Source organism: Sorex fumeus, unplaced genomic scaffold, assembly GCF_029834395.1.
Source record: "Sorex fumeus unplaced genomic scaffold, SorFum_2.1 ptg000007l, whole genome shotgun sequence".
Lineage (NCBI taxonomy): Eukaryota > Metazoa > Chordata > Mammalia > Eulipotyphla > Soricidae > Sorex > Sorex fumeus.
In genome coordinates, this window is record NW_026606064.1 from 58,788,089 (window position 1) to 58,932,267 (window position 144,179).

At 43.6% G+C, this 144,179-nt stretch overlaps 1 protein-coding gene across 2 annotated transcripts; it reads right to left on the reverse strand.

The window, feature by feature from the left end:
• Positions 1 to 760: 760 nt before the first annotated feature.
• Positions 761 to 98,680, reverse strand: JCAD (junctional cadherin 5 associated). 2 transcript variants are annotated; one of them, XM_056131816.1, is made up of 4 exons: positions 98,527 to 98,680; positions 30,990 to 31,328; positions 12,861 to 16,624; positions 761 to 3,345 (listed from the first exon to the last, which is right to left on the reverse strand). In XM_056131816.1, exons 2-4 carry the CDS (start codon positions 31,268 to 31,270, stop codon positions 3,311 to 3,313), a joined length of 4,080 nt encoding a protein of 1,359 aa, XP_055987791.1. In that variant the 5' UTR covers positions 31,271 to 31,328; positions 98,527 to 98,680; the 3' UTR covers positions 761 to 3,310. The 2 variants fall into 2 exon arrangements, with proteins under 2 accessions (XP_055987791.1, XP_055987800.1); XM_056131825.1 differs by lacking the exon at positions 98,527 to 98,680 and adding an exon at positions 47,927 to 48,054.
• Positions 98,681 to 144,179: the final 45,499 nt, after the last annotated feature.

The following is a 144,179-nucleotide window of genomic DNA, read 5'->3' on the forward strand; positions in this document are numbered from 1 at the left end:
CATGAGCTGCTCTGGTCACTTCCCGGGGGAGGCTAACCTGATGCTGCAGAGGATGTTACTGCATCATTTTAAGCAACCACAGAAAAGCCAGAGCACACATAATCTGTGAAGGGAGATCACAGATAAACTGGGGGGTCGGTGGGGTGTATCTTATCTTCTTCTCAGAGCTGGGAAGCCAGAGAATGAAGGGAGCAAGAGTGGCTTCTACTTCTTCACTTGTCTCTGCAGTCTGAAACCAGGCTGTACACAAGTCAGGTTCGACTTTCAGCTCATTGGCTAAAACACTTACACTTCCCCTGAACAACATCCCTTGACCAACAGTCAAAAGGCTGAGAAACTGGAATTGCAATCTCAAGTCATACCTCAGTAGGGAACCAGGAAGTGGGACAGTAGAGACGTTTTAAGGAACTTGGGAAAAGGGAAATCCAAGTAGTCAGGATCCAGGCAAATAGTTCTGGAGCTGCAATTGGGGGCTACCACCTTTTGGGAGGAGTTCTCTGGGGCTTGCAGAAATGTCAGGCTGAAAATGATAACCTGAATATTTGGTTTTTAGTCATTCAGAAACCAACTTTAATGAAAGGGAATCAGAGCTGTTTTTATCATTGTTCTGGCTTCTTTCTCAAATCAAGAAATACAAATGTATTTCACAGGGAATTCCTCATATCAATTTTAGCACAAATGGTCAAAATGAGAACTTTTAATTTCATAAATCCCAAATTGTTAAGACACCAACAGTCATGCCAAGAAAAGCAATGATGAATGCAGAATTTGAAAACTTTATCCAGCCACAAATAATAACAAAGTTATGTAGGTATGAGAAATAGTTAATAAAACAATAATTAGCATTGAGGCCAAAACCTCTGGGAAGGCTATATTTGATGATAGACTATATTATTTACCTCAGAAGGTGCTACCTTCCTCCCACTCCTCCCAAGACTTATTTATATACAGGCTGGATTCCAGAAATGAAGGTTAAAGGAATAAATATCAATAATTTCAGCAATATTCAGAATGGTTTCAGAAACATGAGACACAACAATTTAGAATAAAACAAAAGAGAATACCAACATAGTTTGGCTTGTTTGAGATATACATATAGTACAGCAAATTATTCTCTTTAGGATCCTTCTTTTTCTCTTGAGAAATAAGCTAAAATCAATTCTTCTGATTAGAAGATGTCTTTAGATATTAAATCAACAAAATTTAAAGTCAGAAAAGACTAATATATATGTATATGTGTCTGAACTTAGAATGCAGTGTGTATATATATGTATATACATTGGTACAAATATATATATACATACATACACATATGTTCATTTGCATTCAAAGAGGGGCACACCCCCCCAAAGCCCTCCAGGTCACCCCCTCATTTCATTTTGCTAGATGGCTTGAGTCATTCCCCAACTGTAACAGAGTAATTGACCTCTGCTGGACAAAATTTTTCCTGGGAAAAGTTTCCACCATCCCTACCAAAACTTGGCTCATCTCTTTATGTTGTGAGAACAAAAGTCTCTTTTTCACAAGAGTCAAACTTGGGAAAGAGGTGGCCAAGTTTATAGGTAAGAACCAGAATTGCACATAAGGGTACTAGAAAAGATTCCCAACGCCCCCCTCCCCCGCCGAATTACTTAGGTTTTGTTTGTTTATTAGAGTCCAGAATACATGAAGTTCTTATGAAATAAAATCATATGGTACAGATAAAAACAGGCCGTGAGAGCCCAGTCCGTCAGTGTAGGGCCAAATTGTAGACCACCCAACAGTTCACATTTTAGGAATTTGAAATGTCTAAAAATAGATAATCTGGTTTCTCAAAGGGAGGGGAGGGGGGAAGAAAAGAAGTAAAGTAGGAGAGGGGAGTGGAGGCGAGGAGAGGAGAGGAGAGGAGAGGAGAGGAGAGGAGAGGAGAGGAGAGGAGAGGAGAGGAGAGGAGAGGAGAGGGGAATCTAAGAAACCATTCTGGAAATATTAGCTAGCAAATGCATTTCAAAAATGCATAAACATTGTGCAGGTTAATGCAATAGTAAACAGGAGAATACATAGGCCTCATAATACTTTTGTAATGGCATATATATATAAATCTACCTATATATATATAATGTCTCCAGCACTTAAAAATATGCAGAGACTAAGGATCATTCAAGACAAAAATACTTATTTCTTTAAAAGGGGAAGGAGGAGGAAAATATAGTCTTAAGGTTGATCCCCACAAACATACAAAGATGAAACAATTTTTTTTTAATAATCTTGGTGGTATGGCAGCAAAAAATTGTCATGGGGATATTGGCTGGCTCTCAGAGAGTTAGTTTCAAATATAACCTTAGAGTTACTGCTGTAAAACAAAAGTCTTGCGAAAGTTTATCCTATTAACCCTGTGATAAGTTTACACAGACATTACTTTCTAAGATGAAGTAGCAAATGGGTAAAGGGTTATACGCTCTAAAGCAAATGTGAACCCTCTTTGGGTTCTGCTCACAAAAAGGGGATACAGACTCTTAAATAAAATAATACTTCCTTAAAAATCTGCCACCTAACAACTGTTTACATCATAGAAAAATAGCCTTTTTTGTAAAAAGAAATATACTTTGTTAAAATGGTCTATTTTAAACCAGCAATTATTTTTCATATAAAGAATTTCTAAACATCCATACAGAAAATAAAAATAGATAATACTGAGTGCAAAGCAGACAGAGGCAAGTTTGCAAATGATCCAAGTATTTCATTGCCAGATAAATAATACTTCTGGTACATTATAGTACAAGATTCCATCTTTCAGGAACTTAAAAGACCTTTGCTTCTATTCTCTTGATGGCAAGTCACTTGTAAGTAAGTGACTTCCAGCAGCTGAAGGCCAAATTAATTAGAAATGGATCATACATACTCATTCACATTTCCCCTAAACTCAAAGTGCTGGCATACGAGAAGGTGGCTTCTGTCCCAAACTCCCTGTGAGCAGAAGGAAGACTCAACTGACAACATTCACCATCCTTTTAAAATCATTCACTGCATGGTCCACACTGAAGCTTTCACAGAGAACCAGATGAACACGAAGTTGTTCACCGCCTGGGTTAAATCCATCATTCCATGTGACTCTCCCACATATAGGCGCTAACTCTTCATGCCACAAAATTGAACGTGTGGACGAGCTACTGCTTGACTTTCACGCAGCAACTCTGGGGGGTGATGGGTTTCCTGGTGGAACAGTTCCCCAGAATCTAATGGCTTTCAATGTCTGCGTGGGCAAGAGGGCTCATACAACTCAGAACACTCCATCAGCAAAGAGCCAGGGTTCCACTCTACGAGCTGCTCTTTACACCCGTTCCACTCTGCTCGGGTCATAGGAATCTGAAAGACAGAGGGAAAAGAGAGAGGTATAATTAATAAGCCTGTTCTGTTACTGTGATTCTCAGTCCATAAATAAGAATGTTTAGGCAAGGGAGCAAGATCTAAACGTAAGTGAAAGTGGGGGCCAGAGTGAAAGTACAGCAGGTAGGGCATTTGCCTTGCACACCGCCAACCTGGGTTCAACTTCCAGCACCCTAGGTGGTTCCCCAAACACTGACAGGAGTGATCCCTGAGCACTGCTGAATGTGACCCAAAAACAGAAACAAAAGTATAGGAAAGTTAGTTTCTAGACCTTTTAATGATCTCATTTTCGTGGAGTGAAAAACTAATAATGAAAAGGCTATTTCATGGAATACTATGTAGCTGTTAGAAAAGATGAAATCTTGCAGTTTGCTGCAGCTTGGATGAAACTGAAGGACATCATGTTATGTATCACTGCATCACTGTCATCCTGTCGTTCATTGATTTACTTGAGCAGGCGCCAGTAACGTCTCCATTCGTCCCAGTCCTGAGATTTTAGCAACCTCTCCTTACTGGTCTTTCCCAACAAGGAAACAAGGACTTCATGTTAAGTGAAATAATTCAGAGGGAGAAGGACACATACCAGATGATCTCACTCATCTACAGTATATGGAGAAACAAAGCAAGAAATAAAGTGTATCGACCTATGAAAAACTCTTGGCCTTGGACTTAAAACCCTTGGCCTGAGATTAGCTGGCAGTGGGAGACAGAGGGCAGGAAGGAAGAAGTACACTAGAAATAACCTAAGGACCATGGTGGAGGGACATCTTTGTGGTGGCAAAGGTGCAGTAACTTTGTAATCCTGTACTTCACAACCATAACACGTCATCTAAACTATAGGTATAATAATGCATCTATATGATCTGTATTGAGAGACCATTTTAAAGGGCCACAAATGACCATAATTGAACTGCAGATGGAAAAAGCAAGAGTGGCTGCATGTCCTGTTGGTCTCTTCCTATTGTGTCTAGTGGAGCATAATTAACTTGAAAGGCAACCCTCATAAAACCAGCAGTGACGTGCTTGGCTGACGCTCAGGAGGAATTCTTTGTTGTTTTTTGGTAAATTCTAACTCTAATAAAATTTGGCTGTTGGAAGGCGTGTCTTAGTGGTCAGATGCTATCTCTGAAGGTTGAAGGACCCCAAAATCCTGCCTGCAAGGCTAGCTGACTGCCACCAGCCACCAGGTAGCTCCGGTCTGGAGACATGCCTATGAGCACAGAATTTCCAGACCTTTCCAAACACAGGTCCTTTCTAGAGCTCTCACCCCAAACTGTAGCTAGAAGTACTGGATCTCCAAATGGGACATTTTTATACCAGAATATCGGTGCCACGCTGGGTCCAATCACTGGATTGTCATTGGCCTGGGGGTGCCTAAATCTGACCCCTTCATGATCGACAGGTCCCTAAGGGCCTCTTCCTGCCCGAATCTCCTGCCCCAGAAGTTCAGAGGCTTCCTACCTTACAGATAAACTGCCAAATGGATGCGACCTGGAAGGATGGTACAATTGGGTAGATACAGAATGGATTATAAAAAAAATAAAAAGGGGGCCAGAGTGATAGTACAGTGGGTAGGGCATTTGCCTTGCACACAGCCAACCTGGGTTTGATCCCTGGCATCCCATATGGTCCCCTGAATAATGCCAGAAATAATTCCTGAGTGCAAAGCCAGGAGTAACCCCTGAACATCACTGGGTGTGACCCCCAAAACAAACAATAAAAAAAACCACAACCCCCCCCAAAAAATAACATATTAAAAAGGGTCTATTTTTTAAATTTATTTTTTCTTTTTGGGGTCACACCCAGTGATGCACAGGGGTTACTCCTGGCTCGTGTACTCAGGAATTACCCCTGGCAGTGTTTGGGGAACCATATGGAATGCTGGAAATCAAACCCGGGTTGGCCGCATGCAAGGCAAACGCCCTATCCGTTGTGCTATCACTCCAGGCCCCAAAACTATGTCTATTTCAATCCATCTGCCCAGTGTGCAGGAGGAAGGCCACAGAAATTCCCATTTATATAGCCACAGAATGCTGTCCCCAGAATCCCTGCCACACACAAACCTCATCAATGTGAGCTCCGTGCAACTGCCAGTGCCAAGGTGGGTGTTTAATAGCCCCTGGAATCTGCCATTAGACACTGGATAGGACAGTCTGTGCCTGGGATGGTCTATGTCTTCAAACATGCCTGGCTGTGCCACCCATGTGCCCAGCTGGCTCAAGGCAAGCAGAGTTCACGTGGGTCCTGCCTCCTGAGGCTTCCCCCTCAAGACACCCTTGTGACAACCTAGGAGGTTAATGGCTGAGCATAGCATTTTTGTGTTCAGTCAAGCCTCACCTTGTGCTGACTCTGAGTGAACTTCTATGTGCAAAGATGTTAATTTTCCTCCACCGAGCATAAGGTGAGCTTTCACCTCTTGACCACAAAGTGGAAAGGGAACATTTTCAGCTGGGGAGGTCCAGAGAGGTTGATACTCCATTATGAAAGCCTCAGGTTACAGAGTTACCAGGACACTGACTGGCCAGCTCTCCCCCTGGCCAGGCACATGGAAACACCTCCACAGAATGTGACTGCAAGAGTTGAAATCCTCCAGAACCCATGCTCATGGCCTATTTTCACAGGCTTAGGACAAGCCTCATCCATGAATGAATCTGTTGGAAAATTCAGGTATGCGGGTTTTGTGACCAAAATTTCCAGGTTCTCATGGAGTCAGGGATGGGTGACCTCCCCCATCTCCCTGTTCTCCCGGGAACCTGGCAGTCACACCCACGATCTGCCTCTTGTACCATATAAGCTCATTAACTGGCCATAACCCAGAGACTTACAAATAAATCTTGTAAGAGAGCAAAAATTCTGTAGAGATGCCTCCGGACTCCAAAGTCAAAATCCAGTTAAAAATGTAATTCCAGCTGTATCACCCTATTTAAAATTTAGAATGCCTGTAGTGCATGGTCGCAAATTCTTTACATACTGTACACCACTGATATACCAGGAGGAGCACACTACATTGGATGGGATGTAAAGTAGAAGGCAACCAATCTTTATTTAAAAAATGTATCAGCACACAAGGCTCAACATGTAACACCATTTTGGTAATCTCTTAGTCAAGGGCTTAATGGCTCTAGGGTGACATACAAAAATCTTCACACACTTTCATCTAAGAAAACCTTCTTTGATCATTTTCAGTGAATTATCCATAACAAGCAATACAAAATAAATTATTTACAGCCTGCTATTGGGGCAGGCTTGGGCGGGTGCTTGGGAAAATTGGAAATAAGGGTGGTGGGAAGGTGTAATGGTGGTGGGATTGGTGTTGGAATATAGGTAAAGGTAAAGGCCCTCCCGTTGATCGTCGATTTGCTCGAGCGGGCCCAGTAACATCTCCACTGGAGACTTTGTTGTTACTGTGTCTGGCATATCGAATACTCTCGGTAGCTTGCCGGGCTCTCTGAGAGGGGCGGAGGAATCGAACTTGGGTCGGCCATGTTGGCCGCTTGTAAGGCGAACGCCCTACCCGCTGTGCTATCGGAATATTGAATGTAATAAATTATTGTGAACTTTATAAAAATAAAATTAAATTAAAAAATAAGAATAAAAAACAATAAAAGAATGTGCCTGAGCCCCAGAGCCCAACTCTTGAAGCCAACAACCCAAAGCTAGGGAGGTGTAGAAAACATTCTGTCGACTGATAGGCTCTTCCTATCACTGAGGGTCTAATCCCAATAAGGACACAACAGGAGGGCTGAGCAACAGTATAGAGGGCAGGGTGTTTGGCTTGCATGTGCCTCATTCCTGGCACCCCATATGACCCCCTCACCCCCACCAAGCTCTACCAGGCATGATCCCTGAAGGCAGAACCAGGAGCAAGCCCTGAGCACTGCTGGATGTGGCCCCCAAAATAAAAACAAATTGAAAAAATAAAATAACCACAATGGGTTCCACCTAACATGTTCTTACATTTTCTAAGAGTCATGTTAAAGCATGATGAAACAAATTTTCATAATATATTTCATTTTTCCAACTAAAAAGTCATTTCAACAAGCAAATCAATACAAAAATGACAAAGTTATTTTATCTTTTCTCTGGTGCCAAATCTTTGTGTCCCAAGATGTATTATTAAATTCCTGGCTTATTTTGATTAGGATGGGTCACAGTTTTTCCAAAGGGTCAAGAGCCACATACAATGAGGGGGTCACTGTGTATAAGACAGAGTATTCAGACCCCAAGTATTTAAAACCCTGGCTCCCCATGGGCAATATTTCAGGTTACGATAACTCACAAGTTTATGTAGTAACATTCTGGAAATATTCTGCCCAGTGAAGATGTGCTAATGTCTGCCATTCCAATGTCCTCATGGAACACCATCAAATTTTACCAGATTTTCCTCAGAAGTGAATTATTCCACTTCGTTCTCCTCTTGTAAACCGCTAAGAGAACAGGAAAGGGGCTGGTACAGCAACTCCCAAGGGGGCTCAAGGTCCTAAGTTTGATTCCCCTGCACCCATGATCCCCCAGTACTGCTGGGCTGAGCACTAAACCAAAAGGGCCACAATGACAATTTGGTAGTGGTCCCAGTAACAAAAGGAGAGAACAGGCAACTGAGGTTGCTAGAACAAGTTGGTGCTGAACACGCTTAGTGCCTGGGATTAGACTTGTGAATGGGAACCTAATCCATCACCCAGCAGAAATGGGATCCTGTTGCCTCAATAGCTTTGAGCTGCTTATTTTTTTGTTTTTAGCTAGAGTCAAAAATTTAAAAAGACCACTACAGAGGGTGTTTCCTCAAATCATCATCTTTAATATGAAATAAAAGCATTTTAAGATTTGAAGGTACTATAGCACAGATAATAAAGTTCTCTAAGGATATGTGTGTGTGGTGAAGGGAGGGGTGCTAATTTTAGACCCAAATCAGAATTTAAGAGGGCTGAGTTACAGAGCAGTGAGGAGGTTCCAGACTATTGGGGTGACAGGGACAGGACTGGTTGGATTTGGGGCTTAGGAGATTTTTGTTTAAAATAATAAAATACATCAGAAGATCACAAAGTCCAAAAGTTCAATGGCAACCAAGCAATAAAGAATCATTCTAACTTGTGGAGAAACTGAGTGAAAAAGTTAACATGTTGTATGCTTGAACTATACACCTGTTTTTCTCAAAGCCAGAGGTGACCATCACATAAAATCTGCCATAAACTCCCCCAATGCGCCATGTGATAGAAATTATTCCTAGGGTGCCCTGCTAGCCTGAAGTTTCTACCAACATGAGCAGTGAACCTGCTTTGAGTATGGGAGACATTATTAGATATTAAAAAATGAATCAGACAGAATGGAAAAAAATAATTAGAATTTCAACCAAGGACTTCACTATGGTTCAAAAATTAATCAGATCATGTGAGAAGGATTTTTAATGGCCATTTAGAATTAAAATGAGCATCACTCAGATATTTTCTGATTTCTGTCCAACCCCATTCACATGACAAATGGTGGGGCTGAGAATTGAAGGAGTGCTTTACTGAGCTAGAAAGTGGATGTTAGAAAATAGCCTGAATAATGGGGCCACAGACCAAGACTTGGAAACATTTACATCCAGGTCCCTGATGGTAGGATAAATCTTACTTCAAAATCCTCACAATCTCAGGAAGATATAGGCCTCATACAATCATACTGATGTTAAAGATAAGGAAAATCAGTTTTTAAAACTAGCACTTACAAATGAGGGGAGTGGTGGAGAGGGTATGCTGGTGGAGGGTGTGGTGTTAGAGCATTAAAAAACCTTATCACTTAATAAAATTATAAATCAATTTCCCTAAAATTAAAAAAAAAGAGTGGGCTTATTTTGGGGTGAAGTGGGAAGGAGAAATCACAAAGTCTAGCAAAACCCACTATGTCAAAAAAGGGGGGAGAGGAGGGGCTGTATAATCCCTTTCTACCATACTAGAAAATTTCCAGATTCTTCCTATACTTTCCCTCAGCAAGGACCAAATTTGTAAAATCAGAAGATTCCAGAGGGCCCCTGGCAGGCAGATGGATTATTCAATAATGTACTCTGCATACAGAGCAGGAAGACACTGGCCAAGAATCCTATTGCATTTATGGGAAAACAGAAAGAAGTGCAGGGAGATTCTGGAGTTGGGCAAAAGTTTCTGGGTCCTTCTAGCTGAAGCAAGTGGTCTTTTCCAGATACTTTGAAATTCTCAGATTGCAAAACAGAAAAACAGAAAGGGAGCACCCTTTTGGGGTGCCATGATTGAATGGTAGGATCTGAATCCCCACGTGGCTTTGGAGGTCCAGTCTGCGGGCAGTGTAGTGACACTCCCTCCCTGGGGGCCCAGGCTGTGCCCTGCTGAAGGTAGAAGAAATGATTCACAATTCCTTCCAGACAGAGGCTTATGCTGTGGAACCTGAACTATCTACTTTAACTCTCTATCCATCTAGGGTATAAAGCCCATGTAGAGAATATATAAAAGAGAGATGCAGGAGTGATCTGTCTGCATCTGAGCGGAAATGGTTGAGAAATGTCCAGGGAAAGTTACTATGAGTAGGGTGGATATGTGCCTTCTTATGTCTGAAGACTGACAGAGAAGTTCAGGTTAGGATGAGAGAAACAGAGAGGCCCAAAGGTCTGCAAGTTACTATAGAAAAAAGCTCCTCACCTGACTCTCTGAGATAGAGCAATCCACTCTCAGGGGACTTAAGAAACAGAATTCATGGATGAACCCATCAGAGGACCTTTTACAAGTTTCATAAGCAGTGCCAAAATAAAAGCATAGAAAGCATGACCGGGGAACAAAGGACTTCTGGCTGTCTTGTCTTAGTTGAGCAACTGAGAGTAGGAAAGTGGTCTGACAGGCTGCTTGGGATGACAGGAGAAAGAATTGAGCTCACTGGATCTACAAGATTTACCAAGAGACCTGCACTGAACCTGGAATACTTTATTGATTTACTGCTTCTCAGTAGGGTCTCCAAAGTGGTTTATATGCTAATTTCATACAGTTGCTTATATAAATGATTTCTATAATATAATCATAGTGAAAAATATATAAATATATGCCTCTTGGAGAGCCCAGCAAGCTACCAAGAGTATCCCACCCACACGGGCAAAGCCTGGCAAGCTCCCCATGGTGTATTTGATATGCCAAAATACAGTAACAACAACAGGTCTCATTCCCTTGACTCTAAAAGAGTCTCCAGTCATTAGGAAAAGACAAGTAAGAAGAGCTGCTAAAATCTCAGGGCTGGGAGGAATAGAGATGTTACTGGCACCCACTCAAGTAATTCAACGATAAACGGGCTGACAGTGATACAGTGACAGGGATAATATAATCATTTAAAATACACAACAGGATCTTGATTTTTAGGAATAGCTTCTTTGTGTGTGGGGGGGGGGGGGGTAGAGGGGGGAGATAGGAGATAATGGACCCAAATCTGTTCGTGCTCAGTGGTTAGTCCTGGCTCTTTGCTCAGAGATCACTCCTGGAGGGCTCAGGGGACCAAGTGGGATGCTGGGGATTGAATCCAGGTCCACTGGGTAGTACAAGACTCTACCCTCTGTATTATCTATTGCTCTAGGAATGGCTTCTTGAGAATTTTTTGTACAAAACTTTTGGGAGAGAACCATACATTAATTCAACTCTACTTTTTTTAAAAAAAAAAAATAAGGGAAATAAGAAAGAAATACAGGGTAATAAATGAGACATCAGGCTCTTCAAACTACATGAGCACACATCCAGGCATTTAATCCAGAGAAATACTTGACAGCAAGGTATCATGACTCCGAGCTCTGTGGACATAAACAAGGACACTGCTAAGTGCAGGGATTCCTTTCATTGAACCAAAGAAGCGGCTTGCCTTTCTGAGCTCATGTTCAGAGTCTAGTCCAATATTTTCTGAAGTAGGTGATACTGGCCATGGGATGGTCCCAGGGAGTGGTAGGAGTTTTGGGCACACATGGACGTGCTGTTTGTGTACTTAAACAACGCAGATTTCCGGGAGGCACTGAGTGCTCTTTCCTCCTAAAAAGGAGTTGGTAGGCCAAATAAATTTGGGAACCTCCGATCTCATCCAAGGTCTTATTGTCAGTGCTCAAGATTATTATATGGCAGAGAGTGGTAGATAGTACAGAGGGCAGATGCTTGCCTTGTACACAGCTGACCTATGTTTGATCCCCAGTATCCCAAAGGGTCCCCCAAGTACCACCAGGAGTGATCCCTGAGTACAGCGCCAGGAATAACCCCTGACCATGGCTGGATGTGGCCCCAAAACCAACAAACAAAAAAGATTGTTATAGAGGATCAAGTAAATGAGAAATGGTACCTGCAATGAAAGCCAGTTAAAAAAAAAAAACTGAAATGGAGGCTGGAGCTACAGTACAAAGGGTAGGGTGTTTGCATAGCAAGAAGTTGACCCTGGTTCAATCCCTGGTTTTCCATGTGCACCCCCCCCTCCGAGTACCACCAGGAGTAATTCCTGAGTGCAGAGTCAGGGGTAACCCCTGAGCATCGCTGGGTGTGACCCAAAAAGCCAACGGAACAAAACAAAAAACAAAATAAAATCTGGAATGTGGGGCTGGAGAGATAGTTCAGTGAACTGAGTGCTTGCTAGGCATGAAAGCATGCGGAAGGTCCAAGTTCAATCCCTAGCGCTACATGGTCCCCTGAGCACTGCCAGGAGTGACCCCAGACCACTGAGCTGGGAATAACCTCTGAGCAGGGTGTAGCCCCAAACCCAAAGGCCTCCTCCAGAAAATAAATAAATAAACAGAACTGGAATGTTTGGAGATTCAAAACTACTTAGAAATATCAATTCTTTGTCTGTTACATGTCTTAAAAGTTTTGTCCAGCTTGGTGTGCACCATTTCTTTTTCTAACTTTTCAACTTGTGATGGAAAAAAATCTGAACTATAAATAAAACCAGAAAGATTTATTTGCTATCAGAATGAAAGATTTAAAACGAGGTGTGAAAAAAAAAAACAGGCAAACTGGGTCAAGAACATTAAGAGCTCTTAGCACTTCACTTGAATGTCTAAACTCCTGTTTGTTACCATTTTATGTTTCCTGGAGGTCCCACTGAGGTATGAGCTCAGATTGGCAGATTCTAAGTCCAGGATTCATGGGGGGGGGGGGGGGGGAGGACAGCAGGAGAGTATAGACAGCGGGTAGGGCACTTGCTTTGCAGACTGCCACCCAGAGCTGGTCCTGGCATCCCATTTGGTCCCTGAACACCACCGGATCCCTGAGGGCAGAGCCAGGAGTAAACCCTGAGCATCGCCAGGTGTGGCCTTAAAATCCAAAGTCCAGGGTTCCCAAATTCTTCTGGAACTTCAAACCCTCTTTGGGTATTTTCATGGAAAACCCTTGGAACCCTTTCTGCCGCACCACAAGTGTGGTGAGCACATGCTAGGTTCACGAGCATTCCCTATCCCACCTGGCTCAGCCACGCTCCCCGCCCCCCCCCACACACACACCGGGACGCCCCAACTCCACCACCTGCCTGCTCACCTGGGCACCAGAAGTCGTGCGCTGCGTTCTGCTCCTGGGGCACTGCAGGGTGCCCGTTCTCTTCCAGCGAGAGGGAGGGCGCGGGTGCCCCCGCAGGCACCAGGGCTCGGGGCTCGGGCTCCGGCAGCTCATCGGGATCCTCGGTGGAGTCGGTGGAGTCGGTGCCTAGGGAGGTGAGCAGCCGCATGCGGGACACCGAGCTCACCTCCTTCATGCGCATGAGGCGCTCAGGGGCGGCCCTGCGCGCGGGGGAGGCCAGCTTCTCCTGCAAACTCTCGATCACTTTGGACGTACTGCGGAGTTTCCTTTCGCCTCCACTACTGCCCACACTCGGCGACCTTTCGACGATGTGCAGCAAGGTGGACCGGAAGGGGGGATTCGAAGGCGTGTCCTTGAGATTTGGGGGCTGCTGGGCGCTGGGGGCGGGCCCTGGGTCCACCCCAGGGTGCTGCTGGGTCGCCTCCGGCGAGCGCCGTGCGCTCTCCCTCTCCCCGACAAACAGGGGGCTCTGGGTCCAACCACACTTTCGGCGGCCATAAAAGGCGTCAGCAGACACTGTGGACTCTCCTGACGGCGTGTCACGTGTCACGGTCACCTCTGGGAGGGAGTCGGGTCTGCAGGTACGTTCACTGTGCTCAGGGTGCTGGTTTGGTGCGGACCTGCGGGCTCCAGGCAGCAGGGACTCCACGGCCACCTCGATGCCTAGGATCCTCGCAGCCCTCTCTTGGAGGGACTCGTTCGGGGGTATTTCTGTCACACCCACTGTGCCCAGGGACCCGTCCAAGCCATTGGCACTGGGTGCCACTGGCCGAGGCAGCCCCACGGACCGCAGGTCTGGTGCTGAGACGCCCCGGGCTTTGCTGGTCAGAGACAGTGGGAGCGCTGGGTCCTCCTGGGTCCCACTGTCCGCCACGGGAGGGATGGCCTTGCTCAGCCCCTGGGTGCTGACAACACTGGGCGAGCTCTGCCTTTCTTGGGGCTCTCTCGGATGGGCAGGAAAGGAGTCGGAGGCCGGCTTGCTGTCACTGAACTGGGAAGGTGACGGGATTCTTTTTACGGGCCCCGGGCTGAACGATAGTGGGTCAACTCTTGTCTCGGCCTCCTCCTTTTCCTTCTCCACCACCAAGCTCTGGAGGGCCGAGAGGCAGGAATCCCCGCCAAAGGCCTCAGAGAATGGGTGCTGGTCACTTGGGGGTGCCGGCCTTGGCTCCTCGCTCCAGCTCTCAGACTTACTCTTCACTCTACCCCCAGCTCTGAACCCGGGGTCCTTTGGCCCCAACATCCAGGGCGAGCCCTCTTTCACTCCCGACTCCTGCTGGCGGTCACCCCGGAAACCAGAGCGCTTGGGTGTGGAGTGGGCCTGGCCTTCCCCTGGCCATTCCGTGTCACTGTCCTCACTGCTGCTGCTACTGCTGCTGCTGCTGTCACCACTGCTGCTGCTGCCGCTGCTGCTGTGACTGCTTCCTTCTTCTTCCTGAAGCTCCTTGTTAAAGCTTTCCAGCTGGCTGATCAGGTCCCAGGGACGGCGGCTCACGGGCTTCAAAAGAAACTGACCAAAGAGCTCCTTGTTGTGGCCAGGGCCTGCGGGTGGCCCCTTCGGTCCTTCACCCGGGAGCTTGGGGCTGGCTGGGTACCCACGGCCCTCCATGCTCAGCTGTCTTAAACTCTCCTTGGGCACCGGGGCCTGACTGGTGGATGATAGCGTCCTGGAGAAGGCGCTGTTGCTGGACAGGTTCAAGGACATCTGTCCCTTCAGGTGACAGGCATTTGGCCTCCGTCTGCGGTCACCGGGGCTCAGCGCCGGGTGCACCTGAGTTTCAGGGACGGTGGCGGGGTCTATGAACTTGGCTGTCAGCACGGTGTTGGGCCCGCCAGCCACCTCAGCAGTGGGGTGGGGTGCCAGGGTCCTGGGTTCTTCTGTGAAGCTGGTTTGTGTCTGCTGGTCTCTGTACTGGTGTCCTGGCCAGGAGCCAGAAGATTTGAGTTCTCCGTGTCTCACCGGCGGGAGGGGACTGAGGTCATTTGCTTGTTTGTCCACGTCTGAACGGGCTGGCTCCTGCTTGGGGAGCCCAGCTCGGCTGACCATGCTTCCGGTGAGGGCCTGCAACTCCAGGTCGGTGGAGGACATGCTCAGCGGGCTTTGTTCCCGCAGAGCCAGGCTCTTATCAAGGCCGTTCTTTTGAGCAGCACCCCGTTTCAAGTCTTTGTGGTTCATATCGGCCGAGGGCAGAGGGGCTTCCGATTTGATTGGGACAGAGACCAAACAAAATATGGTCTCATTCGTTTTCTTCTTTGCGCTTCTCTTGGTGGGGATACCAGTTTCAAATTTTCTCAGCCGGGTTTGCGTCTCGCAGGGACTCTCGCCCAGGGGGGCAGGGGAGGTGGGGGCATGAGCCTCCAGGGAGTCCAGCCGGCCACCTCGGGCATCAGGCCGCTGACCTTGTGCCACGCCAAACGGGTCCCTGGGATCTGGAAAGCCGCTGCTTTCTCCATCCCTGAGAAGCTGATCCCACAGCCAGGGGGGCATGGGATGATCAAAGATGGGACCCCCCTCATGGCCTGGCACGGGTGCCCCACTCTGTGGATTCACCAGGGCATTGTAAAGGAGCGTGGTGCCAGGGGCCGGCTGCGACACAGGGAAGGGGCTGTAGCGGGGCACCTTCTCATCAGGCTTTGCTTCCTCGCAGAAACCTTGGTGCTGGGCGAGTCTGATGTGCCGGATCCTGGGGTCGTCGAAGGGAATGTACAGGACCGAGCCATCTGGGGCGGTAGTGGCGGTGGCAGCAGTGGGCCGGGGCTGTGGAGGGAGCCCCCGAGGAGAGCGTGGAGAGCGTGGGCTTGCCCCATACTCATGCCCAGCTGCCAAAGAGCTGGCAGGAAAAGGGCCCCCGGCGCCCGCCTTCTCCCCTGGGTGTGGCTGTGGGCTGCGAGCACTGGGCCCTGGCCTGGGCGCGGCCTCCTCCAAGTAGGGGTTGGCGATGGGCTGCGGCGGGGAGCGGTAGGAGGGCGGAGGCACGTACACGGGCGGCTCCAGGGCCGGGTCAGACAGGCACAGCTCGGACCTGGGCACGCCACTCTTGGCCGCGTAGTGGCCGTAGGGGTCGGCGTGCTGGCCGTCAGGGGCGCCACCGCTCTCCACGGGCCCTCGGGACTGCTGGTAGGAGTTGTAAGGTGGAGGTCGGAGGGGTCGCCCAAACCTGGGCCGAGGAAAAGCGCCCTTCTCGGGGTGCCGGGGGACTTCCAGAGGTGGCACGCAGTTGGGAGGGTACATGTGGGGTGCCCCCGGCACGTGCCCATCATTCAGGGCAATGGGAATTTCCGTACAGCTCAGGCCCTCGGGGGAGAGGACGCGCGGCAGGGAGCGGGACTTCCCTCTGCTCTGGGGGTTCAGCACCTGCTCCCCGGGCAGGTAGGGGTACAGGTCGCGGAAGAGCCGCTCCCCGTCGCCATCGGACATGTGCCGCCCGAGCCTCCGGGGCTGGCCCCAGCCGTCCGGGTTGCCCTCACGCCACTGCGCCGCTCTCAGCTCTTCCTCCCACGCTGCCTTCTTCATCACATGCTCAGTCCTTCCTCCAACTTCCCACGGGCTCTCGCGCACGTGCGCCGGCAGGCTGTGCGCCTGCGCCATCCTCCTGGCCTCCAGCTCCTCCAGGGGCCCCGGGGCCAGCAATCCACAGGCTTCCTGGCCTCTTCTTCTCCAGTAGGTCTGCTGCTGGCCCGGCTGGGGCTGTGAGGTCCACACTAGCACGGGCGGGTTGCAGAACCTGCGGAACACGAAGGTACAGGCATTAGGCGCAGGAGGGCGGGGATTAAAACCCCCGGCCTGGCGCAGGCGAGGTAGGTCTAATCCCACTCTGGGTCACAGCCTCAACCCCTGGAATGGCTCCTTTTTCCTTAAAAAGCGAGGGCAGGGGGGCCAGAGCGATAACACACTGGGCAGAGTGTTTGCCTTGCATAGGGCCAACCCGGGGTTGGGTTTGGATACCAGTTATGGTCTCCCAAGCCCTGCCAGAGTGATCCTGAGTGAAGACCTAGAAGTGGGACCTGGGCACATGGGTGTGGCCCCAACACCCCCATACACACACCAAAAAAATTAAGGAGAGGGTACCTACTCACAGTCTATCTTCCCCCACCCCCAACACACATATTCCCATGATCCCTAACTTATAAAGCAGCCACTTAGGAGCAAAGCTGAGTGAGGCATTGAACAATTAGAGAACACTTAAAGTGAGTAGGAGGTAAAGTATTTGCCACTGAGCAACCTAAATGCTTTCATGTTTACTGCTCAGACACAGGGCGAGCAGTTTTACCAGGCGCACGCGTGGAGGTGGAGCTCTCTGCTACTTTTGCTGTCTTCAAAATGATAGTCTCAGTACATGGGGTCTGGATGCACACTTGGGTCAGAGTCAATGGGGCTTAGTCACAGTAGGCACCGTCATCGCTGGACCCTTCCTTAACTCCCCACAATCCAGCCCTGCTCCAGGTGAGGCAGAAAAACATCAGAAGCTGCATTCCTGCCCCCAAGGAAGTCCTCTGTGGTGCAGGAACCATTTCAAACTTCTCAGTACCACCACCATGCTGAGATCACTCTCTGCACACATGAAGGTACTGGCAGAGGGACAAAGTCACGCGGGTTCAAGGCCGAGATCTCCAAGCCTACTCGGATTTGGGCCGAGCATCCTCCACCCAGATCCTCCAAATTCCAGTAGGCGGGGGTCACACCCACCAACTGGCCCCCTGGCGCCGTGTAATCCCACCAATAGCCAAGACTCAGAGACTATAAAAACCAGCTCCCGGAACCGCGTGGTCGCGAATGACATCTTATTATGACATCTTATTATCTCATTCCTACTTTGGACAAACTGGCAGGCTACCGAATGTAGCCTGCCCACACGGCAGAGTCTGGCAAACTCCCCGTGGCATGCCTAATATGACAAATACCAGTAACAATGATGGGTCTCATTCTCCTAAAGAGCCTTGAATATAATCTCAGGGCTAGGATGAAGGGGACGTTACTGGGGCCTGCTCGAGGCAATCGACGAATAACAGTACCTACTGGTTACATGGTCTTTAACTTTGCAAAGTTTGAGGGCAAGTCTTAAACATAGATAACTTAGTGGGAGTATTACCTGTGGCTGAACAGTCTGATCCACTACATGGTTTCCTGAGCACTACCTGGTTGGGCCCTGCTAGCCCCCAAGCACCGCCAGGGTGGCCCAGGTCATCCCTAGCATCACAAGAGCCAAGCAGCACATTCTTGCTTACATTAACCTTCTGGCTCAGTTGGCCCAGAATTGCTGGTAGAAGTCCCCAGGGCCTCTTGAGTATTGCCTGCAAGGCCCTCCTCCAACACACACACACACACACAAACAAACACACACACACACAGGCTGCAGATTTAATGAGGATTTCCATTTGCCATGGACTCAACTGAGAGAGAGTGCAACAAATCATTAGGAAGTCTGTGATCAATGTCCTACATCAGTGAGAATCGACTTTCTGCCTTGGCTGGTCAGTGGACAGTGAGTGGGTTTTATTCCACAGACTTGAATAACACCATCTGACTCCTTTTAGTTCTATAACTGTTTTCCTGCGGGTGCCCCACTATGGAAGAAACTACATCACGTGACTTTTGCTCAATTTCTCAATGGGTAGGTCTGGTTTCATGTTCACTGCCCAGAGGTGGCTAAAATCCCAAGGTGTTATTTGTCTCTGTGTACACCAGAACTGGAGACAAAGAATGGCATAAGAGGACAAGGACACAGACACCTGACTGCCCCCTGAAATAATGGGATCAGGGCTGGAGAGAATAGCAGGCAAGGCATTTGTCCTGCATGCCACTGACTTGGGTTTGATCCCTGGCACCACATGTAATCTCCTGAGCATCACCAGAGTAATCCCTGAGCATATAGCAAGGAGTAATCCCTGAGCATCACTGGGTGTAGCCAAAAAGCCAATACTACTACTACTACTACTACTACTACTACTACTATTAATACTAATTGTGGTAATAATAATATAACAGGGTTAATTTTCTTACCCATCCAAAACCTTGAGGTTATCATTTTAATTTTGCTACAACTGACATACATATAACTAATTAAAATGGCTAAGCATTCCAGTTTAAGCTTTTTCTATTTATACAATATAACAAGAGCTTCAATTTAAAGGATGCATAGGTCATCTGGGAAATTTTAGAGAAAATAGTTAGAATTCAGGCGAGAAAAAATTGAAAAACATACGTGTAGCACACACAGTTTTCTACCAAATGTGAGGCTGGCGATGACAAGCCCCAGTGGACCCCTCGGGCTGCCAGTCCTAGCATCCCTCTGGGCCCATGGTCCTGGTATTTTTCTCCTTCAGACAAGCTTTCAAGTGTGGATATTCTCCTGGCTTCAGTGTCAACAGCTTTTATCAACTGAAATGCATGCCACCTCTGTGGTTTCCCAAGCCAAAATATTTCTAATCCCTTTGAGGAAATAAGAGGTGACCTAACTTTTCTTTTCACAAAATAAGGCTAGTCATTTACATTTGAGAAAAGAAACAAAAGGCGAACAATGGGACAAAAAAAAAAAATGCTTGGGCCATCAATAAAGGGTGGGAAAAAGATAAGGACAGCCAAGAGGAAGGTGAAAGCCTGAGTAAATTGTGCTGACAGGTACAATGAAAGCAGCAGGACCAGGGTGCAGAATTCCCCAGAGAAGAGGACTGAGCGAAGCTGGGCGTCCCCTGCTTCACCACACCAGGAGACATGATACCAATAAAACAACTGATTAAAAACAACTGGAAAATATGTGAAATATGAACATGTGAAAAACCCACAAGGCTACAGGAGAATCAGCAAGACTCTGTTGAACATATGATAGCCAACAGTCCAGATAATCAGCAGGTAGTCCCGGCTTTTATGGCACTCGCCACCATGAGAGAGAAATGCTCCCTGTCTTTGGTCCTTCCCAGAGGAAAGCCTGGAGGAACACGGTCTTGGAAGTGACTTTCAACCCTGCTTTCACTGTCTCTACAATCTCCTCTAGGTTCTTAGGGACTGCACCAACTTGTCACCTGATAAGGCACAGTCTAGCTATGTGCCCCTGAGACCCGGTGGACATGAAAGAGACATAAATTAAACAACAAATGAACATTGAGGCCTGTCTATTTTGTTGCCTGGATAAACTGTGGGTTCTGCAGGAATGCAGACACTATACTAATCCCTCCCTCATCCATGATCAAACCCTCGCCTCTGGGGCCCCCTGGGCAGGTGCCCAAGTTCAGGCCATTGTTGTGCTGCTTACTGAGGAGGATGGGACCCTCAGGTGAGTGATTTCCAGTGAGCAGGTCCGCCAACCTACCAGATGGTAGGGTTGCTGATCACAACCCTACCTGGGGGTGCCCCATCCTCCTGGGGGATGGCTGTTCCACTGGCCCGCACAGAAGCAAATCCTTAGAAGTCATGGCCTCTTCCCCATAGCTGGACATCCTTACCTGTGAGCACAAAGGTTCTCCAGCTACCCTGTGAACAATGCAGGGACCCTGGCATGTGGATTCTTCCCCATCCATAGGCATGTGGATTCTTCCCCATCCATCCAAGTCCCACATTCGCAGATGCAACCGCCCGCAGAGGTCAGCAGGTTGAATCTGTGGAGGCAGAACCTACAGGCTCAAGTGGACGTCACCATAAGTGGGGTCTCCACTGTACCCCAAGCGCCTGTCCTGTGCAAGAGCCAAGTGGGCATGCCCCACTCCTCAGAGGAGGATGTCTCTTCTACCTTGGCAGAGAGGATCTCTTTTGAAAATGGCTCCTCACCCACCCAGCTATTAGAGGTAGGACCTTAACTGAGCTGGGGTCAGCCTGCAGAACGCTCTTGGGCCAGGAAGCCTGCAGTTTTGCTTTTCAGCATGTACTGCCCGCATAAAGGGCCTTCTGCTACAGGGCTGCCAACAGGCTAATTTGGGAAAGGGGGAGTAGGAGGTCAGGAGGAGATAAAGACGAAGGTGGAGAGGTCAGTATAAATGAAAGCTCCATCAGAGAAGATAAAGCTGATCTGGAAGCAAGGGATAAACATCCCTCTGGCACCATTCAATTGAAGCAGGGACCGTAAGCTATGCTATAGCTCAAAACTATGCCTGGTCAGGGTGCTAAAGGTCTACGATGCCTGATTTTTTACGAGGTCACAATAAATGAAGATAAAGGGCACATGACGCAGATGGGGCCCAGCTACCCTCACTTAATAAGGGTCTAGAAGAGGAAGCAGAATCAGGCACAGGGCTTGCAGATGACACCCAGTTGAGATCAAAGGAACAGGAAGCAAGTGAGTGTACTTGGGTATCGGTGGGTGCAGTGGAACAATATGAGCTCACTGACATCCCTGAATGAAAGCCCCCTGAGTCACCTGAGCATGGACTGGGGTACTCCAAGGACTAGCCAAGTAGAAGAGATTCGGTATGGGGTTATTCCTGCATCGTACCTACTGGCTCAGCCACAGACCCTGATAATCTAAGATTCCAAATGACTTGATGGACACAAGTTGGTCCTTTATAGTGGCTGTATGCTTTCTGGCTCATCTTTGCAGCAGGATTTCAAAGGACTTTGCATTCTGCAAGGTGAGTGGGAGCAATGTCCAAGCATCCTAGGAGTGGGGGTTGGAGTGGGGGTTGGGGTGCTGCGTGTTTTTACCAAAAAAGAAAAATGAGTTCCCTAAGAAATGGGGGTCAGGATCTTGGGGACACCAGCAGGGAGAAGGGAAGTCTGCCGATGGACCCCTGAGCACAGAGAAGGCTGCAAGAGAGTTAAACTGATGGACACGAGGTCCACTAGAAGGAGAAGACAAACAGGGAGGAGAGGGTGGTGGGAACTGAGAAGAGCAGCCACAGCTGGGGCAGGGGGGCCTCCTCAGTGGGCAGAGCAGAGCTGGCTGGGGAAGGGGAGTGGGGGGATGACCTGGGCAGAGCAGCCCTCCTCCAGCCTCCCTTGGAGAGAAGAACACCTGATCACAGCACTGTACCCACTCTGGGGCATGGATGCACCAATGGTTTTGATCTTGAAAGGCCAGAAGACACTTGCTGATTCCCAGAGCAGTTTTTCTTGCACAATAGCCGCCAACATTCCTGCCCACCAATGGCCCAAGTGACAGAACACGCCCACCCTTCATAGACAAAACCATCTCCCAAAGCATTGTGGCAGAGCTGCAGTTCCTGGGGACAACCCTGGAGGGGAAGTGAACTGGAAGGAAACTGGATATGATGCCATCCCACCTGTCAGCCTGGTGCTGTACCTGCATTTACAGCAGGCAACTGATTTCCTGATGCATCTCCTTGGGAGGAAGAAGTCTAAATGAGAAGATGCTTCTTGGGAAACCTGCAGAGACCCCTAAGGACGAACTGACCCTGGCCAATGGGACAGCCATGGCTTGGGGCAGCTGCCTAGGGCCAGGGCACCACTTGTTGCTTCAGGCTTCTCAGTCCATCAACAGAGAGCGGTGGAGCAGGGTGGCCAGCAGTGCCGAGTGCCTGCCATGGGCTCCCGTTCTGCAGGTCCAGAGAAGAGAATCTGGACACCACCAGTAATATATTCACTTCCCAGACCCTGAAAAATAGTACACTGGATAGTGCCCTTGCCTTGCATGCAGCTGACCAGGGTTCAATCCCTGAGCACAGAGCCATGAGTAAGCCCTGAGCACTGCCAGCATGATGCCCAAACAAACAAAAACCAACAGACTTAAACTCTTTTGCCTTGGACTCTTCCTCTGAATAGAGGGGTTGGTAACATCTTAGTACCCCCGTTATCCACGAAGACGCATTCTACGACCCCCAGTGGATGCCTGAAACAAACATACTCAACCCTGTAGACACTGTTTATCCCTATACACACAGACCTATTAAAATTAAATTCATAAACTGGCACTGGAAGATGTTTACAGCAACAATAATAAAATCAAACAACAATAAAATGTACTGTAATAAGTTATTTGAAAATAGTCTCTCTCTTTCTCTCAACACCTCATTAGAGGAAATATTTTCAGATTGCAGTTGACACTGGGAAGATGAATCCATGAAAAGTGAAACCACGCTGAGGGAGAAGGCAGCTCAGATAGAGAAGGGAGTACCAAGTAAAGGGTGTTGGGAGGACCTTCCCAGGATGAGAGATACATGCTGAAAATAGACTATAGACCGAGCATGATAGCCACTCAATGCCTCTTTTGCAAACCACAGCACCCAAAAGGAGAGCGAGAACAAAAGGAAATGCCCTGCCACAGAGGTGGGGGTTGGATGGGGGGATGGCGGAGTGGGAGTGATACTGGGATCATTGGTGGTAGAGAAAGGGCACTGGTGGAGGGATGGGTACTCAATCATTGTATAACTGAAACCCAAGCACAAAAGTTTGTAAGTCTACAACTGTACTTCATGGTGTTTCACTAATAAAAATTTTTTTAAAAAAAGTAAAATCACAGATAAGTGGGGTACACTAGCTCCTCCCTTTTTGGGTTTGTTGGGAGACTATTTCAACAGAAGTGTCAGTGCACTAGAAAGCCCTCTTGCTTTCAGTTATTCTTTTAATCTGATTAAAAGAAATAGTAGAGGAGATATTTAGCGATGCTTTCTCCTTGGTTTGCCCAAGGAAGGGCATACGTGCACAAAGGGAAGAGAAGGAGTGTTTGTGTCTCACACGATGATTGTTTTAGATCTGTATTGTCCCTTTCTGGGCTGTAATCAATAGACCTTCACAATAACAGGAAACAGTGACAGACAGAGCTGACTGTCCTGAAAGGCTGGGTCCCACCACTGAGAGCTGGTCACTAAGGAAGAAGGTACACCCGTTTCCATAATGATGACAAAGAGTAAACCAATATTTGGTTTATTAAAACAAAGCAGGAAGAGTCAGTTCTGATTCATTTTGTCTCATAGAATAGATTATTTTAGCATTTTTATATTTTCTCTGGAACAAAAACATGTTAGAATGTTACCAAGTTAAAATAGTGATAATGATGCAGTCCATGCAGTGTCACATATGACACCAATGTGAAAGACCACAGACATGGTGTTTATCGTGTTCCCAATTTCAGACTCCGAGCCCCAGTCCTCACTGAGGTTCATCCAGAATCACTCATCCAGTCAACGTGGGAAGCACTTTGATCTTTGGAAACTGAGAGTAATGGGGAACAGTGAAGTCAGCCAGAACACATCCAAGTAAACCACAGTTCCAATGACAAGGGCACCATGCCTTGAGGATGCTACTGAGGCAGGCCCTCTGGGTGAGTAGCATCCTCAGCTGAGGTGCCAAAACATCGTCTCAGCACCAGTCTAAGCCCTGTGCTCCTCATCAGGAAATGAGGAGATGCTATCATCTGGGATACAGGAGGATGAACTAAAACATGAGATCCACTCCAGTCTTTCTGGACCTGGGCTGCACGTTCTTACCACCTAATGCCTCTCCCTCGGCTGAGAGACATTATTTCCGTCCTAGCTGGTTAACTCGCCTACTCCTCAGCTAAAGAATTTCAACACAAGCACCTCTCCTGGCAATGACACGGTCACAAAGACAAGTGAAGTTTGGGGAAATCTTCCCCTTCTTTTGAGAAGTGCTTCTCATCACTGCTCTCCCAGAAGTCAATGGAAGAGTCCCGGTCTGCTTCTTACTGGGAAAAGGGGAGATGGCAAAGCTGCAGGAGAGCATTTGCAAAAGACAGGACCAACAGCTGGCACTGCTGATAAGCAAGAACACAGCCACCCAGGCAGGTTGACTGGAATGCAATGGAAAACAGACAGAAGGTCTGAATCTCCGCATGTGTCCATGAGCTCACCAGCCCAAAAGATTCACGCTCTCCTCTGTGAAAAGGTCCCAGGAAAAGCACCTCACCCCTGGGCAAGAAGGCGAGTGGCTTCTACTGTTTCTACAAGTATAATTTTATCAAGAGAAGGAGATGCAGAGAAACAGATGTTAAACTTGAAGTAGTACTTTTTTTTATTTTTGAAAACCATTATAAGCAGAATATGATTTAAAAGGAGCTAAAAAAGCCCTGGAAATGGGACTGTTTACCCTAACCAGTAGCGCTATCTGGAATGGCTGTTTACTGATAGAAGACAAACCTCCCAACATGCAGGCCCAAGATTGCCACATCAGAGGCTTGCCCAGATTTCCAAGTCTCTAATTAGATACAACTGCCGTTGATGACAAGAGATAATTACACGTTATTCTCATGGCTAACTAACGAAAAAAGAAAAAAGTTCTTACCAGAATTCCTGGGGCGAAACAGAGCCTATTATGGGTGACTTCCAGATTCAAATCTCTGCTATGTTAAATTATTTTACAGCTTCCTCTGATTATAATATTCCAGGGGAAATACATTAAGGAAACCGTGAATGTCTGATAACAGCCTCGTTTTTTTTTTTCGATAGTAGCAAAGTATTTATGCAGCAATGGCGACTCACAGTTTAAACATATGGTTTAGTCCACCTAGAGATAACTGCTGACTTTCCCCTTCTCCTGTTTCCTCTCTTTCTTCATTATATCAGTGTGTGTATAGTGTGTGTGTGTGTGTGTGTGTGTGTGCGCGCGCGCACGCGCGCACACACACGTTGACAAGTAGGTCTTGGGACAAAACAGCCTATGCTTTAATAGCTAAACAGTGCAAACTGATGGACTACAAGAACACTTCTCAGATGTAAACCTACATTTTCAGAAAGATTCTTTTTATACTGTCAGCGTGGGGACAATGAGGCCACATAGAAGATGAACTTAGTACCTGTTGCTTTGGACATGGCCAAGGTGAGGCTCTAACAGTTCAGGATTACAGTTTTTGAGATACAGGCAACAGCCTGTGTGCGACTCACAGACACACTAACTTACCAAAAGACCCTGAAGGCTGCAGAGACCGCAACAAGGCCACAGGGTTGAAGTCTGAAGTTTGAGTCACTTTCTTGTGAAGCCTGATTCACGCCCAACCATTTCTTTATTAACTAAGACCCTTTAGGCGTGGTTTAACATCTAACTGAGCTCACTGTGGAGTCAATAACTTCTAGGGGGGGTGGGAGGATGACAAGTCTTCAGAGATAATCAAAGGAAGTAATGAGAAAAGAAACTATGTTTGCGGGTTCCTAGTCAATCTATGCCTGCTGCCTGCCAGAACCTGAACACTGCTTTAGCCACAGCCCAAAGCCCAGCCTGGTCACTCCCTACTCACTGCCCAGCCCTCTTCCCCACAGCCAGCCCCTCTGCCTGTCCCCACATTTTGGAAACACACTCGGCACTGTCAAAGCTTCTACAAGCTGCCTCAAACTCACCATTCTTTCAAACTATCAAATTAAGTGATGCAGAGTGTCAGTGAGGGTGCTCTGGAGCAAATCCACGCAATGGAAGAGCATGCAAGCATCAAAGAGGTAGTGCAGCAGTGGGGAGAGCTCTTGTCTTGCACACAGCCGACCTTGGTTCATTTCCCGGCACCCCATGTGGTCCCTAATTATTCCTAAGCAGAGAGCCAGGAGTTATCCCTGAGCATCAACAGGTATAGCCCAAGATAACAGAAGAAGAGGCAACGGAGGAAAAGAAGGAAGAGAACAGGAAAGAAGAGAAGAGAAGGAGGAGGTAGACATGGAGGTAGAGGAGAATGAGGAGACGCAAGACCAGAAAAAGTTACCAGAATCCCAAGAAAATGGCGGCCATAGGAAGAGGTTGTAGCCATGGGGACATGAAGGAGTGTGGACAGTGGGTGGGGGAGTGTGAGGACGCAGTGCAGGGCAGGAAAGAAGCGTAGAGATCAAGAAGGGCCTCTCAAGATTCCCCACCCCGAGAGAGACATCCTGGGAGGGGTCGGTCTTTGTCCCCAGCTTTCTCCACCCACCACCGAATGAGCACCAGGGCAGTCAGTCTCATTTGCCACCGTCAGAGTCCTTGAGGTGCCAGACTCCATCCTCGCAGGTACCCCCCACTCCTTCATGCCAGAGCTGCCCATCTCTGCACCCACAGAACCGACAAAGGAGGGTACCTCTCCCACACACTGTACCACCCCCAGGAGTCTGGCTGGGCTTCTGACCTTTCTTTCCTCCTCCAGGACTTAGCAAGGCTGGTCTACACCATGCTTCCCCACCTCTCCAGTCCCCTGACCCCCACCCCCCAGCTCAGACTGAGAAGCCCAGCACCCCCTTCCTTAAGTACCCTCTGAAACTACCGCCCAGAGGTCTTTCCACTGGCCAATGGCCCCGCCCCAGGCCTCATTTGAGCCCAGAGATTCAAAATATTTGGCACTCGGCACCTAAGTGTGAGCTTAATCTAACCTATTTTTGAAAAAAGAATGCTAATTCAAAATTCTCGAGAGGGTGGGAGATAGGCCTGTGTTTCGAGCGCAGGCCTGGCACGCTCCTGACCCAGGTCTGACCCAGGCAGGTCTGATTCTCAGGAACAATGCTGCCCCAACATGGTGAGGGGTGTGGTTCCCAGGGCTTAGCACTGCCTGAAGCTCAGGTATCTGCAATGCTGCAGGGCTTGTGCAATTCTCCAGCCCTTTTGATGAAGCAACAACCCCAGCTGGCCGATAACACCCCAAGATTGATCTCCCTTTAACCACTGCCTGGGAGCCCCCACAACATACAAATTCTTCAGCAGTAGGAAGTAGCGGCATCAAGAGATGAGTGAGAAATTGTGTTGGCCCTTGGGAAGCTGACAGTCTTGGGGACTAGGGGACAGTGCTGGAAGAACATATGGGGAAGAGGTGATTCAACTGGAGAAGCTGAGCCCTTACGGTGAGGTTCCAGCAATGAATGGATAGGGAAATAGGGCTTGGTGTTTGGGGCCTGGGCTTCATGTGTGCGGAGCACAGGGCAGCTTGATGCATGGATACAGCAGAACCTTTGGCAAACAGCGACTCTCATCAGGAATCTCCATAAACCAGATCAACACGCCTCCCCCCTGCCCTATTGCTCTTCTGCCTGTCTACTGGGCCCTGGGACCCTCTGTACCCGTCTCTCCCCATCCTGGGGCTCCACCTTACGGGATCTGACAGCAGTGAGCACTCTATATCTGCCCAAGGCTCCATATTGGCAGAGTCCTGTTTTTATGGTTTTCTGAAGTTCTCTTGGATCCCACCTGCCCTCACTGAAAAGACTCAGATCTAGGGCCAGAGTGGTCGTACAGCAGGTAGGATACTTGTCTTGCACGTGGCCGGACCTGGGTTCTCTCTCCGGCACCACGTAACTGGGTCATACCTGCCAGGAGTGATCCTGGAGCACAGAGCCAAGAGTAAGCACTGAGCAGGACGGGGTGTGGCCCCAACACAAAACCAAACAAACAAAACTCAAAGAAACACCTTCTAAGCTGAGGCCAATGATGCTGGGGTAGAACCCTGAGCTCCTGCAGTCCCAGCACAGTTGGCGGGGTGCAGGGAGGTGGCATTACGGGCACTGTCTCTGATTTAGATAGGACAGGTGTGCCCTCTGAAGCCCCCACCCCCACCCCCACCCCGCACAGGCAAGGGGGCACAGACGTACTCAAGCTGTTGTGTGTGCAGCCATGCCCAAGGGACCCGAGGGAGGTGGAGGAAGTGAGAGAAAGGAGGGTCTGGCATGGCACCCTCACAAAAGGAGCCCCTGAGAACCCAGAGGTCCTTTCAGTGAGGCTCGGCTAGCCCCGCATAGCCCGGAAGTGGCCACCTCCAACCTGTGTGACCACCCAGGGCACGGGACGCCAGCCAGAGTTCCTCCATTGCTGCCATAGGTCCCCCGACATTCTCCGGGCATCATAGTCTTTGGCTGTAAAATTGCCAACAGGCCTGTCTCTCTGCCACCACGGGCAAACGTTTCATACCAACCCTTCTTCCCGTCTCAGTGGCTTCCAAACTAGCTGTCACGGGAGTACTAAGGACTGGCCCAAGGTCTGTGTGTAGGGAGCAGGTGCAGGAAGGTCTCAAACACCTCCTGGCACCCACAGGAGGGGAGAGTCCTTGGGACCTGTTCCAGATCACACTGGTGCTTGGACACTGGTGAGGGACCCCTAGGCCCACCTCAGACCCCAGCCCAGTCAGACAGGATCCCTGTGAGGGGTGGGCCAGGCAGCAGAACCGCAGGGGATACTGGTACCTCACCCAGAACCATCTGCTCATCCAGACTGAAAATTCAGAGTCCAGAGAGCCGGAATATTGTTTGTGTTTTGCTTCTGAACTTCAATATTTAAGCTTTAGCACTTAGCACCTATTTCCTCTCAAAAATCTTTGATTCCTGATGGGGGGAAAAGAAAAACTTGGTCTGACTTTCATATTGTGGGCAGCTCTGGGTTGGCTACTAAAATAAGGGAAAAAATTAAGAAAAAAAAAAAACCTTTTCATTTCAACCCAAAATAGCCCAATGGCTGGTCTCTGAAGTTTGGAAGAGCAACAGGGGTTTTCACAAATACACACATAGGGGCACTCTCTTTGACTTCGCAAAGAAGTTTAAGTCCAAGAGTTCCTAGTCCTCTGCCCGGTGAGCCAGCCAGCTTTAGCCTCAGCAGCAGGGGTCCAGGACGGCTCTGGGCCACCCCACTCGCTTGCGAAGTTCCTTCAGGCCTGGAAGGTCATTGCAGATCCATTCCTCCAGAACCAGGGCTGCTGGGCCCTCAGGGGTCTCCGGAAGCTGCTCATCACCCAGGGTCCGGAGAGGGAACAGACATGCATGCCCAGTGCCACGTTGTCTACAGCGAGTTCTACTCCATTACCTCCCACTCGAAACCCAATTCTGATTTCTGACCCAGCCCTTCAAGACTGCCAGGGAAACCCCACATCCCCCCCACCCCCAACAGGACTCCCCCAGCCCTCTGCTTTCCCGCCGCAGTGGGCGGTGGGGGGAAGTGGGGACCAAGTCCATCGCAAACCCAGTGTGCCCAGTATGCCCAGTATTAAGCTCATTAGAAAACAGAAAAGGGGGAGTCCAAATCCCACCTCGGTGCCCCAAAAGCCAGAACAGAAGGTCGCAACACAACTCAGGGCAAAGGGAGAAGGAAAGGGAAGGTGGGGGGAGGAAGACGGTTCAGGGGGTGCCGGCAAGGCCGGGAGCACCATCTCCTCCAATCCACAGTGAGAACATGCAGAAAAGAGAGTTAAGCATCAAGACAGTGGGAGTCTGAAGAAGGAGGCCACAGAGATGGGCTTCCAGTTGTGCTCCTGAACCTGGCCCTGGCCCTGCTGGCCTCCCCAGAGAGGTGGGGCTCAGCTGGGAAGCAGCTCTGACTCCCCAGGGCCTAAGGAGAGGCCTCCGTCTTGGTTTTTTGCTTAACACCCAGGACGCTAACCATCCTGAACGGTGATCCAAAAGGCCCTCCCGCTGCTGCCCGGAAGCTCTCGACCACCCCAGGGGTCCATTCTGGGTTTCCAACCAGGGAATGCTCGTCCACTCCCCTCAGCCCTGAATCCCAGACCCTTAAGTGTCTGCCCGCGCCAGGTGTTTCCCCTCAGCGTCACCTGCACCGTCATCCTCCCCGTCTTGCTGGTTACTCTGCGTGCCTGGCGCAAACAGAAGAGCCGAGTCCCCAAAAATGGTTTGATGAAGGGACACCCTAGGTTGCCTCTGGGTCGGAGCTGCCCAGATGGGGGCCGTGGGGCAAGCAGTCACAGTTCCCTCTTCCTTCACCCCCCCGCCAACCGCGGGCCTCTGGCCCAACTGTCCTCTTTCCCATGATAGGGAAAGGGGAGGCCCAGCTTCAATGTCCAACTGAGGGCCAGTGCGTGCGCCCCCAGGGAGGGGTGGCAGCTGGCGAACTCCATTATGACGAGGAGAAAGGTTTGCTTCCTCAAAACAGAGGGTAGCGGGGAGCTGCCACGTTCTCCCTCATCCCCGCTCCCCACCCCCAAATCCCTTGAAACGTATGCCAAAGAACACCTGACACCTTACATTGCAGCTTCCCGATAGATACCATGTTGATGTGCTCTAGTGCCCACTGGGCAAGGAACACTCTGCAGTGCATGAATTAGTCCACACATCCCTCCTGACAGAAGGCGTAGTCTAGCCATGCTGCTGGAACATTCCAGACCCGAGACAGACGAGAGCGTTCTGGGTTCTTCTCTTCCCTCCTCCCCATGACAAGTGGGAAAGGATTTCGCTTCCAGGCCTGCCACTGCCCGGCCCCCCTCCAAGCCCATAGAAATGGGTGGGTTCTCACCCATGGACACTCACCCCACATCCGAGGATCTGGACGCCGAACCACTCTGCGGCTCCCCGCGGGCTCTCTGGAGGCGGCGGCTGCTTTCAGCATCACTTGGGCGTCCTCTGCCCCCGGTGGCCTTGCTCTGTGCGGGTGCAGCGCGGCCATCCTCGCAGCCATTCAGCAGGCCTTGGCCAGTCCTCCCTCTGGCCCGCGAGCGCTGTCGCCCCTCGGGGCTCTCTTCGCGGGGGGCCGCGGTGTTCTTCGACAGCTTGTATCCATGAGAGACCAGGAGGTCTTGGACACTGTACATACTGCACAGGCCTCATCCGGGCGCGGCTGCCAGGACCGTCGGGGTGGCAGGCTCCACGCTGAGGGGACAACAGAGCATGTTTGTGATAGGGCCCGGGCTCTCCCCACAAACTGTCTGACACATCCTCCTCCCTTCTTTCTTACCCAGCCAGACCCCGGTTAGGAACACAGTTCTGTGCATGTGTTAAAAAAAAGTGCAGAAGTGGGGACTGCTTCCCCCTCAAAGTATCCTCACCCAAATAGGGAGGGTGGGCACAGGGGTCAACTCTGGAGGATGCAGCAGTAATTATGAGGGCTCCACCCTCTGTGGCCACCTCTAGGATGAGAAAGTCCCGAACAGCATTCAAGTTATGAAAAGATGAACAATGTCCCCCACCCCACCTCCCACACCCCCAACTTCTGAAAACAACAGGCATAAGAAGTGAGGATGAAGTAAATACAGACTGAGAGATGGCAATTACTACTTCATGCTTCTAAAAAGAGAAATCACCAGCGACCAGTTTCCTCTTACTCCACTTTCCTGCTTTCATCTTGCCCACAATACAGTGCGGGCAGAGTGAGACCTTTCATCCACGCGGCCATAGCAGACTGCAGCAGCAGCACGGGCAACTAGACTGGGGGTGGGGGGGTGGGGGGATGCCTAGTGGCTGAAAATAGACCTTTAAGCTTCGGGCTCATAATGAGAGGAACCTGATCTTGCACACACATCCAACCCCAAATCTCTCCTTTGCACACAAAACCCCAAGAACCAAATGCTTTCCCCAGTGAATCTTTTGAGGGGAAAGGTTTTGCATCTCTGAGACTTGAGTCATCCGCCAAGGTGGGCGCATTTAACAGCAGCAGCTCCCCCAGGTAAAGAACCAGGAGGCAAAAAAACAAGCAAGAAGGTTTATGTGGGGGCTGGAGTCATAGCAAAGTGGGTAGGGTGTTTGCCTTGCACATAGCTGACCTGGGTTCGATTCCCAGCATCCCATATGGTCCCCCGAGCACCACCAGGAGTAATTTCTGAGTGCATGAGCCAGGAGTAACCCCTGAGCATCGCTGGGTGTGACCCAAAAAGAAAAAAAAAAGTTTATGTGGGGACAGGAAGTGACCTGGAGCACACAGGTGGGGTGGGGGCTGCCATGTTTGTTTTTATACTTGAGGATCTCCTTTTTCCTCAAGACAGTTAAGTCAGTGCCCTTGGGGCCAGAGGCTGACACTTCCCGGGGCCATTGGCACACAAAAGTCAGGCCTGGAAGAGCTCAGCCCGCTCCAGCCCACTTCACTGGGGGACGGAAATAGCACTGTGGCAGCCCCACTGAACAATGGCCAGGAAATGCCTGTCAGCCCCTGTGCAGGTGAAAGGCAGTGACATGTGCTTCCTGTCAGGGTGGGGGGTTCTAAGCCAGCTCCCTCACCCCTTTCTGCTGAGTGCACATGTCCTCACTCTTCATCACCAGCCCCCCAAGTCTCTGCAAAGTCTCTGCATCATGGGGCGCGGGGGAGGGGCGGTATCTAACTTGGGAAGTCTATCATTTTCCCTCAGGTGTCTACGTTTTATGGAATGCTCACAAGCACTGAACCAGGCCTGAAAAAATGGCTCTAGCTTTTTTTTCTAGGGAGTTGTACAACTCAGACACTCATTCAGAAATGGGTCAGACCAGCAGGCCCTGCAATCTTTGATCCCACAAGGGCTGAGGGCTACCGGGAAGGGAAGGAGATTCCATTGTGAATGGACTAAGGAGCAGGAGAGACAGCTCACTAGGTTTGAGCACTTGCTTTGCATGTAAACAGCCCAGATTTGATCCCCAGCATGGTGCCCTCCCTGAGCACTTCCAGGAGGAACTCTCCCTCCCCACCCACCACAGCATAATAGAGTTGGGTGTGGTGCCAGAGCCCTCCACCCCAAACAAACAAACAGGGCCTATGTAAATAAAGGGCAGGGTCTTCTAGCTCAGCATATGTGCTGAATAAACCATGTGCTCAATAAACCATGGCTGCTGGAATGCACAGAAGAAAAAGGCACATTTGCTCTTGGTTTTAAATAATTAAGAGTTCATTAGATAAACTCCATGTGCTTGTATCTGAGGGATGACTGTGATTTAAAAGAGACTTTGGTGGGGGAGGCAGGAAAAGGCTGGCTAGGCACAGGCATTGGATGTGGAAGCCCCAAGTTCAATCCCCAGTGCTTCAAGGTCTTCCAAATACCACCCGGTGTGCCCTGCTCCCTGCTGAAATAGACTTAAGGTATAATTATTCCAAGAGAAAAGAAAAGCTTAAGGACCAGTGATAGTATAGTGCCTTACACATGGCCAACCCGGGTTCAATCACCAGCATCCTATATGGTCCCCTGAGCAATGCCAGGAGTAATTCCTGAGTGTAGAACCAGAAATAATCCCTAAGCATCTCCAGATGTGATCCAAACCTCTAACCCCAAATAGGAGCAGCTTAGCAACAGAATCCTGATAGTGTATACCACGGTCCCCAGAACCATAAGCCCCATGGTATATAGGCAGGCAGTTTAAGTCAGGATTCGTGCAGATCTTACAAACTTTAGTTTCCCTTCCTCTTCCTTCGCCATGTTCTGCTAGCACAAAGCTGAGAGTTCTGCACTCCAAATGACCAAATGGTCCCCCAGCACTCCAAAGTTCAGCTCATGCCCACCAAGAAGCAGGCTATGCAGCCACCCATGTGCCAAGGGTGGTGGGAAGAAACTGGCCCTCACAAACCACGTGCATGTGTCATTTTCACACTGGGGTGAGGGAAGTTGACCCCTCAAGGCCACGCTAAGATGGTCATGGTCATTTTGTGGCACATCCATTGGGTCAGGCCAGCTTTCCAAAAAGATTCACACTAGTGAGAGACATTACGGGACCTCATAGGTTTGGAAACCAAATTATATGAATGTTTGGAAACTCCTCAGTCATTTGGTCTTGTAGAGATGGGGAGATTGGGAGGAGTGAAGGGAGGACGAAGTACTACGTACACTAACTTCAACACTGCAGAATGTGGAGATTACAGGCCCCAAGAAGGGCCACAGGTACTGCAGTAAATAAGCATTCCTATACCACCCCACCCATGATCCAGGAAGGACTCCTCTGTCTGACTTATAGTACTCTATGCCTAGAGTCTGGCCTTCCACTCATTTTCACACACATGCTGTCCAGATGGGAAAGGCTGTGGGTGGTTTCTAATCCCCTTCACACTCAGCTTGCTTCTTTAGCATCCCCTCTTGCTCACATCAAGAGCAGATGCTGCCTTCCGGGACGGCCAGTGAGAGCCCCTGCACGAACAAGTCAAGAACAGTGGCCACCAGGACTGGTCACTGCGGTGCTACAGGGGACATTTGGCATCCAGAGAGAGGCTGGACTAGAAAGCTGCCCTTTGGAGCTCCTTCCAAACTGAAATACCAGCATTTAACACAACAGCATTTAATTCTATCCGGCGCCACCGCCACCCAAAGAGTTGCTTAAGACCCCCCCAGACCTCCAGATTTGCCCCCAGGTGAGCTACGACAGCATTAACTCTCACAGCCTACACTGATCTATCTATAGTTGAAGTAGCACGGCACAGGGGTATCCAGTATTCTGCTGGCACCAGCCCTTGATAAGACCCCCCACCTCTCAAACACATCAACCCCCACACCCCATCTGTCTTCTAATCTGAAGATGGCAACACCCCTATCTTTCAGGCTGTAATGAGAGCCCAACACGAACAGTGATAGCTGTGCCAATATGCAATTATGGGTTTCTCGGGCTCCAGACTCTAGTTTGTCTCTGAAGGATTACTTACCTCGTGGAAAGAGTTCAGACTAGTTACTCATTTTCACTCAGTCATTTAGACTGCTCTCCTCAACTCTTTTCACATCATTTGCAGGTGGTGATTTCCAAAGTCATACATTTAAAAAAAAAAATCACCCATTTACCCTGTAATCTGAGAATGATTACTCTCACCTCCGTGGAAGTCACTTCAAACAGCAAATGTTTAAAATGGGCCCAAACATTAAAACACAGTGGGTGAGTGCCTATGACAGCCCAGTCACTGAAACTCGGTGTGGCGTGCTGGTCCCTGAGTTTCCTGCTGACTTCCGGTAGAGACAGTTAGATGACCAGTAACCAAAAGGTGTGCAGGTATCTGGGAAACAGGCATCTGTTAGAGGTGAGAGCCTACCATGTCCCAATAAAGTCATGGCATGTTGACAGGGCTGAGGACTGGGAAGGGATAGGAACCCAGTCAGACTCTCACCAATTAGGAAGGCTTCAGGAAGATTCAGCTTCCCTATACAATTACCCTTTAAGGGCTAGACAGACAGCACATAATCTAGAGCACTTGCTTTGCACCCAGAAGACCCAGGTTCAATCTCCAGCATCCCTAGTGGTCTCTGAAGCTCTGCTAGGAGTAAGCCCTGAATACAGAGTCAGGAGTAAACTCTGAGCACAGTCGGGTGTGGCCCAAAAGTCTGTGTATTTCAGGAGTGGCTCAAGGGGAGCACATGCTTTGTATTTTGTGTGCTATATGCTCAGGTTTGATCCTCAACACAAGGTCCCCTGGATACCTTTATTTAAGAATGACCACCAAGTATAGAGTGAGGAGCAGTCCCTGAGAACTGCCATGGGACAAACATCTAAGGGGTGGGTATACGTAGTAGATAAGCCTAGGTCTCGATATAGGAGGGGCCTCTGTGCTGTGCTATGCCTGCCTGCCAGCCTGTAGTGATATACCAACTTGAACTGTTAAAAATTATAAAACAGAAGACACTATTAAAAAAATCATAAAACAGAAGACACATCAGTGTGTTCCTTTTATATGTCATCCACAAGGACCTACAGCAGATTGGTCTCTGCTGTAACAAATTAAAACATCAAAGGAGAAGCATGAACACTCACATCTTTCCTGGACTATAATATTCTATTTCACTTTTCAAAATGCAGGTCCATTTAATTTGATGACCTTCAGATAAAAAAAGTGCTCATGTAGAAATCAGTCCGGGTCCAGTGAGGTCGCTGGGCTGGATGACCTCTGAACTATTTTCGGAAAAAAAAAAAATGCCCAACCCTCTCTGAGAAACTTTGTTGTCTATCAAGTTCATTGCTCTGCTCCCAAGAGCACAGACAACTGCTCTATGCTACCGACAATTTTCCTTCTAAGAAAAGTCTCAACTAGTAAGTGAATTTAATGTGAGATTGTTCCTACATCCCTCTTCTTCAGAGCATCAAATGAAAAAGAAATAAATCTCATGAGGGAAAGGGCTGTCGCCGACTTCCTTCCTCAGTCTACCTGGGAACAGTGAGTTTCTGCTTGGAGTTGAACCATACGCTATGCAGAGGGGCGAAGGATGCCAAGGTCCCAGAGAAGACCAATTTCTCCCTGCCTTTGTTTTGAGGAAGTCAAGGAGTGGCTCTTATTTTCTTTCTTTTGATCTCCCTATTTCTTTTCCTACTTTTCTTGGAGCAATAAAGGTCTTTTCAAACTTCCTAAGGGAATATCAAATGTTCAAAGGCAACAGGAACAAAGAGCAGGAGAACTGTGTTTGGGTAGAAAGCTTGGTACTAGGGCTAGGATGGGGTTGAGGTGATAAATAAGGGAAAGGGAGGACCATGGGGGAGGGGAAATGTGCCTGCCAGAGGCACACTGGGGGTCAGGAGGGAAACTGATGATGGGTAGCGTGCACTGGTGGAAAGGCTGGTGTTGGAGCACTGTATGTCTAAAACTCAATCGCAAACATCTTTGTAACTTTGTAATTCACAGTGATTTGATTTTTATTTATTTTTTAAATTTTATTTATTTATTTTTTGCTTTTTAGGTCACTCCCAGCAATGCTCAGGGGTTACTCCTGGCTCTGTACTCAGGAATTACTCCTGGTGGTGCTTGGGGGACCATATGGGATGCTGGGGATTAAACCCAGGTCGGTGCAAGGCAAATGTCCTACCCGCTGCACTATCACTTCGGCCCAATGATTAGATTTTTTTTTTATTAAAAATAAGGAATTTGTTTTAAAAACTTTTATTTATTTTTTAATAAGGTATTAGGGCACCATGGCTTACAAAGTTATTTTTAGCTGGGTTTCAGGTCTATGATGTTCCAACACCATGGTATCCTATCACCAGGGTCAAAATCCCTCTACCAATGTCCCCAGGTTCCCTCCCACCCCCCAGTCTGCCTCGTTGCTAGGCACATTTTTATATTTGATTTCTGATTTCTGTAGCTTGGATTTCATACTTACAGAATTGTTGGCTCTGTGGGTTATACATAGACCTCATCTCTACACTACTGATGTGCTTGAGGCCCCTGAGCTATTACCCTTGATACCTCCCATCTCTCTCTTACTACCCACCTTGGTTTCTTTCCTTGCCTGTCCCTTTGCTTTCAAAGGGTAGTCTGAGCACCCTCCCTTTGAGATCATGTATTTCCATTTCCTGTTATTCTCCTACATACTACAGAGGAGTGAAATCATCTGGTATTTGTCCTTCTGACTCACTAATATATCTCCAGTTCCATCCAAGTGGTACCAAAATGCATGATTTTCACCATTCCCTACAGCTGCATAGTATTTCATGGTGTATAATATTCCCCTGAGTTTATTATCCACCCATCTGTGTTGGGCACCAAGGTTTCGGTGCCCATATCCTAGCTATTGTGCTGCGTGCTGCAGTGGAGAGCGGCGTGCATGAGTCCTTTCAAATGAATGTTTTTGTGTCCAAGGGACAGATACCAAGAAGTGGCATTGGTAGGTGGTATGATATATCTATTTTTACTTCTCTGAGAAGCCTCATACTGTTTTCCAAAGGAGTTGAACCAGACAACATGCCCAGCAGCAGTGGATTAGAGTTCAGAAAGGAATTTTCATATTCCTCTCTGACCCACCGATTCCTGGAGTAAGGCTATCACTTCAAAGACAAAACTTATAGAACAGTTGAAAAGCTCAACCCTGATAAAACTTAACAACCAAAGGCAGGAAAGGTGCATATCCTACCGGATCAGTTTCTCTAGCTCAGGTGTTTCTTTCTATCTCAGGTGGAGATGCCATGTGGCTTTCTTCTGCACATGCAAGAAAATGCGGAAACCCGGAGTATTCTCATTCTGGTTTCTACTTAGTAGGTGACCTTTGTCAAGTGACTTAATTTCCAAACCTCAAGTGTTTTCACTTGTAAAAAAAAAAAAAAGAAAAGAAAAATTTGATCTTTCTCTCATTCCAATAAAGTGTATTACTCTCAGCAGCTATTAGGATATTCTAATGGTCATTTCTACTGAACTGCTCAGATTCATTAGAAATCAGAACTATATCCAGCCACCTGGCAAAGAACTTATCTGTTTGCACAAGTGGGGTTGAGCAAAACAATCCCTAGAAGGAAGAGAAAAATTGGGTGCATAACAGTTCTCTTTTTAAGGAAGAAAGATTTTTGTGCTGAGTGCTGGGGTGGGGGGAAGTTAAGATAAGGTATTTTTTCCAGTTTTCTGTTATTAAAATGCAATCTGACAGGTTTCAAATTCACGGCAAAATTGAATAAGAGATGAAGGACACAAAACAGCAAGTAATACTCAGCTGGGTGCGAAGACAGGGTTCAATCAACTCGGGTAAATCAAATGCTGAACTGACATCTATGAAGGAATGCTGACTGCATTTCTAGTCTCTAATTTAGGTCCTTTACAGCAGGCAAGCTGAGGAATAATAACACAGTCAAGTTTTCCTGGACTAGGTTCTTTTTTGTGATTCATAATATCACTACGTTTATATCCTATTACTTCCCCCCCCCCCCCCCCGCCCTCAGGATGCTTGCAATAGGTGGTAAAAAGCTTATAATACTTTCTAGATGACTTGAACAAGTTCACCAAAAATATCTTATAATTTGTGATGAATTTGTTCTTTCCTCCCCCAAATAAGCTCTCAAACCACAAAGAAGAGTTTGCTCTGTGAGCTCAGAATATCAGTACATATGCGACAGAAAAACCAACCATCCACTGAGTGAGCACCTGCAAGGGGCCTGATACTCTGCTAGACCCTTGGCACCCTTTATTTTACTATCAAGTCCCAGCAGACTTCCTGATGTAAAAAGGAATGTCTCTGACAGACAAGAAAAGCAAAGCCAGGAGTCTGAAGTTATAAGGCTTGCGGTGCTGATCCAAGGTTCAGACCCATGTCTGCTAGCTTCAAAGCCTGTGCTGCTATTTTAGGCCCACCCATCTGCATTTCCTTCCTTAATAGCAACAGAACTTTCCTAACTTACCAAATAATGCAGAAATGTAAACAAGAAAAGACAGAAGGGATGATGACATTAAAATGGAAAACTGTACATTTCAAAGGGAAAAGTCTCCCACCCCTCCACCCCCCGTTGGGAACTGGGTCATTTCTTCTAGATGATTCCTTCCTTACACATACCAATCTCACACACACAATACACAATCTCACACATCTCATCCTACACCATGTTCATACACACATTACTCTCACATGTACACAATTCTCACAGACACACCTTGTTCTCACAAACACATACTGCACTCACATACATACTATACTCATACATACACAAGGATCTCACATAAACATGAAGCAAACCCACACTGCGCTCACATACACATCATACTCATGCGCACACCATGCTAACATGCACCACACTCATATAACCATGCCCATACATACAAACCATGTTCACACACATTCATTATACTCACATACATACCATGCTCACACACATACATTATACTCACATACATACCGTGCTCACACACATTCACACAATGCTCATACATACACATGCCATGCTCACACATATACACCATGATCATTAACACACCATACTCACACATACACACAATGTGCTCACAGACAGAGGATGCACACACATCAGACTCACAACAGTCACACACAAAGGCAAAGACCTCACTTGACTGCAGTGTCTTTGTGGCAATTTCTAAATACTCCGTTATATGATTCATTCACCAAACACCAAAATACTATACAATTGCCTTGTGCCTTTCGGAAGACCTCTTCATTCATTTGGCTTCATTCAGCCGACCTCAAATCATTTGGGGTTTCGGACTCTTCATCAGTAACAGGTAGTTATCCTAAAGCCAGCTATGTGAAAATGGAAAACTGATGAACTATCTCTATAAGTCAGCATGACGTTCAGAGAAAAAAAAAAACTGAAAAAAAAAATATATTATGTAGAAATAGCCACTCTTCTCTGCAGCGTTAATTGGGACTTTTGGGTTGACCATGGGAAGCCACCAAAGTAAGCAAGGGAAATAGTGCTGTATAGGAAACCCAGTAGGAATGTGGTAAAAGCAAGAATAGAGTGTATGTAAGAAGGGCACAGGGAATTACAAGGTTCTTCTATTGCGGCATGTAGGGCTGGTTGCAGCTGGGGAAGGGGGGAATAATACAAGTAAATTTCAATAAGAAGGACAATAGTGACTAAGGTAATGCTCATCTCATTATGAGAAGCAGATAACTGGAAAATAACTGTTTGGAGAAGATAGCAGGTAATTTAGTTTTGATTTAGCAAACCTATTCCCATAAAATTTCTTCTCCCCAAAATATTCAAGTGGTTATTTTAATTTCTTTCAAGGAACGGAATGACACTTTTAAATACTTTCAACATTAGCCATTATTGTTAACATTTCTATGTAAGACTATGAATTTAGGAGAACGTTGTTAATTCATTAGCATGGAGTTGTCCAGTCCCTGCCCCTACCCCGACTTCCAATAACATTTTCATTTCTCCATGTCACACAACATGTAATCTGTTGTTTTGAAGACAGCTAAGACATTACCCAGAAGAATCTCTTTAGGCCCAGTCTTCTCCTGGAAAAGCAAAATACACCTCCTAACTCTGACTCGGCCCCGCCCCCCCGCCAGCCCTTTCCCCCATGCGATGAACAGCATTCATTTCTAAGTCAGCTGGCCACTGCACAAAGAACACAACTTGTGGCCATGACACAGAACAAAGTCAAATAGGTCACATGAAGAGAGAGCCTCTGACCTCGGCCTCATTAGCACCCATCAGTGGCCAACCAGTGAGCATAAGTGACCACACACTGAGCCAGCAGGGGCAGCCAGGGCCGGGAGAAGACTTACAGGTCTTCCCTATCCCAGAAGTCCTAATGTGTGGGTGGGGATTGCACACTTACTCCAACTTACTCATCAAGATACTTGTTTTGCACAGGATGTGCTAGGCACAAGGGTGTGTGCCTGAGAACTAAGGTCACATAAAACCTGGCCACCTCCTCCATGGGATGTTACGCTCAGCGAGGGAGGGGTTGTGGGGGGTATTTCAATAGCTGGCCTTCTTAGGCACCACTTCCTCCTCCCTTTCCATTCCATTCATTTTTTTTATTAGCTTATTTATAGTATTAAGGTCCCCAGAACAAAAAAACTAGATATAATATGTTTATTAAATCAACCAGAACTTTTCTTTCCTTTTAAAAGATGCGTGAAGGGGCTGGAGTGATAGTACAACGGGGTAGGGCATTTGCCTCACATGTGGCCAACCTGGGTTCGAGATTCCCAGCATCCTATATGGTCCCCCGAGCACCACCAGGAGTAATTCCTGAGTGCATGAGCCAGGAGTAACTCCTGTGCAATGCCGGGTGTAACCCAAAAAGCAAAAAAAAAAAAGAAAAAGAAAAAAAGAAAAAAGAAAAAAAAATGCATGAAGAGCAAAAGAGACAAATTTCCAATGAAAAATATGAAACAACAGTTAGCTTCACCTGTTATCAAAGCATGTAAATTAGGCCTACACTTCAGTATCCACCTATCAAATTATCGGAGCTTTTAGAATGCAGTATTGGTTTTAAGGGAGAGCATGTGTGGTATGCTGTAAGGATTCTCCTGTCAGTATATTAGTGTGGTGTGTATGTGTGTGTGTGTGTGTGTAGGGGGGGACATATATTATTTCCTTTCTTAAAATGATAAATATACTACAAATGTTTAAAATATCAGAAACCCCATAGACTAATAATCTCACTTCTCAGGATCCATTAAACAAAATAATCAGAAAAAACGCAGTTTTAAGGGTACTTACCCAAGCCTGGCAAGCTATCCATGATGTATTCTATATGCCAAAAACAGTAACAAGTCTCACAATTTGTTGTGAGATATTACTGGTGCCCACTCGAGCAAATCGATGAACAACAGGAGGATAGTACTACAGTGCTACCCAAGTTGTAAAATGATTAAAAAAAAAAATCAAGACTACATGTCAATTTAATGCGTAGTTTAAAAGCTCTGGTGCATCCACACACTGTAATATGTATATATAAATATATTTTCAGGGATATTACAGAACAGGAAAATGCTCTTGATGTGATACAATGTTAAGCAATAAAGATAGGATTAGAAAATCCCACATTCGGCATGATACAGGCAGGAGCAAAATAATGAATGGAAACATCTGAAAATATTAACAGTGATACTTTATTTTATTTACATGCTTTCTTATATTTTGCCATATTTTATATTCTGTTCTATCCAAAAATACAAGAGGTGGAATGAAATGAAGTTGCCATTTTATGGGTCAAAAGTTCTTTCATGTACTTAATATTATTTCACCATTAGGGGAAAAAAACCCTTCATAAACAGAGCTGCTTAGGTAGGAGTAGAAAAACGCTACTTTGATGATATCTGATGTATTTGGAAGACTCACTGAGAATAAACACTGAAGGAAAGAATAAATGAATACTAAGCTGCATAAAGATTCTCCATAAGTGTGTGTCTAACTTGCTGTGGAGATTCTGAACGTGTTTCCAGTAAGCCTAAAAGCACTGCGAGGCTGATAAAATCTAATATAACATTACAAATAGCATTCTAAAGGCCCTGTTACTCCTCTAGAAAACCTAAAACTCTACTATATTCCCTGACATTCCATACTTAAGATGTAATTAGTCCCTCAAATTGTTGGCAGCTCCTTGTAAATATTTCTTTAACCGACAACTTTTTGGTCTAATGTTATGATTAATATATAACAAAGTACTTTATTTAAACAAGAGGTAAATAGCCAAGATATAAAACAAGCCAGAAAGACGCATGTTGTTAACTTATGCATGGATTTTTAATGCTTTCTACAGCTTTTTTTCTTTTAACGGTAGAACTATGTGTTTTATTATGAGCAACCCGATTGCCATTTCCCTTCGCAGTCTTAATCATTTCAAAAAGGGCTCCACAGTTCCCACTGGCTTCCGGGACAATAAGTCCTCACACTGAGTCTCCCAAATTTCACAGCTACTACCCAAGTGTGCTGAACAGCCCTGCCCAGTCTGCAAACTATCACAAATGAGACATACAAAAGCAGAGGTCATCTGTGAAGGAGTCATTTTAGCAAATGCAATTATCAGTGAGTTTCCTTAACGTGACCCCCCTCCCCCCCAAAAAAAGAAAGAAAAGAGGAAGAAAAGGAAATGGAAATTATAAAAAGGGTTAAAAAGGGTAAACCTTGAGCCTAAACCAGAAGGCTCCTGGCATAGCAAACTCTCTAGGTGGCAGTCAGTTTGTTTGTTTGTTTGTTTGCTTAATTAGTGGTTTGTTGGGGAGGGGATGAGAATTGAGCCACACCCCCACATGTTCTGAGCTGACTCCAGGCTTTGTGCTCAGGGACCATATCTGGTACCCAAAATAAAACTAGAGTCAGGTGTGTGTTAAGACAAGTATCTAAATCTCTGTGTTATCTCTGGGACCCATGGTACCAACTGTTTTTAAAAAAAGAGAGAGTAAAGGAGATAAAGAGAAAGCAAAGGAAATAAATAATTTGTGCTGTGTTTTTGCATAAAATAATCTTTTGTCATTTCCCCCACAACTTGTGTGGAAACACACACACACACATACACACACACACACACACACACACACACACACACACACACACCCCTTGACTCCTTTCTCACCTCTAAATTCTGTCATACAGTTACTGCCTTGGTGAGCACACCCCGTTTTTTATGAGATGCTAAGTACCTCATTAACATCCCTAAAGATTAGCACTCATTAAGAAAAGATTTTAGGGCTAGGATTTTTTTTAACAGTTCTAGAGCTTTTGGCTCTTTATAAAAAGAACTGTAAAACTTAGAATAAATCAGAATTTAATTTCTTACTATTATCTATATCAAACTCCCCTGGTACAGATTCCAAAAATAGTCTAATAATCTTATACTTTAGTTTTTAAGTATCTTTGAGTAAAAAAAAAAACATGGTCTCATAAAAATTGTTAGCGCAAATGTTGATCTCATTTGTACATCTTAACTTACTTTCTACTTACAAATATCATCTAGTTATCTTCTACACACTGCCAAACTCAATGAATGAGCAAAAAGTGAAAATTTCCACTAATTGACATTGTCCAGAGATTCCCAGTGATTTTGATTTCCATTCTCCACCTATTTTTCCCCCAACATTATCATTCCTTTCTTTTCTCCCTGAGATATGTTAGTTTCTTCATAATAATATCTCAAGTTTTTCTTCAAGGTGGAAGAAACAAGCTTTCTAGGTAAACGATTGAGAGATTTAACCAAGGGGCAGCAAACTATAGGTTATGTAGAGATCTGATAATAAAACCTTGGCCAGTTTGGACTGAGCTGCTCCCACCTTCAATATCTAGTTTTCTGCAAATACACTTGGTGAAGGATAGTTAAGGTAATAATGCAATGTGTGAAAAGATGCCACAAAATTCAAATCAAAATCACTGAGGAGTTAATATCTGGGCAGTTTTGATGCTTTGTTAATGACCTTTGGTGTATCCTAGATCCCAGTTTAGGAAACTGAGAAAGCACACCCTCCCCTCACCCCCCCCAACACCACCTGACCCCACCCCGTGGGGGCTGCTGGCTTCAGCCAGTGAGTGTCCCTCAGCATTCCTTCCTTAGTCGGCAGGCCCTTGAAACAAAGCACAATCAGAGGGTTTAAATGAGTGAGATAAGCTTTCCCCTCCCAAAGGTGAAAAACAACATCTGTTTAAAGACACAATAGATGGCAGCCAAGGGTCCAGCAACAGGCCCAACAGCGTTGGAGATACAGTCCTGGCTTATCAAAATAAAAACCACAGCCCAACAATTGTTCTGACTGAAAACTCTGTGTTCTAAACTCTCCCTAGATTCATTAGAGTGGCCCGCTGCCAAACTCATTAAAGAGAAATTCAGGATTTGACAACTCCATTGGTGTTTACTATTGTCCCAAACTAGAGGGCCCTCTAGGCTAGGAGGTTAGCAATCTGGCAGCACCACAAACTCCTGGGCTTGCCTTAGGACAGAAGTTCCAGGATTTCTCTTTAAATCACTTTGGAAAGAATCAGATTCCGTTATCTTTTCATATTTGCTTTTCTTTGAAAAAAAAATTTTAACTGAAAAAACAATCATTTACTTATTTATTCTCCTTGCTGACCTCCAATCTCCAAGTACATTTGGTTCCTTCTGGCCAATGCCACCCCAGCCCCAAGTCCCTCCAATCAGGGACCCCTCAGACGGATATTGGATAATTCTGATTAGCTGGTTTTGTACAAACCAACTGAAGAGCATTGTGAAGTTAGCTCCAAAGAGGTGGAAAGACTTTTCACGCATCCCCCCACTTTTGTTTTTGGTCCACCCCAACCCCTTTAATCCCTTGAGCTTGCAAAGGGCCTGACCTTTCCAGCTCCACAGCAGAGGGTGAAGTTTGGTGGTAGAACAGCCTAGGGTACAAAGACTGGTTCAACGAATATTTGGTCACCCACCTACAGCCAGGGCCAGACTCTTTGCTAACTGCTGGCTGTTCTCCCACCCAGAGTCACACTGAGGGACTGTGGCTTGCTCAGCGGGTGCCTGAAAATCAGACACCTAATATCAAGGTAAATACAATTAAGTTTGAACCCACAGAACATTCATAGAAAACCAGATGAAGTGTGTGAGCTGCCAAAGGCACATGAAAACCCACAAAAGACTCAGAAACAAAAAAATTGATTTCCCCTAAGAAACACACACCCCACAGACCACCACCACCACCACCACCCCAAACTTTACAGTCTGCCCTGAAGCTTCTCATAACCGGAGTTCTCTTTTTAATTCTGAAACTACTTGACAGCGTCTTCCTGAAGTTTGACCTGCACACTCCACGACCACGCAGTTGTGAGGACCGAGCTGGACATTTTCATCAAGAGCATTTCTGGCTGCCCAATCCCTGGTCCCTGGCCCAGTCCCTAATTTTCCCCTCACCTCAAATCCCAGGGGTGTTTATTCTCTGCCAAACTGTGGGTGGGGGCTGCAGGGGGGAGGGAGAAGAGAGGAATTAAAAAAAAAAAAACCCAGAAAAGGAAAAGTCGAGATTGTGGGGTAAACTTTGGAGGGTTGATGCCTGCATCCTTCTCTCCAAGAGGTGCTGGCAATTTGATTTGGAGAGGTCAATGGATCATAGTGGTGGGGGTGGAAGGAGCGGGTGTATGGGGCGGCGGCGGGGGCGGGGGGGTAGTTTGGTCCTGACTGGTGGTTGGGGGGGGAATCTAAGCTAATGGCCCAAAGTCTTCGGCTCCTAGAGAGCAAGTGTTAGCCGGGGCTGCGGCAGGAGCAGGTTTGCACCCACGTAAAGTTTGCTTTGGGTTTGTTTCCTTCGGAAGTGCAATCGCCTCTGCGTTTCCAAGCCCTACCCCCCACCCCCAGCTCCGCGCGCACCTCAAAGAACCCGAGGGGCTCCTGGGCCGCGGCTGCCCCGTGCCAGGGGCTCCGAGTGGCGCCCTGAGCTGCGGGCGTGGAGCCTTGCCGTGGGCTGGGCGTCGACGGAAACGCGGCCAGGTGGGGGGTGAACTGGGCGGGGGTCGCCGAGGGGGGCGGCTCAGGGAGCCGAGCGCGGAGAGCGCGGCGGGCGGGCCCCGGAGCCCATCAACGAGCAGATTAACGAGCTTCGCCTCACTCCCAGGCGGCTCTTCCCTCTCTCCCACTCGCCGCCCCTTCGTTTTTCTCCCCCTTTTTGGGCTCCCTCCAGAGCACTCCCGGGCCAGACGCTCCGAGCACTGGCCGGGAGGCGGCGGCAATCCGCGCCCCCAGCCCCAGCCCCAGCCCCAGCCCCAGCCCCAGCCCCGCGGCGCGGTGGGCGCGCACTGTCGGGCGGAGACCGGGGCTTCGGGGCGGAGAGAAGGCGGGGGTGTCCCAACGATCGGCGGGTACCCCCGTGCGTGGGAGGAGGGGGGGGAGCGAACACACCGACCCTCTCAGACTCTCCGCAGCCGCTGTCAGATCCGAGGGTGGAGACCCCTGTCCACCCAGTCGGGGCGCGCAAGTCGGGGAGGGAAGTCAGCGGGGGTCGACGCGGAGAGGGGACACGGCGACTCCCGCCCAGGGGGGACGCGGGAACGCCAGCCGCTGCCCCGCGTCCAAGCGGTCACTGGCCCACGCAGCCGAACAGGGACCCCCGAGACACAGAGACACACACACACACACACACACACACACACCACACACGAGCGCGCGCGCAGTCCACTCGAGAATGCGGGCGTGGGCCCCGCGGCGGCTGGGCAGCGGGGCACGGCGGGGAGGTGTCGGGGCGACGGTGCGGGCATCCCCGAACGCTGGGCAGGGCTCGGAGCCCGGCGAGCAACGTCCGAGCTGAAGTTGGGGGGCGAGCGCGGGAGGGGAGCCCGAGACGCTCGCCAAAGTGCTGCCGGAGCGCCCCAAACGGACGGTGGGAGTCGGGGGAGGGCACGCGGCGAGAGATGTTGGAACTTACCGAGCGACTCCTTCATGCTGCCCCACGCCTCCGCCGCCGCCGCCACCGCCTCTCGGGGCCGGCAGGGCACCAGCGCGACCCGCCGGGCTCGCAGTCGCCGCGCCGGAGCATGCCCGGAGCCACCGCCCAGGCCCCGCCCACCACCCGAGGCTCCGCCCACCGCTTGTGGTCCCGCCCACAGCCCCGCCCCGCCCGCCGGGCCGCCTGGGGGCTACGGCTCTTTTGGCGGGAGCAGCGCCTGAGGTGAAGGCATGGCCTTTTTTCAGGGTGGTACAGCCTACTCGGTTGAGCCGCCCCTTCTGTCTGTCACTTGGGTGCCTTCCACCCAGTGCCAAAGTACAAACACAGTTTTAACGCAAAAGATAGTACAGAGGGTAATTACTACAGCGCTTGCATGCCGCAGATCTAGTTGGATCCGTGGCACCCCATAAAGTCCGGAGCAGAAGCAGGAGTGATCCTTGAGGTCAAAGCCAGGAGTAAGCCCTGATCGCCCTTGGGCCGGGTGTGATCCAAATAAAACAAAACAAAACAAACAGAGAAGATATCCAATAAAGAAAAGCCTCAACAGTAGCCTGCAGGAGACCTTAAAGGTCATCTGGTCTACCAGCAATGGGGCAGATTAGGAAACAGACGCGGGAGTGGGAGGTCAGTGCGAGCATGATCCAGACTGAACATTTACCCACCCTCAACCCACTCCTTGTTTCTCTTTTCAGCCTGAAGAGTCTGCGCTGGGGCAAAAGTCATAAAATGTTTAACTTTGTTGACAAGTTGGAGAGGAGAGGATGTTGGCTAAATCTAGTCCAGAGCCGAGCTGACTGGGAACCCTGCACAGAAAATTTTAGAAAACTCTTTAGACATATCCTGGATTTGGAACTTGATGCTCTAACACCAAATACCTAAAGTTCTTTATCCCTGTATGAACCTGTCACATGCATGTCTTTCTCTTCTTAATCCTCACCACAGTCCTATGACGTGGGGTACCACTGGGAGTTGGGGTGCTGGGAGGCCCACCACTAGCAAGTTGCAGAATGTAAGCCAAGATGCTAGAGGCTGAGCACAAGAGTGCTGGAAAGAGCAATATGACCACGTGCTACTCTGTGCATTCTCTATAGTGCATCTGAGGAAACCAGATGGCAGACATAGCAGAGGACAGCATAGCCGGGTGTCAAATGGCTTGGGTCCCGATCTAAAGCCCTCTTGCCACTTTCTAGATGTATGCCTTACTCCTCAGTGCCCTCACTAACAAGATGGGGATAATGACATCTACCTCATGGGAAATGCCCTGAGAATGAAAAGCAGTTCTGAACACTCAGCACAGTAATAGCATCTAGTGAGAGCACCGAGAATGTTGGTTTCTACAATCAATACTCGTACGAGTGCTCTATGGACTGGAGTTACCATGGGGAGGGGCACTTTGTGGGCAGCACCGCCAAAGGACAAGAGGGCTATGGTTAGATTGAGACGAAGGGGTATCATTTCCCAGCTAGGGGTATATGATGAGAGGATGGGGTGGGAGAATAAAGAAAATGAAAAGCAAAGGCCTATCTGGGAAATCAATTTGTTTGCAGTGGAAGCATTACTTCTTGTCACAAAAAGCATCATTTGACAAGATCAGAGAGATAGTTTAATGAAGTTTATGCTTTGCATACACAAGGTCCAGGTTCAATTCCCAGCATTCAAAGGTCCCCTAACTCAATCAGGAGTTACCCTGGAGCATTAAACTGGGAATAGCTCCTGAGTACTGCTACGAGTGCATCCACCCCCAAGAAAAAGCATCTTTTTGAAATGGATTGCTTTAGTGCCATATAATTCACATTTACCTCAGTTTATCAATTCTGTGAAATTGCTTCTTGTTGTGATGGAACACATAAATGTGCCAAATTCAGTGTAGACAGACATGGAGTCAGATACCCACAGGTCATTTACCAGTCAACAAATTAATATTAGTTCACATTTCTCCCCCCAGAACAGTGTCATGTTGTTGGGTTTCTAGGTCGATGTCCCATCAGCAGCTTGATAATGTGGGAGAAAAGTGTTGAGTAGATACGGCAGCTGAACAGCTGCAGTAAGAAATGTTACTGGAGCTAGCTAAATCAATCCAGGTAAAGTTTAGTAAGGAATGGTGTTTGAGAGGTTTAAGGGGATGACTCGGTAGCTTATAAGCTAGTGTAAGACCATGAGTTCCACACCCCATACTGGATGCTCAGTGCCCATGTTATGCTGTCTGGAATACTCAAATTGCAGTAAAGTACTGGATCTCTGACTCTTCATCAGGCAGTGTGCAAATACCAAAACTTAAAGGCAGGACCCCTAACAAGTGCTACAGCAAAGGAAAAAAAATGCAAGTTTTGTGGCCAGAAGTGTGACCTCGAGGGTTGGAGGGATAGCACAGTGGGTAGGGCATTTGCCCTGCACAGGGCCAACCCGGGTTCGATTCCCAACATCCCATATGGTCCCCCGAGCACTGCCAGGAGTAACTTCTGAGTGCAGAGCCAGGAGTATCCCCTGTGCATCGTCAGGTGTGACCCAAAAAGAAAAAAAAAAAAGGAATTGTGACCTCTGGAAAACACTACTATATAAGATTGTGCTAGCATCACAACTATACGAGAGCAACCCAACCCCAGGTGAGCACTGCATCCCAACCTTTAAACACCACAACCAGATGTGCAATCCCTGGTAATCAAAAGAACAACAAAGGAAAGAGAAGAGGGAAGAGAAGAAACTGTGTTTTTGCAGAAAGATTGGTTGGTAAATGATTTTGGAGGTGGGGGGAGCAGTTTAGAGCTGCAGCTAGCAATGCCCAGTGGCTACTCCTAGCTTAGTGTTTAGGGAGTCATCCTGGGGGTTCTTAGGAGACCATTTAGTGCAGAGAATGAAACTAGGGCCTTCCCATGCAGAGCATGCCCTCTGGTCTCCTGGGTCATCTCCTTGACCCAGGTAAAGGCAGATTTCATTAGTAAAAGATAACGGAATAGAAAGATACTGGAGATTATAAACAAGAATCTCCACTATCACAACTGCAAAGAGTTATTTGTGTTTTTGTTTTGTTTTTTTTTTTGTAGGAGTACTGCTATTTATTCAGCCACTGATTAGCTGATTGAATTGTGCATGAACTCCACCTTACTTTTTTTTTTCTTTTTCCATTTTTTATAATTTTATTTATTGAATCACCGTGAGAGCAGTTACAAAGCTTTTGGGTCTAAGTCTCAGTCATACAATGAAACACCCGTACCTTCACCAGTGCCCATTCTCCACCACCAAAAATCCCAGTATACCCCCATCCCACACCCTCCCCCTGCCTGTGGGGCAGATGATTTCTACATTACTCTCTCTCTACTTTGATCACATTCACTATTTTGACACCAGACCCACCATTATTTAAGATTTTACCCCAACACTCAGATCTGCTGAAAAGGCAACAATAGACAATTTGTGTTCTATTGCTGGTTATGAATAACATATGATGTCGTGTGGCTGCAGTAGGGCCATGTGGTTTTGAAGTTCTGAAATTTTAACACTTAAATCTGGAGGGATTTCCGCCAAAAGCCACTGGGTTTAGAGATCTGCTCCTGAGTCTCTGGGATCATGGCCGTTGAGCAGCTTGATGAGGAGCCAAAGAGGCCATTCGTGGGCGATGACTTGGGGTCTCATTGGGGTGGGGAAGACAGGCCCGGCTCCACCTCCCCCCCCCCCCCCATCCCGTGAGACCCAACAAGTTTTGTCACTGCGGGCCCAAGCCTGACTGTCCAATGGCCTCTGGAGGATGACAGCCACCAAATCGCCAAGAGGGAGCAGGCGGAGGGACAGCACCCATTCCCCCCTGGGGTGGCCCAGTGACAGTAACCTACTGTGGGGTCTGGACACATTTCTGACAAAAGCCGCTGGGTTTCAAGATCTGTTTCTGAGTCTCTGGGATCAAGGCTGTTGAGCAGCTTGATGAGGAGCCAGAGAGGCCGTTTGTGGGCAATGACTTGGGGTCTCGTTAGGGTGGGGAGGACAGGCCCGGCTCCACCTCCCCCCCCATCCCGTGAGACCCAACAAGTTTCGTCACTGCGGGCCCAAGCCTGACTGTCCAATGGCCTCTGGAGGATGACAGCCACCAAGTCGCCAAGAGGGAGCAGGCGGAGGGACAACACCCTTTCCTCCCTGGGGTGGCCCGGCAACAGTAACGTACTGTGGAGTCCGGATGCATTTCTGCCAAACGCCACTGGGTTTTGAGATTTGTTTCTGAGTCTCTGGGATCATGGCCGTTAAGCAGCTTGATCAGGAGCCAGAGAGGCCATTCGTGGGCGATGACTTGGGGTCTCGTTGGGGTGGGGAGGACAAGCCCGGCTCCACCCTCATCCCGTGAGGCCCTGTGTGTCTCGTCACTGGGGGCCCAAATGTGACTATCCAGTGGCCTCAGACGGATGGCAGCCACTGGGCCACCAGGGGGAGTAGGTCAAGGCACGAAACCTATTCCCACCTGGGTTGGCCCAGCACCGGTAGCCTACTGCAGAGACCAGATGCATTTCTACCTAAAGCCACTGGGTTCTGAGATTCGTTTCTGAGTCTCTGGGATCATGTCCATTAAGCAGTTCAATCAGGAACCAAAGAGGCCTTGCCTCCAATTGTATAGCTGAGCCGGAGGTGGTTTGTGGGTGTGTTTCCCACATACCTAACTTTTGGCCGTTTACTTTCTTGGTAAACTTTGCCCCAAGTTTTTGGGGTCTGGCCAAAGGCACAGCAGCAATTTTGGGGGGTATCTGGAAGTCTGAAAGCGCCATGAGGCTGCTGATGCACTCGCCTCACAGGTACAGATTGACCTGCTGGCGGCACCATACCCCAGAGTTATTTGTGTTTTTGACACTCACTTTTCATCATGATGTCCTCATTTCAAAATGTTTGACTTCTCTCTCTTCAGGACCTGTACATCACTGGTCCTATAGCTAAGACCATTTCAAATAAACCAGCAGTGACAAAAAAGACTAGCAGATAAGGTGGGGGAAAAGAGAAAGGTGAAAAGCCTTCCTTTTCTTTTCTTTCCTCTCTTTTCTTTTCTTTTCTTTCTTTCCTTTTTTTTTAGGATTTGGGGAAGAGTTGTGAAGAAGAGTTTAAGATTGAACAGACACACCAGTGGTTATGTGTCTAAATAATAGTGTAACATGGCTGAGACATAAGTATGCAAGATTTTTCTCCAAATGAAGATAAAAGATAGGCATACAAATCAATTGGAACATGATGCTACACTGCTCAGAGGCATGGGATAGTGGTGTGAGATGTGGAACTCAGCTCTTTATATGTGGTCTCATGTATTTTATATATACACTTACTAATAACTGTTATCCTGCGTTTAGAAGAGGTCATTTCTTCTGAAGTCAGGTTTTTGTAACTCAGAAAACACCTATGTCTATTTAATCTTGACAACAGAAAGAATAGCATTTCTACTCTTACATGATATTAAGTACAAGAAATGATTTAAGCCAACTTTTAGCACAATGCAAGTGAACAGTTCATGCTGCCAGGGGCCCCAGCTATGACACAACCCTGAATACCCAATGTCCCTGCCTTTCTCTGAGTCCTGGGAAAGAGGCTCAGACTCAGGAGGGAACTTGGATTACTGAGTCATGGGACAGATGTGTGATAACCAGGGAAAGAAAACTTAAGACAAAAAATATCTTTATTAGCTCATTGCCTTTTTAAGGACCTAGAACAACCTTCCTCTCTCTTTGATTTAGAGCTCTTCTGTGAAGAATCACTGGAAGGTTTCTTGCTTCTGATTTGATAGTTTTTTTACACTGTAAAAATACTCCCAGTTCTCATCATTTTTTTTTTCAGGATGAATGTTCTTGAAAGTTCTTCAAAATCTCTTCTTGGCTTCTACAAAACTCTAGAAAGTCAGCCAATGATAGTGATACCCACTTTTTTGGAATGGGTTGTGTGTCAATAGGTGTTTCATAGAACTTGTTTTCAGATATCAACAGAATTTTTATTCCTTCAGAGACTAAACTGCATAATTCCTTTTCAGTCATGAAATCTGTATTTCAAAGTATTTCAAAGTATACATCATGGATCAGCTATTTCAGGGTCAGTGTGTGTGTGTGTGTGTGTGTGTGTGTGTGGTAGAGGTGGTGGTGGTGTGTTGTGGGGAGGGGAAGCTTGTTGACTAAAAGCCAAATTCTTGGGCCTCATCAACAATGAATACAATTAGAATTTCTAATTCCTACAACTGAGACCCTGGAATCTGTACTTTCAATAAATATCTAGACAATTTTGCCTCCAGTAAAGCTTGAGAAGCAGAGCACAAGAAATAAAAAGAGCCTCACAGAATGATTGGCACATAATAAACACTAAAAAAAAATCAGTAGCCATAGACATTGTCTGATGATGAAGAATAGCAGGACTGTATTCGTTGAGAGTGAAGTGCATTAGGTGTGTGTTAATTCTTGACTTAGAAGATTGAGTGCTAACCCAAAAAGAAAGCTTACAACCCCAGCAATTAAGAAAAGAATAACAAATGTGTTTCAGTCATATATCTTAATTTCCAGAACCATGAATCTTCATGGGTTTTGCATGAGAAAAATTATTTTTAGTTATTGTTTATCTCTTTGTCCATGTTTTTCTCCCAAAGGCAACCCCTGAATAGGAAACAGCCTCGCTACTCCCTCCCAAGTCCTGTCACCACTCACCCCAGCAAAGTTTCTGTTTACTAGTGGCTGGTAGAACATTCCAAGCATCCCCTGTCTGCAATTGACAATTCTTTGCCAAATTCATAAGGAAAGTTCTGTTTTCCTGTCTTTTGGAGAATGACACTGGCTGGCCCAATTCTCACTGGCACCAGGGAGATGCAAATCTGGCTTAAAGAAGACCGTGGTGTGACCTATACTAGAGTCATTTAAGCAGAGACAGACTCCCTGGGCTCATCCCCCCTGCCATCACCGGCGCCAATCATCAACTAAAATTAACTCTATGTCACTTTTTAATTTTTTTAATGGAAATATATAAGTAAAAATGAAATAAGTATGAACCAAGTTGGTTACCAACATTAATTGCAAACAGACAAACAAAAAACTTCCTGTTGGAGGGAGAATGATATACCAGTTGATTCTTGATGATGATGATGATGATGATGATGTTGGTGATGGAAACAAATAACACAAAACCACATCAAGGTGCCAAGCACTGAGCTAGGACTTACATTCTTCTGTGTAGGTAAAGAATATATTGATTATAATGTTCTATAATTTTGGCATGGCAATTGTAATTGTGTATTGAGGGGAGTGTAAAGCTTTCTTCAAAGTAAATTTTCTAGGGGCCAGAGATGTAGTTTGGGGTCAAGGTGCTTGCCTTGCACAAAACTATTTCTAGTTCCTTGTGGTTCCTGATCCCTACTCCCAGCACAGCCAGGGGTAATCTCTAAACACAGAGCCAGGAGTAAACCCTGAGTATCACTAGGTATGGCCCTGCCACTCAAAAAAACCAAATTAAAAATAAAACAACTTCCATATCTTTGCCTATATAAAATCATGTAGAACTTTGTTTAAGCAGTTAGCAGCTAACATAACATTTAATGTAATATATCTTGGATTTGCTATAATATTATGTATATTTAGTAGGGCGTTTGCTGTGCACACAGCCAACACAGGTTTGATTCCTTTGCCCCTCTCGGAAAGCCTGGCAAGCTACCAAGAGTATCCCACCTGCACAACAGAGCCTGGCAAGCTCCCCGTGGTGTATTCGATATGCCAAATACAGTAACAGGTCTCACAATGGAGATGTTACTAGTGCCCACTTGAGCAAATCGATGAACAATGGGAGGACAGTGCTACAGTGCTAGATTTTAAGTTACTGGTGGAAGAGACCCCTTTTCTTTTTCCAACATATTTTTATTTATCTTAAAAATATTTTCAAATATATAATATTTAATTTTGAAGAAATTGTTTATAGTCATCATATGTCTCCAGTCGCCACCAAGCATTGTTTGGTAGCAGGTTGGTACATGTATCCTTTTGTCTTTAAACATATTAAAATGTTTTATCATTCTAAATCTGGTTAATTTTGATACTGAACTTTTAACCCACTGAAAATAACAGTTTTTAAAATAAATATATTGTTTATGAGATATTGTGAGAACTAGACCCTGTGCTAAGAATCATATATTAAGAAAGCACATTTTGATGCTACCAAATGTAACCTGCCCACACGGCAGAGTCAGGCAAACTCCCTGTGATGTACCCAATATGCCAAATACCAGTAACAAGGATGAGTCTCATTCTTCTAACCCTGAAAGAGCCTTGAATATGGCACTTTTTAAAAAATCTCAAGGCTAGGACGAAGGAGACGTTACTGGGGCCTGCTCGAGGCAATCGACGAATAACAGGATGGTCATGATCGTGATCGTTAAAAATATTTATATATCTTTAAAGCACCATGATTGAAAAATTGTTTATAATAGAGTTTTAGATGTACAATATTCCAATATCGGCCCCACCATCAGAGTGACCTTCTCTCAGTCAACACTCCCAGGTTCCCTCTCATTCTATAGCCTGCCTCCTTGGCAGATACACTTTTTTCCCTATAAGTTTTATTTATATTAGCACTGTAGCACTGTCCTCCCGTTGTTCATCGATTTGCTCAAGTGGTCCCAGTAACGTCTCCTTCGACTTGTTGTTACTGTGTTTGGTATATCGAATACATCATGGGTAGCTTGCCAGGCTTTGTCCTGCGGGCAAGATACTCTTGATAGCTTGCTGGGCTCTCCGAGAGAGGTGGAGGAATTGAACTTGGGTCGGCCAGGTCGGCCACATGCAAGGCAAACGCCCCACCCGCTGTGCTATTGCTCCAGCCCCTTATTATCCTATGGTAGACAAACATTTTCATGGATTGTCAAATATATTATTCTATTTTTATTTTTGTTTGGTTTTGTTTTATAATGCCAGGGATTGAGCCAGGTTCTCATACATGCAAGGCAAGTTCTCTGGAGCGATAGCACAGCGGGTAGGGCGTTCGCCTTGCACGCGGCCAACATGGCCGACCCGAGTTCGATTCCTCCGCCCCTCTCGGAGAGCCCGGCAAGCTACCGAGAGTATTCGATATGCCAGACACAGTAACAACAAAGTCTCCAATGGAGACGTTACTGGGCCCGCTCGAGCAATTAATTGAGAGTATGTGATCTATAATACTGTTAATGATAGTTTCTCATACATGTAATTCCAGCCGCACATCCATCACCAGTGTATGTACCTCTTACATATTGTATTGTGAGACCTGTTACTGTGTTTGGCATATGGAATACACCACTTACATATCCTAACCCTTAGGATACCACCATTTCTCCTTTTCAACCCCTGTCCCTCACAAACTCAATTGGATGGATCAGTTGTCTTCTTATATTGCCTTTGACTGGTGAAAGGGACTCTTCACTCCAGTCCAAGTTCCTCCCTTAAGTTCTGTATTTATCTAATTATCTTTCATTTATTATCGGGTCCGATGAACACTGCACTTCCATTAAGATCCACATCTTGTTTACCTCTCCCATACCAGTCAATATCTTCCCTGCCCTGAGTTAACTGGGAACTCTAGAGATAGTACTTGTGCTGCACAGTCCAGTGGAGTTATCCAACCCAGTCACTCTGTAACTGGCTGGCCTTTCTTCCCACAGATCCCGGCCAAGGCTGTGGTCTAGACTTCCACCTTATTTCATTCTGCTTCCTGATGGATTTTGGTGTTTCTCACTGTGGGCCTATTTGGCATAATAAGTCAGGTGATTCTGGGGAAACTATGAGTAACTTGAAATGTTTTCTTGATGGCTCTGGCCTATGTCGCCTCTCCTGCCTTTTTATAAATCAAGACTCAGGTACAGATTGATCCTTTGTTTACTGCAGGTAGCACCACATCTCTAAGGTAAAAACAGTCATCGACACTCACCTGTACAAATCCTCAGCACACAGTAATGTCAAAATGGTCAGCTTAGGACCAAGAGTTACTTTTTTTAAGTGACTGGCATGTTCGGAAAATGTCTAAGTTTTCTTGAATACCTTATCCATTTGCTTCAAATTTGTTTTGGCTTTTACTCTTTGCTCTTTTTCGTGTTCTACCATAAATCCAGCATACTGTCCTAAAACTCATCATTAGCTTCCTAAGTACCTAAGGACATAGCAGGTTTATTTTTATTTACTCCACCAAAATCAGATTTTCTCAAAGCAACTATATAAAAAAATTCAAATAAGAGAGTTCAAAAAGACCGATTAGTGCTTTTGTAGGAAGGCAATGAATAGATATAAAATATAAATATAAGAAAAGAAAAGAAATAGTTAATGAAAACCAGCTTTTCATCAGAGTAAATTTTTTAAAAATAACAATTTAAATTCAAACCCAGTGATTTCCTTGTCTGAAAGAGTTAGTAGGTTCTGGAATAAGTGGCTGTACTCTTTCCTGTTAGCACCTCTTGATAACTTAGTCCCTTTTTGCCATTTGGTTCTGATAAGACCACAGGTCCCATTTCTGCCTGTGTCCTCATAGAGCCTCTGTCCCCATGGAAATCTGTAGCACCGTTCCCTCCTGAGAGGCTGGATTGTGTGCAGTTTTCAAGTCAGCAGGAAACTGCCTGTACTTTCTAGTTTCTCAAACAAGAGCATGTATTAATTCTCTGTCTAAATATTTTTACAGTCTTCCCTATAGTTCTTGATGCCTGGAATGTATATTAGAATCTTTGCTGAAACCACCAAATACCGAAAGGTTACCATAACTAACTAGTCACAGATGGGGTATTAAATCCACCCCTATTTTTTTTCCCTCTCCATATAACATACACCGGAGCCATAATATTATACATTCTTCGAACAGATGCTATTCATAAATAAAACTAATATCTTTTCCAGAGAGCACAGCCTTATTCGTGGTCAGGGGCCACCTGTTTATCAATAGGCAAATCTAGCTATGAGTTATGATGGATTATATATATATTGGAGGATTAATTTAAATGTAGAAGAACATTTCCCAGTGACTGACTAATTCTTTGCTGCTACCTCAGAGTGAGTTGTTCAGATATTATTTTTATTGGTTATACCTGCCCCAGTTTTCCTAATTAACTATAACATGAAAAGGGCACTAGAACACAGGGACAGAAATGTGACAGATGGAAGTATGTTAGGACAAAATATGCTAATATTGAAGCAATTGAAGAACAGAAAATCTGATTTCCAGCTACTTGATGCAAATTTTTAGGTTCTGGATAACTTTGTGTCACTGTGTTGAATTTTTAAATTAAAACATAGATTTGTCTTAAATACATGCATTTCAAATAGCGATATAAAAACAATAATGAAGAGCCCCCACATATGCCAATACATCAGTACTTTGGAAAACAACTTCTCTTTTTCATAAGGATGATTAAAAAGATGGTATCAAAAGAAAATAAAATTACCTCATTTTTAAATAAATAGCCAGGAGGCAGGAAGATAGTGCAGTGGTTAGGGTCCCCAGCACACTGTGCATCTCTTGTGTTACTCTGGAGAACCCCAAACACCAGCTGAGATAATCTGCAACATTTCTGGGTCAAAGAAGCACCGGTCTTCAGGCCCCTGCATTAAATCCTTGGCCTGCTTGGCCAAGAATCGCTGGAGGGACCCTCACTCTACTGAGCTCTGCTTAGAGACCCCATCAAAAAAATACTAAAGACCATGAAACATATCCGTTCATAGTAAATTTCCACTCATACTTAGTAAAAGTTATCTAATGTTTCTATTTTCTTTCTTTTTTTTTTTTAGGTTTTTTTTATTTTTTATTATTTATTTATTTATTTATTTATTTATTGAATCACTGTGGGAAAGGTTACAAAGCTTTCAGGTTTAGGTCTCAGTCATGCAAATATCAAACACATTTCCCTTTACCAATACTTATTTTTTACCATGAAGAACGCCAATAAGACTCCACCCCTCACCCCTCCCAGTCCCTGTGAGGCAGATGAATTCTAGTTAACACTCTATCTGCTTTGATTAGATTCATTGTTTCATTAAAAGATTCACCACTATTATTTAGAGTTTACCCCACCCCCCAAATCAGAGATGCTGAAAAAGCATTGTGAAGTGATTTGCTTTCTACAGCTGGGTTCAAGAATTAAATGTTGGTTTTGGATTTCTGCTATTTTACTTATTGACCCTGGAAGTATTTCTACTGAAAGTCAGATAGTTAAGAAATTGGTTTCTGTGCTCTGGAGTTGTGTCCGTGCCGGAGAGCCGCTCGTGGGGGGCAACTGGTGGCCTCGGTAGGGTGTGAAGGGCGGGCCGAAACGCCCCCCTTCCCATGAGGTTTTAGTCGCCCCCATACCCCCGGCTCATACCTGCTGTCCACAAGGCTCCCATGCGACCACCATCCTTCTTTCCAGAGAATGGGGCAACACCCTTTCCCCTCCGGACAGACATGATGGCCTGGATTAACGCATAGTCTGTTCACTTTTCTGCTCCAAGCTGCCGGGTTCTGCATTAAGTCCTTGTGCTTCTGGGGCCATGGCTGTGCTGGAGAGCCGCTCGCGGGGGGCAACTGGTGACCTCAGTAGGGCATGAAGGACGGACCGGAACGCCCCCCTTCCCATGAGGTTTTAGTTGCCCCCACACCCCCGGCTCATACCTGCTGTCCACAAGGCTCCCATGCGGCCGCCATCCTTCTTTCCAGAGAAGAGAGGGCGAATGGGGCAACACCCTTTCCCCTCCGGACAGACATGATGGCCTGGATTAACGCATAATCCGTTCACTTTTCTGCTCCAAGCTGCTGGGTTCTGCATTAAGTCCTTGTGTTTCTGGGGCTGTGGCCATGCTCCAAACTTAACTCTGATTTTCAGGGAGAAACGTTGGGTGGTTTACTTCCCATCGATCACTTTGTATATAGAGAGATGTCGCGAGGCTGCATAAGCGGCCGCGCAGTTTTGAGGAAAAGTCCTAGTTCCCGCATACTCGAGCTGTGCTTGTAGAGGCTTCTGGTCACCGGGGTTCCATCTGGGGGAGGCAGGATGCGGTACCTACCCCATCTGGGACTTCCCGATGATCTCGGCTCTTTTTGGAACCTGTTTTTTTTTTTTCCCCTCGGGAGCTGTGGATCCCGCCCTCCATGTGGCCCTTCTCTTCGGCTGTATCCTCTAATGTTTCTATTTTCAAGGCTGTATACTGCACTTGGTATTCTGCACTATCTTGACTCTATTTGTACTAACTCAAAATAAATGTGTGTTTTCCTGCAATATTTCTATATTCACAAAGGCCTTATTCATCACACCAGTTTCTAAGTTTCTTAATGGCTAGAAACCTGATGACAACTACCATCACATAACATAACAACTAACACTATAAATGGAAAGAGTAATAAAAAGATCTCCCTGAGAACAAAGGACAGATTTACTAGGCAATTTTACTAAATATTGAAGAAGTTAAGCTATTCTCCTAAGATTTTTAAAAAAAAAATAAGGAAAAAGGAATACTTTCAAATGCAGTCTATTAGACCAGCATAACTCTGATATCAAAACTAACAAATATACAAAAAAGAAAATTTCAGACCATTTATATGCAAAATTAATATATGTGAATTTTAATATATAATATATATTAATATGCATACAAAAATTATCAAGAAAGTACTTGATCACTTGACATCCTGTTACTCATTGATTTGCTCGAGCAGGTGCCAGCAACATCTCCATTCATCCCTGTCACGTGCTAATGTAGCCCAATGGCATCGCTCATTCTAGGAACAAGAAGAGCCTCAAACCAATCATTCAGGGTCTTGACGAAGAAGTCTGACCATCTCATAGGTGGGCGGCCACGTGGTCCCATGGAATCCAGTCAGTAATAGCTCTAGTCCAGTGGTCGTCTCTAAATCTCATTATGTGTCCACTCCATCTGATTCTTGACGCCTTGGCAAACAAGACAGCATCCCTGATTCTTGACCATCGACGTAGGTCGGAACTCCAGATTCTTTCTCTCATTTGAGTGAAGCATCGTACTCCAAGCATAGCTCTTTTGATTCCTCTTTGGGAGACCCAAATAGCATTCTCATCCTGTTTTCGTAAGGCCCAGGTCTCTGAGGCATATGTTAATGCAGGAAAAACAGTGGAATCGAAGAGATGTGCCAGAGCTGGAGGTTCTTCGTCCTCTTAGCTATTTCGTTGACACTCTTGAAGGCGTTCCAAGCCGCTCTCTTCCTTCTGCACAACTCAGGTGCCAGATCATTCGTCATGTTGACTTCTCGACCTAGGTACACATAACTGTTGAATTCGAAGATGTTCATCCCATTGAAAGTGAATGGAACATCAGAAATGAGACTGTTTCTCATAAACATTGTCTTTGTGAGATTCAGCTGTAGTCCGACCTTTCCACATTCATGGTCGAAGTTGGCCAGCATTTGTGCCGCTTGGCTGATGTTTGGTGTTATAAGAACAATGTCATCAGCAAAGTGGAGGTGGAGTAGTTGCCGACCATCTATCTTCACTCCCATTCCTTCCCATTCCAGTTGTCGCATGATTTTCTCGAGGGTGGCACTGAAGAGTTTCGGTGAAATGGTATCATCCTGCTAAACCCCTCTCTTAACGTCAATTATCACCTTCCTGTAGAATGGTGAGATCCTGGTAGTGAATCTGCAATACAGCTCACAGAGGATCCTGATGTATTGACTTTGAACGCCCTGTTTAGCTAGGGCTTCCATGACTGCTTCAGTCTCAGCAGAATCAAAAGCCTTCTTTAAATCAATGAACGTTAGACAGGACGGTATCTTAAACTCCTGAGAAACCTCAATGAGCTTGGTTATCATGTGGATATGGTTGATCATGCTGAATCCTTTTCAGAAACCAGCTGGCTCGCATGGTTGTCCTTCATCTAGTGTTCTGCCAATCCTGTTCAGGATGACAACAATCGAACCTGGATTGACCACATGCAAGGCAATGGCCCTACCCGCTGTGCTATCACTCTAGAATTAAACAATTGAGTGAACAGCATGGGCAGAGGATTTATATTTAAAATAATATATTTATTTATTTGCTTTTTTGGAGAGCGGGGGTGGCTACTCAAGAATTACTCTAGGCACTGCTTGAGGGACCATATAGCATGCCAGGGGTTGAACCCAGGTTGGCTGCATGCAAGGCAAACACCATACCCACTGTACTATTGCTCCAGCTCCGGGACAGAGGATTTAAATAGACTCTTCTCCAAAGAGAACATAAATTTGGTTAGTTGGCATGTGAAAACTGCTCATCATTACTAATTATCAAGGAAATAACACAGTAAGACCATAATGAGATACCACTTCACCCCTATCAGAAAAGCATACATCAAAAGGAACGAGAAAAATGTTGGAGAGGATGTGGGGGATAAAGGAATTCACATGCACTGTTGATAGGAATTTAAATAATACAACCATTTTGGAAAAAAGCAATGGAGTTTCCTCAAGAAGCTAAATCTAAAGATAGAGCTACCACAGGATCTGGCCATTTCAGGGTTTCTATCTGAAGAAACAGAAATATTAACACAAAATTTTATAGCTACCCCAATATCTGCTGAAGCATTATTGATAATAGCTAATGGTCCGAGGGATAGTACAGGAGTTAGGGGACTTGCCTGACCTGCAGTCAACTCTGGTTAGATCCTTAGTATTATGTATGATCTCCTGAGCACAGTAAGAAATAATCCCTATTATGAGACCAGAACCAGGAGTAGACCCTAAGCACCACCACATGTAGCACAAAACTTAACAACAAAAATTTATAATCACTAAAATATGTAAGCAACCAAAGTGCCCAGCAGATATCAGAAATTGATTTGTATATTTATACAACAGAACACTATTCAACTATTCCCCATACCCAGATGAAATTTTGCCATTCACAGAAGCATACAAGGAGATTATGCAAAGTAATTTAAGAGAAAAGACTTCACCTATATATGCAATATAGCACTGTAGCACTGTCCTCCCATTGTTCATCAATTTGCTCTAGCGGGCACCAGTAACATCACCATTATGAGACTTGTTACTGTTTTTGGCATATCAAATATGCCACGGGGAGCTTGCCAGGCTCTGCTGTGCAGGCAGGATACTCTCGGTAGCTTGCCGGGCTCTCTGAGAGGGATGGAGGAATTGAACCTGGATTGACCACATGCAAGGTAATGGGCCTACCTGCTGTGCTATCACTCTAGCATTAAACAATTCCTTTAATAATAAAAGTACGATTGCCCCCACCCACTCACAACATTCACATTTCATTCACCCTAAAAAGAAGGAGAGCAAAAACAAATACAGGCCCTTTTTTGAGGAAAACCTGGTCTATAGATAGAAATTGTGGAGTAGGTCCACTGTGTATTTTCCAAGGGGCAGCGGCACTCTATCTCTCCTGCCGCTTGTGTTCAGTGGTCTCCACTTCCCCCACCCCAGGGAGGCTGATGGCAATGGGTAGGCAAAGGCTGGTCAGTATCAATTGCAGTTTATTTCAATCTCCTCTCCATTATCCTCTGATTCCCCTTCTACTTCTCTCTCTGGATCCCCCTTCATTCTCCTTCTTGCTTCCCTCTGATTCTCCTTCCGGACTCCCCCTTATACTCCTTCTGGTTTTCATATGCAATATAAAGATATAAAATTGACAGACAAATGAGACAAACAAATAAGCTAGTGAACATTGACAACGGACTTATGGTTACATGAGGGGGAGAAGAAGGAGAAAAAAAGGGAGGAATTTAAAAAAAGGTAATGAATTTTATTTGTAAAAAAAAAAACAACAAAATACAATGCAACATGATGATATCCCAGTTTTTGAAGTGAACTGCTTTTGATAGATATGACCTACCTGTTGGCAAAGGAATAAAAAGTGCCCTATTCATCACCAGATTCTAGATTCCTAATGGCAAATACCTGATATCACTGCTATTCACTGCAACTGCATAAGAACATTAAGACTAGAAATTTCATGGTCTGAATCCACGCCAAAGGAAGCCTGAATTGATAAATTTATGGGTCAATGAAAAGAAAAACTAATGGTTAGCTGATTAGCAAGAAAACTAGAGAAGGAGTTCAGAAATAGGTATTTAAAACAAACTCTTTGATTTTAATGAGCACCAAAGTTTGATAGCCATTGCTTATAACCTATCCTGATAGTAACTTGCTATGGACAGGCTCTCTTTGCTAATGTATCTTCTTTGACTTTGTAGATCTCATTGACCACAAAGCAACTTGTTGCCTCATTCAGGGAACTGAAAGTCAAGTGCTTCTCAATTCCCTGTTAATGAGGTAACGCAATCAGAAGGAAGAAACTTGTAGGCTCTGGAGTAGATAGATTTGCCTTGGGTCTCCAGGCTACCTTTTGTTAATTGTGTCATTAAGCAATTCAATTCCATTATTGAGACTTTGGTTTCTTTATATGACAAAAAGCCAGTCTGGGTATGAAGATTCAATGAGCTTTCTTGTGAAAGCAGACAGTAAGAGTAATATTCCATAATTATTTTCAGTCCTTGTGCTTTGCTACTCATGGGTTTTGTGTACGACAAAATGGAGAAATGCAAAGCACTGGCATATCACAGCATTCTGCAAACGAAGGCCAATAGTTTATTCAATAGTTGAGACTAAATGGAAATTGTGAGCACAGTTCTCTTATTTGCTGAGATCCTTGGAAGACACTTTCTAATATTCATTTTGCTTTTGTGGGACAAATGTTACAAAGATAGATGATAATGGGCAAAGCATGGAAAGTTCTGTTTCAAGTAGTCTTTTAATTAAAAATCAAGATCAGTTATCTTTCTTTTCCTTCCTTCCTAATAACGTAGTGTTTTCCAGTTAAAATGAGGTGTTAGAGCTTTTTAAAGGTATTGAATTATCATGAAGAATTTAGTTCAGATGCTACAAAGCAGACTATTGAAAGGTACCTCCATTTTTCAAGGGCATCCAGATATCACAAGATTCCAAAAGAACTCTTTAATGAGAGGAATCTTCATGTGAAATGAGAAGTCTCAGCTTAATTGAGCATATGGTACTCTTTTTTTCTCTCACTGTGTGTGTGTGTGTGTGTGTGTGTGTGTGTGTGTGTGTCCGCCAATGCAAAATCAGTAAAAAAAAAAAAGTAGGTTTCAGGATTTAAACGGGTGGTGTTAATCGAATGACAAGAGGATGAATATGTGTGTTGAAAATCTTGACAAAAATACTATGGACAAAACAGCCATCTGATGCTAAATCAAGCAAATTCTTTGAATCATACATGAGTGGGATAAATTGGCATATTTTTTTCATTTGGATGTCAGTGCATATTATACTTGTGACTAGGACATTATTTTACTGTTATTGTCCTTTTTACTAAAGTTTGATAGAAGACTATCAGGTAGGTAGCTGGCCAATGTGAAAGCGATATGGCAATATTATTAACTCATTGAAGGTTTCAGTAGTTTCAAGTTTAAGAGCTATCTGTGAATCATGTACCAAATATTTTTGTCCTGAGAAGAATAGCCTGGCTTCCATAGGATCACAGGCAAATAACCTATTTCTGACATATTTGGGTCATAGGAGGGGTAATGCTGATAGACAGAGCACTGTGTCCCCCTAAACCCACAAAGTCAATGATTTCCTGGGAAAGACAGTAAGATCTGCAGCTGTGCTGATATTCCATGCCTGCAACTCCATATGGAAGGAGAATCAGAAAGAGGATTGAAGATACAACCACAACCCACAGAGCAGGGTCCAGGTGAAGAAAGTCTCTACGGTGTGCCCACTATTCCTGTTACATCTCAGTATGTGATGAGGAAGCAATACCTGCTGATTCTTCAAAGGTAAGGCCCCTCCTTTCCATTTCCCATATCAGATTAGCTTATAAGACATTATTTAACTTCTGATCATGCAACTACGGATTTGTATAGTCTTATAAGGACCATCTTATTCTTCCGTGGGGAGAAAGATCTTAGAATTCAGAATGGAAGGAGGTGGGGTTCTCCTAATCGCTGAAAGAAATAAATAGGTTTTAAGTCCTCTCAGATACCATAAAACAGTCCACGTAGCAGACTTAGTGACACATTGCACTCAATATGCTTTTAGCAGGGTCCTTTAGAAACCACATGCTCTTCTCATTAAACCTGTTAGACTGGTGACATTTCACACAGTGTTATCCCAATTCCACTCAGTGGTCTCATTGATTTTACATTCCTGTCAGTGCCAGTGACACTGGTGACTGTTATATAATAAGTGAACTGATAGTCAGCTAAGGCGAGCGGTTGCTCCAAATATACTGTTAGTGAAGTTCAACCTTTATTTCACCCCAGGAACTGACATTCACTCTAAGTAAAAAATGCTTGTCTACGATGAAGCCCCTGTCACATCAGGAATGCCAAATACCAAACACTGGTAGATGCCAACATGTCAGAATCATGTCATCAATCTACAGAGCAGCAAAGTGAAAGCATACTTGATATTAGGATTGGTTTACTAGTATCTGCTGGGGGTGGGGGTGGGGGTAGAAAAAGCCTTCAGAAGAATTAGGGTACAAGTGAGGAAGCTGCCGGGCATCTGTCTCTTCGCAATATCCCATGCTGCCTCTGGTGGATCCTCATTAAACCATAACACTTTTTTCCAAGCATTGTTATTTGTTCTGAATCTTTTCAACAAAGGTGACAAATGGGGTGAGCCTGATGCTTCCTGGGGTTAGCCTTGTTTTCACTTCCAACTTGCAAATCCAACAGGGACTTTCTGAATATTCGGTACCTAAACAGAAATCTGATGGAGTGTTTTCCTTCCCAAGTTAGATCCTCAATGCATTTATTTTATCTGAACAGTGACACTTGTATAGGTGCTGGCTGATGGCAGACATCACAGCTGTGGTTCAGAATTTAGTTCTCCTAGACTGTGAGGGCTCACTCAGCCAGATGTGGGATCAGCAAGTTCTGTTTCAGTGAAGGATGGCTTCTCAGGTCTGGCCCATTGTCCCTATATTAATTCTGCACAAAGTTGTGAAGGTTTATCTATGCACAGTCAGTACAATGGAAGGATATGCATGTCATCCCAGGTTATTGCCAATCATTAGTCTAAACTGAAGTCTCGTGTGACTTGTGAGACCAATCGCCAGACCGTTCTCCCCAACTTTATAGGAATAAAAGTCAGCATGAGAGCAAAGTCATCTTGGTAGTCAGGGGTAAAAGGAAACAAAATACATACTATAAGCTGGTGAGAACCAGCTGGGAAGGCTGAATTGCTTAGGCCCATGTTTTATTCATTTTTAAAAGGGTTCTTGGGGAGAGAAGACACATTCCCAGCAGAACTCAATGGCTCAGAATGGCAGGCAGAAAAACGGACCCATATTTGATTGAACTTGGAAAAATATGGGCAGACATTTGGAACTGCAGAGGATATTAGCAATGCAGCTGCAAGCCAGGCCAAATGGTTCAGTAAAAAATCATCTCCCAGACCCAGAGTGACCTCGCTGTGGTGAGGTAACACATTTAACAACACCCCTGGGCAGAAGGTGGTCTATGGAACTGAGTTGTCTATGCCTTTGGCAAGGAAGTGAACAGAAGAATGTACTTTTCCAACTTTTTCGAAACCATTTTTAAGTGTACAGTTCAGTAACATTAAATATTCACAATGTTATGCAACCATCACTATCCTTTTCCAGAAGATTTTCTTGATCTCTAACAGAAACTCTATCCTTAAAAAATAACTCCCCCATACTGCCCCCACATCAGCCCCTCATAACCTCTATTCTATTTTCTGTGTAAATTTACCTAGTCTAGGTACCTCATCGAAGCGAAGTCATATGTATTGCATTTGTCATAGTTCACTTGGCATAATCTTTTAAGGTTTATCCATGCAACGGCATGTATCAGAATGCCTTTCTTTTTTTGAGGCTAAAATAATAATTCACTACTCACATATGGGCTGGAGCGATAGCATAGCGGGTAGGGCATTTGCTGTGCATGCGGCCGACCCAGATTCGATTCCTCCTTCCCTCTCAGAGAGCCCAGCAAGCGACCGAGAGTATCCCACCGGCACGGCAGAGCCTGGTAAGCTACCCGTGGCATATTTGAAATGCCAAAAACAGTAATAACAAGTCTCACAATGAAGACAGTACTGGTGCCAACTTGAGCCAATCGATGAACAACGGGACGACAGTGCTGTAGTGCAGTGCTACTCTCACACACACACACATACATACATATATATATCGTATCTCATTTTATTGTTTCAATTTGTCAATCAGCAGATGTTTGTGTTGTATGTACATTTTGGCATTTTTAAATAACGGTACTATGTACAGGCTGGAGCGATAGCACAGTGGATAAGGCATTTGTGCCGACCCAGGTTTGATTTCTAAGTGCCTCTTAGAGAGCCCAGCAAGCTACTGAGAGTATCCCGCCCCCACGGCAGAGTCTGGCAAACTCCCCATGGCATATTCGATATGGCAAAAACAGTAACAACAAGTCTCACAATGGAGACATTACTGGTGCCCGCTTGAGCAAACCGATGAACAATGGGAGGACAGTGCTACAGTGCTACTATGAACAGTGGTGCACAAATTCTTTCTGAGTTTCTGCTTTCAATTCTTTTGCACAGACACCAGTGATATACTTACAGATTTAATTCCCTATCTGACTTGCTGAGAAACTGTCAAAATATTTTCTACATTGCCTGCACTATTGTACATTCTTACTCATAAGAAATCAGAGTTCTAATGACTACAAATTCTTGCCCATATTTGTTATTTTAAAAAAATTATGAGAGCTGGAGAGATAATACAGCAGTGAATTTTTTTTTTTTTTTTGCCTAACTACATCCTGGATTTCTGGCTCTAGATTGGCTGGCCTTGTCAATACACTGGCCAATCAACTGTGGTGAGGTCACATGACCCTCAATATTGTTAGCTCCTATTTAAAGAATGGAGACCAGGGGTCAGGAGGTTTCTTGATTTGGAGGCTGTTAATTTAACTATGGTTGATGGATATAATAATATAGTTAGCTCTTCACTTATGAACATCAGGTTCTAGGATTTTACATCTATCAAGTCTTCTCTTAAAATTTAGAATTGTTTCAGCACAAAGTGAGAGTATGTTATAGTGGGGCAGAAGAGATAACCCAAAGCACTGAGTATTTGCAGGTCCTCAGTTGGATTCTAGTGCACATACTATATACCTCTCAGCCTCTCTGGGTGTGGTTCTGATGATCCAGCTGTCCAAAGTATTCCTAAGAGTTCTCTGCCCTCTCAAGAACTGCTTGGAAGTCCTCCTACTCCCAAGGGAATAATTTGACTCAGGTCTTTCTTACTTGAACACATATTCCTAATCCTTACTGCTCATTTATTCAGTTTTTCAAATAACCCTTCCCAAAGAGAAAGCCAGGATTAAAGGGAATGTCTATATAGTCTGTGTTTAAAAAAAAAAATCGGTTAGAGATAGAGGCAACTCTCTTAATGAGTCACCTAACTTAAGTAGCAGAGCTGTTTCCTAGAATAGTTGAAGATGGAATTACTTCTTTTTTTTTAACTTTCCTTTTTTTGGTAATTGTTATCTTGGAAGAAAGACCAAGTTTTGAAGCACCTTTTGCATCTTTCTTAAAGATTTTTCTCCACTTTTCTCTTTTTCCCATAGCTAATGACACTGAATCCTGTTTTCTGTCTTTTCAACCCATCCCATCTTTTTGCACTTTTGGCAACTGTGTCAAGTCTGTGGGATTCTACCACTGATCTTCTATTCCAACAAATTTTCTGCTCAACCTAAAGAACAGCCTGGCAAATATATCACACAGACACCACTTCTCTGCTTGCTATGATAAAGCCTCTATCAAATTCCATTCAGACCTGACACATTTCCTACATTAATGTTCCTAATCACATGCTGTACATATTATTGACCCACTCCTGCCTAGGTTATGGGTTGGTCCCACCAACTGACCTTTTAGCCTTTCTATAGCCTCCAGCATTCCCTAAAGTGCTTCTCCTCAGCACCCTCCTGGGCCCCTTCATTTTCTACTCTTAACAGCCAGCCCTCAGCATTACACCAGAACCCTGTACCCTTGGATACTTTCTTTAATTGTCCTCTTGATTGGTTCCACCTTGTTTGATCTATGAAGCCATATGCCCTAAGCTTCTCTCCCAGGTGAGAACAGGAGTCTACCAAGATTTGGTATGGGCATATAGGAAGAAAGAAATTACTTTTTTTCATCAGTGCAGTCTGTTTTTTTTTTTTTTGGATAAGAGACATTTTTAAACTTTATTTTAATTGTATTTATATTTTAAATTTTACTGAATCACTGTGGGATAGTTACAAGCTTTAATGTTTGGGTTACAATCACAGAATGATCAAACATCCCTCCCTCCACCAGTGCACATTCCCACCACCAATATCTCGTATACCCCCCTTTCCCACCCTTCCCTCCCCCCTACCATGGCACACAATATGCAGTCTTATCTTAGAGAGTAGTACCAGATACTGTTTTCCAACCCAATAAAGAACAATAAAACCTCACCTTACTATGGCCAAAGAATCTATGATGATTCTTCATGGTCCCCCAAGATGAAGGCAGATGATTCTTAAAATGCAGTTTAAGAGGCATCGGTGTTATTAGGAAAGACATTACTAATGAATTCATACCATGTACTAGTCTGTCAAGTTAGCTAGAGAATAAAAGCTAAAAAATTAAATCAAAGGTCATTGTATTTTGATATTTAACTTATCAATTAGGGACAGCTTGGGTTAAAATTTCAAAAACTCAATTTGAACTAGTTTGGAAATATGGGAAGATTTCATTGGACCACAGAGCTGGGAAAAGAGTTGGACAAAGTGGGTAATTTAAGGCATCTAGTTGAATCAGAATCCAGAATTCAAATGCCAGCAGTTATCTCAATGCTACCAGAATGCCTCTGACTGGAAAAGAAACCAGTGTCCCCAGATAAAGTCTCCTGGGATTAATGGAAAAACATTTGAAAACAGCTTGGTGTAGTGTCTCTAATATCACTTGCAATAAAGTTATTTTCATTTTTAGAGATATTAAATGTGTATACAACTAGAGCTTCAGTAGATATATTAAATTTCTTTATTTGCTAAAAATTATTTATTTATTGTTTTGGGGGCCACATCCAGTGGTGCTCAGGAGTTACTCCTTGCTCTGCACTCAGAAATTACTCCTGAGTAATTCTTAGGGGACCATATGGGATGTCAGGAATCAAACCCAAATGAGCTGCATGCAAAGCAGCACCCTACCCACTGTACTATCTCTCTGGCCCTATTTGCTGAAATTTAAACTTTGCTGCTTTCATTTAAATATTATCTCTTCTTAAATCAAAGTGTAATTGTGTTTTTATCTTTTTCTTAGAAATGAGTAATTATGAAAATATATTTATATATCTCACACAGAATGGTGATGAAAGAAGTGTTTAAAAGTGCCTTGAACAGATGGTAGTCTTAGAACAAAAGAACTCCATTAGCTGTCAAACCCAGCTTCCCATAGGGTGAAAAATAGAGTCAGTCTCAGGTAGTGCTAAGAAAAGCTTTCAGTTAGCTTAATACTGTGGAATATGGATTCTTTTGTAAAAATATCAGCAGGAGAGATTATGTCAATTCCCTCAAAATGAATGTCACAAACTAAAAAAGAAAAAAAAAGGTTTCTCAGATCAAAGAATCTTAGCCCTAATATAGAATTTTTTTTAAGATGATGCATATTGAATTCAGACCAAGCAATGCCAATTTCCAGGATTTTCCAGATAAATATAGTTTTCCTGTAATATCTGTGGAAAAAATTATTTATTATTAATAATTAATTTGGGAGATGTTTGTTTATTTTGGTCTTATCTGGTGGTGGTCAGGGCTGACTTCTGATTTTGTGCTCAGGGATCACTCCTGGTGGTTCTTGGGGAACCAAATCTAGTGCCAGAGATCAAACTGGGGTTTGCTGTATGCAATGCAAGTGCCTTAACACCTATATTATCTCTCAAGTCTTATTTTGGTTTTTGAATCATACCCAGTGGTGCTCAGGAATTACTCCAAACTCTGTACTCAGTAGTTGCTCCTGGCAGAGCTTAGCGATTGAACCCCACAGCTTGACCCCAGCAGATTGAACCCTGACAGAGTTCAAGGATTGAGTCCAGGTCTCCTGTATGCAAAGCGTTCTCTCAGCCTCTCAGAGGACCCTCTGGAAAACTTTTACCTTTTCATTAGTCATAAAAAAAAAGAAAGAAGTAATCTATGAAAATGGCATTTTCTAGAATTGGAGAATCTCTTATAAATCAAAACAGATGAAGCAAATGACTTGTCCAAGGCCAAACAATTCTTCCGAGCCAGAGGAAGAGCTGGGAATCAGAACTTCTTTCCCATAGATTTCCACCATTCCTTTCTCTCCTACGCAGTGATTTTTCTAAAGATTTTTGTGTAAGTAGTCACCATATCGAGTTTTTTTGTATAATTCATGTGCTTTATAAATGATTTGATCAAAGAATGTTAAGCCACATTTTACACAATCACAAACCATTTTCAAGATAAATATGTTGATGGGTATCTTTCTCTGAGGAAACATTAGAATTCTTAGCATACTCTAGCATACATGGTCTACAGGCAGCTGGAAGAATTGTAAAGCTTCTAGTAAAGCTTAAATAACTATTTACCCAGTCATCAATTCATGTTTAAAAAACTCAGTTCATCATTTTTAGTCGATTATTCATAATAAGCAATACAAAATAAATTATTTAGGTTCTACTTTGGGGACAGGCTTTGAGGGTCAGGGTGGAAATACTTGTAATATGGTGGTGGGAAGGTATAAGGGTGGTAGAATTGATGTTGGAATATTCAATGTAATACATAATTGTGAACAATTTTATAAAATTAAATTAAAAAATAAAACTCAGTTGTTTTCCTTGAGAATGATCTGAAACTTCTTTCAATCAATCCAGACACAAGTCAACCAAATGTTAGAACAAAACCACAGCCATCTAAACCAGAACAAATGAAACATGCAGGCAGGCTACAATGGTTATGAGAATCTGAAAATATCCATTATTAATGAGTGAAAGGGTAAATTATATCAAATTAATATGAATAAATAGTTACAATTCATATGTGGAAACTACCAGTTATTGTAAATTTTTCAAACAGTTTTGAGATTGATCATATTCTGTCCCATCAGAAATAAAGTCACAATTCTGGGCATGAGAGAGAGGACACAGCATGTAGGGCACATCACCTTGCACATCACTGACCTGAGTTTGATCCTGATCACCCACATAATACCCCAAGCTTATCGGAAGTGATCCAAGAGTGCAAAGTCAGGAATTGGCCTGAGCACTGCCAATTGTGGCTCCAAAACTAATAGTAAGACAGTAACAATCCTGATCTCCAAGGCAGACATATACTCAACCCTAATAACTACACTATGAGCCATATTTTGCTATTTATGATTACCTATTTTTTTCCAGTTGGGGAACTTTTTTGTATTCAACCTTTTTTTTAACATGTGAACTTAAACTCAAAATTTACATTTATGCTATTTTAGAAGAGTAATTTGAATTTCTTTTGTGGTGACCTATATTTTTGGTGCTAAAAAGTCAGTCCCTCAAATTGTGAAATCAGAGAAAAATTAAGCATTAATAAAACCACCCACTGTGAATGAGTACTATAAATTCCGCGTGGACTCTTTTCTTTACTTGCCACTATTTTCATAAGAAAACTTACTCAACTTACATTCCAACAGTATTTCTCCACGTGTTTATTATTATTACTGTATGATTCCTTCACTCTAAATTTCTGTAATGAATAAAGACCATGATTTTTGCTTATTGTCAAGAGAAAGAGGGAGAGAGAGAGAGAGATGATGATGATGATGATGATGATGATGATGATGATGATGAATTTTAAAATAACATGGATTTTGCAGAAACTCTGAGAAGACAGGAGCCAGATATATCACTACAACTGCAGAAGGCTACTTGAACGTGATGCAAGGTTAAGAAGAGTAAGGTCTTCCAAGCAAGGTACAAAGAGTTAAGAATTCAAGAAGTGAGAACTAGTCTAAAGATTCAAAGCTGTTTTGGAAGTTGTATAAGAGTAGTATTGGGTTGACCTTGAAGACACTCTCCAGGCTCTTGGCAAGTGGGTCAAAAGCCCCCTTGTTAGCATCATATATGACTCAATTTGCCTGTTCTATTGGAGAGCACCCATGAATTTTCACTGATGTTCAGTCCATAGGATTCTAACTGCATGTCCTGCTTATCAGTATAGCAGGAAGTTATAGTCTGTGCTTAACCAAATTCTAACACCAGTATAGCCTTTCTTCTGAAAAGTCTTAAAGGAACTCTTTGAATATGTTAAAAGAGTGAAATTTTGTGTATACTGGATGGTATTTTTTAGACAAAATTCATCAAAACTTCATATTCTATCATCTTTTAAAAGATGGGGAGTTTGGAAAAAATAGAGGAAGCTGTCACCAAAATTTTTAACCAATAGTAATTTTTAAAAGGGTTTTCCTTCAAATTATAATTAACATATACACCAGGCACTGAAGATTAACTACCCAGAAAGAAAGAATTAGGAGCAACATTTACTTATTATCTGCCTCTTTGAAGATAATTAACTTTTCCCATGCACAGAGACCTTGTGATTTGTCCATTGGCAGACAAGTTCGTGTAAGTTGTGTATCAGTTGAACAGGGCATAACCCCAAAGGGTGTAGTTTACTGACAGAGCAGAGACCAGCGTACTACTGAGTTGGAAAGAAGCTGCATTGGACAATACTGTCTTCTTTTTGTTTGTCTGCTGAATCATGTCAATAGGTTCAAAGTAGTTATGACTGGACTATCCCAGTTCCCTTAGCTTCAGAGTTCCTTTTTATTATTATAGCTTAGGTAATAAGGTTGCAAAGTTACTGCACACCTCACCAAAGTACTCATGACCCTCCCTGTCCTCTAGACATTTTTGTTACTTCTACACTAACAGTTTCTTCCTCCCACCTGTCCCATTATCTGTAGATTGACAGTTATGGTTTTAGTACATACTGTTACATCCTTTAGCATCACCCATATGCTCAAAACCCTCCCCCTACATTCCTGTGCTATTTCTTGTTTACCTATGTGTTCTCCTTACCTTTTCCCCACTCACCTGAAATTCTCAAGTTTATATTGTAATATCCAAAGTTTATTGTTAATTGATATTGTCCATACCCTTTTTTTTTTATTCTATGCCACAGATGAGTGAGATAATCCTGTATCTGTCTTTCTGCCTCTAGTTTATTTTGCTCAGCATGATACCCTCCAATTCCATCCTAGTTGCCATGAACTCTATGATTCTTTCTTGTGGCTGCATAGTATTCCTTTGCTACCTAAGCTGGGTGGAAAATCCATTTCTACTATTGTAAATAAAAGTTATTCAAAGCTCTGTTCCCACTGATACAGGATAGTCTAGCTTCCATTTACACCATGGTACTTTCCAGAGATACACATGAATCTCTGGAAAGATGAAGAGAATGTCTACCTTGTTTTACTGAACCAGGAAATTCAAACTCTTGCCAACATAAATCATAGATTCTGAAATACTCTGTACTTATAAAGAAATTAGACCAACATGAGAAGTCAAATATCATTTCTAAGAGGTATATTGATGTATATTGATACATACACGTATCTTTTAAAAGTATATAACAAATTTCTTAAGCTAAGAAAACTTATTTCTTGCTCAAGAACACCTGCTTTTACTCAGAATACCAGCTGGATAGGAAGAGTGGAATAAGTCTCAAACTTGGATTTGGAGCCTTCAGTGGGCATACTGACTCTTCTAAATGAGGGTCCCCTGCATGATGCAAAAAATCCCATCAGAGTTCCTATTCATGCACTCAGATTTGCACTTTTTCATGATTTAACTTGGGCAGAGAGCAAATGGTATTTGGTGGTTTAGTCTAGGAGAAACAGAGTCCCCTCAGCCCAGAATTTCCCTCCATCCTTCCTCTGAATCTATCAGCCTGTGTTTCTTTGGCAGTGACAGTGCCCATTTCCAGGAAAGTATGGGGAGTTTAGTAGCATGGTGTCAGCAAGCTTATCTATCTGACAAGCAGATTAAAAATACATGCTCTAGTATAATTTTTATCAGTAATACAACTGGTTATAAATGTGGGAAGGGGAAAGGATAAAAGGAGGGTTATTTATTCATCCTTATTTAAAAAAAGATATTTAGCATAATACTTGACACATAACTGGACTTGAATAAAATTTTTCTTAAACTGAATGCAAATGGAGGGGTCAGAGATGTGGCCACAAGAGCACATGCCTTGCATGTGTGAGGTCCTCAGTTTTCATACCTGACACTGTTGACACCAAAGGGTATAGTCCCTGAATAGCCCAACAGCAGCAACAAGAACAAAAATTATAGTGATGGAAATTGTGGATCTTGTGGAGGGAAGCCAACTAGGATGAATGTGAAAGTTCTAAAAACAGTAGCGCACACCCCCGCCCCCTCCCCCCATCTGTTGGGGATATATTCTAAGACCCCATTGGATGCTCGAAACTTTGGATAGTACTAAATCCTATCTACACTGCATTTTTCCTATACAGATATGACAAAATTTAATTTATAAATTAGACATGGTGGGAGATTAGCAATTTCAACAAACAGTCATATAGAGCAATTGCAATTTCAATTCTACAATGAAATTTATGTGGATGCTGGCACTCCCAAAATACCAGATTAGATGGCACCTTTTCAGACCACAGTTGATTATTGGTCATTGAAATTATGAAAAGTGAAATCATGGTGAAGGGGCACTTCTATAGGCAATTGCTCCGGCTTTCACATCTTAAAGACAGATGATTAACATTAGGAATATAAGTGGCAATACTGAAGTTCAGAATAAAAATGGTTGCACTTGGGGCCAGAAAGATAGTACAACTGGTAGGGTGCTTGCCTTGCACATGGTCAACCGAGGTTTGATTCCCTGGTCCCCTGAGAACCACTAGGAGTTATTCCTGAGCACAGAGTCAGGAGTTAACCCTGAGCAACTCTGGGTGTAGTCCCCCAAAGCAAAAATAAATAAATGAAAATGGTTATGCTGGGCCTGGGAAATGTCTCAAAGCGTTGGAGCACATGCAGTGCATATGAGAGGCCCAGATTTGATCCCCAGCACTGCATGATCCTCCAAGCAACAACACGAGAGCAATCTCTGAGCTCAGGGCTGAGAGTAGCCACTGAGCATTTCCAGGTGAGTCCTCCAAAAGCAAACAAACAACAACAGAATGGTTGTGTTTGACTTCTAGAAGGCATTACTATTTTTAGGAGTCTGCTGGTCTTAGCCAAAGGTTTGAGGAATCCTCCCCATGGGCCTTCAAGGTCATTTGTTTACTCAAAGCAAGCAGAAGGAGGGGTCCAGGTTTTACATTCAATAGCTTGGTAGATAGCAAGATAAAAGGGTTTGATTCAATTTCTGTTTCTTTTTCTTTTAAGAATAATAAGGTTCAGAGGCACAATGATCCCAAAGCAGGAACTAGATAAGGTTATCAGGCCTGGGTATGGTAAGAGGAGAAGACAAAGAACAGACTTTTCATCCTCTAGCTTCTGGAGGAAGGGTATGTCCCTTCCTCCAGAACTGGTCTCCTCCACCCAAATGGGGACTTTTCTTTTTTCCCTTCCTCCAGAACTGGTCTCCTTCACCCAAATGGGGACTTTTCTTTTTTCCCTCTTCCAGACTAAACTGCAGGGAGGAGTCATTGGTCACAGAAGAGCGTTGGGTCCCCCTCCTTTTCAATTCTACAATGATCACAAGAAGGTTGGATACTTTCAGCTGACCAGGAGGCTGGACGCCAAAGGGCTGGAATCCTCCTACAATACATTCACATCCTTGACAAATCACTTCCCCTCACTGTGTTACAGTTTCCCCCTCGGTGAAAGGAAGCGCCAGGTGGCTTTCTTCCACGGGTGTGGAGGGAAGGCCCCCAGCTCCTCCTGTGTCTGCCTGGCAGCAGCCGAGAATATGGGATCATGAATGACTCCCCGAGAGAAAGCGGCAGCTCAGAGAGGAGTCTCCATGTCTCGGCTTCTTGCAAGCACCTCTTCTCCCCGTGTCGTCTGGCTGCCCTATTTGGCAGCTACTTGCAAAGCTACCGCTGTGTTTCCATCTGTCCAATCTCAGTGGAACATCAGGGATGAGGGCTGTGAAATGTGGCTGTTTCTTCCATATTTCTGCCGTGGCTGCTAATGTCTATCTAGAGACAGAAATGTTGGATGACTTTTTTGGAAGTCCCTCTGCAATATATAAAAAGATGTGAAGTTCACTGGGTAATTGTTCCATGGATCTCGAATGGCCTCCCCCATTCTTGTAGCCAGTGACGACATTTGATTTCTCCAAAGGGGTGAGGAGTCAGAGATGAGTTAATCACTTGGAATAGAGCAGCAGATGCCAGCTGTCTAGAACAGTGAGGCTTTTCTGTGTTTGGAGGCTTCTAAAGTACAAACACACACACACACACACACACACACACACACACTCTACTACACACACACACACACACACACACTCTACTGTATACAAGTTATGCACAATACATAAAAACATGATTGTTTCCAAATAAATTCAGATGACCAGTTAATTTTATCACGTTATATTTTTTAATGTTTTTTTTAATCTGTGTCCTGTTAGTTACAGCAATGATCTATAATCCAGTTAAAACTCATCACTAGCTATTTTGATCTTTTCCCTTTCATGTAATGGGGACTTATCTAAATGTTATCCTAAATTGATAAAATACCTGTCCAAAAGTTGCTAGCTCAGCAATGTGATCAAGGATATTCTATATTCCCCTTTGTTTCCAAAATTAATGACATGAAAAATGCTCTGAAATGACTCTCAAGACTCCAAAATCACCATGAACACTATCTGGTAACTAGCTGGTTGCTGAAGAATTCTTTTAAGGAGAAATATTTGCCCAAGAGTTAGACAGCCCCTGAGGGCAGAGGGATTGATAGAAGAGGCATAAAGAAGAGAAAAATGATAGGAACTTGCTATCCTTGGCTACTCTTAAAACTTCTTACATATAGGTCAAGTACCCTAACAGTTCCTGAGAAGCACAATTTTAGAAACTGAAAAACAAATCATAGCAGGCAGTGGGGGCTATCTGGAACCCTGGAACATGTTTGATCTGACAAGGTAGAAGTGAGGGTTCAGTCAGGACACTGGGTACTCACTTCTGCTCTAATTCACTTGCAATTGATAAATACAGGAGAGTATTGGAGCCAACCCCCAAGGCAAGATGAGAACTGGCAACCTCAACCTCATGTAGCCCTGTCCCAGGGAGCCTGGCGAAGTCTGTACCACACTCCATATTCTACCCCCACCCTAGCCTTCACTTACACAGACCCCAGGTGTTAATGTTGCTCTTTGTCTTCCTGGGCTAAATAAGACCATTCAAATCCAGGAGGACTAACATATGCCGGTGACTTGGAGACAGCTGACGGCAGCACCATGCAGAAGCTCTGATTTCTGACAGTTGTTTGGCATAATTAAAAGATCACTAAACAGAGTGAAGAAAAAGCAAAAAAAAAAAAAAAGTCTCTTCAAAAATAGATGTGATGCTGGAAGAGATGCTAATAGCATAATGGAATTTCTATTTAAATTTCTCTTTTAAGGAAGTTCCTGTCCAAGCCAGGGTTGAGCGGAGATTGCTCCAGTAGGCGGTACCAACACATGGGACTGGCGTCAGCACTGTAGGGATGTGGGAGGTAAGAAGGTGGAGAGATGGGAAAAGATGACTTGCTCAGCGATCTGAATTTCCTCACGATGGCAATAACTCTATTTTAAACACTCTTTAAGTGCTTTAAAGTCCATGTGCTTTCAGTTTAAAATCGAAGAGTCTGTTTGCTAGACCCAGAGGCATCCTTTGGAAGGAGGAGTAAGAGTTGAGAATGGAAAGGGATGGGGGAAAGACCGTTAGACAAAAGACAGCCAGAGAGGGGGCTAAGCGGGTCAATGACAAATATTTGCATGGCAGGACTGAACCTTGGCTCCTGGACTAAACTGACTGGCAAAATGGAGTAGCTGGGTGCATCCAGGCTTGTCAAAACCAACCCAACCACCATTGTTCACTCTTCTATGTCCCTCCTCTTGCAAATGGGAGTCAGCAACCAAATCCAACCTTAGCTAGCCCATGCTGGAGGAGGAAGCTCTGTAGGACTCTCCCAGGGCTACAGGGGCCTTCAACATCTCAGTGAAAGTATCCATAAAGAAAACCTCATTCTATGTGTCCCATAGTATCCACTGGGATGACTTTTTTTTCTCTCTCTCTTTTTATCTTCAGGCACATTCTTTTTTTTTCTTTTTTTTTATTATTAGTGAAACACCATGAGGTACAGTTGTAGATTTACAATTTTTTGTGCTTGGGTTTCGATTATACAATGATCAAATACCCATCCCTCCACCAGTGCCCATTTTCCACCACCATGGATAATATCCCTCCCACCCCCATCCCCCCCATCCCATCGTGACTCTGTGGCAGGACAATCCCTTGTGTTCTCTCTCTCCTTTTGGGTGTTGTGGTCTGCAAAAGAAGCATTGAGTGGCAAACATGTTCAGTCCATAGTCTACTTTCGACATGCATCTCCCCTCCTGGGAGGATCCTCCAAACACCCTTTATTTGGTGCTCCCTTCTCTATCTGAGCTGCCCTTTCCCCTAGAATGCCCGGCTGGCCTCTAAGCTATGGAGTAATCCTCCTGGTGCTGATCTCAGCTATTCTTGGGTATTAATCTCATATTTTGTTACTTTAGATGAATGCAATCTTTCTATGTCTATCCCTCTCTTTCTGACTCATTTCGCTTAGCACGATCTTTCCATGTTGTACCACTTGTATGTAAATTTTATGACTTTATCTTTTCTAACAGCTACATAGTACTCCATTGTGTAGATGTACCAAAGTTTCTTTAACCAGTCATCTGTTCTTGGTTTCTTCCAGTTTCTGACTGTTGTAAAGAGTGTTGCAATGAACAAACAAGTGCAGATGTCACTTCGACTATCCATTTTTGTCTCTCTGGGATATATTCCCAGGAGTGGTATTGCTGGGTCAAATGGGAGCTCAATTTCTAATTTTTGGAGAATCGTCCATACTGTTTTCCAGAAGGGCTGAACCAGTCGACGTTCCCACCAACAGTGAAGGAGTGTCCCTTTCTCGCCACATCCGTGCCAGCATCAGTTGCTTTTGTTCTTTTGAATGTGGGCCAGTCTCTGAGGTGTGAGATGGTATCTCATTGTGGTTTTGATCTGCATCTCCCTGATGATTAATGATGTAGAGCATTTTCTCATGTGCTTTTTTGCCATTCGGATGTCTTCTTTGAGAAACTTTCTGTTCATTTCATTGCTCAACCTCAGACCAGAAACCATAAGGTACATTGAAGACAAAGTTGGCAAAACCCTCCATGAAATTGAAGCTAATGGTATCTTCAAAGATGCCATGCCACTGGCTGAGCAAGTGAAAACAGAGATAGATAAATGGGACTATCTTAAACTAAGAAGCTTCTGCACCTCAAAAGAAACAGTGACCAAAATACAAAGACAGTCTACAGAATGGGAAAGGATATTCGCCGAATACACATCTGACAAGGGGTTGATATCAAGGATATACAAAATACTGGGTGAACTCCACAAGAAGAAAACATCCAACCCCATCAAAAAACACTGGGATGGCTTTAAGGCTGTTAAAGAAACATTAAATTTCCTGTGAACTGGATGGAGAACAGCCTGCAAGACAGCATGCTAGGTGCTGGACATTTGAACACTGAATGTTCCCAAACACCTCACAATACCTTTGACATCTAAACATGTGTCCTTCCAAGGCTGGAGAGTTAGTACTGCTGGAAGGGTGCTTGCCTTGCATGTAGCTGACCTCGGTTCAATCCACAACATTTGAGCCCTGCCAGGAATGATTCTTGAGCACAGGGTCAGGAGGAAGCCCTGAGCTTCATTGGGTGTGGCCTAAAACTCCAAAAATCCCCAAATCAAAACAAAACAAAAAGATCAGTTCTTCCAGAGAGGTACAGACTAAAAGGGTGTGAGAGCAGTGTTTGGGGGTGAGAGCCAGCCACTTAGCTGGTGAATGAGATTAGCTGCCTGCTACATTTCAACACAGAAGGTTTTACCATTTTTTTTTTTTTTTTTGCTGTCAGTAGCTCTGTGCAGGTGTTACTGCTGGGAGGTGCTATTGGAAATTCAAGTGTGTTATTGCAGAAATAAGGTCCCCAAAGAAAGCAGACTACAAACATTGGTTTGGAAAGTTAAATGATATGTCCCTAAAAAAGACACTAAATAAGCCATGGTTTTAGTCAGACTTTTTTTTTATCAATTAAAAATAAAGAAAAGGCCATTCCATGAATTGAAGATCTGCAGATTTGACATCTGTAAATGAAAGATTCTAGCTGTTGAGTTGATTGCACTTTCTGACTTTTTGATGTGAAAGAGTGTGCTCTCTATGCAGAGTCCAAATAATCAAAGGAATTGCCCTTTAGCCAAAGCTGTCTCTCAGTGGATGTGATTGAAATGTCAATAAAACTCACAAATAGTCTCCAAACTTTTCCCATGGGGCTCCTAAGGGCATACTCAACGGAGGACACAGATATCAGTATTGCTTTTAAGGCCACTCTTTTCCATATGTGGGCACTCATGTCAGTTTGGATCATTTGGAACTGGCGTGTCATTGGGATTGTTGGTGCATTCAAGCTGCCCATGGAGAGGTGTGAGACAGCCATAAGGCCGACAGCTGGCCCTCTTCAGGAGCGCAGAACAAGGAGGCTGGGGTGGTTTTCTAAAGTCAAGATGAGAATGTGCTTTTAGGGTTGCTCCATGCCTCGTGCCCCCTGGATTCTTGAAAACAAATAAACAAGCAAAAACCCTAATCTCTGCTTCTTTCAATGAAGCCCTTCATATTATCAGGGAATCACCCTGATCTTGACCCTAAGTCAAATTGACAACATGATGCCAGGGGAACCCCTGAGTGAGGGTCTGTCTAGTCCAAGTGTTTAGAGGTCAAGATATTTGCATAACCATCTCCAAAGGAAACCCTAAACTCTTCGGGGATGTTGAATATTGGTTTACTGGTATTTGCTGTCCTCACATGTGAGCTAGGTATTTTGAAAGAGGGAGCTAGAAATTTCTCAGGAGTCTTTCTTAATTGCTTAGTCCTTTGCCAGCACTATAAAGACTTCTGGAGAATGCCATAACGGCAGCCACAGAAATGGAAGGAAAGCAACACTTCTTTGGGGCTTGCTAGAGCAAATCAGCAGACACACTTTCCTGCTTTGTCACATTTCACATTGGAGTCAAAAAGAAAATTCGTGAACAATGTGCTAAAGGGCTTTTGGGAAATATGGGGGACACAAGAAACAAATTGGAGCCCTGGGGGGCCAGGACACCACTGTTACTGCCCAAGGGACTTCTTTTATGCTGAAGCTGGGACCTTCACCAGGCCCATTTTGTCATTTTACAGTATTGGAAGAGAGTGCTGATGCTTATATGGGAGGAAATTGACTTTCATTTTGTCTAAATGAGAGAAGCATGCTTGCCTTTGTAAAGGCCATCCACCCACCACTGCCTCATTTTCTTCTTGCCCACACATCTCACAGATTTAGCCTACTGCCTTCTCTGTCATTTTTGCTCCCTGATCTTCTGCCCAAATCTCTTTCTTCTTAATCTCACTAAACTGTGGAACAGGTTCTCTTCTTTCCCTCCACCAATACTCTCTCTGGAATAACCACACTCAATGTCTCCTGTAAGTGAGCAAGGGAGAACATATAGTCCTCACCAGCAATTGGTTCCATTCAATTGTCTGATGAGGATGTTTGACCTGTTGGTTCAAATTGCAATCTGGGTGACTTTTAGCTGTTATACCATGAGACATTTCATTCTTTTGATCACTTTTATCACTTCATTTATCTTTGATCACTTCATTCTTTTCCCCAGTCTTCTTGTGGCAAAGTCTTCCACATAAAGTGGCAAACTTTATGTCCTTTGCCCAAGCCTTGAAATTCTGGGTCCTTCCAGCTCTGCTTCCCTTTTTCCCCCCTACCTTGAAACTAGCAGTTCTCAATGCTGCCCTGGTTCACAAACAAGTGGTATTCATCTCTTGGAGCTATTTTAAGATCCCTGTCCATTTCTTTACTCCAAGAGCAGCATTGCTGGTTGGTGTTTACTAGTCAATTACTAAAGCTGATTCTATCCCTGGGTGTACCATAATTTGGAAACTGTCATAAATGAAGTACTGTGCCAGTCCTACCAGTAGTCTGTGGCCTTCATAGCTGGGTACCAGATATTATGTCTGTATCCCTTCAGCAGTCATCAACAGTCTATAGCCAGCTCATCTGATCCATTGTTTAAGTTACCTGCCGTCATTTGGAATTTGGAGTTTCATGTTTAGCCCTCTTCTCATTTGTAGTTCACAGGTAGACTCTCAAAGTATTTCTCCTCTTTTAATTATCTGTGTACTCATTTCTCTCCCAGACCTGACCTCTGACTACTCTCAGGGAAAGTCTACATATCACTCATCTTTGGATATTAGGCATAAGTGTACATAAAATATTCATAAGCTGTCGAAGTTCTCTAGGGGTGTTTATATAACCCTATGACTTCTTCCCCCATAGGTGGTGCTTCATTCCGGAAGCAATGATAGTAATAAATGACAACTTTCTCAAGAGATAGGCTGTTCCCTTCCTCCCAGAGACTTTTTGCAGTGTTTTGGTTTGCTTTGATATTCTTTTTTGCTTTTAAATAAGGCAGAACTTCTCTCAAAACACACAAATAGGATTGAGTCACCTGAATACAACAATCAAGGGGAGTGCTGGGTTCCATTTTGTGTTCCATGGTCAAGGGCAAGATTTAATTTACTCAAAGATGGTGACCAGAGTTGCAGGAAAACCTCAAGAAGTCAAGATCAGCCTGTCAGCCTGGACCAATGAGGTCCTTCTTTCTGTCACGTCCCCTTGCTCTGTTTTCCTGCCCCACCTTCCTCGCCTGCTTTCTTCCACTCAGAGAAGCTCAGAGACATAGATGAAAGGGATAGTTCTGGGTATGTGAAGTTACATCCTTCTGCACTACTGGATCCAATGCCCTAAGCCTCAATTTCCTCATCTCTAAAATGCAAACAATACCATCTACCTTACAAAGCTGTTACAGAAACTGGTAATCATGTGTATATGTTATTATTTTGAGAAGATAATGGAAGTCTGTAGGCACAGTCCACATCCTCAAACTGGCACATAACAAAAATCAAGGAACCTCTAATGCATTATTCATCACACCTTGACATGACTTTTTTAGAACATTCAGCCAGAATATCTTTGATCTGTTTCCTCTTCATTTGCTATTCTGAGCTTAGAACATAGGATAACTAGCTCATCAGTTCAAAGAATTTTTTTCTTAAATGAGCATCTGTTTATGTCAAGCTCTCAGGTTCCTAAATGTACCTGGTTTCCTGAAGTTGGGGGTATATGAGCTGATAAAAACTCAGGTGGTGTCATGGAATTTCTCAAATAGATAATTAAGTCTGCCTGACACGTATGTGACTTGTATCTATTTGCAGATACTGTGGGAAGGTGAATCAAGCAAGAGCTCAGATTTTCCAGAGAGCAACTGCAGAATTTTAATTAGCTTCAAGTCCGTGTCCCCGTTGCAAATAGCGGATCTTAAAGCATGTCTTCAATAGCATCTCAGTGATTGTTACCATTTGGAAAGGAAATGATTTACAGGATGCATTTTGGTAAACTAAGAGAAGCAAGAAAAGCTATATCTCATTATATGCTTGGTGCCTCCATAGAATTACTGTTATAGAAATCTTTAAAAATAGTGATAACAGGGCTAGAGAGATATTATAGGGGTTAAGATATTTGCCCTGCATGTGGCCAACCCCAGTTTGATATCCAACATCAGGTATGATCCCTGAGTACCACGGAGTGATCCTAGAGCTGAATCCTTGGGCTGGAGCAGCACAGCAGTAGGGCGTTTGCCTTGCACGCAGCCAAGATGGCCAACCCGAGTTCGATTCCTCTGCCCCTCTCCGAGAGCCCGGCAAGCTACTGAGAGTATCTCGTCCGCAGGGCAGAGCTTGGCAAGCTACCCGTGATGTATTCGATATGCCAAACACAGTAACAACAAAGTCTCCAATGGAGACGTTACTGGGCCCGCTCGAGCAAATCAAGGAACAACGGGAGGATAGTGACAGTGACAGTGAGATCCTTGAGCACAGAGTCAGAAGTAATCTTTTAGTACAGGCGGGTGTGGCCCAAACACAAATAGTGATGACAACAAGGTAGATTTACCTCCTGTTCTCACTAATACTCTAAGGCAGTACTGTTCATTCCAGTCAACTGCCTATGGGAAAATAAATATTCAGATTAGTGCAGTCTTCTCCCATACTTCCTGGCTACATGTTGTCATCAAGCACTTGAAGTAGCTAGTGTGATGTAGGCCTGGATGATTAATTTGACTTAATTTTAATTAACTGAAATTGAAATAGATACACATGGTATGAGACTGATGCTAGCCATATATCTTGTCCTCAGTTACAGGGGTGGGGGTCAGGAGGAAACCCAGAAGGGATCCAAGGAGCCAACCACCAACACAGTCAAAATCCATGAAGCCTGTGGATTGGGTACTCAGGTTTTTATTCCACAACCCATATGAAAACAGTTTGAGAGAGGCAAACAAATACATTGGCAGTAAGTGAACGTTAAGCTGGGTGAGTAGTGGTTCTCTGGAAAATCAGCTACAGGTTATACTTCATTTCACCTTTGATTGTGCATGATATCTTACTGCCCTCAGAACACACCCTTAAATTTTTACTAAGATCTTCCGGACTGTCTGACAACTTTATCCATTGCTTCTTCCTCCGTTTCCTGAAGGTGCTATGATCCTTTCTGGGATCCCACTATCAACTCAATCAACAATGAGTTACAGAATAATGCATTCTGGTCTTTTCTCTCTGGTTTTCAGTAGAATGTGTCCTCTAATTCCAAACACTTAAATGTCTCTTCATGAAACCTCTTTAGAAACTCTAAAGAGATTCGTATTCTCTTTAAATGAGAATCTGAAGATATTTGCAGCAGCTCTGTTGGACTAAAATCTTCAATCTTATAATTCCATCCACCATTCCCTTATTTGCTCATTGACTTCATTGGCCCAGGATATCCCGCCCCCCCTTTTATTTAAACGTTAAATGTCATATTGATGAGCTGAATCATGTTTGTGGTTCTTTCTTCAGTCATGCAATTTTCTTGATTCCACTATTTCTTATACTTGATTTCACAGTTAGTCTCTGAAGTCTTTGCTTGTTTTGATTTTTTGGTTTTCGCTTTTAGGTTATACCCAGCTGAGGGCTCTTGCTTCTGACTCTGTTCAGGGTTCACTCCTAACGGTACGTGAAGGACCATATGCAGTGCTAGAGGTCCAACCTGGGTCAGACAACCACCATTTATACTGTGCTACCTCTCTGGCAGCCTTCTCTTTGCTTATTTTCCATCAGGATGGCTACATTGTTTTTGAACTAGTAGCTAATCCACGGGTGCTTTTCTGGGAATTCCTTCATAGACTTCTTAGCATTTTCCATGTTTTATTCCTACTCTTAAAAGTGTATGTGGGAGATGTTAAACCGTGCCATCATGCCTGCCCAGAGGGGAAAGGGTGTTGCCCCATTCGCCCTCTCCTCTCTGGAAAGAAAGATGGTGGCCGCACAGGAGCCTTGTGGATAGCAGGTTTGAGCCGGGGGTGGGGGGCGGCAGGGACCTCATGGGAAGGGGGGCGTTCCGGTCCGTCCTTCACGCCCTACCGAGGTCACCAGTTGCCCCCCACAAGCTGCTGTCCGGCACGGCCATGACTCCAGAGCACAGAAACCAATCTCTTAACTATCTAACTTTTAATAGAAATACTTCCAGGGTTATTAAGTAAAATAGCAGAAATCCAAAACCACGCGGCCGCTATTGCAGCCGCGTGACATCATTCAATTCTTAAACCCAGCTGTAGAAAGCAAATCATTTCACAACGCTTTTTCAGCATTCTGATTTTTTTGGGGGGGGGGGTCGTAAACTCTAAATAATAATGGTGCATCTTTTATCGAAACAATGAATCTAGTCAAAATAGATAGAGTGTTAACTAGAACTCATCTGCCTCACAGGAATTGGGAGGGGTGGGAGGTGGGGTTCTATTGGGGTTCGCGGTAAAAAATAAGTATTGGTAAAGGGAAATGTGTTTGATATTTACATGACTGAGACCTAAACCTGAAAGCTCTGTAACTTTTCCCACAGTGATTCAATAAATAAATAAATTATAAAAAAAAAAAAAGAAGTGCATGTGGGAGATGAAACTTAACACTTGTTCCCAACTCTTCTTGTCCCTAACTTTGAAACCTGAAACAACATTATAAAAGTCTTCATCATTTCCAAGCCTTTACAATAATTCAAATTTCTCATTCCTTTTTTATTTCTGCTAAATTAATCAGGATTTATAAAAACTCTCATTTAAGGGCTTTGGAGATGTGGCTAAAATGGTAGAGCTGTGCATTGCCTTGCATGTTTGAAGCTGTACATTCAATCCCTGAGCACTTCTAAATGTACATTCCATCTCTATTCCATCTCTCTAAATCCAGTCAAGTAACTATGTCTCTTTCGTTTCTTTTTTTGCAAATGGAGATTTCTTTGCTGATTAATGGCTTTCCCTTGAGAAGGATTTTGTACAGGGATTAAAGTTCATGCTTTTGGGGCTAGAGCAATAGCATAGTGGGTAGAACGTTTGCCTTGCACGTGGCCAACCCGGGTTTGATTCCCAGCATCCCATATGGTCCGCTGAGCACCGCCAGGAGTAATTCCTGAGTGACGAGCCAGGAGTAACCCCTGTGCATCGCCAGGTGTGACCCAAAAAGCAAAACAAACTAGCAAACAAAAAACAAAGTTCATGCTTTGCATGTGACTGACCCCAGTTTGATTCCCAGAAGGCACGTGGATCCCAAGCATTTCCAAGTGCAGCAAATATTCCCAAGCACTGCTGGAGTGACCCAGGTAATACTTGGCACCACATGGCATTGTCACGTCTTTACACTGCACTGCTAGTCCAGTTGTCAGAGAATCAGAGGGAGGGGACCTTGAGCCTCCTAAGTACAACTTGGGAGGTCCCCCACACACAATAAATTATTTTTGCTTTCTAATAGATCTTATCACTGTATCATTGCCATCCCGTTGTTTGTCGATTTACTCAAGCAGGTGCCAGTTACGTCTCTATTCCTCCCAGCCCTGAGATTTTAGCAGCCTCTCCTTACTCATCTTTCCCAATGATTGGAGGCTCTTTTAAGGTCAAGGGAATGAGACCTGTTATCATTACTGTTTTTGGCAAATGGAATACGCCACGGGTAGCTTGCCAGGCTCTGCCATGTGAGCAGGATACTCTTGGTAACTTGCCAGGCTCTCTGAGAGGTAGATATAAAAATATGTATTTCTTCATAAATCGATCTTATAAGGTACCAAATTCTTGATATAAATGAAAATTCCTTTTAGTAACTATCTACTTAGACTCTTGCTATGTGCCATGCCTTGTGCTAGGGAAATAGCAATAAAAAAAATGAAAAATAAAATTTTAAGCCTGTGGAGATTTATGGGGAATGGTGTAATAAAAATATGAGCACAGATGGTATAATTTTAGATTTTCATTAGCTTACTAGGAATGCTATCTACAATAAAGATATCTAAACCTGTAATTCTTAGCCCATAGGAATATTGCGACAATTAGGAGAGTTAATATATGAGTAATAGATAGAGAAGAGCTCATTATTTCTTTATTTATTTTTGGCTTTGGAACCATACCCAGGGGATACTCCCAGCTCCTTGGGCTTACTCCTGGCAGTGTTTGGGAGGCCACGTAGTAACAAGGATCAAATGAATCCAGGCTTCCAGCATGCAAAGTCTGCATCCAGCCATTTGAGTTACCTCTCCAGGCTGGGCTTTTTACTACTGGTAGAAAATTTGATTTTTAAGCAGAGTCTTATCATTAAAGGATTTTAAATCTTATTTTAATTATTTTTGTAATAAAAGACAAGATAACCTTCTTATTTTACTTCAGAGATATCTAAGGGGTGTCACTGAGAGGTAGCATATATCACTAAAGCATGAGGGAGTGTTACAGAGAAGAACAGAACATTTGCACCCTCCAAGGCAGAGTGGAAGTTGTCCATGCACCATAGTAGCCTCTGTCTGGGATAACATAAGAGGCTAGGACTGATGCTGGCTCCCTGGCTGGCTTTGAGACCTTTCTGGGAACTAAATCACTCCCACCTGTCTTCCACAGGGTTTTCTATGACAGAACCATGACTGAGCTTTGACCTCAATTCTATTGCCATAACTATTCTCATAATAATGAAGGGTGTTTCTCAGCATACAAAGACCAGTGACTCAGATTCATAAACTTTGAGTTGGGAATAATTTCACATATTTTATGGTCTCATATCTATTTCACAGATAATGCAATGTATGTGTGTGCTACATAACACAAATACACAAGTGTACACACATAAATAATCAGTCTTCTGAGTCCAAACATGCTATTTTTTGTATTGTTGTTTTAAGGACTGACAACAACTTTGAGAAATTAAATTTTTCAGAACTACTCAATGAGCTTTTCCTGCTGGTTCATGTGTGAAGGCATTGGAATTCTAATATGGGGGGAAAATTCAAAGTGAGAATGGTGAGATAGACGGCACAAAGCAAATAGAGTGAAAATATACCAAAGGAAATGAACTCTAGCTCGAATAGTTCATGGGAGAGGTGGAGGGCCAATGCTCTAGAAACCAAGGAATCAGAAGCTAATTCATAGAGGTCTTACAATCTAGAACTCACACAGGAAAAGGAAAGAGATTTTAAGGTACAGGGCTTATAAGGCCGGAGAGCATTATAGGTGGGACAGAAGCAGGAAGACTTCCAGAAAGAACATTGCATATCATGCAAAAGGGGTCTGAATGGGATTAAGTCACATGCTGTTTGTTTTACTTCTGCTGTGTGGGTAACTGAACAAGGGTCTCTCACACATGTGAGGTATGTGCTCTCCCACTGACTCACATCCCCATCCAATCTCAGGTTTCTAATAGAAGAATCTCTTCATTAGAACTGTGCTTCATACTAAAACTAGCTGGAGAGAGAATAGAGGCTGAAGAATGCAACAGCTCAATTCTTTTGTTAACAAGTTACCTGTGATAATAATTGCTAACAGGGATTGAATGTGCTAAGAGCTTCACACACATTAGCTCCCTAATTGTCACCACATTCCTGTGGGCTAGAAGCTTTCATTATTTCAATTTTACAGGTCAGGAAACTGAAGCTTAGAGAAGTTAACATTCAGGAAATAGGAGATTGGAGAGTCAGCCACGTCAGTTTTTTCCCCCCCTCTTAACTGGGGGTGGGAGGGTGAGGGGGCTCATTTACTCAGCATTGTTAATACCATGTTGACAATGGTTTTGTGGAGGGGGTCATAAAAGAGGGAGGTGAAAATAATTTTTAGGCATCCCTTCCCCAATCCCTGCACTGTGCCTAGTGTTGATAAAGGCTAAGAAGACAAAAGCTAAGTTGAACATGCTTGTCACCAAAATTGCACTTTGGGTGACACTTAAATCCTGAGGAGTGGTTCCTTCAGCCAATTTTTCAGTGTAATACTTCAACATCAGTTTGTATGTATTGAAATAATACCATTTTAACATCGATGAAAGAAAGTTAAGAATCAGGAAGGTAACTATGTTATAAAATAATCCACATAATTTTTTCCAAAACTAATGCCAGTGGAGTTGTTATAATTTTACTATTTGCTATTGCCAATTAGTTTTGACTCTGGTGGACATAACCACTTTTGATAAGTAGAGAAGATCAAAAGCTGATTTTACAATTCACATGCCAGCATTCAGAATTGTGATTTTATGTTCTATATTCTAAAATAGTTCAGTCTTTTTGTTAATCTAACTGTACTAACCTTTTCTAGTCATTTCTTTGTGGAAACATCTAGGAAGCAATACAAGACTCCCTTTAGAACAAAACACCCATGTCAGTAAGATCCTAACTGGTAATTTTATTCTGGAGCAATAGAACCATTATTATTTATGAGAATTTAAGCATTAATTGTGATCTCAGAAAAAGGTGACATGCATTGTGAAAATCCAAATATCAGCATGACCAGATTTTGTCACTGGGAAGCCAGCAGTAGCACCAAAAGTTCATCTGGAGGAACACAAAATGAGTCATACACCTTGGAGTCTGCATTCTATGCAAGGTGTCCATTCTCCCACCCAACTTCTCCGTTATCTTCCTCACTGGACTTGCCTTGGTGGTAGCCACTAACCTCATTGTAAGGAGGCCTCAGCCACACACAGGGACCTCTACCCTTACATTCACTACTCAGGGCACCTAGGGTTATGCCCTCCTCCTCTTTTAGGATTCTTCTCTCCCCCGTGATTGTCTTGACTTTATTAAGACTAGAGACTTAAAGGGTCAGGGTCTGAGTCACTTTCCGGTAAATCTGTTAGTGGGCTTTCAGTAAGCCTCCACAAGAAGTATAGAAATAAATTTATAATCAACTTCAAAAACATTCCTAGGCAGTTGATCCTGAAACCCCATCATTTCAGAAAGAAGGTGAAATTCCTAGCTGCTTCCTAACTACATAAGAGAAAGCTTCCTGATTTTAAAAAAAGAAGTCCTTTGAACCTTTCATTTATAAAATATGCACCGCGTGGTGGTTTGCCCTTCTTGTCCTAAGACACCTTAGTCAGGAGATTATGTTCCAGAAATACATCCCCAGTCTAATCTTGTGAGAAGAGTGAGCAGGAAGAGACTGGTTGTCAGCAGGTGTTGGAGCTATGTACATAGCCCGCAGACGTTTTATCTACATTCAGAGTAAGAAATGGAGATTGTAAATATCTACATTGAATTTTGGAGACAAACATTTTATCAGAGAGAAAGACTCTGGGCATGGAACAGAATTATCTCCTCAAGCATAAGGATCACACAAGAAGGTACAACATCATCATCCCTGTATTCAGTTCCTGTTTGAACGGCTAGCCAACTGTCCTTTCACCCAAGATTTCAGAGTCTACAGGAGATTTCAGTCAACAAATGCTATCCCCCAGTTTTTTGATGTAAGTAATCAATAACTTTGTCACAAAATCATATTTCAGCCTCCTTTTATTCTCTCTTGCTTTCTCTCAGCTTTGGAGCAGGTATACTCATTCTCTGATCCCCAACCCTTGTTGTTTTTTACTCTTCTTAATTCCCTTCTTCTTTCTTTCCTTCTTTCTCCCTAGTTCTCTCTCACCTTCTGTCCTCCCTGTGCCTCCACGCCTCCTTATTCTAGAGCCCCCTTGTATGATTTTCCAGTCTCTGCTCCTTCCTGTACACAACCATCCTCTTCCACCTAACCCCTCAACCCCTTGCCACAGACACATTTCTGTGTTTGGTCTGCCTCTCCCCCTGACTTTTCCCTTCTCCCATCCGAATTTCACTGATCTCTGTCAAATGCTTCACTTTTCCTTTCAAAGAAGAACCTCCATTCTGGGCTCCTCCCATCCATCTCTGCCCCTTGGGCTGGAGAGCTGGAGGTCTGTATTCACCTCCACACCTTGTGCTTGCTTGCTCAGAACATCTATTGTCTTCTCAAACTCAACGTGGAACAAGTTTCACTTTTCCCCTACTCCCAAACAGACTGTCTCCACACTTCCTTTTATAGTTAATGGTGTCACCATTTCCCTATTCTTCTAAGTTTAAAATATGAGGTTAGTTTGATTGGCACCTCAGCTAGTCAGTCACCTTGTCTATTGATTTTTCCTTAAATATCTCCCTAATATCTATTCCTCCCACTCTGCATTCCTTGAAGCTGCCTTAGCTCCTGCTCTCATTACCTCCACATTTGATTACCTCTCTCTGCACTAGATGTGGTAGGGTTGAAGGGGTAGGGAATGAAGGGACTATTTGTGGGTTTTCCCCAGAGTGTCATATCACTTGGCCACTAGCAAGAAGAGGAGGTCTTAGGCCAAGAGCTAGAGAGTTAACCATGATTTAATCTTCAGACAGTCTTCCAATGGAGTTCCTATAATACCAACACTGTCCTCAGCTCTGAAATCTAATAGTGAACACAACTGGGTCCCTGTCTCCGTGGTATTAGGCACAAGAGGAAAGAGACCATCCATAACAAAGAATATATGATAGGATTGGCAATGATGAATCACAGAACTTGTGTATAAAGAAAAATAAATTCAGATAAATGGAATAGAAAGTGAATGGGAAGAATGGACAACCCACACATGGAAAAAATGCTCTGTGTCATCAGGGAAATGCAAATCCAAACCACAATGACATACCACTTCACACCCACCAGGATAGTTATAATAGAAAATAACAAATGTTGGCGAGGCTGTGGAAAACTGGAAACTATCACATGTTGCTGATGGGAATGCAAAATGGTGCAGCTGCTGTGGAAACAGTCTGGCAGCTTCTCAAAAAGTTAAACATAGACTTACCATATGAACCAGCAATTCCACTCCTACGTAGACACCCCAGAGAATTGAAAACATGTGTTCAAACTGAAATTTGTACACGAAAGTTCATAAAAGAAGTATTCATAATCATTGGAAGGTGAGAAAAGTTCAATGTTCATGACAGGATAAAAGAATAAACAAGACAAGATTCATAAAGACCATGGAATATCAGTCAGCCATAAAAAGGGTGAGTAATGGTTCCAGATGCTCCCTGATGAAGCTTTAAGAGTATTCTCAGTGGAAGAAGCCTGATATAAGAGGCCTCACAGTAAGATTTAATTTAAGAAAATGCACAGACAAATCCATCAGGAAAAAAAATGGCAGATTAGTATTTCTCAGAGGCTGGAAAATACAGTAAAACTAGTTCATTGGTACAGCATTTTTCAAGGTTTATCCTTTGGGACTAATGAAAATATTCTAGAATTAGATGGTGGAGTTGCAGACATACCAATTACCCCTGAGACCAGGTGAAAGTGCTCTAATTAGAGTGCATGCCTAACACACACTCAACCCAGGTTTGATTTCTGGCACCATGTGGATTTCTGAGTATTGTGGACCATAGCCCTGGAACCCATAAGCACCACTGGGATGAACCCAGCTAATCACCAGTACTACAGGGCCAGAGCAGCACTGCATCTTTGGGCCTGTGCTTTGAAATTTTAACTTGATTGACCAAGTATCTCTAGGACAGTTCCGAGGTACTCTTGAGTACTGCTTTGGAGTCACCAAAAAAAAAAAATCAAGATATGAAGGAGTGGCTGGAGCAATAACACAGTGGGTAGGGCATTTGCCTTGCATGCAGCAGACCCGGGTTCAATTCCCAGCATCCCATATGGTCCCCTAAGCACCACCAGTAGTATTTCCTTAGTGCATAAGCCAGGAGTAACCCCTGTGCATCGCCGGGTGTGACCCAAAAAGAAAAAAAATGGAGGAATACTAACTGTATCTTTAAAAGTAATTAAAAGCGGGGCCAGAGTGACAGTAAAGGGATAGGGCATTTGCTTTGCACGCGGCCAACCTGGGTTGGATTGCCAGCATCCCATATGGTCCTCTGAACTCTGCCAGGAGGAATTTCTGAGTGCAGAGCCAGGAATAACCCCTGAGCATCACCAGGTGTGAACCCAAAAAGCCAAAAATTTTAAAAAATAATAAAATAATTAAAAGGTAAATTTTGTGTTAACGGTGTATGATCACAATAAAACATGTGAATGGGGGTGGTCATGGATTCCCCTTGGCTAGGATGGATGGGGAAGCCTCTCTGATAAGGATGTCTTTGGATAGAGACCTGAGCCAGGAGGATTGTAGCCTTGCCATGATTGAGGACAGCCAAAGCAGAAGTCGGTGGTCTGAGTCCACTTTTCTCATAATATTCCTGCCCAGAGGTCACAGAAGTTTCCTCTCCATTCACCTCCATTTCCTCTCCCTCTCTACCAGCATGTAGGGATACAGATCTTGGCGGTTGTCTAGACAGACAGCCCCTTCTGCCTACACCTTTACCGGCAGAACTGCTCCTTAGGGCCACGTGGATGCTGAACACATTTTAGGTCTCATTCCAGGGAACACATTTCCCTCACACCCTCTCTGGCTCAGACCAAGGATAGGAGCAGAAGCTCCACTCATCAGCTGCTCTCTAATTTATATTTCCCCATCCATCATTGGGTGCGATTGAGAAAATGCAGTGAGAAGACTGAAAGGTGCCCAGCTTTGCTCTGATATACAGTGGTTTTGTGAGAATGAATCCAAAGCTTGGGAGTGAGCACCTCATTTTGTACTATCTAATATTATTTGGTAAGTAGTTCATGAATGTAAGTAGAAATCAAAATTGATGATAAATTCCGATGATGACAGAGACTTTCCGAAACCCAGTGACTAGTTGAATACAGAGTACAAAGAATGTTTCAATCATTATTGAGTAAATGGTCAAAAGGAAAGGAAGAGACAAAAAAAAGACAGAAAAGAAAGAAACAAAGAGGAAGGAACGAAGGAAGGAAGGGAGAGAGGGAGGGAGGTAGGGAGGAAGGAAAAGGGACAGAGAGATAGTACAGGGGTAGGATGCTTGCCTTGCACACAGTCAACCTGAATTCAACCCCCAGCATCCCATATGGTCCCCTGAGGACCACCAGGAGTGATTCCTGGGTTCAGAGCCAGGAGTAACCTCTGAATACTGCTGGGTGTGGCACAAAAACAAAAAAAAGGAAGAAGAAAAGCTGGTATGTATGATGGCAAGTGTTTAAAAAATAAATGACCCCTCGAAATGAACTGTTATTTTGAGAGACTATAGTTATTAGCACTGTCTGTTATTGGCATTCAAAGAAAATTTCAACAAATTTTAAAATAAAGGCAAAAAGTCTTTGAAGTTCAATTAATGAAGAGAAGCACAAGTTAAAAGTATGAGACTGTGTTGTAAAGCAATATTTTTGAAAATGTAGGAGAGATGTGTGATAGATGACAAGGAGATAATAACCAGGTATGTAGATAAAGAGAGAGAGATAGGCAGGTGGGTAGAGACCAATGACAGGTAGAGAGAGAGGTGACAGGTGGGTATATGATAAATAGATAGATATAGATAATAGGGAGATAGATAGTAAATAGGTAAATGGGTAAATAGGGATAGATGAATATAGGAGAGAAAGAGAGAGGTAAGTATTTAGATGTATAGGAAGATAAATAGACACATAGATTCATAGAGACATAGACAGATAGTGGCACCCAAGTACTTGAATAGAAAATAACAGTGGAAAGAGATTCAGTTCCTCTCTTTAATTCAATAAGTAGACATGACACAAGATAAAACCAGGACCAATTCCTGTGTGTGTGTGGACATATGAGGAGCTTACTTCAAGCCACTGTTCTGGTGAGATGAGACCAAGCCAACTATGTTACACGACCTGGACAGCCAGTTGTGTCATGTGGGTACCCCGGAGCCTGTCCATTCGGCCAACACCAGCCGTCTCTCCACACACAGAACCAGCCTGCAGCTCTCTCGGGTTCTTGCTTCACACTCAGTCCCTCTCAGAGAAACAGACAGAAGCTCATTGGAGGTAAAGAGGCAGAAAGCATCTGGCTATTCCTCAGGCTGACACAATTGTTTTAATCATCTTTTCCACCAAACAATGAAAGAGGAAAGAAAATGTTTTACCTGAGGAGATTCCTGATTTCGTCAGAATAATCTAAAACGGAATATGGAAAAGCAACACAGACACATCTTCTGTGGGCTCCCGAAATCCCAAATCTTCTCCGAGAGCAGCGTTAAGTTGGAGCTCTGCAGAGGCTGTGTTATTTTAACCACAGCTTTCCAGTCACCAGGGAGGAGAGATGGAAATGAGGTAGGCTGGCAAGCAGAAGCACCCTCCACCTCAATGAAGCAAGCTCTCAGAGCCAGTGAGGAGTTTGGGTACATATGCAGAGCCCTCAAACCAACTTTTCCTAAACCAGAGATCAATCTCTACGGAAAATTCCAAAGGAGTAAGATAAGACACTTGCTGTGTTTTCTAAAAACAGACATGCTAGTATGCCTTGACTGCTCCTGGTTGAGGCAAACACAGCCCAGATATGACCTCTGGGGTCCCAGTTTAGGCAGGAGCAGTTACATTTGTGGGGGACTTTGTTCTGCTATTATAGGAGTTTACCCAGGGCTAAAAACAGAGAATATTATGGAGAAGGATTAGAGCCAGTAGTCAAATCTTTTGTGTAAAAACAAAACCCAGTAGTGAAAATCTATAGGAAATGCCAGAGAAAGGGAGTAGATCATCCGGAATTTGTCCTGTGTGAGTGTGAGATTATGTGTGGGAGTGTATGGGTGTGGTAGCACGTGAAGGGGTGTGACCATGAGTGTGTGAAGGGGTGTGACAGTGAGTGGTGAGTGTGTGTTGGTGTGAACGATTGAGGATTTGAGTATGTGAGTGTGAATGAGTGGTGAATCCATGTGAACGAGTGATTGGGGAATGTGTCAGTATGAATGAGTGTGCGGTTATGAGAAGTGAGGACAAATGCATGTGAATGTGTGAGGGTCTGAGGGTCTCAGTGTGATTGTCAGGGGAGTTAATGCCTCAGTGTGCACATGCGTGAAAGTGTGTCAGTGCAAACAGGGTGGAGATGCAATTGTGGTTCTGTGTGAATGAGTGAGTGTGGTGTGTGACTATGAGGTTGTGTGTATGTGAGTGTGTGTGTGTGTGTGTGTGTGTGTGTTGTGTTTCTCACTTCCCAAACAACATCTCTGCTTGAGTACTCTGCTTCTGAATACTTGTAGTTCTTGCCAAGTGGTCCTTGCTGAGGCTACATCTCTTAAGAAGCAGAGAAGTAACTTCAGCAAGGACCACTTGGCAAGTATTACAAACACCCCGTTAGACCGACCGGGAGGAGGAGAATGATTTATCACAGTGCATTCACAGCAAAAGCTAGAGCCGTTGAAGTGGCCTACGGTCCTTTTACAGCCAGCCCTTCCCAGATGCAAAGGGCTTTCACTCCACTTTTGGAAAGCTCAGCAGTGCTCCTATTAAGCGGGCTCATAACTCAGTTTTATAGAGAGTCTTTCATCTCCAAGGAGCTTGAGGTACATTTACACCAAATTATAAATTATCCTGTGCACAGTCACTGCAGGGAAAAACAGAACTCCTGCCCCGCAGCTGCTGGCCCCGCAGCCAAGCTGGACAGCAGGTCCGGCCACAAGGTTATCTGCTGAAGCACAGTTGGACCTGCCCTCTGACATGGCCCTCTCCTCCTTGCAGTCACCAGGACTGCACAGACCTGCACCCCACTTTTCTTCCTGATTCTCCTAAGTCTGCCCCCAGACACTACCCCTACACCCTGTCCTCCCTACACACACAAAAAGTCACAAAATGGGGTCAAAAAAAGTGGCCACATTTTCACACTCAATGCTCAATGAAGGCCAGCTATGACCCTTGGGCCAAATCCAAACCTGCCTGCTTTGTGAATAAAGTTTTATTGAAACTCAGTCACATTCATTCAGGCATTATCTAAGGCTGCTTTTGTAAGAACAATGGAGTAGAGTATATAAGGCAGGGATTGTAGACAGAGATTTTTGTGACTGCTCTTCTGCATTATTTGATTTTTTTAAAAGATGTCCTAGAGGGGCTGGAGCAATAGTATAGTAGGTAGGCTGTTTGCCTTGCACGTGGATGACCCGAGTTTGAATCCCAGCATCCCATATGGTCCCCTGAGCACTGCCGGGAGTAATTCCTGAGTGCAGAGTCAGGAGTAACCCCTGAGCATTGCCAGGTGTGACCCAAAAAGCAAAATAAATAGATAAATAAATATAAAAGATGTCCCAGAAATAGCATCATTTAAAATCATCTGATTATAATAAGGTTGCCAATCCCATCAAATTAAGGCTTCACTCCTATGCACCTATTTACCTTCAGTTACTTTCTAAATGCCTTTCTCCTGTCACATTGGCGTTAGGACTGCAGCATGGGATTCAGTTCATCATGGCAGTGACCTTTTCCCAATAGGGTGTGGGTGTGTGTGTGCCGGTTGATAGTCAGATGCCTTCAACACAGTAAAGCCAGAAGGGCAGAGGACCAGAGCACTGGGTGGAATCATTTCATAGACTTGCATTCCTGGGCAAGGAGACATCAGCCCCCTGGGGCAGCCCCAGGGAGGAGCAGTGGTCTTAGTACCTGTGAGTCCAGGAGTCTGTCCTGACTCTACATTAGCAGCTGGCCCCTCTAACTGGTATTGCACCCCAAGCAGTGCAGTGTTCACCACTGACATTGTTCTCCTAGTGAATCTGTGACTTTCCTAGAACCTTCAGTAATTCCTTCAATGACTCACTTTAGCAAGAATGACCACCATTTGCCACCAGGAATATAGAGATGTAGGGCTAGTCTGGGTTCTTAAGATCAAGCTATTTGGTCCCCTTTGCCTTCTTGGCCAACTCTTCCCAACTTTCTCACCTAGGTATTATTTTTGGCTCTGTGTGTGTACGTTTGGTTTGGTTTTTGTTTTGGTTTGGGGGCCACATCTGGCAGTGCTCAGGGTTTACTCCTGGCTCTGGCCTCAGGGATACTCCTGGCACAGGCTTAGGGAACCATATAGAGTCCAGGATTGAACTTGGGTTAGCTACATGCAAGGCAAATTACCTGCTGTATTATCACTCTGGTCCACCCACGCACTATTTTGAATGATTATTTGCTGTGATTTTATTTTGATTCTTGGCTTGCTTGTTGTTTTCCTCACCCTTCCTCTACATCACTTTATGGTTTGTGGTTGGGAGAAAAAAAATGGTGGACTGGGGGTTGGAGGGGACGGGGAGAGGAGAGGTTTGGATGAGATTTGTCTCCACTCTTTTTATGTCTCAGGTTACTGTACTATCCACTCCAGCAGGTTCTACCAGAGAGAGGCAGTGAAGGAAACAGGAGGACAGAAGGAAGAGCCAGGGCATAGCCTTCCTTCCACTTCTCTCTGCCTGGGGGAGTACCTCCATCAAGATTCAGTCTTCCTTCCACTCTGCCAGTCTCTAGACCAAGCTTCACTCTGGTGAGTCTGGCTCTGTCCTTTAGCCTGTGGTGGCAGTGTCTTCCTGCTATTACAACATTTCCCAAGTCTCTTGGCCATCTCCATTTGCCTGCCAGACGTGGTCATCAGCAGTATCACTAAAAAGTCAATGAAACAGCCCCTGTTTCTAAAACTTTAAGCATTTCTCATTGTCCTACTCTCCAAAGGATGCCACTCCACACCTGTCTTTGACTTCATGTCCAAGAACACACCACACTCCCATTGACTGGAGATGGGACATGCCCTGGTAGAGAGAATCATTCATCTTGCTTTGAACATGATGACTCCTACAGAGCTACCAGGAGACGGGTGTTATTGGGCCATTGATGTAACTCTTCTGGCCTTTTCAAAAACAACAGTGTTCAAAGAGACTCGTAGATGGAAAAAATCATGATTAGAAACAGCAGCTGGAGTCTTGTTTCACTGACCAAGGGATCCCATGAGGATAAAGTGAGATAAAACAGGGATGGGTCAGTGAAGTGGGTAAATGCTCAGCCAGTGGGGAATTAAGTTTTTGGAAAAAAATTTGCCTGTGTTTTTGAAAAATTTTTATAAACACTTTCTTCTCTAATATGAAAGGATGAGGAGAAGTTAGATATGCAAGTAATAAATAATGACTTTTTTATTAAAGTAAACTTAAATGTCCAGTGGTAATGAATTTAGTATTTTTATTATGACATGGTCTATCCCAAGGACTAGATTGATAACAGTCAAAGAAACAATTATGAAGGTGAAGTAATATCTTGCAAACTAACTGCTTAATAGCCATGTTCCATAGAAAGAACAAAACAAGATATTGGATCTGGCCTGTGGTCAGAGTCTATTTAGAGTCACAAATCCATATAACAAACTAGACTGGATATGGGAGCATGAGCTGATATGTTAAAGTGATTCCAGGTGTAGCTGGACTTTAAAAAGTAAAATTACCTTTTAAAAATAAGTGCTTTTGCAACAATATTCTTCCCTTCTCTTTCCTTCCCTTCACTTCCTTTCCATTCTCTTTCCTTTTTTTTATGTCTAAGGTCATGTATGACTGAACAGTGGGGGCCAGTGCAATAGTACAGCAGGCAGGACATTTGCCTTATACATGTCCAATCTGGGTTCGATCCCTGGCATCCTATATGGTCTCCCCAAGCAGAGTCAGGCATAAGCCCTGAGAATGTCCTGGTGTGCTCCCCCCCCACACACAAAAAAAGCAAACAAAACACAACTAGTGACATGAGCAAAGGCAGGGCTAAGAAACAGCTGAACTAACAGAATTTGGGGCATATTGTATGGACAATAATATAGCAAAGAATATTAAGAAAAATAGAATCAGAAATACAGAGAAACCAACTGATAAGAATTTTAGTGACTCAGTCAAATAAAAAATACATAGGATTTTGAACTTCAGACGAATAAAAAATACAGAGGATTTTATTTTGGAATCAGCTCATTTATATTCTAGCCTCTCAAAAAACAGATTTGAAGTCAATGTACAAGATAGAAGATAATAAGTGAGATATAAAGAGAGTGAAGAATGGGACAGAAAAAAAATACAAATAAACTGGACTGGGGTTGAATATATATATCGGAGCTTTCATTTTCACACTTTGTGTACAATGTTACATCCGGTCCTAGGGAATGTATGTTGCAGACGGTAGAGTCACTATTTCCAGATGGACAAATGCGAATGAAGACATGACAAGATCTGCTCAAATGGACTCAGATGGCAATGGCAGAGCCAGTCTGGAAATATCTTCTTTGGCTTCAAGTCTGGATACGTTGGTATCCAGACTGAGGAAGCTTTTCAACAACTAAGATGGTGGTCAATCAAAATCAGAGATGGTTCTTTCCTTGTTCAGCCCTGAACCCTCCTATTGTGTCTTCTTGAAATGCTCCAACAGAACATAAAGTAAAGTAAAGTAAAGTAAAGTAAAGTAAAGTAAAGTAAAGTAAAGTAAAGGCCCTCCCATTGATCATCAATTTGCTCGAGCAGGCCCAGTAACATCTCCATTGGAGACTTTGTTGTTACTGTGTTTGGCATATTGAATACATCATGGGTAGCTTGCCAGGCTCTGCCGTGCGGGCGAGATACTCTCGGTAGCTTGCCCGGCTCTCCGAGAGGGGCGGAGGAATCGAACTCGGGTCGGCCATGTTGGCTGCGTGCAAGGCAAACGCCCTACTGCTGTGCTTTCCCTTGTCTGCAGCTGACCAGGGTTCAATTCTCATATATATATATTTAAAAATCTTTACTAGTGCCCAATGTAAGAATCCACAAAGGCAGAGATCACAGATTCTTAAACATGGACAAAATATTATCAGTGACAAAAATCTTCACACAATCTCACAAAGCTTTCCTTCCCAACACAGATTAGTTATCTATTTCAAAAAGAAAAACCTGTGTCTATATTTTGGAGAAATATGATGGTCACAAATTTAGACAAAATTACTGAAACTTACATAAAATATATCAAGACAGCCCAACCCAATATGCCTCTTGATGGGCTGAAAAGAACAAATCCTCTTCCACCCCATCCATGTGACACATCTACTGAAAGTACTCAACCTGGGGATAAACCTACATTTACTTTTTAAATTTTATTTTTATAAAATAATTCACAATATTTGATTACATTTAATATTTAAACACCAATCCCACCACCATTACACCTTCCCGCCACCATATTTTGGATGTTTCCATTCTGAACCCCAACCCCTTCGCCAAAGCGAAAACAAAATAATTTATTTTATATTGTTTGTTATTCCTCCGCCCCTCTCGGAGAGCCCGGCAAGCTACCGAGAGTATCTCACCCTCACGGCAAAGCCTGGCAAGCTACCCGTGATGAATTTGATATGCCAAACACAGTAACAATTGTCACAATGTTACTGGGCCCGCTCCAGCAAATCGATGAACAATGGGAGGACAGTGACAGTGACAGATGAATTTGCTCGAGCGGGCCCAGTAACGTCTCCATTGGAGACTTTGTTGTTACTGTGTCTGGCATATCGAATACTCTCGGTAGCTTGCCGGGTTCTCCGAGAGGGGCGGAGGAATCGAACTCGGGGCGGCCATATTGGCCGCTTGTAAGGCGAACGCCCTACCCGCTGTGCTAAACCACTGAAAATGCTCCAAAAACTTTCCTTAGAGGAGAGTGTTTGAAGATTGTTGTATTTCACCTAGGGGCCATTAAATATAAACATTTAAACATAATTTAAAGTAAAGTAAAAAAAGTAAAGGCCCTCCCGTTGATCATTGATTTGCTCGAGCGGGCCCAGTAACGTCTCCATTGGAGACTTTGTTGTTACTATGTTTGGCATATTGAATACATCATGGGTAGCTTGCCAGGCTCTGCCGTGCGGGCGAGATACTCTCGGTAGCTTGCCGGGCTCTCCGAGAGGGGCGGAGGAATCGAACTCGGGTCGGCCATGTTGGCTGCGTGCAAGGCAAACACCCTACCGCTGTGCTATCGCTCCAGCCCTGTGCAGGGTAAAAGTACTTTTCTTGCTTGTAGTCAACCCCTTGCACATGGTTGATACTGGGTCAAATTCCAGCATCATCTATGGACCATTAGCCCTTACAGAGTGATTTCTAAACAGAACATAGTCCTGAACATTTGCCCCTCTCTAGATAACGGTTGTCTCTGAAGTGGAATGCTCTTATCCACCGCTGGGCAGGTTTCCTGTTCATTCTGCAGGTTGGTTTCCAGACTGGAGAGGAACTACTGCTACAGAACCCCCAGCTGCTTTTAGGATGGGCTGCACACAGAAAGGGCTGCTGCCAGAGGGGCAAATAAACTACCTATTCACAAAACCTCTGTAGGAGTGTGTGTGTGTGTGTGTGTGTGTGTGTGTGTGTGTGTGTGTGTGTTTCAGCAGAGTGCCTTATCCATAATACACTGGCTAACTCTATGCTAGCAAGAGTTTTACTTATTGTTAAGAGTAGGAAGATAAAAGTGATTTACTAAAGGTCAAGGATTTGATACAACCCCATGAAAATATTTCCATCAAAATTAAAGAAACTCCGAGAGAAAAGTTTCTTCTTCCTTCTCCCATAAACTTATTTAATTCCTATCCTAGAAAACTGGTCTGCTTTCTTTTTAGTCCTAGCCGCAAGTAGATTCAGTCTCGTTTCTTTCCATTTTTCTTTGTCCCATTTATCACTCTCTTCATATGCCTTACTTACTATATTCTGTCTTGTAAATGGACTTTAAATCTGCTTTTGGAAAAGCTGGAATATAAATCAGTTGCTTACAAAATAAATCAGGGAGCTACGTTATACAATTCAGACAATGGCCCTTAATCTGGTCATTGCCTGATGGAGGGCTCAGACTTATTAGCCTTTCCCTTGCCTCCTGTTTTAGTGTGAGTTGATAAAAGCACACAGAGAGCATTTAATCTAAATATGGGGAAAATAAGTAATTGCTATTTAGTTTCTGGTCACTAAAGGATTACAATTGCTAATATACAGATTAACCTTAACAGGAAGTTATTTATCTTCTATTCCTCGCTCATATTACACTTAAGTAAAAGAGTCAGACTTCATAGGTAAAGAAGTCATGTGCATGAGTTTTATTTTTCTTTTGGGTATGTTCTACCTATATTCCAAGGCATAGTTCTTATCTCTTAACCAATCAATAATTTATTCATTCAGAAGATATTGATTGAGTGCTTGCTATAGGTCAGAATTGGGTTTTCATATAGTTCTTTATGGTAAGTCTTCTTCTGAAATCTAAGAATAGTTAGTGCCTGTGACACTCAATTAATATTTGCTATCTGCTATTTGCCAAAATGTGGTCCGATCAAAAGTATTGTTCTTATCCTGTTAATTTTTGAAGTCCTTGGACCCACTTACTATACTATCTAACACAGGGTTAGAAAGGGTTTTGCTTCATATTAATACTATGTGATTCCAGTAATTTAAAGTAAGTGGATAATACACAGAGAAAAAAATCTGATGCCTTCAAACTAATAAAATTTTGTTATATGAATATATTCAATCATACTCAAGACTAAGATTAGAGGAAAATGAGATAATCTCAACTATAGGTTAGTAAGGCAATAGACAGACTTGTAAGCAAAGTTGGCTATGAGAATAAAGATTGTAGTCTGAATTCTGCTCTAAATAAATGAATGTCTAATCCAACATAACATGTAGTTACAACCTAGAATGGTACAAGGAATGGATTAAATGACAATGGTTACCCATTTTCAGAACATGAACATCATGAACAAATCTATTATTTGGGGGGCAAGGAGAGTTTGAGCCATTTCCACAGTGGTGTCAATGAATAGTCCTAGTTCTTTGCTTAGGGTTCACTTCTGGCAGTGCTCTGAAAACCACACACAGTGCCAGGGATTGAAATTAGAACAGCTGCACACAAAACAAGTGCCCTAACCCCTCTACTATCTCTCCAGTCCCTTTAATTCCTTTTTTTAACAAGAAAATTTTGTTGTTTCTATTTCTTTCCTTTATTGTCATTATTTCAATGCCCAGGATGTGCACAGTTGGTTGCAGTGCTTGCCAGGGGTTGCACACTTGTGGCATCAGGAACCACAGCAGCTGTGCTGGGCATCATGTATACACTCCAATCACATCCCTGGACCCAACAAATCTATTTCTAAGCACTAAGCTGAACAGAGTTCATCCTTTATGTTGGCCAAGGAAGATCCATCTTTCAAAGCAGGAAGGATGGAAAATGTTAGTTGCCAAGCAAAGCCTTGTTTATCTCCCATGCAAAATTGATTAACTGGTAAAAGCAGTGGCATTTAAGCTTGAAAGTGGATATGACTCAGGATATGAAAGTAAGTAAGTACATAAACATCTCCAGGGAATAAAAAGTCAATACTGGACATATACAATATCACAGCAGCCAAATGCTCCTACAAACTCTAAAGGTAAGAACTCCCAGGGCACCTCAAAGAAAGTTTTTGTGGTTTTATGGGACACAGTTTCAGCAGTTCTACCATCAAAATAGCTAGAAAATTATGGAACACTAATTCTCAAAATTAATCATCAGACACAATTCTTGCAGCTTTTCAATTTTTTACAAAAGAAAATTCTTGGAGCTTATTTTTGTAGGGTTTTTTTTTTAGTTTCAGTGGGTCTTTTTTAAAAAGTGAGTCTAGAAATTGAGTTTTGGAGTCATTGGTCTTAACTCTTTCTTCAGCATTATATTTTGCTTGGAACTAAGGATAAAGAGCTGGACTTGGAAAGACGGAACTTGCACATATGAACAAAGAAAGAATAATGACAGTGAGAAAAGACAGCTCAGGATGGGCTTACTGCTGACAGATCAATGGAAGAGTAGGGAATTCCTGGAACTAGAAACAGCATCAGCAAAGCTGTAGAAATGAAACTAAATAGTGAGTTTAGAAATGAGAGTAAAGACGGGAATAGGGCCTGCTGTTTGGCGTGGCAGGGACACAGATTGGAGTAGATGGAAATAAATCTGACAGGGATAGTCAACACATCTTATGTGATTCTCTTTGAAGAACTCAACTCACCACAATTTAGTGGAAAGTGTGACTTGAATCAATAATTCCTAACGAAGTTGTAGCTACAAGACCATTGTAATTGTTGGTTTGATTTCACAACGGCTGAATTCTCCACATCCTATCTCTCCACAGTGCTCATTAGAATGGGATCTTGGTCCCAAGCATGTCAACTTTTCCCTTTGAACAGTTTTTCAAATGTATCTTGAGAGTTTCCAATTGGAAGATATTTAATTTTAGCATTTGGGGTAAGAATCTCAAAACTACATTTCCATGTAGAAAACCACACTGCTTGAGAAAAGTCACTTCTATCCACACAATCAATTCCCAGCTAAGGCCACATGGGGATATTACAGAGAGGACACCTAGCAGGGAATATTACTTTTAGGCCTGCCTTAGTCTTAACAAGACCCAGCATCTCATAGTGTTCTTTAGATTTCACTAACGATGCTTTTTTTTGTTTTTTTTAGAGATCTATTCTGAACCAGGTAGAAGGATTAGTTTAGTACAAAGATAGAGTAGAATGTTCCACCCCAAAGAGTTTACCTTATTGCTCATTTGAATTAAGGAGGAGTCGTTATCTAGAGGTGGGCCTGGCACCTTGAGAAAGCTCCTATGATCGATACACAAATGGTAAAGGACAGGTTGAAAAAATGAGATAGATAGGAGAGAGAGACAAAAGCAGTGCCCTCAATTGCAGTGTGGGTGTTACTATGATCTTCCATTGTACAACAGCCAGGAAAATATGGACAAGACTAAGCCTGAATGGGAAAATAAGAGGTGAGAAGAAGGAAATCATCTCTCCCTCCTTTGGAGCATCAAAGTTGTCATAATTTACTCATTTTAGTTGTGGATTTGGTTTTTAAGTGTGGTACAGAAAACAAGCAGGCAGGAACAAGAGCAATTTAAGTTGGTAATCGAAAATGAGCCCTAGAGAAAAGTTAAATGAGCCTAATTCTTTTCAGGAGAAGAAAAACCAGAAGAGGCATTTAATAGAGCATTTAAATACAGGAGAGTTATTTTAAGGAGAAAAGCACTTCTCTATCTTAAAGTGGCTTCAAGGAGGGGAAATGGCTTCAAGCAGAGGAAGGCTAATTTACATACAGGGAAAGCTCTCTCTCTCTCTCTCTCTCTCTCTCTCTCTCTCTCTCTCTCTGTCTCTCTTGCTGACTAGAAGAATTGTTCCAGATCAGATGAGTGGGAAGCCAGAGCTCTCCTCCCTTAAGCTCTCCTTACCTTAAAGGTGAGGAGAAACAGACATTTGTCTGGAAAGTAGAATTCTGGCAAGGGAAAGAAAGAGGACATCCGGTGAACTGCACCCTCAAAGGTTTGGCCATAGAGATGGAAATCTTCTAGAAAGAAAATTATGATCTTTCCAGTAGGAGCAGCAGCAGAGCTGAACCCTATCAATTGCTTACCTATAGCCATGAGCACCTCTAAGATATTACAAGTTCTCAAAAGGGGAAGGCTTTTATGGTTTTTCTAGGACCATTCTGATGCTCAAACAGCCAACAGCTGTACGCCCAGAGGACACGATTCACTTCTTTGTCCCTACCTTGCTCAGGATCCACATTCAGTTAAGAAACCAAGAAACCCTTTATTTACTTACCTCCACAGGCCTCACTCTAAAAATAATTTAGACAACAGAGAGGTAATAAAGGGTTTAGGGCTCTTGCCTTGCATGTGGCTGATCACAGGTTGATCCCCAGATATGGTCAATCTCTCGAGCAACACCAGGGATTCCTGAGCAGAGTCAGGAGTTACCCCATCCTGAACACTGAACATTGTGGCCCCAATCCCACAACCCCTAGATAATTTAAGACAGGTTAGACAAAGATCATTTCTTAGGTGGAAGCAAACCAGTCAGTTCCTCTAAAATAACTGAAAGGAATGTGGGTGGTGGGGCAGGCTAGCTAGTCCTCTAAGAGTGGGGGTTTATTTCTTGGGTGCTCATTCAACTTGTGTTACTTACTGTCAAAGGAACTGAACTCAATTTTCAGTGATCTAATGGAATGGGATGAAAAGCAGAGGTTGGGGCCTTGGAGGCAGGAGAAATTCCTGTAGAAGGGCAGATAATTGTAGTACATTGATGTGACCATAATGTTAGGGTTCTTGACATGACGAGGGGCATCAATCCTTCAAGAATCCAGAAATTATATACTTTTCAGAAAAACAAACTAACGAACAAGAACATCACACATTCCACAGCATCTTGCATCTAGATTCAGGGTGATGAGTGGAATTCATGGGCACGCTGAAGTCCAGTTATGGACAGGGCAACCCCAACAAAGAATCCCCATCTGATAATGTGAGACTCTGTTCCCTGAAAGGCAGTGCCAACAAATACTGACCTTTCAGACTGAGTTGTCCTGGTAGGCAATAGAATACTCTGGTGCTGATGAGACTTAGCTTGAGTTAACTAGCTGTAGGGCTTCAGTAAGGTTATTTAATCTCTCTGAGCCTCTGTTACCTCATCTGAAAGGTAGAGAAAATGAACCTGGATTGCTGGATGGTGCTTGGGCTATGGTCAGCATGCTCAGTGCTCAGAATAGATCAGTAAGGACTCATTCTTGGAGTCTCAGCTTCCACACAGTGATTGCTAAACATGTCAGATGTGACACAAGAGACCCTGTAACTGGGGGTTCTCCTGGTGGTGAAAAGGACCCTGGAATTTCCTCTCCAGGCAGGTGACCATCAGTCAGCAGCATCTCCTGCTGGATTTGTGAGGGATATTCACAGGCAGACCCCAAACACAGGGCAACTGGAAATCAATAAAGATCATAAGCCACGTGAAATGTAGTATTAAATGAAAGGACACTGATAGAGTTGGCCCTGAAGACTGTCCCGCAGCCACCATGGTGAAGAAGCAGGAAAGCAAATGAAAAGGGGAAACGTGCTACATTGAGTTCCTCCTGCCTTTTGATAACAGCAACCCCTGAATCCCACAGTGCCAGGGCTTCAAAGGAACCCTCTGCCATAAAATCTCAGACAGTAACAAAAACTTCTCTCTCAAGCTACATGCTGGTTTCCCCTCTTTAAATACCAGCTTGAGTGGCCAGAGAGATAAGTACATGGGTTGAACATCTGCTTTACATGCAGGAAGTCTGTATTCGATTCCTGGTACCATATGATCTCCTGAGGACTACTGGGAGTGATCTCAAAGCACAGAGTCAGAAGTTGCCTCTAAGCACCACTAGAGTGCCCCCCCTAATACACAAACAAATAGGCAAAAGCAATATCCCTGTTGGTTTCTATTAAAACCAGCCATTTGCTCTTGGTTAAGATACTCCTATATCAAGGTATGAAAATATGGGGAAGGAAAGGAGGGACATGGAGGAGAAGGGGTGAGGAGAATAAAGCCTAAAAGGCCTTGCCTCTCCCCCACCCACCAGGCATATTGGGGACAAAATGTTCATTCCCTAATGCCGGAACAGAAAGGTTATCTACTTGTGGTCTTCCAGGTGTGAATTGAACAGCCAGACTCTCAGACTAAATCCCTATCAAGTCATTTCAGGATGGAGTCACATTTATCCACTCCCCCTTGCTGTTAACTGAGGCCCAGTGGTGCCCAAGTTGGGCACTGGCAACCCACACATCAACCTTTGGGCTGGAGAGGCAGGAAGCATGCAACTTAGAAGGACCAGGACAGTAAGTCATGAAGAACATGTATGGCATCGGAGCATCTATTCCAAGGATGCTCACAGCTGGCTTTTTGACCTGAACAAAACCCCAGGAAAATCCAGCACGAGATGAAGGGAGGCTCAGGTCACCAGTGTCAAACATCAGGCCCAAGCTGGTGATGAGTTAACAGGCAGTGTGGACCTGCTGAGTCCTGCAGTCAGGAAAATTCAACTCTCAATATTTTAGCTGTGAGTTTATTTTTGTACGGCCGTCCCACGTGGAAATTGCATTCTGTGGATAAACCACTCACAAAAGCCTCTGCTAATAGCAGGCAGACTGGGGCAGTTTCATCTGGAAACCCCATGGGGCAGCGGGCAAAAAACACGTCCAAGTTTCTCTGCAGGCTCAGCTGCTCTGTGCATGAAAGATTCCCCCCCGCCCCCCCCCCTGTCTGGGAGCAGGAAGCACAGGGCAGGCATCAAGCCTGGTAGATCTAAAGAGGGTGAAGTGGACACATCTCAGCTGAAGTCCCTGGATACTCGGGGAAAACAAAAAAAGGAGTAAACACAGGGGCCAGGAAAAAGGTGGGGCATTTCATTGTGGAGCTCAGGAAAAGCTGTTTGGCTTTGAAGCGAGGAATGCCTGCCCCTGGCATCATCCCATCTTAGGGCAAAATCTTCCTTCTCTCCAAGAGGCTGAGCTAAGATCCAAAAGACACAGGTGCTAGGGGCTGAAGCCAGGTGGGATGGCTGTTTCCAGGCCTCACTGGAGAAGCTTCTTTCCAAAGTGAAGAGGATCTCATACACAGTCATCACACACAGACTCACCGACACCAGAGACTCACACAAACAAATGCAGACCACACAGACCCACAACACTCCATGAACTCTCACATGTCTCAAACCACACCCAGCACATGCATCATACCACAGACTCACGCATAACACATGCCCCGTAGGTAGCATATATACATGGACCGCATAACCTTCATTGACCCCCCTTCCCCCACATACAGATCATACCACACATGCAAGGTTTGAGACCTACTTTAGGAAAACAAGGAACTCCAGGTGAAAGGTGCTCCAAGTTCTGTGACCTGGGCATGTTCACTGCACAGTGGGCCATAAGGGTACCTCAAAGAAAGCTAGTTTCCAGCACCCCCAGATTCCAGTCTCTTGTAGTCCCAGAGACACATTCTGATTAACCTGCTTCTGGCAGGCCCAGGTGTGGGTCATATTCATTGGTGAGACAGGACGTGACCACAGCTTCTGAGCATACATTCTGCCACATGTATGCATGTGAGGAAAGAGAATGGAAAGAGAGGAAAGCGAATGTTTTAAAACAGAACTTGTGCTGGTAAGACCGAGCTGGGGCTAGAATGTGTGACTTCAGACAAGATGTTTAACCTTTCAGAACTGCTGCTCCCTCATCTGAAAAAGTGGGAGGAATAATCCCTAAATTGTGGGGTGGTTTGGAGGTTATATGAGAAAGTACACGTGTTTATCTCTGTGCTTAGCATGCTAAGTGCTCAGCATATCTTAGCTCCTTCCTTGTGTCATGACATCCACACGGGGTCATTAAATACCCAGACATGATACTGAGAGACCTCCTGGAGGCCTGGATGCTGAAAGTCTGTATTGACTGTGTTAATGGTTAGTTTTCCTTTCAGGGAGATGCTATTATTATTTACTGAACCCCTCTTTGAGCCAGGTACCTGAGTAGGTGCATTAGATAATTCCTGTGACAGCTTGATGAGCAGTTTCTACTTGCCTCATTTTAGACATATGAGGGAGGGCTGCATGGCCTGAGACAAGACACATATAGTAAAAGCAGAACAGGAGCAGGTTTATCCAACTCCACAGTCTAGGCTCCTTACCTCTCTACTCTACTGTTATGTCAGGAGATTCTGATAGCCCCTGAGTAAGGGTCAGGAAGTATAGTACAGGGTTAAATGTTTACCTTGCCTATGGCTGATACCAGTTCCATACCTGGCAGCACATGTGGCTCCCTTCAGGAGAAACCTCGTTGACCCCAGAGCCAGGAGTAGTCCCTGAGCACTGCCAGATGTGGCCCAAAATACCCTCTCTCCTCTGAAATAAATAAAGATCCATGACCAAACATAAAAGGGCCAGAGAGGTCAGAGGTAAGATCAAATAGATGAATGTGGTGCAAAATTTGTTCTAAATAAACAGGCCTCTAAAACTTTAAACAGATTATCATGTACTGAGCTGCAAACCAAAAAAAAAAAAAAAAGTTCCAAATGCCAGCCACCAGTTTTTCAGTCTTACAGAAAATGCAACCTATGGAACAGAATGAATCCAACGCCCCTCACAGTGCTTTAGTGAGGAACTAGGGGGAGCTCACCCTGCCCTTATAGAGGCCACTTGTCTGGAAAAAAAATATCAATTTGTTTGAGTACCAAGTGAATGGTCCAACTCCAGATTGAACCATGAAGAGAATCAAGTGGAAACTAGTGGGTGTTAGAAAGTTTCCCAGGAAGCATTGTCTTATAACTTTGTACTATGCATCTGGTCAACCAACAATACAGATATCAACAGCATGTACATAGGGCTCCCCCGTATCTTAGGTTGCCTCTACTTCCTCCACTCTCAATGTAGAGGTTAGAAAATAATCTGGCAAGTAGAGTCAAACCAAGCCCAGGTAAGTCTTTGTTTTAGAGCATCAAATAGTCAGGGCTGCTCACAAGACCAAGAGTCAAGTTGTGGGTCCTATGTCTCAGTGTCAGGTGAAGTCAGGGTCCAGGATGTCATAGGATGAGAAGGAGAATTGCAGAAGTCAGCATGGTCCAGAGGCTAGGCTCTGCTGCTCTCCGATGGCTCCCAGGCTGAGAAGGAGCATAGCACACAACAGTGGCTAAACTCAGAAATTCTTTCATTTGGTGAACTCATACCCAGCATTCTCTTTAGGAACAACTAGCTCCATATTCAAACCCTCCCCCACCTTGGTCTCTCAACACCATGAAATATCGGGATCCCAGACTTTCTTATTTTGGTAGAAAACCCCTTATTTCTACCAAACAGAAACAACAAAGCCATGGACACCATTGCTTCGTATTTCTTAAAGATGGTTCTCAAAATCTATGAATTTATAGCAGGTTCAAGTCTATAGCTTTTTGTGTATGCTTCAGAGTACTTCACTTCATTATCTGCCCGCCAAGACAGTAACTCCCCATTGGGTTACTAATTACTATTTTTATTGCATTCAAGAGACTTCGCATTTTTTTTGTGTGATTTGTTTTGCCTTGTAATTAGATGTTGTGGATAGATTAGAAGGATTTTAATGTAATCTTGGGATTTTCTTTAACAGTCACACTGAAAGATGAAAGGATCAAAAAAAAAAACTAGCAAGATAAAAATGTAGAATAATTCTCCTAGGAGAGCAGTTCTCAAGTTGTGGTTTGTGAATCTCTGAGAGATCCTATATGTCCCTGGGGAATCTGTGAGAGGAACATATTTTCCTACTGATTCTAAAGTTTTACTTACCCTTTCCTTTCTCTTGAAATTCATATAGAATCAATGATTCTAAAATTTTACTTACCCTTTCCTTTCTCTTGAAATTCATATAGAAATTCAATAGAATCAAGGAGCTCTAAAGCAATCTAGGCTACTGATATCTTAATACAAACCAAGGAAATAGCATCAAAATGAATAGTTAATTGTTATGTTCTTCACCACAACAAACTCAAAGGAAAATGAAAATCTTAATTATGTATGTTCTGGATCATTGATTTCATTGCATCTGAAGCCGTGAGTATGAAGAAAGATCCATTCAAACTGCAAGAACAGGCAGTGGACTTTAATGTCACTGAGGATAAATAGTTCGTTGATAATTTTGCATTCTACATGGAAGTGAACCCTCAAGTAATTCCCACTTGTTGATTTCTGCTGTAGCAACACAGAAGAGAATTACAATAATCTGAAAAGATTTATAAAATATCCCCCCCTTTATAAGCTGCTATACCAGATATCCAGCATTTTCTATAAAGTTGATCATAAAGGATAACAGTGATTTCCAAAAGTGTAAAACAATGTCACTCTTCTTTTCTCTATTTTCTGCTTTGGAAGACATTTGATCATTTTTAGGGGTTATGTGACTCAATGGGAGCATGAGTATAATGCCCTGGGTTTGATCTCTGACACTGCTATATATATATATATATATATATATATATATATATATACACACATATATATATGTACATACTTCTCTGGTTATTTACGTTTTTAAAATTTATTTATTTTAATGTAGACAAAAGCCACAATTGTTGATACAACTCTAGAGTTGAAATTGATTAGATGACAAAGCTCCAACATTAAAATCCACAAGTATAAGAAAAAAATCATTTTTATGTGAGAATTGTTATATCTTATCATGAAGTTTTTAAGTCCTTGTCTTAGAATTCATTAAGATGTTTGCTGCTAGTTGAGACTGCTGAACTATTGTTTTCGTTTGTTGAGTCTAGTTGGCTTCTATGTTACTTTCCTATCCAATTTAGTGTTTTTCCTACTGGAATTTCAGTATTGAGGAGTTAGGAGGTCCAGAGACTTCAGATCAGTGGTCTGGGCCTATGAACTGACAAGACCATGGAAGGTGGGAGTGGCAGCCAGGGCCTCTGGATGAAAGGGGGTTGCAGGGGGGATGCCCTCCTTGAGTACAAAAAGACCCCAGAGGTGTAGCCTCAGCACCAGGGCAGCACTGTAGCACTGTTCTCCCATTGTTCATTGATTTGCTTGAGTGGGCACCAGTAACATCTCACAACAAATTGTGAGACTTGTTGTTACTGTTTTTGGCATATCGGATATGTCACAGGTAGATTGCCTGGCTTTGCCGTGTGGGCAAGATACTCTCAGTAGCTTGCTGGGCCTCCGAGAGGGAGGAATCAAACCCGGGTTGGCTGTACGCAAGTCAAATGCCCTACCCACTGTGCTATCGCTCCAGCCCGAGTACCAGGGTACCTGAGATTTTTTAGTTTGGCATCTCTGCAGAGAGTATTCATGAAGCAGTAGAGTTGAGTTCTTGGCATGACCACAGTGATAAGGTATGGAAAAAAAATTTTTAATATATATTTATTATTTTGTATTTTTATTTTTTTGCTTTTTTGGGTAACACTAGGTGATGCTCAGGGGTCACTCCTGGCTCTGCACTCAGGAATTACCCCTGGCAGTGCTCAAGGGACTATATGGGATGCTGGGAATCGAACCTGGGTCAGCCGTGTTTAAGGCAAAATTCCTACCCGCTGTGCTATCACTCCAGCCCCATGGAAAATTTTTTAATGATTAAAAAGTATCAGGTATTGTAACGATTTTCAAATTAGTTAAGAAATACAAAATTTTAAATTTCTATTTGATTTCCAATATGATTAATATTGATGGACATACCTTACATAAACCCAACCTCTTTGGAGTACTCAAAATTTTATGAGTGCATGGGGCCTGTAAAAAGATTCATTGAAAATTGGTGTTTTAACCTTTCCCACGGTGATTCAATAAATAAATAAATAAATTTAAAAAAAAAAAGAAAATTGGTGTTTTAAAAGAAACGTACATACACATTTGTCCATTATTTGCAGTCCATAAAGTAAGAAGAAATTTTTGAACTTCTCAGAAGAGAAATTCGTCTATGTTAACAGACAGACACCACGTGCATCCGCATAAGCCTTCATCAAAGAGTTTAAGACTCAAAGGATTAATGTCATCATCAATAATAGTAAGATTGCTCTACATGATTAAAAATAAGTGGTTGGGCCTCAAGTTATAGTACATCGAATAGGGTGTTTGCCTTAAACCTACGTAGCTGACCCAGGTTTGATCCTTGGTATCCCATATGGTCATCTGAACCCTGCCAGGAGTAATTTCTGAGTGCAGAGCCAAAAGTAACTCCTGAGCATCGCCTCGTATGATACAAAAAGCAATAAAATAAAATAAAATATTTAGAAAGTAGCCTATAATCTTTTGTTTTTAGGGCCCCATAATGTTTGTTTTTAGGGCCCCATTGGCTTATTTTTACATAAAGCATGGCTTTTCTACATCTGGCTTCTCTCCTGATAAGCTACTCTTTCATCTCCAAGAGTAAACATCTCCTTTATGCAGAAACATGGGGGTGGGGAGGAGGGGGTGGTTTCAGGGAAGAGAGTCTTAAGCACTCCACAGAACCAAAATATACTATGGGACTCGTTTAAATTGAGGCAAACCGAAATCTCCTTGAGGTTCCCTCTGTGTCTTCCCCAACCCAGTGTTTACAATCAGTTGTTCTATAATTTTGGGACTTGAATCAAAAGCTTTTGTCTCCCCAGTAAATTCTTGGTCCCTGATCCAGGCCCAGTCTAAGTGAATGGAAGCTCTGGGGATGGAGGCCAGTGTCTGTGTTATTACAAGACTCCAGGTAACTCAAGCTTTTCTGATTGGAGGGCACTGCTCTCCATTGACAGGGAAAGGAACCTGTTTTTCTCAGACACACAGACCCTACTTGTCATTTCTGGGTATTTCATCTCTTTCCCATTTCAACAATATCAAACTGTGACAGGACCTCATCATCATCATTCTGTCATTCCTTCCCTGGCTGAAATGTGAACAAATCAGATTTAACATGGCAAGCATCATTTCAAAAGAAATCCCAAAAGGTGGCCCTCAGAACTCCTGCTAGGAGACTGGCTGCTTTAGCCTTGTTCTTTATCTATGAAGCTTACCTCACTGGTATATCTCTTTTATAGTTTTTTCTCTCTTTTTATTTTTAAGTCTCCATCTTTTATCTCTCTATCTTGAGTGTAACTAATGGAAATATTCACAACTGAACAAGTAAACCTTACACCTCTGCCCTATTTTTTCCCCTGCCACAGTAGAGTAAAAGTTACTGGAAAGATCATAGACATTTCTTGTAACACTGAGGAAAATAAGGGGAAGCTTAGTGCTAGCGTCCTGGATCCCTTTGGCTGACACTATGCAGTCCAGACTTGCCAAGTACCTCTGAGGTTAATTCAGCATCCAAACTCAAACCAGTCATTCTGGCCAGCTGCCTACAAAGCATGTCCTACCAGTTGAGTGCACTACCTCTACTGGAAGAACAGCTTGTGGTTTGGATTCTCTGTTGAGGATTCAAAAGTCAGTACTGCACTCACTGAGGAAATAACTGAACATACCATGATAGGCTTCTCACCCCCCACTCAGATCTACAGAGAAGACAAAAGCAATAATTTCTGAGCATTTTCAAACGACCCTCAAATGTGGGTAAAGTTGAATCTTCTTGCATTGATGGGCACCTTTGGTAGAGTTCACACAGGACATAGAAAAAGACTCATCTTTGGAACCTTCCATATTTTCTTTCTTCTGAAATATGCCATTGAGACCACCTTCTTTGTTGTCTTTTCCCATTACATTTAAATCCATTATAAATTTTCCACAGAAGCACCAGATTTAAATACCAAATAAAGGTAGGCATATACCCCATCAACTTCTAAAACTCACCTGTCTGCCTGTCACCAAAATTGCTGCCAAGAAAAAGGTTCATTCTTTGCATATATCAATCTGGGTTGGATCTCTGGAACCACACGACCTCTCAAGAATCATCAGCGGGAGTATGGTGCCGCCAGCAGGTCAATCTGTACCTGTGAGGCCAGTGCATCAGCAGCCTGATGGCTCCTTCAGACTTCCAGATATCCCAAAATTGCTGCTGTGCCTTTGGCCAGACCCCAAAAACTTGGGGAAAAATTTACCAAGAAAGTAAACGGCCAAAATTTAGGTATGTGGGAAACACACCCACAAACCACCTCCGGCTCAGCTATATAATTGGAGGCATGGCCTCTCTGGTTCCTGATTGAACTGCTTAATGGCCATGATCCCAGAGACTCAGAAACAAGTCTCGAAACCCAGTGGCTTTTGGCAGAAATGCGTCTGGTCCCTGCAGTAGGTTACAGGTGCTGGGCCAACCCAGGTGGGAATAGGTTTCATGCCTTGTCCTGTTCCCTGTGGCGGCCCAGTGGCCACCATCCTCCAAAGGCATCCTCCCTGGACAGTTAGGGTTGGGCCCGCAGTGACGAGACACACAGGGCCTCATGGGATGGGGGTGGATCTGGTTCTGTCCTCCCCACCCCAACGAGATCCCAAGTCATCGCCCACGAATGGCCTCTCTGGCTCCTGATCAAGCTGCTTAACGGCCATGATCCCAGAGACTCAGGAGCAAATCTTGGAACCCAGGAGGTTTTGGCAGAAATCCCTTCAGATTTAAGTGTTAAAATTTCAGAATTTCAAAATCACTCAGCCACTACTGCAGCCGCACGACATCATATGTTATTCATAACCAGCAACAGAAAACAAATTGTCTACTGTTGCCTTTTCAGCAGATCTGAGTGTTGGGGTAAAATATCAAATAATAATGGTGGGTCTGGTGTCAAAATATTGAATGTGATCAAAGCAGAGAGAGAGTAATGTGGAAATCATCTGCCCCACAGGTAGGGGGAGGGGGTGGGATGGGGGTATACTGGGGTTGTTGGGGGTGGAGAATGGGCACTGGTGAAGGTACGGGTGTTTCATTGTATGACCGAGACTTAGACCCGAAAGCTTTGTGACTGCTCTCACAGTAATTCAATAAATAAAATTATAAAAAATGAAAGAAAAGGTAAGGCGGAGTTCATGCACAATTCAATCAGCTAATCAGTGGCTGAATAAATAGCAGTACTCCTACATTTAAAAAAAATAGAATCACCAGGTATTGCATTGGTGGTCCTCAGCACCACAGAACCCAAGGAGCACTGCATCCTTGGCCCATCACATTGAACCATTGGCCAAGTGGAGGGGAGTTGGATGTCATTTCTTAAGTCACTTGAGCACCACTTGGGTGCCCCCTCCTCAAATGATACGCATAATTTAAGGGAATGAGAAGAGATCTTGGTCTGTCAAGATATGTAAGGAAAATGGAAAGGGAGTTTAACTAAAAATGGATGGAGAGATAAGGGATGCCTTATCTCCTTAGGTAGGAGATAAGGCACTTGCTTCAATACATATAACCCTGGTTAGATCCTCAGCACTACGTCTGGTCTCCTGAGCACCACCAGGGATTATTGCTGAGCAAATAGTTAGGACCAGCCTCTGAATACCTCTAGTATGATTCAAAATCTTTCCTTCCACCCCACCCAAATTTAAACATGTCCAAAATTCTGGCTTTTTCCCTTTTAGTACCTCAAGGAGCAAATAGTAGGACAGAGACTGTTAGACTCAGAAACATCTATGTTCTTAATTATATTGGTAAAAGAAATCTATGAAAAGTCACTTCACTTTACCCTTTTTTTTTTTTTGAAGAACCGTCCTAGGTGAGGTGTGGCTTTAGAGTGTTCTTAAAGATTTCCACAGACATATTCCAATCTATTCCCTCTAATAGTACCAAAGAGGCAACTGGGAGAAATTCTGCAGGTTTACTTCTATGTAAATTGCCACAATTGCCTCTCACATGCTATTAAATCAGTAAAGAATCTTGGTTGCAAGTAATAGAAATTGACTTTAGTTCTTTGAATTCATGGAGGAATATGATTGGTATTTTCAGAACTGATGGAAAGCTGAAAGAACAAATTTGAGGCGAGAAGAACCATGGAGAATCTGGATAGAGAGGTCATAAGGTATCAAATCAGGCAACTGCCTTGCCAGAGGCCAGCATAATTCAAAGCATCACTGGGACCATTTATGAGACTACCATGAAACTCCCCTCATTTCTGGCCTCTCACACACAGACTCCAAGGTCCCCAAGAGTAAGCTGAGATCAATGGCTCAATTTGGCAGATGGAGGGAATAATGAGCTCCCTGACCTTCAATGTGGAGAAGGCAAAGAAAAGCATGAACTAGTGTGACCTTTTGACAACAAAATACTCAAGAAGAGGATGTCATTTCCAATCAGAGAATTGGGTGGCTATTAGGAAGGAAAATGACATGTTATAGATGGTAAAAATTAGATATCGGTTTTTCCTCCAGAGGGACATAGGTATTGGATGCTCTTACAAGCAAATTCTATCCTGTGTACAAAGAACTCAGGACAGGCAGTCATGATTCCACTAAGTTTGATCTCTTTGAGCACTCATTGTAGCTTTTATCCATAATACACTCTTCCTACATTTCTCAAGTTGATTGCCAAACAAGCAACTACTTAATGGGCTTTACTTATATTGTCCAATCAGTTTGGCAAATATTAGCAAATGTTTTAAACTTGGAGTTTAAAAAATTTTTTTTTACTCTATCGTTTGAGATGTACAAATCATTGGGATTTTCAAAGCATTTACCAAGCTATGTCTCGATGTCTTTTTGTTTGCTTGTGGGTCAGACCCAGTGGTGTTCAGAGGCTATTCCTGGCTCCGTGCTTAGGGATGAATGCTGGCAGTGCTCTGGGGACTCTATGTGGCACTGGGCATTGAGTCAGGGTCCAGTAACATGCAAGGCAAATGCCTTATCCCCTATACTATCTCTCTCTCAAAATCTGTATCTTAAGATGGAAAAATTAGGGATAGTCATTGGTGACCATGTGGTTGAGGCCATAGAATCAATCTTCCAGAATGGAGGGTTCTCCATTCCTCCATTGGCATAACCACACCAAGTCTTTCCAACTAAGAATCTATGTCATTCAAAGGGAGGACCATGGAGTCACAGTGAACAAAGTGTCTTCTACTTTTCTGTGACCAAATAGCATACATGCTTCAAAATATGGGAGACATTGTCTATAAGATGTACCTTTTACTTACTTATTTTTTGATGTGGGGGCCATACCCTGCTGTGCTCTAGGCTTATTCTTGGAAGGCTCAGAGTACCACATGGGTATCCAGGGATCAAAACTGTGCCATGAATAATAAGCAACTTTCCTTTTGTACTACCTCCTCTGCCCCAAGATATGCCATTTCTAAGAAAACAAGAACACAATCAAACTATGAGACTAAGTTTTCTTATCATGAAGAATATTTATTTATGTGCATTAAATTATTTTCAGTCTTCTAAAAAGTAAAATTTCAGGGGCTGGAGTAATAGCACAGTAGGTAGGGCATTTGCCTTGCACATGGCCAAACCAGGTTTGATTCCCAGCATCCTATTTGGTCCCCTGAGCACCACCAGGAGTGATTTCTGAGTGCAGAGCCAGGAGTAACCCCTGAGCATTGCTGTGTGTGACTCAAAAAGCCAAAAAATATGAGCCGGTCATGACGGGGCGACTGAAACCTCATGGGAAGGGGGGTGTTCCCGGCTCGTCCTTCATGCCCTACCGAGGTCACGAGTTGCCCCCCACGAGCGGCTCTCTGGCATGGCCATGGCTCCAGAAGCACAAGGACTTAATGCAGAGCCCAGCAGCTTGCAGCAGAAAAGTGAATGGACTATGCCTTAATCCACGCCACCATGCCTGCCCAGAGGGGAAAGGGTGTTGGTCCCTTCCGCCTTTTTCCCTCTGGAAAGAAAGATGGCAACCATTCGGGAGCTTTGTGGAAAGTCAGGTATGAGCCGGTCATGATGGGGCGACTGAAACCTCATGGGATGGGGGGCGTTCCCGGCTTGTCCTTCACGCCCTACCGAGGTCATGAGTTGCCCCCAACGAGCGGCTCTCCAGCACAGCCATGACTCCAGAGCACAGAAACCAATCTCATAACTATCTGACTCTCAGCAGAAATACTTCCAGGGTAATAAATAAAATACCAGAAATCCAAAATCATGCAGCCACGAATGCGGCCACGCGACATCATTTGATTCTTGTGACCAGCTGTAGAAAATAAATTATTTCACAATGCCTTTTCAGCATGTCTGATTTGGGGGTGTAAACTCTAAATAATAATGGTGCATCTTTTGTCGAAACAATGAATCTAGTCAAAGTAGATAGTGTGTTAATTAGAATTCATCTGCCTCACATGCATTGGGAGGGTTGGGAGGGGGGTTATTGGGGTTCTTCGTGGTGAAAAATAAGTATTGGTAAAGGGAAATGTGTTTGATATTTGCATGACCGAGACTTAAACCTGAAAGCTTTGTAACTTTTCCCATAGTAATTCAATAAATAAATAAATTTAAAAAAATAAAATAAATGTTATACAGATCTTTAAAAAAGGCAAAAAAGGTAAAATTTTAATAATATATATGCATATATATATAAAGAAAACAGAGAAATCATGGAAAAACATCTTCACATTCATACTCTGAGTCAAGATGCTTTGTGATGAAGTCACAGGAAGCTATTTCTGTTTTCTACATAAACTGTCCTCTGTGCCATGAACAGCCTTAATGCCAGAGGATTTCTTGCAGGGCTCCATTAAAGTGCAAGATGACAGTCGGTGCTAAGCTCAGAGGCTGGCTCTGCAATTAGCCTGTCTTTTTTTGACTACCACTTTAAGAATTGCTAACCCAGGTTGATTTACCCTTTTCCTGCTCTCCTCCCCCACTGAAAAATTTGGCACCTAGGAGTTACAAGATCATTGTCTCTGGGACTTCTCTAGGCAGCAGTCACTCAGGCTGCAGGCTTGATACAGGCATTTCCAAATCCTAGGCAATGATAGCAAGTAACAAGCAACACCTGGCCATCAGTGAGAGTAATTCTGATTGTAGATGCATCTGGGGGATTCCAGAAATGTTAACATGAAGGACACAAGTGCATGTGTCTTAGCACTTTAGATACAATTAAATATGAGTTGCAAAGGAGTCTATATTCTACAAAATGAGGAATGTTAGTCTAACAGTTATTGTGAAGCAATTACACCTTTAAAAGGTGCCCTTAGGTCTTGCCATTTTGATGAGTTTATTTTGACATCAATCCACATGTCAGAGCCCCCAAAATCCCATTGTATATTCAGCTTTTCAATGATCAGTAAATATAGGTAAGCGACTCTTACCTTCTCCCACTTCCATCTTATTAATCATTTTCTTCTGGAATTAACCTTTTCCCCCCAGCTTGAGCTTCACCCTGAAGGAAGACGAGTGGAATGAAGTATAGGTTAAGTGTAATTGATGCGAAAATCTGACATCCGTGGCAGGGGAGATATGGGTATTGATGGTAACTGGGGCTGAGGAGGTAATAACAGACCTAGGTGTAAAACAAAGTTTAGGGTTAGAAAGAGTGTGACACCATGAATTGGACTAACAGAATAAAGGTGAACTAGATTATAGCTGAACCACACTATAGATAGTTGAACCAAGGACTTGGCAGTAAATGTTGTCCAAAACGTCATGGGGAAAGAACTCAGAAAATTTAGCAAATTAAACCACAGGTAGTACCAACTCTCTCAGTACAATAGATCAGCAAATCTTGAGATGTGCTTCCTACTAGAGGAGATACTGGATAGAGCATAGGCTGATCCAAATTTAAAGAAATGGAAAGTAAAGAAAATGACAAACTCAAAAGTAACAAGAAACGGATTGCAGAAAAAGCCTGATTGTTTCCAGGGTATATATGAGGTGTATATGAGGTTGACACAAGATCTGATATTCTTCAAGTATCTTAGTGTAATGAAGTTCTTTCTCTGGTTCTTAGAATAATTTCCTGATCTTTTTTGTGGTTATTCCCTGGAGTATCCCTGACTATCCCCATGGGGACAGCTAAGTTCCAGATGTAGAAAGGCTGGGGATGTGTTTTCATCTAATGTTGTTGAACCCAATAAAAAGATTATGACAACTTTCCACAAAAATGAAAAAATTTTAAGGCACAGCCATCCCACCTCCACATGCACAGCTGGAGTTTCCTGCTAACATGATCCTCGAGTATCTGGAGGTCCTGGCCAACTGACAAAACAATTTGCTCATGATGGTAGATTAATGACAAAGGGGAAATCTCTTATAGACTGCTGGGGCAGCAAAAATTGTCCAAAGAATACATCTTCATGTTATCATAGCCACAGGAACAACGGAGGAGGGGATACCTTTATTTTCTGTTGTGAATGTTCCAAAGATGACAAACTCTGCAGGAAGTCCTGAGTTTTATGTAAACACACACACACACACACACACACACACACACACACGCACGCACGCACAAGTAGTGTAGTTTTTTTTTCTGGTGCTGGTCCTATTCAGTCCTAATGAAGTCCTACATCATTAATGAGCTTATCCACATTTGAAAAGAAAGAAAACAAAACCCAGGTTACAAAACTCTACAGATAACTTGCTTTTGACAGCATTTCCCAGTGCTCTCCAGGAGATAGGAAACTGCGGAAATGTTTGTACAAGCAGCAGCAGGCCAGAGAACTAGCAGGAAACTTAGCAATGAAGGGATTATTTTTTCAGAATTTAGTTTGTATTAGTTATTCTTTTTTAGTATGATGAAAAGGCAAAGTTTTGGGTTCTATAAATCCATCTCACTTAGCAGTTTAAAAACATGATATACTGATACTGTACAATTGCATATTTTCAGTCACCTATAAAATAAGCTAACTTTCTAAGGAAGAAATCACCAAAGGCTTTTATTAACTTCACACCAGACTGGATTGACTTCCTTTAATAGTTTCCTCGTTGTCATTCACTTTTCCCCTATAGGATAGTTACTCTATTGAATAGAGAATATAATATAAGACCTGATTTTAGCAGCTTCTCTTAGACAGAGATTTTCCCCAGCTTTAAAGAAAAGAGTTGCTGTGTTATGGAGGAGAGGACGATACATGTGGTAGAAGATAAGGGAAGTTTCTGTAACTAAGAGCAACCACCAATTGACAGCCAACAAAAAAATGGAGACTTCAAGGACCTTGAGGTCAACCTCAAGGACCTTGAGTCAGTGTGAGCTTGGAAGAGGACCTGGAGTTTCAAAATGGAAACCATCCTGTAGACTACAGACCAAAAATGATTGCCACTCAATGCCTCTTTTGCAAACCACAACACCCAAAAGGAGAGAGAGAACAAAAGGGTATGCCCTGCCACAGAGACAGGGTGGGATGTGGGGGATAGGGGTTGGGAGGGATACTGGGATCCGTGGTGGTGGGAAATGGGCACTGGTGGAGGGATGAGTATTTGATCATTGTATAATTGAAACCCAGGCACAAAAATTTATAAGTCTACAACTGTAACCTCATGATGTCTCACTAATAAAGATAAAAAATTTTTAAAAAATGGAAACCATCCTGACTGATATATTAATAGCATTTCTGTATTATAGGTTCAGTGAAGAACCATTTCTATAGACATGCATGTGTTTCTGAAGGGAAAATTCTAGAAAATGAATTTTGTTCATCAATAGGGCCAATTTTCCCTCTTTGGCTATACCAATTTATTCTCTCACTATTATCAAATATGCTTGAGAATAACCAATCTCATCCATTTATTGACACTTGGCATAAACATGTCTCTGATTATTGTAAGTAAAATCTTTTCAAAATTTATGAATTGATCATTATATGGATTATTTGTCTCATGAATAAATTGATGGAATTCCTTATATGTTATGAATACTAATCCTTTTATTATCTATACTGCAAGTATAAAATATTTAATATAAAAATGTATAGCTTATTTTACCTAAAAGTTACATGTTATTTTTTTACAATCACATGAAAGTTTTAAAGTATTGATTGTATTAATTTTTATGTATTTTGATTTTGTGTTTCTTTTAAGGCCTTCCCAAGATTACAAAAAATATTCGCCTACATTTTCTTACAATATTTTTATAGTTTGGTTCTTGTGTTTTTACTTTTCTTCCATCTGGAACTTATTTTGAGTCATCTACTTTTCCACCCACCCCAATCTGGCATCCACCCTCACCATTCACCTGATAGTGCTTTGGGCACGGTCTTTAGAGATTTCTGTGTGGCTGACTCAAAAGACCAGTCTGTGGTCTTGTTTTATTTTACTTCCTAGCAGCCTTTGTAGGAGTTGAGCATGCTTTAAAATAACAAAAATCCTTTCCTTCTCCTGGCCTCTAGACATCATACTCCTCCAACTTCCCCCATCTCCATTATTGGATCATCTGCCTTCTTTCCAATCTCAAATGGTTGATATGTCTTAAGATCTGGTTCTGAGCTCTTTTTCTCTAAGCTGGATCCCTTGGGTATATGAGCATTGCATAACCCCTCTAATGATTCGTAATGAAATCTGTAGACTTCGTGTCTTTCCCGAGCTGCAGTTTTGTATAACTGGGTGCTCACCTGGCATTTCTTTGTGTATAATTCCCAGCCATATCAAAATTCACATGTTCAGGATTGAACACCATTTTCAAGTCCTGTTCCAAATAGATTTTTTCTTTCTCTTGGCTTTATCAGGATCTACTCATTTAGCTTATACGAGTTACCAAAACATCATTCTTTTCTCTTACCTTCACCCCCATCCCTATCCAATCTACTGGAAAGGCCTATGAACTTTATCCACCAAAGAGATGTTGACTTGGTCTGCTACCTCCATCCTTAAACCCACTACTGTCCACAAGGCCCCAGTATGCTCTCTGCACTGCCTGAACTTCATTCTTGATGCACAAATAGTCCCCTTTTAATAAATAGGTCATTATTGGGGCTGGAGTGTAACTCACTGGTAAAGTTGTGCCTTGCACGTGCAGTGCTTAAGTTCAGTGCATAGCATGATAAAAAGAGTTGGTCACTGGTGGAGGGATGGGTACTTGATCATTGTATAACTGAAACCCAAGCACAAAATTTCTAAGTCTATAACTGTACCTCATACTAATAAAAAAAAGAAAAAAAAGAGAAATAAAATTTTAGTAATTAAAAACAGTTAAAAAAAAAGAGTAGGTCATTGTGGTTTTTCATTCAAACTGGACAGTCACTTCCCATTGTTGAGAGAATATTCCACATTCCCTTCTTTCTGTGCTCTTTCACCCTGGTGTCGCCTGGATGCCAGATCTCCACTAGCATTTACGCTGCCCTTCTCATTACTCACCACATCACCTGAGAGTTCTGAACAAGCCCAGATTTCCCCCCACTTCAAGACTGTGTTCATTTCCTGGGCTGCTGTGATCATTACCTGGTAGCTTAAAACAACAGAAACTTATTTCTCACAGTTCTGAGCACCAGAAATATCAAATCATGTATTTCACAGATGGGAAATTGAGGTTTTAAAAAAAGCCACATCGTTTAAAGAACCAGTCCCTGTTTCCTGCTTTATTATGAAATATTATCAGAAGATCCTCTTTGGGTAACTGCAAGTAACTTTACAAGGATGAAGACCAGAGAACATAGCTGTCATAGAGTCAATCATTCAGTGAAGCAACTGGAATAAAATAAGCTCAAAAAAAGTTCGTTATCATGAATCAGTTTATAGAAATAACTGAAAAGCATTGTATGCAAGGTTTTTTTAGGGGGGTGAGGGAGGCATTTCCTGCAATGGTCAGGGGACCAATCAGTGTCAGGGATTAAATTCAAGGTTCCCACATGCAAGGCTTGTACTTTTATCCCTTTGAGCCATTTCCCCAGTTTCCCAGGCTGTGGGGTTTTGCATTCATGTTTATACTAAAGGAGAATCAGGTCTGGTTGATTGGATTGATGGATCATCGGTGTGTTTTAAGAGAAAGCTTTCCTTCGCCTAGTGGTGTGTGAATAGTCAGTTGTATATTTCATCCTGAGCTTTGTCTGTCCCTGAGGGTTTTAAATCAAGCAAGGCAAGCGATCCTATTTACAACCCTTTCTCTGGAGCATTGCAGGTCTGACCTTTCTTCCGTTCCCTGAGGAGGCTTTACAAGGGTCTGCATCTCTTCTCTGAAACCCGTGGGACCTGGGCAGACACATGCTCTGGAAGCCATCTCCCTTTAAGCAGATTAATTCCGAGATGAGCTTAGCAGGGTAAACAGAGGTCCTGGAAGAACAACCAATCACTACCAAGAAAAAAAAGAAAGAATCCTGAGGGGAGAAAGGTAACTGTTCAGGAATTGTCCCAGCCAGCAGACTGCACAAAGAGGCATCTTCTGGAGAAGTTGGGGGTGGGGATGAGGTAAACTGCCTCCACCTGTGCATGCTGTGCGGGTGCTGAGTAAGAGATTTGGGGAAGTTCTTGCTGCTGTCTCCTCTAGCAGAAGCAGCAGAACTGATGGGAGATTTACCCTGAAATCTGGGAAACATGAGTGATCATACAGGACCCACAATAGACCCACTGGGTATATATGTGTGTGAGTATGGGGGGTGCAGAACACACATATACACCATTGCCTGTCATCATTGGAGCCATACATGGGTTTCTGGCCCACAGTAGCCTTCCAAGTGCTTGATGAACAGCTGGCAGCCAAGTGTTCATCGCTTTTATAGATATTTAGTCTCCATACTTCCTCTTCTCCTACCTCCTGCCCCTCCTCTCTCGCCAATGACTAGATTAAGGATTCTGAACTGACTCTGTAGTAGCTGCCATACAGAGAGGAAGAATTCAGCGGGTGTGGGGGGAATACTCAGGACCCAAAATGAAAGCTTTCCTGGGTACAGGCCTTCTCAGAACTCCTACCAGACTCAGTAAGATGGGAAATCATTCTGAGAAGGGCCAGGGGCACACATCTCCCACCTTCTTTAGCAGTTGCGTAGTGATGTCCAGGACAAGAAATACCAGGCCCATGCCCTCTCCTGTCTAGGAGAGTAGGGAACAAAGCCTATGTAGCAGTCACTGCAAGTCCAGACAGTGCATGCCTTTTGCAGGCATTGCCATTTGATCTGCAGTCTCCCAACTACTCCACAAGTAGGTATCACTAATGCTACTTCCTCAGATGCGAGATGGTGTCACCTGCCACCATCAGACACCAAGAGCATCTAAACAATAAAATCAACCCCACCCCACCCCCAGGATGTTTTAGGGGATCAGCTGTTTAAAAATCAGGCCATTGTACTGCATGAGGAAAAGTCTGTACCATTATGCAGTGCACAGCTGTGTGCCCTGAGCTGCCAGCCAGTGAGATCATGAAGGCAGATCATGAAACCTGGAGATATGGGTTGGGGGGTGGAACACGGATGTATTAGAAATGACTCAATCAGAAGACACGGTGTTGTGCAATCTCAGAGACTTCAGGAACAAAGGTCATTAACAGCTGGCAGAGCCTGTGAGGACTCTCACAGTTGAAGAAGAAATTCTGGAAATAAGGGAATGACCAGGGTCAACCTATGCTCTACAGTGCTATGAACCTGTTTAGAGCATTAGAGGAAAGGTGCTGGAAATGAGTTTCAGTATTTAAAGAGAGAACTGATAGCCAGTATTCTTGATTTATGTTTTAAAAATAAGCTTTCTATTTTAGAATGGTTTTAAATTGCCAGAAATGTTGCAGACCGTACGAAGCCTCCTAGACCACCCCAATGCTAACATTTATCACAACTATGAAAAATACTATTCGTCTCATTAACTCAACCCCATATCTTATTCAGATTTCTTTAGTTTTTTACCTAAGCTTTTCTTTCTAGCCAGCATTTCATCTGGAATGCATCATAGTTGGTCCTCAGGTCTCCTTAGACTTCTCTGATTGTGATGGTTGTTCAGATTATCCTTATTTTCCCGGATTTTGAAAAGTATGGGTAAAGGACTTAATGGAAGTTTCTACTTGGGTTTGTCTGATGTTTTACGTGAGTTGATTTGGGGTTTTGGAGAGAAGGGTGCAGTGCATTCTTATCACATGATATCAATGCAGACTCTGACCACCAGCTGAGAGATGTGTCTCAGATTTGCCCTCTGTGAGACCCTTTTGCTGCCTCCTCCTTCCATACTGTTCTCTTGGAAGGAAGTTCCAAGGCACACTTGAGACGTGTGCCAAATAACTACATAAGTTATTTGGAATTTTGCACTGGAAGTGTTTTTATTTGTCTCCCCTTTTGAAAAGGTTTTCAGTCCTGACTTTATAGTGGAAGGAACTCATAAAGATTTATATATTGTATAAATATGTGTAAATAATGCTGTATTTTTTTGTGTGTTATTCATGTTAAGAGCTGGAGCGATAGCATAGTGGGTAGAGCGTTTGCCTTGCGCGGTCAGCCCTGCAGAGCCGGGTTCTCCTCTGCCCCTCTCGGAGAGCCGGCAAGCTACTGAGAGTATCTCGCCCGCATGGCAAAGCCTGGCAAGCTACCCATGACGTATTTGATATGCCAAAAACAGTAACGACAAGTCTCACAGTGGAGAGGTTACTGGGCCCGCTTCAGCAAATCCATGAACAGTGGAAGGACAGTGCTACAGTGTTATTCATGTTATTCTAGCTTTGGCCACTGGGAGCTCTTTGAGTTGACTCCTACACTCCTTATTATTCTGCGGTTTGTGTGTGAGTGTGTGAGTGGGTATGTGTGTGTGTCTGTGTGTGTGTCTGTGTGTGTACTTGTGTGTATTTATTTGGAAGCTGTGCAGGAGTTTTTGTTTTGCTAAACCTACCTTTTTTTTTCCAGCACTGTAGAATGTCTTAGGCTCATTTTGTAAGATTTCCTGCCTTAGTTTTTTTAGAAACTATATTCCCTTCTACTGGAAAATGGTACTAGATATCTGGACTCGGGGCCAGAGGGATAATAGAGTGGGTATGGTATTTGCCTTGCATGCGACCGACCCGCGTTCGATTCCTGGCATCCCATATGGTCCCCAGAGCACCGCCAGGAGTAATTCCTGAGTGCAGAGCCAAGAGGAACCCCTGAGCATCACTGGGTATGCCCCCCTCATCCCCCCCAAAAAAAAAGCTGAAAAAAAAAGAAATCTGGGCTATACCTTATTGGTTGTTCTTTTTTCTAGGATAAACAATCCATCTCAGCTATTTCAGTAGCCAAGAAATAGACTAAGAAGTATGCATAAAACTATCAGTACCTACAAGCTAAACTTCAATTCAAATTGAGATCTCCAACACTAATCCTGTACTACATGGATGGTTCTAGCTTTTATTTTTATGTTTTGGGGCTGGAGCGATAGCACAGCGGTAGGTTGTTTGCCTTGCACGCAGCCAACATGGCCGACCCGAGTTCGATTCCTCCGCCCCTCTCGGAGAGCCCTGCAAGCTACCGAGAGTATCTCGCCCGCATGGCAGAGCCTGGCAAGCTCCCCGTGACGTATTCGATATGCCAAACACAGTAACAACAAAGTCTCCAGTGGAGACGTTACTGGGCCCGCTCGAGCAAATCGATGATCAACGGGAGGGCCTTTTGGGCTGGAGCGATAGCACAGCGGGTAGGGCGTTTCCCTTACAAGCGGCCAACATGGCCGACCCCAGTTCGATTCCTCCGCCCCTCTCGGAGAGCCCTGCAAGCTACCGAGAGTATCTCGCCCGCATGGCAGAGCCTGGCAAGCTCCCCATGACGTATTCGATATGCCAGACACAGTAACAACAAAGTCTCCAATGGAGACGTTACTGGGCCCGCTCGAGCAAATCGATGATCAATGGGAGGGCCTTTACCTTTACCTTTTTAACCTTATAATCAAACAATGAGAAACCTGGCTTCTGCCATTTTCCATATATGTACTCATTTTTCAGTTTCAGAATGCGTATCTAGCAATTTTATAATTCTTAATACATATCCTAGTGATTACAATTTTACTGGCATAAATGCAATGGCCATGAACTATTTGTTTTTGTCTTTACTCGTTTCCAAATTGATTGTTTCTTTGTCCCTTCCCCTTCATTGAGGGCATATCACACATTCGTCAGGTAGATTACTTTTGTCACAAGATCAGGTAGATTATTTTTGTCAAAAAGCCTCCAACCTCCTAAATTACTTATAAAAATTTTGCTTACTTTAAGATAACTCCACACTGCATAATTCTGCAGGTTTGGACAAATGCATGTTGCAATCTATCCTTTATTGCAGAATAGTTTCTCCATCTTAAAAAATTCCTTGTGTTTTGCCTCGTCCACCCTCTGCTGTATTTTTGGTTTTTTCCACTCTCAAGCAAGCAGATAGTTCAGATGACAACTAAATAATGACATAGATTATGTAATATGTTACATAATCTTTCTTTGTCTTGCATGATGTAGTAATAATAAATATAATATTTTTGGAATGTTATTGTCTATTTTGGGAATATTATTGTTATAAAATGTGCCATACCTTTGTAACCTATCATATATAATAACTTTCAGGTTCAACTGTCTCTTTTTGATCCTGGTGCTCTTTAAAGTAGAGAAAGGTAAATTCCAGATGTTTTATTGCTGTGGAAGGGGTCAGCCAGTAAGCAATTAGTGCTGGAGCAAGTGACAGGGTCAATGGTGAAATATGGATCCTACTTTAGATTGTACTAAGCAGGCTTTCAGATTTCTCATAAATCTAGGGGCAGAAGACTTAGCTAGACCACCTTCTTGCCTGCAACCAACTCTTGACCGATCCTCATGTGTTTTGTTAAGTCAATCATAATTATTTGTATTTTCAAACGTTTACAGCAAATGCATTATTATGAGTGTACTGAAGCCAAGATTAGATAAAAATGCAAAGGGTAATTGACCTCCTATTTGTAGTCCATCGCTGCTTTTCACCTTTACCATATCAAGAGTGAATCTTGCAGTGGTAAAACTTTTATGGCTTACATTAATTCAGTGTCCTCAGCTGTCATGCCTCTCAACTTGCTGTCAAGGCAGAGAAGTATATTTTTAGGATATTTCTAGGGAAGCAGTGTGAGAACTTAGACAAAATATATAGCAAGTATTCCTAAGAAAATAGCTCAGACTCCAGGCTGAGTCTCATCCAGATCACCCCGAGGGGATTGCGTGAGTCCACCACTCCCCCCAAACAGAGCCCCAGCAGCCAAAACCCTCCATAACCCCATTACTGCCATGCTCAGGGCCTATCTTCACAGGCTCAGACAAGTCTCATTCATGAGTGAATCTGTTGAAAACCTCAGAATGTGAGTTTTGTGACCAAAATCTCCAGGCTCTCAGAGTTGGGGATGGGCAGCTTTCCCCCATCTCTCTGTTTGTCCAGCCTGGCAGTCACACCTACGAACTGCCTCTGGTGCCATATAAATTCACTAATGGCCATGATCCAGAGACTCATAAATAATTCTTGGAAGAGATCAACAAGCTTCAGAGATCCCTCCGGACCCCAAAGTCACTATCTAATTAAAAATTTAACTCCAGCTGTATCACCCTATTTAAAATTTTAGAATTCCTGGAGCAATATCTCATCCTCTATACCACTGATGTACCGGGAGTAGCACACCACATTGGATGGGGTGTAAAGTAGAAGTCAACCATTCTCTACCAAATAAAAAATATTAGCACACAAAGCTCAACCTGTAACAACATGTTAGTAATCCCTTCTACAAGGGCTTAACGGCTCCCAGGTGAGATACAACAATCTTCACACACTTTCTTCTAAGAAAAGTTTCTTTGATCATTTTTAGCAAATTATTCACAACAAGCAATATAAAATAAATTATTTATGGCCTGCTATTGGGGCAGGCTTGGGTGGTGATTGGGAAAATTGAAAATAATGGTGGTGGTAAGGTGTAATGGTGGTGGGATTGGTGTTCGAATATTGAATGTAATAAATTATTGTGAACAACTTTATAAAAATTAAATTAAAACAGAAAAATAAAATAACACAGGTAGATTCAAACACACACACATGTCTTGTAAAAGAACATAGTCATATCACATAACAACATTTTAGACATTCTTATAAAGACAGAGTGATAGCACAGGTGCTAATCTTGCATGCAGTCAATCCTGATTCAAATCTGGCACCACAAGGTCCCTTGAGCATTGTTGGGTTCAGGCCAAGAGGTCCCCGGTCACTGATAAGGTGGCCTACATAATCTTTAGTACCCTGCAAAGCATTCTAAGATCCTTGTTTTGAACCACTCAGGGCTGTGGACCTCCTGAGTATTACTTGGGAGAAACCCTCTCCCATCATCACTCCCTCCAAGAATGCTATTGAAGGAAGTAAGATCATTCTTAGGATCCTAACCCCATTCTTAGCAGCCTTGCCTCTGGAGTTTCCTTTTCAGACTCACTTTAGGCTTCACTGGATTTGACACAAGGAACATCTCTGGACATTCTTATGGAAGGAAGCAGAAGGACAGGAGGGACAATGAGTGGAGAGAGGGAGGAAATGAGGACTGAAGGGAAAAGAAAAGAGGACAGACTAAAAGAGAGATGGAGATGAGAGGAAGGATGTTTCTGAGGCTGCAGGGAATGGGTCCAGATGTCTTGCCAGTATTTTCTCACTAATTTCTCAGGACAATGTAACTAAAAGGGTGGCCCCAGAGACATCGGGGATCTCAGGCCTTCTTTTGTTAGCAAATCCTGTGTCCTAGAGTCACTCTTTTTAGTGTATCTAGCTATCATTTTCTTCCCCCTGATCTTAGAGAGGAAGTGCAGAGATTTATTAAGGTGTTATTAGTCATGAACCATAAATATACCTAGGGTCCTGTGTCTTCTTATCCCCATGGATCCTTCCTTCAACCATTAAAAAAATGTATTTCATAACTATTTGGAGCAAATAGAAATATATTAATATATATTAGAACATCTATTCTGGCCGAAGATTTATTTCTTTTCTTTTCTTTTTTGAGGAAATTGAAACATTTTGTGGAGCCTTAAATGAAGGACCCTTGGCACTGTCCCCACGGTGCCCAGTGAGTAATTTGGCTTTGACAACGCACTTTGTCACTTAATTAGAATTCCTCCCAGGGGCTACCACAGGCTTCTCTGGATGAATTCTGTATATAGTCAGGGTGTCCTCTTGCATTGCCAGCAGTTGGATTTAATATATCAGCACTACAAGTTATGTGTTTTAATAGCAGCTAGAAATGTGTACAGATCTCCATAGTTCCCCAGAACAGCGATGGTGTGACTAAAGAGGGGTGGGAAGAGTCTTGCACGTGTGGGGTGGGAGGCCTGTGCTGTCAGGGCGCACTTCTCCCTGGTGCAGAGACCTGGAGAAGATAAAGCGAGGAGGAACAGAGACCTTCATTCTTTCCAGAGGAGTCTAAGAGCATAGTCATTAAGAAAAAAAAAAAGATAAGACAAGTTAAGATGAAAGAAAAGGCAAACCAGCCATCCCCATCCCCCCACCCCCCCACACACTTTCTTCTTGGAAATGGAATGCCATTCTAGTCATCCACATATCTGGTGTTTATCATTATGATAGTCTTCAAAACAAAACACCATTTTTTGCACCATATTAATCTATTATAAAGCCATATTGATTTTTTTTTAAAAATTTGTTTTATTTTGGCTTTGGGGCCAGACCAGCAGTGCTCAGTTCTGATTCTGTGCTCAGAGATTAATCCTAGTGGTGCTCTGGGGACCATAGTCTGTGCTGGGGTTAAACTAGGACAAGCTGTGTGCAAGATAAGGTTCTTAGTACTTTGTCTCTGCTCCCCTATATTGATTCTATTTTTGTATGTCAAATCACTGACAAGTATAAAATAACCCTAGGATTATATTTTTATTCAAGAAACAAGCTATCTCAGGGGCCAGAGTGATAGCCCAGCAGGTAGGGAGCTTGTTTTGCACAAGCCAGGTTTGATTCCCAGAATCACTTACGGTTCCCTGAGCCTCGGTAGGAGTGATCCTGAGCACAGAGTCAAGAGTAAGCCCTGAGCACCTCAGGTATAACCCAAAACCCCAAAAGAAAAAAGAATGAGCAGTCTCTAATGTAACGCTTCTGGAGGTTTGGGGGGTTAGTTGGAGACTACGGAGGGTTCTCACTGTGTCAGTTGGAAACACAGAGAAATTGAGTCTAAAATCCATTTATTTATTTTGCATTAAATTTCATTTTGTCTACTTCTCCCTTATCTTTGTGAATCTGGTGCCTTTCTTTAAAGTCTCACTTCCTCCATCCTCCTTTACAAGGAGCACTTTCCTAATCTCTCTACTCTTCTTTATGCCACTTGTATATATATTTTTAAATTCTAATAGTTGACCTGATCATCAGGAATGTTTTTTTTTTTAATTCTAATGGTTGACCTGACCATCATTATTGGTTGATGGTTAGTTCACTTGTCTGTTGTTTATTTTCTGCTACTAGAAATTTTATAAGAGCAGACTACTTTTATATTGTGTTCCTTGCTATACTCCCAACATCTAGACTAAGGATTAACATATAAATGAATGAATGAATGAAATCAAAGTCCCCTGTAAATCTTTGGAAACAGACTTCTTCATCTTTCTTGGAAGTAAAAGGGATCCTTCATGGCACTATGTTTGAGTCAGAGGTCTTGGCCAGTCATTCGGCCCCCACTCCTTTTACTTTCTTGATGAAGATGCTTCTGTGTTTAGAGAGGTAAGAACTTCTTGTGGCAGAAACACCCCAAGATTCAGGGGGCCTCTGCACTTTCCAATTCCTGAGGTAGCCCTCAAACCACAAGTTTAAAACAAAGGCAGATGAAAATCAGATAGGCTCCAAAGTCATCTTCTCTAAGATAAATAACAGTCTGGCTACGCATATGCAGCTGATACTAATCAAGGCAAGGCCAAGTGAACACCAAAACCAGACCCACATCTCTCTCTAACTCTGAGCCCTGGATTCAAGTTGGAGAAATCTCTCCATTTACTGTCTTAGGTACCCACCTGCCCTCATTCAAAATTGGTCAGAATAAAAGAGCTACCGTTTAAAAGCTTATGTCTTGGCTAATTTATGCTATATGTAGTCTGCATTTTTCATCCCCAGAAGAAACTGATATCCCATTTTAGTGTAAGTTAATTCAAGCTTCAGAATATTGAATAATTTGTCTGAGATTGCCCTCCAAATAAATACAGAGCTACAGCACCACCTCACGCTGCCTGACACCAAGCCTGGATTTACTGCTGGTTTTTTCTAATTTAAATGCTTGAATAAATAGTACAGCACAGAGTTCTAAATTTGAAATCTGAATAGAGATTTACTAAGAAAACAAATTCCCTTCCACCCTCTGCTACCAATTTTCCTCCTCATAGACAAGCAATCCATGAGTTTCTGAGTGATCCCCCTAGAAGTAGTTTATGTATACACACACACACGCACATACACACACACATGCATATATAAACCTGGTTGTATTCTTTTATCATCTTCTTGCTGTGAATCATGTTACAAAGTATATAGAATGATCTAATAGAACTCTGATGTTCCTATACTCCTGCTCCAAGGAATACTAACATACTCGAGATCAATCTTCTTTTAGTCACACCTCATTGCCACCTCAGACATCAAAGTCATTCATCGAGAAATGTTTCTGTGTGTTTATCTACAAGATGAAGACGTAATATCAAATAAGCAATTAATTTCTTAATATACAATTAGTAGCATTTTCAATTGCCTCATGAATTCCATCATTTTTCAATCTGTTTCTTTGAATCAAGATCCAAAAAAGATACAATTGTTAGTGGATTTTTTTAGTGTCTCTTAATCTACAGATTCTGTTTTACTTCTTTTGCAATTTTTTTCTGGAAGAAATCATTTGCCCATGCAAAAAAATTTCCAGTAGTCTAGATTATGTAAAATGTGGGGGAATCCTTTTTATGTAAGAGGTAAAAAGAAACTCACACTGTTGTGTATTACTTTTACTTAACAGAATTTATTAATCAGTTTGACATCTACTTGGGTGCTTAACCTTTTCTGCAAACTGAAAATTATATTAGTAAGCAAAATACAGAGATATAAAAAAAAATCTCTACCCATAAAGAGTTTACCTTCTAATGGATTGAGACAGATAATAAATAAATAAGCAAACAAGCCACTGGACACAATAAAGTGTGTGATAAGAAAAATACAGCAGAGTGTGGCTTCATAGTACAGACTGAAAAACTAAGGCAAGAAAAAGGAGAAGGGATATGAGAAAAACAAACTCTCTCTCTGTCTCTTTCTGTCTCTATCTATTTTGTTTTTTTGGGCCACACAGTAGTCTACACCAGGTTTACTTGTGGCTCTGTGTTCAGGTAACAATATGGGATACCACAGATCAAATCTGGGTTCCCTGCATGCAAGGCAAGCATCTTACCTCTGTACTATAGCTCCAGCCTGAGAACTGTATTTTTAACAGTTACCAAAGAAATATCAATGAGAAAAATGTATTTGAGCAGTTCTCTCTCTGTGTGTGTGTGTGTGTGTGTGTGTGTGTGTGTGTGTGTGTGGTATGCCAGGGATCAGATGCAGGGATTCACACATATTTGCTCTAACTCTGAGGCATATTGCTGTCCTGTGAGCAAACTCTTTTTTTGTCTTTTCCCTCTCGCTATGAGCAAATTCTTTGAGCATGTGAGAGGTTGAGATTGAGTGAATGGTTTATCTGGGAACTGTAGTCAGTCACTTGAGAGATGGGCCTTGAAACCAAAGTTGCAAATGTCTTCTCTTACACTTCCCCTCTGTTCTGTGTAAATGCTGAATCTTACTTTTTAGAACTTTAAATTTTTTTTGTGGGGTGGGCTTTGGGGGAATCTTCCAAGCTGTGCCCAGGTACTCAGCCAGTACCCTGTCTAATCTCAGACAACTGGATCTGTGGTTCAATGCAAGGCCTGACGGATGTGATACTGCTCGGACCCTGCAATTTGAAGGTCACCTGAGCCACCCTAGTACCAAAGTGATTCAGTGCTTCCAGGGCTATACGCAGCCATGTTCAATAGTCAGGAGACCATGGATGCTAGAAATCAAACTGAGGTTGGCCACATGCAAAGCATACACCTTAACTCTTGTACAATCTCTAGAGTTCCTTCATTTATTTCTAATGCTATAAAATGCAAATAGTCTCTGATTTGCTCTTGGATTTTATGTCAATGTTAGAAAAGATTTGGTTCTTTGGTCACCATGTAATTATACTGGCCAAGGTTGCCTGGGTTCAACCTTAGTTGGCAATAGCTGCAGACTCTCAGTGGCTTAACATAACAAAGCCGTCACTTTTCTCACACTTTATAGCCAGTGTTTACCAAGTCGACCCACTTCCTGCAGGGGGCCCAAATCTCAGGGACCAGCCTAATTTTGCATCAGAACAACTTGTGGCAAATTGTGCACCTGATCAAAGACAGTTCTGTGCCATTTCTGAGCTCAAGGTGGTGGCAGGGATGGATAGAGAACAGAACAATTCCAGGTGCACCCAGCAGAAGGGTTTATCCTTCATAGTCATCAGACTCTTCTTCCTAGATCAAGTTGATGAGTTCCTTCCCTATAAGCCCCAATTCCAAAGCTCTCCCTGACACTTCTACAAGCAACACAATGCAGTAAGTACATTTGCATCAACAGTTGAGACCTATTTGGGAATCAATGCTGGAGAGATAATCCGAGAGGCCACACATATTCAACTTCAAGGCTTCATTTCCCCAGCAGGAGGAGGAGACTTCAGCCCTCTCTCTAGGACATCCAGGTGACACTGGTACCCATAAGATAGGGGGTTAGCTTTTGGGGTGTAACATCTGGAACAAATGCATAAATTGATGCTGGTCACTTTCAGATGAAAATAAATAGTCTGCATAGGATAGACCCAGAGAAAGGTGCTGTTTGTTTAGATTCTGAATTTTTTTTTGCAGATTTAGCAAAGCCAATGAATGTTGGAACTTTTAATATAAACAATGAGGAAACTAAAATAAACCCATACAGAGCAGAAGAGATAGGAACATATTCTTCAGCATGAATCATGAGCTAATTATTGTTCCTAAAAATGTAAACTAAATTAATTTATGCTCAGTCAGCAGCAAGAGAACAGGAAGAATCCAATACCTGCCTTATGTTCAAATATAGAATATTTGGAAACAAGACTTGCATTTGATTTTTCAGCTTGCTGGAACCTAATCTCTTAAATTCCCTCAAGAAGCAACCTTTTCTTTTCTTTCTTTTTTTTTTGAGAATACACATGAGCTATAATTTCTCAATTCAAATAAAATGAAGAATGATCCAAATGGGCAAGTCAGTAGTGCTCAGCTTAAAAATTTCCCCCACAAGGAGAAGGCAGCTAGGATAGAGAAGGGATCTCTAAGCCATTGGTGTTTGGAGGGATTTCTCAGGATGGGAGATGTGTGCTGAACATAGATAAAGGACTAAACATGATGGCCTCTCAGTATCTGTATTGCAAACCATGATACTCCGAAATAAATAGAGAGTGAGAAGGAAATACTCTGACATAGAGGCAGGGGTAGGGTGGGATGGGGGATACAGAAGGGATACTGGGGTTTGGTGGCGGAAAATGTACACTGGGGGAGGGATGGGTGTTCAATCATTGTATGACTGAAACTCAAACATGAAGCTTTGCAACTGTATCTCACAGTGATTCATTTAAAAAAAAATTCCCCCAATAAGGCCAATGACGGCTGAGCACGTATTTTGAATAGCACAATCTCCAGCACTGCATAGTCCCCAAGAACCACCCCCAAGCACAGAGTCTAGAATAATCTCCAAGTTCCATTGTATATGTCCCACCCTCCAACCCAAAACAAAATAAAAAAGAAACCCCCACAGTCATAGCAAGCATCAGGGTGAGCCTTTAATTTGGTCTCAGGTCAGAGATTCATGCTTGGCAGCTAGATACTTAGCACAGTGAGGCTTCTTCGTCCTCTCCTCTTCCAATACCAAACAGTAAAGGACTCTTGTGAGAAAGAAGAGAGAACAAGTACATAAATGAGTAATAAGAGAAACAGGGCTCTCGTGGGAACCAAGGAGTGGAACCAGGCTACACCCAGACTTACAAGGCTATGAACTACATCTAACCCCTTCCCAAGTGTCATCCAGCAGCTAGAGTGGGTATCTCCAACAGAGAAGCTTAAGGACAGGCTGGTGCCTTGCTTGGAGTGATCATTTTGGGAATAACCATTGTAGGTTAAGAGCTCAGGCTGTGTACCTGTAAGGGAATGAAAAGTATCTTTGGGAGATCAAAACCATGCACCTATTGAAGAGACAGGGATTGTAAGGACAGAGGTCTTGGACAATAGCATCTTACTTTTTCAGAACATTAAAGCATGAAAGAAACATGGGTCTGCTACCCTCCTTGGCCCCTCCTGGTGGGAAGAGTAAACTCGTTGCCCTAGAAAGTCAGGGTTCACTGTGTGACTTCCTTTGAATGAAAGAATTAATCTGAACAGATGTTTGAAGCCCAGAGCAAGGTTCTGCCATTGCTTTGTTCCCTTTGCCATAAGACTATGATAGACACTCGCCCTCAGCTTGTGTCACAGAGCACAGAATAAAGTGAGAGTCGATATACTACTGACATGTATATGATTGAGAAATAAATATTTGATGTTGGAGGTAACTTGGATTATGGAAGTCATTTATTATTGTAACATAATTTAGTTTATGCTGATGGATGCAGCTATCAGAACCAGAAATGTGGTGATGATCTGGCAGAAACCCTGATCTATAGCATATAACCCTGAAACATGCTGTTGCCTCCAACAAGAAAAATAGTCGAAATGAACGTGTGCTTTTAGTTAAGAAGTAGGAAAACAAAGTATCAATGTGGGTGCCACGAGTTTGCTTTTATTGCCTGTATTTGATAAAGAAAACAAGGAAAAGATAAGCTCCAAACAGGATTTGCAGTTTGAAAGCAGAAAGGAAAGTACGGGAAATCCAGACTTCTCAAAGCTGAGAGCACTAGAATTGGGAGCAAAGAGAATGATAAAATCATCTTTTGGGTGCAAGCTGTTCCCAAAATAATCCAGCCTGAAAACCCCTACCCCTGGTCTTCTTCCATGTCTCTCTGATGAGCGTGAAACAGAAGAGTTGTGGGTAGAGAGAGAGAGAGTTGGATTGCTTAAAGTTGAGATATCCAGAGCTTCTCTTACATTCCACTCCCAGAACACTGGCAGCCAGGCCCTTCCCTTTCAACCAGGAGATTAAAATGCTATTATGGCCGAGAAGGAAAGAGCTTAAGATACTGACCTTAGGGGTCCTACAACAAATGGTCCAGTTAGATTACATTTTAGTTTGGAAATCAAGAAGCCCAATCATGATCTCAGAACTTATTGTCTGTCTTTTTATCTCCAATCTTTGGTTGTGCCAGTACACACACACACACACACACACACACACACACTCTCTCTCTCTCTCTCTTTCTTTCTCTCTCTCTCTCTCTCTCTCTCTCTCTCTCTCTCTCCTTGGACTCAAGAGAATTGGTTTACCCATGGCACAAAAGAGAATATTTTTCTTTGAAAAAAGAATCATCTACATAATTCGGAGATCAAAAAGAAGGTATTATAAATTCAAAATATGTTTCAAAGGCAACAAACTCAATGGAAAGTAAATTTGAGGACATCTACCTAAAAGTAGTCAGTAACACAAAAAGATGGAGAAGGGTGAGGAAATCACTAATGAAACGATTCAAAAATACTCTCAGAACAAAAAGATGAGATAAAATTATGAAAGCCCATCAGGGTCACAAAAGTAAGCCTGTGAAAATTTCAAGTTCT

Bases quoted from the DNA above. Each gene is read 5' to 3' on its own strand.
- JCAD (XM_056131816.1), bottom strand. From the start codon at position 31,270: ATGTACAGTGTCCAAGACCTCCTGGTCTCTCATGGATACAAGCTGTCG. The intron at 16,625-30,989 runs GTGAGTGTCCAT...CGTGTTCCGCAG, and splicing joins TCCAGATCCTCGGATGTGGG to GTTCTGCAACCCGCCCGTGC. The intron at 3,346-12,860 runs GTGAGCAGGCAG...TCTGTCTTTCAG, and splicing joins GCACGACTTCTGGTGCCCAG to ATTCCTATGACCCGAGCAGA.